Source organism: Coturnix japonica, chromosome 3 (genome assembly GCF_054131305.1).
Source record: "Coturnix japonica strain WE chromosome 3, WE-NBRP24, whole genome shotgun sequence".
Classification (NCBI taxonomy): Eukaryota; Metazoa; Chordata; class Aves; order Galliformes; family Phasianidae; genus Coturnix; species Coturnix japonica.
In genome coordinates, this window is record NC_140665.1 from 33,148,878 (window position 1) to 33,275,586 (window position 126,709).

Sequence of the window (126,709 nt, forward strand, 5' to 3'; positions counted from 1 at the left end):
AATCTAGCACACAGATGAAAATCATTGAGCTAGAAATTACTCAGTGTATGTAACATCAGAAATCAGAAGATGTGATTAAACATCCTGAGGGAAACAGAATTATTATTAAAAAGATACTGTTCAGTAAATAGTGTGAATGTGTAAATGTAATTTAAAGGCAATTCATGAACCAAATGGCACTTGGTTACAGACTAAAAAATACAGCAGCCACTGGGGCAAACTGACACTGCAGAACAAAATAAAGCTCTGTGTTGCAGAACTCATCCACAGAGCATCAATTCAGACATTACACAGAAAATAATTAAGGCAGGATAGGTACCAAAAACATTACTGTGTCACACATTCTCCAGTCCTGAACCAGTTGTTCTTTTCCTTTCTGAGGTAGCAGCTCAGGCTTCTGACTCTTTGTGCTGCTTTTGCTTGTGGTGTTTTAGGAGGTACAATGTTCTACCTTTACATTTCAGGTACCTATCACCTGCCAACACACATTTGAAATTAATATTGCTATATTCTTCAAAATTTAATGGAGGAAAATTAGTTTGCTAACAAATATTTAGGAATGCTTATAGCCACAAGTGTTACCTCAGAGCTCCCATTTGCAAATAATCTCCAGGAAAAAATTGCAAGCTTTATCAGTCGGAAAACAAGAGGCATTTGTTATCTGTTTAGACATTTGGCATATAGTAACTAAACAGTAATACCTGTGTTTAACACTATGAAGTCTGTGACAAACACATATTATACTAGCCAGAAATATCAAACAATGGTAACTCTACTGAAGGCAGAACTGAGGCAAAGCAAGAAAGACAGGAGATCTGACAAACTAAAATCGTTCAGCATTTCTTCTCTGGGAAGGTTGTTCAGGGGAACAGAAATCACATTTCACCTATATCAGACACACATTTGATAGAGTCATATGCTTAGAAGGCTAGAAGTGATTTGGTTAGAAGGTTAGAAATGGTTTCAAAAGGCATACTAGTGTAACACAATCTTTTCATATATTCAAATTAAAAGTAACTTAAGTTAAAAGTGTCCCTGGTTAAAAAAACAAACAAAACACACTAATCCCAAACAAACTGCATGTGTACATCTCAAAAGCTTTACACAGCTTCAGCTATCTCGTAACAAATACCATGCAGCGAACACCAAGCCCTCTCTTGGTATCACTGCCTTTGCACTGCATCAGCTATGTGTCTTCACAGATATAAAATTATAATATATACAGACAATTTTCAAATGAGTAGTGCCAGAAATATTTAAGACTTACTCCTTACAATAAAATAATTTAAAGGAAAAAGGACAAAGTTTGCCGTTCAAACCAAAAGGAAATGAAGGAGGGAAATGAATTTAGTTAAAACAATTGTAAACAATACACAACTTTGCAACATCACTAAGCTGGGAGAGTTGTCTTTCTTAATTTTACAGCAGTTCTAACAAGGAACTGGTATCGGCCTTACAAACATCCCAGTGTTTGATTGATGCAGAATTTGTAAACAAGATGTCAGGCCTTTAGAAGTAAAGGCAGAGATGTTTTATTACAGCATTTAAAGGCTTGCACTTTTTAATAGCTTGTCATTTATATAATAAAAATCCAAGTATTTGTACAAAGATGCAGTTTCTTTCAAAAAAAAGCAGATCAGTTGAGTGTTTCATACTTTAATATACAAACCAAAAACATATGAAAGCTATAAAAACATTAATGTTCGCAATGTATTAAACACGTAGCCTTATGTTTAAAGGTTAAATGTGTAGGTTTAAAAAAATTACACAGTGGAAATTTCACTTTCAAATGACCGCAGCCGGACCAAAATACAAAGTAGAAACACGTTTCTGAAACTTGACAATTAGCATCACTTACTCTCTCAAACAGCTGGTCTTCAAGTCGCACACCATAAGCGTTAAACTAACATTCTATCAATGGAAGCATTACAAATCGCGTTAAGTGAAAATACTGCCAGTAAATGAACGTCTTAATCTATTTCTTATTTAGTCATTTTCTTAAGAACAACTGGTTGTATAGCTTTTTGTTGGTTTGTTTGTTGCTGTTCTGCTATCACAGGTCTTTTTTAGAACTGTTCTGTGAACAACACACTCACATACAACTAAACAAAAAGACAAATAATAACAGACCAGCTGCACTTTACATTGTAATGAATGTAATCCCCCAGTGCTGTCCTTCAGCTTTGCATGGGGAATTTGTTTTATTTGGCACATTAAGGGTAAAAATAAAAATAAAGAGACAAAAGTGGAACCGAAGGTTACAAAACAGTCTTAACTATTAGTAGTCATCAGGAAGGAAGCCAGACATGAATGTCATGGCAGAATTAAAAACAAAAGTAATGCACACAACATAAGGAAAAAGCCTTCCAATGATCAATATCATCAGAGCCTTCCAACTGAAACAAAACACACAAACTATGATCAGATTGGTAGGAATCTTACCCAAAGTCCTATTGTGCTCTTACTTACAGTGTGTAAATCCTCACTAAACGGCAAGGAGGTTTTGATGAACTTATTTCACATTGTATAATTTTTTCATATTCTCAAGTTTTAGTGCAGATTCTCAAAGATCTGCCAAGTCCTGTAAACTTTGGCTGCTTTTCAGTAGTCTGTATTCCTGCTCCTCAGGCAGCACTTTGTTCCATCTGTTGTAGCGTTTCACACCGTGGTATCTCCAAAGTCCTTGTTCCAACGAACGTATGCTTCCAGTGTCTGTGGGCTCAAACTACGCTTTATCTTCTTCAAAGACTCAGTGAAATCTGATAATTTAATATTTCTCATCTAAAAGAAAAGCAAACAATATTAGGATGACGAGCAGTTCAAATGCTTCAGTTTATTCAAAAAGTACTTTAGTATTTACTTCTAACATGCTTCATATGATCTGATGCAATAGTCTTGTGTCATTTAAGATTATCATTACTTTTTTCTTATAATACGTTTGATAACAATGTTAGTTTTGTTACTTAATAATCCATGAGACTGTGTTACTGCTTCCTATTCCGCTAGGTGGTGCAAGCCAATGCACACAGGGGCACAAGACTGAGTGAAGTGCACAATGTGGGATTTTTAAAACACATTTAGGGCCTAACTTTGTGCCCCCACTTTGTGCACTAGAGGTCCTCCATACCCAAAAAACGATACACAGATAATGTATTCAAGATCACAGTGGGCTCTCAGCCAAGTAAATCTTCTCATCTAACTTCTCTGATTCAACATACACCCTTCAGTTTACTGAGAACATGATAAGTAGAAATGCATCCAGACACAGTGGGAGGTAGGCAAAGAGTGTGTAAGGGCAGTTGCATCATCAAATGAGTATTAACGTTACAGATGGTGCTGATCCTCCAGGTTTCATGATTACCAGGTACTTCTGAGGAAAATACTTTTATAAGACTTTACAAGAGCCAGTTTCTTCATTTGCTCCTTTCTAGGCTTAGAGATTTAAAACTGCTCAGAGAACCTCTGATATCTGAGGACAGGTGTTTCTTCACACCGTTTCTTTAAAACTTCTTCGGTGAGGAAGTAATCACAAAGATGTAACAGCCAAAAAAGAAAAAACAAACTCCTGTTTTGTAGGATACTAAGCATAAGCAAAGAGACATTAAAAGTTTCAGCTGAGCACGTTACTTTCAAAAGGGAAAACAATTGCTGGAACAGCATACCTCACTGGCAGACATATTCTTCACCTGCTCTGGTTTTAATTCTGTGAAAATAAAGAGAGATTACTGAGTTTTGTAGGAAAACCTACCTCTTCTGACAATTAAAACATGTTAAAATGTAGTTTTAATTGGAACACCACCACAGACAAGGCAGATATCTATCTGCATCAACATAATATTCCTTAAGGAAAAGTACATGGTGGCATTTTTCTTTTCCTCCTCTTTCTTCCCATTAAGCACCCTCCCACCCAGGCTGCTTCCAAAGTGACTCACTACAGATACAGTACAGGATGACAGCAGAACAACATCCTTCCTCACAAAGGGAAGCATCCACGTATAACAGCTGCCCTCCACCATTTTATTCTTAGGACCCACATTTCTCTACCAGCAGAACACACACAATTCCCAGCAAGCAAAAAGGTACTATCAGCCAGGAATACAGAAATAAATCAGGTAGGCACATAAAACTGCATCTCACTGCATACACTAATAATGGAAGTTCACCATTTCAGTAGCCCTCCTCATTTTACAGTTTTCTTTTTGAAGTATTATTATGGTAACAGAGTATAGGAAACGTTTTGCTCTGAGGGTACAAAGAACATAGGTGGGATCAGCAAGGCTGACATTAAAAAACAATTAGGATTTTAATTGGAAGCTAGGATCAGGTAGAAGAAGTAATTTGTGATCTCTTCTCAACATGGACTCACATGCAAAGTGATGTGCCAAAGTATCTTTAGAGATAAAAGTAACTTTTAACTCTAAACGCATACATAAATTTAACTACTATAAAGAAATACCTTTAAAGTCTTCAAGGGTATTGCAATTTTTTAGAAGTCTAAACATAAAAGCTGTGCTAGCTTACCTCGGATTGGACCCAGTGCTGCATCCTTCGCTAATGCAGTCAAATCACTTCCAGAGTATCCATCTGTCATTCTTTAAAAAGAAAAAGGAAGAATGGAAAAATTGCTTTGAAATACCTTGTTGTTAACTGCATATGGTTAAGACATTATTTGATCAGAAGAAATACTATTTAAATGTTGCATACATTTCAGAACCTAAAGAGAAACTCTTCAGTTTTACCAGGTCTTAGATTAAGCCATCTATTCTTTAATCAACAGGTGTTTCTTATAATTATTTAAGTTTGTGCGTTGTTTGTTTTTAACTATTTGAGTTAAAAACTTGTTTAGGTTAAGGATTAGTTCAGGGTAGTGGTCACAGCTTCAAAAACCTGTCAGCAGTCAAGAAGCACTTGGACAACTCTCATATTTCTGGTGCAGCTCTCAGGTGTGTGTAGAGTTAGGAGCTGCCATGACCCTTGTGGGTCCCTTCCAACTCAGAGTGGTCTACAGTAAGATCTATAGTCCAGCCTTCTGCAGATAACTGCTCCAGTTAGTAAAAACAAAGTAAAATACATATTACATAAGAGAACTTCAAGAATCATGAAGGAGTACAAATTCCAATTTCTCCTGAAACAAAAATGTAAGTCAATTGGACCACATAGGGCCCTCAACTTTAATCTTTCGATTATACTGTTTCATAAAAAAAAAAACAAAACCTCTTTATTTGCATTTGTTATTTGTAGCATAAATTGGTAGTCAGAATCCAAACTGCTATCTTCTTCCTTCACCTAGCTACCTACTGTGGCTTAAGAACAGCCTGAGCTAGCACAGAGAATTTGTTCAGGTGGATTATACATCACATTTCTGTAACACCTCCTGCGTACTACCACAAACAGAAGCAAAACAGAAGGACACACGGTTGAAAATTTCAGATCTCACAATTGTTTTTCACTCCTTCCTGCTGAAGTCACTTTACCTAAAGTTTACTCAGCCTTCCTCCACACCCTTTGCACTATCTGAAGATGGAAAAGAGCACTACTGTGTCAATATTAATGATTAAAAAAAAAAGCAACAACTTTGTTCCATAGTAAGGGCACTGAGCTCTCATTTTTTCCAAAGAAACATGAAATTGAGAGGAACATAACATTACTCAATACTTGCTCTGTTGTGTTGGTAATACTTCCAATAAACCCAACAACAGAAATGAAAGAAAATTTGCTTGTGATTTTAAATGCATAACAAATGCAAAACAGGTACTGACTTTTTACATTATGGAAGACAACTGGACTCATGGGACAATGGGTGGAAAGAAGCATCTCCCTCACTTCTCAATAAAAGTATTGATGAGCATGTTTCAACAATAAAAACCCCCATCACATAGTGTAGGGGTTATATATATATATATATATATATATATATATATATATATATGTATACAGAATCCTAAAAAGAAAACAATTTCCTACACTCTGACTGAAGAACATCTCAGAATGCAGACACTGCATGCTCAGTACTGTCACTTCCTGAAGATCAACGTCAGATTAAATTTAGAGGGAAGAAAACAGCATGAATGAATTCAGTAAATGTGTATATATAATTCAGTATAGTTATAAAATACTTACCTTGCTAGCTGTGCCAACTCTTTTTGGGTCAACGGACTTCCTTGTTTGCTTAGAAGATTCTTTAGCAAAATCAGTCTTGTCTGAAAATATGATACATTTATCATATGTAAAACTGATTTTCACGGTACACTTAAAATTTTATTGCAGTAACAAAACTACATGTTCATCAGGCTACCTTTTGTGCTTCACTGACTTAAATTTGCCTGTAGCACTTTTTTTATTAGACTTTACAAAATAATCTCTTCAGAGAAAGAGAGGGATTTGCTAATAATGAGAACAAGGATCACACTGGCTCTAAAGAGGCATGGAATAACATGTTAGAATCCTCATCAAAAGTCCTTATCTGCTGTTCAACTGGAAGGAAAAAAAAAAACCAACAAAAAACCCACACATTAAATTACCTTCATCTACTGCAATAAATACTCTCTCCTGCCAACCAAACCTGCTCCTACAAGCCTTATTTCAGACTTGTCCTTGCTTGCCAGTATGTAAGCAACATCTCTCTAATACTGAGTACCTACTACTAAATTTGCTAGTAGCAAGCATAGAAAAATGCAACAGCTCAAGAGAGTTGCCAGAATTAAAGCACAGTTTACATGGCCAGGTTGGGCCTGAAATTAAACTGCCAAACTGCAATCATCCAGGGCAAGTCAAAACTATCATGTGAGATACTTTTCAGAGGCTTCTGTTTTGATTCAGAGAAAACACATCTCAAATCAAAGAACACACACTGAAACCAGTACTTACCTCCTCATTTGGTAAAGATACATATACCCGTTTGGTGAATCGTCTAGAAAAAACAAACATGTATAAACACACACACACCTCTCTGGTTTTGTAGTGCATATGAACCTAACATCTGGCTTAATACACATCCATCATCTAATTCTAGGAAGCAGAACCTCTAGGCTTAAAACAAAATCAACATGCATGAGCTGCTGGTGTCACCTTACTCCTGATGTCATGAAACTCCTCCCAAAGAGGAAACACTCTAGAAGTAAAATAAAACTCACTGCCTCTCAGTAAGATAAAGCATCTCTTCACTGGACCCAAGAGATCTCTGGAATTTTTTAATAAATGCAATTATTTGTTCAGACGGTGCTGACATGCCTATTTTCCCTCAGTCAAAAAGGAACCGAGAAGCAAAGATGAAAGCTTTTAGCTAAAAAAGGCCTATGGCAAACCTACAGCAACATCTTCAACTACAGGCAACTACAGTCAAGCAGTCACAGAGAATAAGTACTAGATTTCACTCATCAAATTTCTTCTTTAAGCTCCAAATTAAAAGAGGGGGAAAAAAAATGCAGCATGAGAGATGCAGGAGTTATAAAAGATTGACTTGGTTTTAAGAGACAATGCTAAGACTGTCGTGCTTGTACAGATGTATCGCAAAAGAGAAGAGAGGCACCTCTGAGAAACTAAATAATTTATTCTTGCCAAACAGCTTTGCCTAATTAGTCAAAAACTTACAATCAAGACACTAAGCAGCAAAACCTGCTGTTCCTAACAAGCACAGTATGATCACACTCAAAGAGAAGAGATATTCTGATACCTGAGAACAGCATCGTCAAGCTCCTGTGGCCTGTTTGTTGCTCCCATCACAAGTATTCTGTCCTCTCCTGAAGACTGCACCTATGTAACATAGAAAAGCAAGACAGTTTTTATAACTAAGTGCTGTGAACTGAAAATTTGCCATTGATTCAGTGCACCAACAGGATTTTACCATATGTCTTTTCTTTTAATGCAGTTAGCTTCATATTTATCTAAAGAATGCTTTAAAATCAAGGAAAAAAGTGCAAGACAATGCTCAAGTTCATTGCTGTATAAGTTAATCCAAAACAGTGCACAAAAGTATTGTGTAATAAAGCTCCACCTTGATCTTCAGTTCCTAACTTGAAGACTACATTTGATTTTCTTCTCCTTATTTTAAAAGAAAACCCTGTTTGAATACATGCATGCAGTAAACTCTGCACATTACTGCCACACTGCACTATTTGTCCCGATTCATCCCACTCTGGACAAGCTTTTCTTAATCTTGTTATGTCTCTCTATATAGTTATCTTCTCCTCCTGTACTTCATTATCATCACCACACAGCTGCAGCAGTATTCCACTGTATTATGGGAAAATGAAGTAAGATTATTCAATACAAATATCAGTGCTGTGTGACAGAAAAGCATTCTGATGTTCATTTGTGGGCTCCCCCCCAGCACACAATAATGAAATGTCCATTTTGTTTTCCTGGATATCACATACCTGCAGTTAAATATGTTTAACCTGCATCTTGTCATCCCTAGGTTATGATACAAATGAAACCCAAACAAGTCAATACAAAGCATGCTAACACAAAAATGAGTATTTCTGAGGTGTCAGAGCTGTGTAAACCAACGATCAAAAGTAGTCCCTTTGAAATTATCACCCCTCAAATCTCACCTTACCCCCTTGACAAAGTGCACATTTTTTGCGAGACAGAATCCCTAAAGAAAAGCAAAAACAACAACAAAAAAAACCCAACCAATGCAACAACTCTACTTAAAACCCACTGAATCCTCTTACTTTGCTAGAAACATACTTCACCAAAATATGCAATTGCAAACAAAGATTCAACTCTTTCTATCCCTCAGTTATCACCCTACCTCAGAAACAATATTTTTTGTTTTCACAGCTCCCTTATTACTGCCTGACTCGATTTGCTAAGTGCTACCGTACATAAGTAAAAAATAAAATACAATTAACAGCAAGAAAAAAAATAACAAAACAGAAAACAAAACACACGCACTGACTGTCAAGGTAAGTCCTAGCAGCCAAGTCCTGTTTTAATCTGCAGCTTGTCCTGGCACCCATGACATTAACTGACTCACCTAAAATCATGCAATACTTAGGCTAGATACTTACACCATCAAATTCTATTAAAAATTCTGTTTTCAGACGCCTACTCGCATCATGTTCACCTTCTCGTCTTTCACACAAAAGGCTATCAACTTCATCTGAAAGAAAAAAGAAAATGAACATACATTAAAGACTTCATATTTGCTTAAATTCTTTTGCTAATATAGGACTCCAGAAAGAATGATCAAGTCCTTTTTTTTCTCCCCCCTTCGGAGACAGACAGATCCTTTATCTTTAATGTGTAAGCAGAGATTAAAAGCTTGTTTATTTTTCCAAACAGGTTTACCACGCTATGTGTTGCTATTTAAGCATTTAATACTATGCACAAGTGAGAAAAAAATCCTGCTGGGTAATAAACTGAACTTCAGGGCAGGCAAAATCTATTTTCAGGCTTGAAGTTTAATACCAAGGAGGACTTGCTCTGTAACGTTGTACAGCCTGTTATGGTTTTGCTGGCACTAATTCTCACTACAAGCACTACAGTAACAATAATCTGACATATTGTTTGGAACTAGTGGTTAGCCAGCAGGTCATAATTAAGACATTAGCTCTACACTATAGATTTACCCAAAATATTTAGCCAGGTAATTCAAATTTTAAAAGTCAATATGTTTAAAAGAGTAAAAAACAAGTTAATAACATTTAAGGCCTTACCAATAAAAATGATAGAAGGCTGCAGTTCTCTGGCTACTGCAAATAGAGCACGCACCAATTTCTCACCTTCGCCCACCTGAAACAACAATAAACTTTTTACAGAAGGAATTCAGAAAGTATTTATTACAAGACCCCTAACATAAGGGCTTACAGGAAAAAATGTCAATGACGTGACACAATCCACTGGTATGTACAGAAATTATTACTAGTTCAGTATTACATACAGCAATGTTCTTCCTGTTTTAAAAGAAAGGTTTGAACTTATGATTTCAATTAAGAAATCGAGAGAGTTTAGTGCCTAAGTTATAAATGCTTCCTTTACTCTTGTTAAAGGAGAGGAAAAAACCAACTACCACTCATTTCTGTCACAGTCAATGCCATCTTAAATAGGAAAAATCCAGTGACAGTGAGTTATCACAAGCACAAAACTTTTTTCTTAACTTGACAAATCATTTCCTTGAAGACTTCTTATTCGCTATAGGGAACCAGTCCACCAAAGACTTACCAGAAGTCCTGGCCTTTAAAAGCCCCAGTTACAGCCATTGCTTTCTCATTAATGCAGTTCACAGCTACTACTTACGTATTTTGAAGTTAGGCTTGCAGCGCTGATATTGAAGAAAGTAGCATTTGATTCTGCAGCAACTGCTTTGGCCTAGGACAGAAAAAGAATACACTTTTTAAAACATGACACTGAAGATTCCTCTTTATTTCTGGAGCTATCACTATTGTCATTTGAAAATCCTTATTCCTTCGGAGGGAATTACCATGTAAATGCTAAAAACAACTTACACACTAACAATTTGGAACAGAGAAGCAGCAGAACCACTACAGAAGTTTCCAGACTTCCTTGCACTTCTCTAATCACAACATCACCACAGCCAACTACAATTACTACAATTTACTCACCAAAGAACACTAGTCTACTGCTCTTTTCAGTGTATCATGAGTAAGCAACTGAAAACAACTTTAACTTATTTAGGTTGGCAATTTAGAGCAGCATTTGAGTCAAGTCACATTAAAATTACCTTTTTTTTTTTTTACCATACTCAGAGTACCTTCTTCATTAACAATTTCACCACATTCAAGAAGTTACTGTTGGTCATACAAGCTTTTCGTGCGCGTGAGTAGGGCATTGCATTATTCTGTTTGTTTCTTTCAAATTGATTAGCAATTATGTTCAAATAGGTAAAACGTAACAGAAGAGCCCAAGAAAAGTGCTCGGTATTTCCACTAAGGGCTTCAGAGCAGATCTAGCTACACGATCAGCAAAGGCAGCATGCATCTGCAGCATGCCATGTGATTAGGGAGGACGTGCCAAGCTCAGCTGCACGGTCACAACATTTCCTGGCTGATGCACAGCCATTTCTCTGCAGTTCCCTGAACCTAAAACACCATAAAACGAGGTTGTTTTATGTTGCTTTTATTTGTTGTTTCTCACATAGCGTGGAAGGCAAAAACCTCCTCACTACTGTGCTTCCCCTACAGTTAAAAAACTGTCTGCATCTCTCTTATTTTGGTAGAGAGCACACAGTGTTTTAATTGCTGCTGCACACAATTAACCATGTTACTTTTCCTCTCTCAGAAAACAAAACATGGACTCACCGGTTTAAGATATTACTTGTGACACAGAAGAGAATTAAACTGCAAACAGTTTAGGCTTGCCCACAAAATGCACCATTTCACATTAAAGTAACACTCCAAGGACATATGGAGGGACACTATATGGTTTGTTACTACAAAACTCATGTTTATTATCAAAACCCCTTTGCTGCTAAGAATCTAGAAGTACCCAGTTAAGGGATACTATTTTATCTAAGCAATAAGCACAACCATTTCACCTTCATCAACACTCCTCTACAGTCAGAAGCTCCCTGGTGTAAGCCACAGTGATCTTAATCCAACCCTTTTGATGTCAACAAAACTCCCCTGTGTCGCACTAAGTTTTAAAACTTCAAGAAAGTAAAATGTACCCAAGTAGTCCAAGAGATTTAGATGTATGCAAACACACTGCATTTATATTGCATATATAGTTGGAGAAGTCCTGGCTCAAGTTCCAACTGTACTGACAGCACAACATCCTGATATGACACCCATAAACTTCCCAGTAAAGCAGAATACAGCTTATATTAAAGACAATACTTTAAGAATAGTTCAAAATTATGTAATGTAAAAGGCTGCTTAGAAACAATGAAGTTCTGGAAACCTAAATGCCAGCCACCCCAATGGCTACATTTGAAACCCACCAACCCACATACACAGAATTTTTCCTCACCAACATTGTCTTCCCATTTCCTGGTGGGCCAAAGAGCAACAATCCACGTGCAGGAGCTCTAAGCCCTGTAAATAACTTGAAGAATACATCATAAGTTAATTTCAAAAATAACTGAAGTGTTAGAAGCAGTAAACATACACCTGGTCCCGGTTAGATCTTTACATGGAATCAAGACAGTAATTTCTTTAAACTGAATGAGGGTTGTTTCCCACCCCCCCCCCCCGTAATTTTATGAAGCGCCAAAAGAAATCCTAAAGTCTGTTCCATAGACTCACCAGCATTAACAGCCACCAATTAGGGTTAATTCCTAGAGTTACGTACTGCCTTTAACTAACTGTGATGTCAAAGGAAAAGGAAGCCATTCAATCTTGGACAGGGTGGAAGGAAAAGACAGGAAAAAAAGTGATGATTTAACTCCATAAGAAAATGGTTAAAGACTCACTGGATAGGACTGGTAGCAATAGTAACAGTGCTACAACTGTACAGAATTATAGAGAAGTTATGTTTCATTACTGCCTTGCCCTAATACACCTCACTACTTTTTCACACAACAGTCAAACTACAACACAATCATTCCATGTACATACATAACATGAAATGAATATGAAAGACATAAATATATTCTTCAAGACAGAGCAATCTATCATGTTTAAAGCATTAAATTCCATTTAAAAACAAGGGTGCATGCACAAGCACATGTGTTGTAGGAGAATTAAAGCAGTGCTCCTGTTAACTCCATGTGGAAGAATGAAGTTTTTTAATATATAAAAAAGGAAAACTTAGAGATTTTTGTTTTAACCTGAAAACAACTTAAAATATTACATATCTACCACCTGCCCTCTCAGCATATCATTGATAACTTCCTCCCTCTCACTCAGCATTGGATTTTCTTTCCTATACCATGAAACTACTTCTGTTATAATCACTGCAAGCAAATCTACGCTTTCCCTTATCACGCATCTTTTGTAGTTATTTCTATCAGATTCCAGCAGGTTCAAAAGTCTCAGAATTCTAGTTTTCAGACTCACTTCATCCTAGCTTCTAATAATTCCAATAAAGAAGCAAAAGGAAGAGTTACACAGTCACCCATATGTGCACCATGTCTGAAGACCACCATCAGTAGGCATTCTTTTCCATAATACCCATCATTAGAAATGGCTGTCGGTTTCTGTAGGATGACCAACCAACATGCATTTTCTTTATTTCATTATAAGAAGCACTTTGTGTTTCGCTCTTTCAGTTCTGGGCTTTGTCCTCTACATCTCTATACGTAGCTATAAGTATCTGGATCTGGCAGCTTCACTAATTTTCAGGCTGCCACTTCAGCCCCTTCATCCTACCTACATTGACTAACCAGAAGGTGAAAAAATTCATCACAATATTCTAACACATATGAACACAAACACACCTCTTTTTCCAGGAATGCTGTCATCAAATAGCTTGGATAACTATCATACCCAACAAAGACAGGTTATCAGAATCCCCACTTCATGTGTGAAGCACAATCCATTTCTTTGACTCTGATGCAGTGATAACAACACCAAACTGCTTACCTCAGGTCTAAGAGAAGGAAGGATAACAATTTCTTGCAAAGCTTGTTTAGCCAGTTCCTGCCCTGCGATATCATCAAATTTGACAGCTGGCCCACTAACAAAGAAATAGAATATTAATTAGTCTAACAAAGAGAGATTCTTTTTCAGCTGCAGCTGACTAATTAAATGTACTTGACTATAAAGAACTACTTTGAGGAATTCTACAACTTACACTGCTACACATTTCAAGAAATCAGCATATCTTAACTGAGTTTTCCTTGTTTTGCTAAGATAAAAAACAAACAAACAAACATGCATTACTAGATTTCATGCTGAGAGCAGAGTTGGTTTTTTTTTTCAGTGAAAAATTGGCTTTCTGCACCAAAACGCCTACTTTTCCTCAAACTTACCTATCAACAATTTCATTCAGGATAAGATTAGCGAGATTACTGTCCACGTTTCTAAATACTTTCATGTCTTTCTTCTTTCGAGCAGCAGGGGTAGGAGTAGAAGGTTTATTTGTTCTGCTATTCTTAGGAGGAGCCTAGAGAGGAAGAAAAGGAATATAAAACAGCTTGATACATTTTAGGCACACTGCTTCAAGTACCAAATATCACAAACAATAGTGCTGTCAAACACATATGTCATAATATGGGTTCAACTCTATTACGTGCGGGTAGCATGACAAAGTGGGAAAATAAGGGAAAGGAAAGAGTGCAAAAGAAACACACCGTTTTTCTGCCTTAATAGTAGAAAAAAGTAGAACTTACTTTTACATTCCAATCACAATTTAAAAGTAATTTGCTTTTCAGTCCGGTTGCAACATGGAACTAGAATTTTCAAGCTCCCTTCCAATCCAAGCCATTCTATCATTTAATACAACCCACATACGCATGTTTAGGAGAAAGAAAATGCAGGGGAGGGAAAAAAAACCCTACAGTTGTGGAGTAGGAGCCCCCCAGCCTTCTTGGTATCACTTGTGATTTTCAAAACAACGTATTATCATTTGTTACAACTAAAATTTCCTTGCTCAACAAGACTCCTGCTTTCAAAAATCCATTCTGCAGTCTAGGTTAAGAGGCTTAAACAAAAAAATTTAATGTTTTTGATTTAGTTTAGGTGTTGGGTGGCTTTTCTGTTGTTGTTCTTGGTGTGGTTATGATGTTACGGTGTAGGTTCATTTTCCTCAAAACCCTGTTGCTATCATACCACAACACTGCAATAAAAGCAGCAAACGTAAAGTTCATTCTGGATTTCACATTGATTTTCCTAGCAAACACCACAGTATCTGTTGTCACCATACCTTGTGAGTTGAAGTTGCAGGGTTTGCTGCTGGTCTAGACACAGAAGCAGTTGATATCCCACTGTAGCTAGGTGTTCTATGGTGGCCTGAAAGGCCGGTAGGTCCTGTTTTTGCAACTGTTTTTGAACGTGGAAGAGAATTACTTGTGTGCGTTAAGGGATCCTTCTTTTTTGGAACTGCTCCACTTTCTATAAAGAAAACCAAATGTCATGGGGGCATTTTTAGCTGTAAACTTCAGCATCAACTGTAAATTAAACATAGCTTTATTGACACATAATACAGTAACTTATTAGATTAATATGAGTTTTTAGAGAGGTTTCATACTTTTAAGGAGATATTAGTTGTAACTTTCTTTTAAAGTTAAGTTCCAAATTTTTAGGAGCTCTCAGTATCAACACTATTTTGCCATATTATAAAAGCTGGAGACACCCACATTCTGTAGCAAGGGAAAAGCACCTTCAATTTCCTAAGACAGAAGTTAATAGAACACCAGCCAGAATATTTTTCTTCCCCAGAACTTCAATAGACAAACACTATACGAAAACACCAAATTTCAAGCCATTAGATTCAAAGCACTCATTCTTTAAGTGATGTTATCAGGCACTGTCTGGAACCTTCCACACACAGAAGCTTTACCAAAGCACTTTAAACTGGGAAAGCTAAAATAGTTATACCTACAATAAACTATTAAAACCTTTGGATTACAAATGTGTTCCACTTCAGGATTCTCAAGGGGTAAATAAATTCTGAATGCACAGCACTGAAACAGCTTCCCACAGTCTAAATTAAATCTTATAATATTACACCACTGAACTGAAACACCATTGCACATTCCTTCAACATTTGCTCCAATTCATCTCTATGATGGAGCAGAAAGGTCTGGTGACAAATATAACTTAACACCTTGGCCACAAGTGATTAAACTCTAAAAAGACATTTCCAGTCCAGAATAAACAAACAGCTCTTGATTTCTACATTCTTTTGGTGGGATATGGCATGAAACAGGATTCATTGGCTCAGAACTGACAGGTGTAAACATAAGATGCAGATGTAGACACAGACTAAGAGGTGAAAAGCAGGCACAAAGGCTGGTCAGGCAATTAAAAATCTCAGCACAGCATCTGCCTTTTTGTGTTGGGGGAATACAGTATTGAAAGAGGCACATGCAAAACAAGGGAAATTGAAGAATACAACTGACTATACCTTTAAAATGCTTCCTGACTAAATCACACAAAGATCCAGAGCTGATCTAAGCGAGTTTTCAATTAGCCATTCCTGCACAACAACTTGCAGGTCAAAAGCTCTTTAAGTGAGAGCTCTTCGAAGCTCAAGTTCAAAAAGAAGCTTATCAATCTGTTAAAAATCCTACTCGACATTGTAACTTCTCCAATTTAATCAGAAGTTGACACTCAAATTTTAATTTCTCAGCTTTATTTGCACATCTGGTTTTAAAGTCAATACGGGAAGGTTTCAAGAAGCCACAGTAATTTTTTCCTCTATCTCCTTCACACTAAGATGCTGCTCTATCCTCATGCTTTTCCAAAAGTTTCCCTATGTACGTAAAGCAATACACACGCATTGCAATGTTTAGCACCACATAAATTGCACAGCTAAGGATTATTTCAAGAATCTGGAAGCACGGGGAGAACAAAACATGGGAAAGAGAAACAAAACAAATGACAACTTGTTTCTTCAAAAAAGGAAAGAGAAGAAGGTTTACAGCACAAATCATTATTTACACTACCCGTACCTTCAGAAATCAAAACCACTAAAGCTTACAGACATTCTATGGTCAGTCCTATCAGGTAGCACCAAGTGCTGCAGAATTAGTCCTTCACTTTCACCTCCACAGGAAGGCTTTGCTTTATAAAGAAATTCATGATTATATATAAAGTAACCAAGAACACGTACTATATGCGGCCCGTGGACATCAAATTCGAAATAATAATAAATATTGAACAAAAAACCCCCTAATCTAAAAACATTACAAAGTTTTACACAAATGAAAATCTTTAAGATGCATCGCTACATACTTTCTGCAAATACTGCAGAGCAAAATATATACAGCAATTGTAAGAAAGAAGTATTCAGACCTGACAATCACTGTAGTATCCCTAATAACAGTATCTTCAAAGATTATATGTACAGTCAAGTAATAAAAAACGCTTAACAGAAGACCTCAGTGGCTAACAAGAACCTTCTCCATGTCCTGGATGGCAGCACAACTATGCCAATCAGGGATGCATTTGTTCTACTCTCCAAGTTGAGCCACGTCAGTCCCCCTGTGTCAGACAGACACAGATCTAGAGTTAAGACCGTGACATCTGAGAAATTAAATAAACAACCCAACCACTCAGAACAACAGAAAATACACATATGAACAAAAAAAGATCCAATTAAGTCTTTTTAAATCTAATTTAAGACCACTTTGAGAACAAGAGGGAAAGATAAAATAACATTCTGCATGAAGGCTAACACCCTTAATACAAGCTACTGTATAGTCTCCTGCAAGTGAAGGGCTATATACTGCTGCAGTGAGGCTTTACAAAACGTTCATCACATACATATTAAAGAACTTCTAGCTGGTTCAGGCAAGTTAGAAAACAAATGTAAAGGAGGGATTCACAGACACCTGTGCTAGAATCAAGTATATCAATCTAGAAGGCTGACACAAATAGCACTTTGAAAGAAGCAAGAATCTCAAGTCGCTATCAGTTTGGAAATACACAAATTGTGTGCAATAAATGTAAGAATATAATATCAAGCAGAATTAAGATACAAATAAAGTTTTAGAAGAGCGTAGAAGTTAAAGGCAAATAAAAGAAAACATGTCTTACACCTCAACTCCATTGCTAAGCAGCCCTTTTTTGACGTTAAATATGTGAATGACTGTGCATCACACCTAATGAAACCCTGCACTCAGAAGAAGCCTGGTCTAATTAGGGAAGAGCACAGGAAATGTTTTACGCAGGTACAAAAACAAAGCTTACATCCAAACCTGCAGGCTCAGTACCGTTGCTTGTTCAATAACAGCAGCCCTCCTACCCCCGAGTAGCTGGCTGCTTTACTTTATTCATGTAGTTTAATTCTTTCCAGTACAGTTGTCACTGAAAATACCAACTTTATCCTAATGTGTTAAGAAAGCACAATGGCAAGATGATCAAGAGACCAAAGCAGAATTGAAACATTAGTTTAAGAGCAAGTTGCAGAAGCAACACATTCTTTTGAACAAGACTAAGAGGGAGACTGAGCACACACAGCAACAGCCTACTAGGGAATGGCCACAGCTGCTAACGGGCCGACCTCTGGGGCACTTCCAGGGATCTCACAGCTGCAGAAGAGGTCCAGTACTTTGGGTAAATCTGACTTGTACAAATTCTGAATGTGAAATGTATCTTTTACTAGGTAATTAGAAATACAACAAGCCTTTAGAAGCCTTGCTCAAGGTGATCAGTCAGTAGATATTTGGTACCTAACTATTTCAATCCTCCTGTCTCAGCTGTCACATAGTTGAGTCAATGCAAGTTTCCCTGTTAGTGAAATTCCATCAGGAGGCCTCCAGTGCACCCATCTGACACAGCCTGTAGCTTCTCCAACCCCAGCAGCAGCCTTGGAGGAATGAGAAGGGAATCTTTACAAACAGTGGAAGAGACACACAACACAAAAACAACAAAAAAATGCTCTTCACAGCTGCTTCTCTGCTCCTTGCAGAACAGTTCGGAACAAGTGGTTCACTCATCCAACTTCCATAAATCACTGTAAGCATGAATCTACATAGGTGAGCTCACCAATACCACTTTCTAAATGCTTATCAACAATGAGTGCTACAGAACAATTCTGTTACAGAATTTTCTGTAAATAAAGACACCTGTCACAGAACAAGCAAAACATTTCTTTGTCTCCAGGAGGTACCAATGGTGTTGTACTAACACATTTAAGTAACAGAAGTTAACAGTCTTCACAGAAAATAAAGCTCAGGGTAACCTCCTCCTGCACCAACCAATTTTGAGACCTTGACAGAAAGGTACCAAAACATGTGAAGGAATGGGTTTTAAGAAAAACTGTTCATACTGAATCAGATGGAACGTGCTACCTACTCTCGTGGATGTACACATGTATGCATTCATCCTTTCAATCTTCTGCCAGTCAGGTGAAAATACAGGAGATGTACTAGATCATTTAAGATAATGTGTTCTCAAATTCAATTTAAGTAAGAAATTATGCCCGAGAGCCATTTTTACTAAATCTTTTTGATAAATAACACTTCAACAAAAATACCCCATACCAAGGTCTACAGGTGCTGAACAGAACAGTGCCACTAATTTAACTCCTCAAACATCAGAACGTACAAAAACAAGCTGGAAAAAGACTTAAGAACCAGAAATGGAATGGAGAAAAAAAAATCATGTTGTCTACAATAAGTTTCAAGTATAATTACTCTAAAACCTGAATACTGCTCTTTACTCCAGCAGACAAGCCCTGTGAATTCTGTTGTTCCTTAGCTCACTATTTTACTTAACCTCACATCATAGTCTATCGTATAAATTTTCATTTAGACCATGATTATGGCAGTCATGATTATGACTGCCAGCTTATAACATTGCTTGAAGACAATTTACACACCTTACAGCAACTCTACTTCTACACAAACAGGTATTTGCTTCTGAGAGCTTAGTACTCCTAGTGCAGACTTCTATGACAAAAAAAAACCAAACAGTTGTCCCCTCATCTCTTCCCCTCCCCACCTTAACTGTATAATGCTTTTGCAGGTTTAAAATCTCTGAATTTTAAAGGAACTTAATGCAAATGTACATTAATTCTTATTATATCCCAATGGAAGAGCTGCTCACGTAGGCACAATACATAAACTACATTTATTTTTGACACTTTGTAAAACAGGTTTAATTCTATTAGGCGCATAACAAATTATTTCCTGAAATGCAGTATTCATAAGTAGTTTCCAACTCTAATACTCGATTTAATAAAGAGGATGCAAGGACAGTCATTTTAAAGACAGAACTGCATGCTACAAAATAAAACAATGCTGTCATAGACTTTGAAAGAATAGAATGTATTTACATAGTCTTTAAAGACAGAAATACTAAACAGGTTTTTAAAGGGTTTGTAGGGCCAGAACATAGCATTGCATATTTTTCCTTGTAACATACCAGAAACTGGAAAATATCCCCTGAATAGTTAGGTGCTGGTAGAGCCAAACCCACCTGACTGGAGATGTCCATTGCGGCATGCCAGGTTAGTACTGTCATTATAGACCTCCATTTGCGGCTTGGAAATTTGCAAATCTGCCTGCAGCTTCTCTATGCAGTAGAAAGAGGGAGGGGAAAGGACAAAACAAACAAATAAAAAAAAAAAAACAAAAATGAACCAAGAAAACTCATGTATGTTGAGCACACAAATGTCAACTTTGGCTTTGTTACATTCAATATCGGGTTAAAAATAAAAGGAGTATTTCTATCTATTCTACACAGTTAGCAAGCTAGTAAGAAAATGCTGTCAGTGCATACATGACTGAAAACTGCTTAAAAACTAGCCACTTCTTGCTGAGTTCATTAAAGCAATCTTTCCAGTTTAGTGATTGCAGTTGCTTGCCAAAAGCAGTGGTCAGGATTAATTTAATTTCATCTACTAAGATTTGTGCTGATAACTCACTCCTCCAAGTCCTCCCCACGGCCTTACTTCTGACCAACTGCAAGGAGTCTTCAATTTACTGCACATTAAGTGTTCTGCTGAATCAGTACATTCACCTACATTCACAACAACCTCACTGATTCAAGGAACATGCCACATAGATATCATTAAGATGTCTTTCATGATTTCTATTTAGAATTATTATTGCCCCAAAAGTCAGTCAATAATACTGTCATGCAAGCTGCGTTCTCTAAGAGTATTAACTTCAGAAACATCCAAATGCAAGATTTATAAGATCAAAGATTAAGGAGAAAGATAAGAACTCCCAGTCACTAGCAAAAGCACAAATCAAAGAGGTGTAAAGCTACAGCCTACAGAAACCAAGAATTAGGTCTCAGGATCATCAATTCAGTGCAGCTCACCAATACCACTTCAACCACTGCCCTTACTTCACAGCCCCTTTACAAGCTCTCCCACCTTTATTTTGCTTCTACAAAAAGGGGCAGAGTTGGGTGCAAACAACCATAAAATACACTTTGCCACAAAGAAGCTGCAGGAAAACAGGCAGCCTAGCAGAAGAGAGAGGTCCTCTGGCAACACAGAGGAATTTAACACAAAAGAAGCTGAATTCTGCTGAAAACACTCATGCTGGATAGAAGGAGAATCACCATTCAGAGCTTGCAGATCATATAATCAATAAGCAAAACCAATTCCTTAATTTCACTACATCTATTACAGTTTTTCTCCTTTTCTTCTCCCTGCTCACAGCTCCTTACATCTTAGCTTCCCAAAGAATTATCTTTAAAACTACTGAGTGTAAAGTGTTAATGTACACAGAATAATGTCTAAATTGAATGAGATGCAATTTAGAGTGAAAAGTTAGTAATCATAGGAAAGCATGAAAATACAAAGTCCAGATTAGTACATGCACCCGCAGTTTATTCTGTTGCAGGCTGAAAGCATTGAAGAGTTGGGGGTAGTGTAGAACCAAGAATGCTGGCTGCACAGCAACACCTGCAAACCAGCACACGCTTTGAAATCTCATTGCTCAGAAACGTTCCCTGAGTATGACTGGCTGAGAACACAGTGGGCACAGCACAACTGAAGGAGAAGGTAGAATGGTCTACTCCCTCCCCAATGATGCAGCCCAGGTGGGAAGTACATAGAAAAAGCCCCTAGTGAGTTAAGTATAAAACCAATTGGCTTGGGTAGGAATTCAGGAAACGCTATTTGCTTCAATACTGCAGTTTCAGCCTGGAGTTTTACCATATTTATTAATTGCTGCCCTTCCAGAACAGTTCCATGTCTTCAGAACTCCAGAACTGCAACAGCAACCAAGCAGCCCAACTGCTGTCCACCTTCAATTCACACAATTCCTCCCCAGCATGTTACATATGAACATGCAATTTGAATACGGCATATTACACTTTTCTTCAATGATAGAACAGCTGCAGAGTCCTCCAGAGTAAAGAGGAAAATAAATCAAGCTACTGAAAATTATCTCAGGGAATTCAGGACTCTATCACTGTTCATTTTAATGTTTTCTTCCTATAAACTGGGAAGACTAATAAGGGTTTATTGAATCTCACTCATTATTTCTCCTTAATGATACAACATTGGCATAAACCTACCAAACCAACACCGTCACAGCTGTCCTTTTACCTATGCAACATTCCAACTAATGTTTTCTTTTAGTAGAAATCAGTTATAACACAACTCCAAAGCAAAAGCACCATCACCTCCAAGAAAGTGTGGTTACACAAAAGGCGTCCATTAAAGCTCACGTCCACACCAGGTCAGAATAACTACCAGATAGGAGACTGATAAAAGGTATCTAAATTATGCGCCATGTATATCTTTCAACCAGAATAACTTACTCCATGCATAGTACACAGAAATGCACTTGTGCAGACAACAACCTGTCCCCAAACAGAATCTCTCTCCAAAATGGGAGAATACATATTCTTACTAAACACTTCCAGCACTAGAATCGACCTGTGCTGTACCAGACATTGCAGTTATCCATTTTAAGCAACAGAAAAATGACAAGTTTTATGTATTGATCATAGATAACAAATAACCTCCTGTGACTCCTGAATGTGTCAAGTATAATGATTCTAACTTGATGATCAGCCATCCAGGAGAGATCAGGTCTGTGAAGGTTATCAGAGCAGGATTTATCCACTCACCTCAACAGCTGCACAGCTAACATCCCCTAAAGCACAATACACAAATCCCTACCAAAAAAGGGGGCATCAACCAACATCAAGGGGTCAGATTTGAAGGCCCCCTGCCTGGCAGTCCAGTGGCAACAGCGAGTTCTGCTGGCTAAGAGACTGAGCCACCTTGAGGTTCCCCAGAGCACACCTGCTTCAGCTTCCAAGCTGTGTCACAATAAAGCTTTAAACAGAATTCAATACAGTAATTTACACTCAAGATGCAACAGGGATCAAAACAGGTAAGTAGCTACATCCTCTTGGTCAAACATTAAAAGACCAATACCATCATCTTCACCTTCTGCTGACGACCCAACACACTTTGAAAGACGAACACTGAGTACTTCTAAGTGACAGTTAAAATCCATATATATAAAGTGAAAATTAAGTTGTATTATTGACATCCCTTAGATTGACTGAATAAAACTTCAGTTTAGCAATTTGCATTTGCATCTTTGTCTGTCAAACAGACAAAATTGTCAAGTATTTTGTTCTGCCTTAAGCCTGTTTTATCTTGCTAGCTCATGAAATAAAGTACCATTAAGAAATAAAGAAAACTCAAAGGCAAGAGAGAAAAAGTTTACTCCTTAATTCATGGATAAATCACCTCCCTGAATCCTCACTGCTTCAACTGCCACAGGTTTAGTCCAGCTGCAAAAGCATCTACAAGCCACTAGAAAACTTCCAGGTGTATGTTACTAAAAGTAATGAGCTACATTTTGAATCACACCTGCAATTCAACTCTACATTACCTTAAATTTCTACCAAATCCACATTAAATAACATGTAATTTTTTTTTTTAAATAAAGCTTTAAAATACTTAAAAGTACGTTATATGTTATAACAAATACTCCTCAAATAGATCCATCATGATGAAGCTTGTAGAATGTATCTCAGTTGGAAAATCTCCTTCACAGAGGGCAAATGACTTCACTTGCTCCTTGTTAAGCTTTGCTCTCACATACACTGTTGGAGGCAGATCTAGGTTCTTCAGTTTGCACTAAGTTGAACTAAGTACCAAGCCTGTGATATCTAAAGAAAAAAAGTATTTGACCCCAACTTATGCAATAAACACTTTTCTACCCATTTACCTTTCAACCTGCACTCTGAATGGAGAACCCAAATATCACGCAATCATATGGTAGAAAAGATGAAGATACCAGCTTGATTTCACCTGAGTATAATAAAAGCCCAACAAAACAACACAGCCACTTCCCTGGACATAAAAAAGGTTTTACAGATAAAAACCTACAGCAAAACAAGGAAGCTGGAACCTTGACAACATGTTTCCTCCATATTTTGAGGAAAAGGGTTGGATGACACCCAAATACAAGGGGAACAAAAAGGACTCACTTCCTTGTGGCTGCCATAACACCTCTGCCAATCACCATTTACAATGAAAGAATCAGAAAGTGTAAGCAGAAGAACAATCATTAGTTTTCCCAGCTGCTCTACATGCTCCTAAGAGAGTGAGTTTATAGAACTGGAAACATCACAGTGCAAGACGAAAGACACAGACATGCAAGTTAAACTCAAGCATACTTGTTAGTTCTCCCTAAAAGAACACTAAACATCCTTATTTCCACTTCATTGACTAAACACATTTCCAATATTCTCATGTTGGAGGATACACTACAAAAAGCTGTGGATTTGTGGGCTGAGGGGATGGATTTTGTCTTTGTATCATGCACATTAAGACGCCATTTCCAATTCTCCTTGTTTAGTCTGACCATTAACAGCTTATATAAGCCACTCAATTTTAATAAAGCCAAAATTAGGCAATGTTATCCTTCCAAGAAGAAGTTATTTTACCTACTAGACTTAAAATATAACACTACTAGATAAAGATTACAAGAATTAGTATTTCACAAGCTTATGGTCTTCTTAATACTGAAGATTTATTACTACAGAACATCCCAATAATCAGAATATTTTATGTGACAACTAAATTTCAGGAAAAAGTTGCACTAATTTCCCATGATCAACAATATATCATGAGTTTTACTACAGCGCTGATACAGAAATCCTAAACCAACTCCAACATTGACAACACTCCCTCAGTTTAGAAGTTCAGAATGCTAAGCTATAAAGACTCCTCAGTAACTTTTACACCTATTTTTAAAGGCAGGAAATCTCAAAACTCAACGGCATTGAAAAACATTACTTAGTCAGGAGATCCTACAGACAATAACTCCTCCGCTACAAATATCACAGAGACATATCTTACAAAAATGGATTACAACAAGTTGTGCAAATAACGAAACTTTCCAAAGTCATTAATTTTAATTGGTACCTAAAAGCTGCAAACGATCCTTGGCCATTGCCAAATTTGTCTTCATTTTAGACTGCAGACGCCGAGCCCGGTCACACTGATCACCTTACAACAAAAAGACCATGTTAACAGTTGGCAAATTAACATTTTAAACTGCTAAAACACTGACATCCAGCCGTCCCCCTTCTTCCTCCCACTCCTTAGCTACCCCCTCCACTTAGAAATGTCATTGCATAACTCATGCAGTTTTCCATTTAATCAAGATTTTGAAGTTTGTTGCTACAGTGTTTTACAATACTGCTCATAGAGAGGCAGACATCTATTCTTTTACCTCTCACACTGACCTAATATATACTCCTCTCCACAACATTTTTCTAAAAAGCAGTCAAATAAAATAGGTTTTTTAAGAAGCCTGAAAACTGACTAAGGGGCAAGTAAAAACAATCACTATGATAACGTGAAGAGGTTTAAATTCAGTTGACTCTGTCCCTTTACATCTCAAAATACCCAGAGTTCCACATATAAATATTACTACTTCTTGAAAATAACATCTGTTCAAGCTGAACTTTTTTAAGCTACACAGTCTAGGCTGTACCAAACGCTAATGGTGATGCTGCACAAGTAAAGCACCAGCATTTACTGCTCACAAACATTTCTGAACACATCAGAGAAACAAATCAGCAGTGTACAAAAGCAGCCCCAGAGGTTTTTAAATTTGTTTTTATATTATTTTTGAGGACAGAGATCCCTCACTACTACTATTTCTCTGTGTCATATACAGGTTCCTATGCTACAGCTCAAAATGTTTCCATATACTCAGAGAGCTTACTTCCTTTGTTGGAAGTGCTCAGATATTCTGGCATAAACTATCCAGAAATGCAATTTTAGATCCAAATCAGCACGGCTTTTACTGTTTCTTCCTTGTTTATACTGAAGAGATTATAAAAATCTGAATAAGTGAGAACATGAACTAATTCATGACTGTCAGCTTTGGCAAAACAAATCAAAACACATAAAAGGAAATGCCAAAATATTAACAAATTGAGTATTTTACAACTTTTTTTTTAGACGAGTCGATTATTTTGTAATGTCTGGAGCAAGAACTCCATTACAGACCTGAGCATTAAAGCGGAATAGAGAAATGGACCAGTGCTCACCTACAGCTTAAACTAGAATGAGAAACAACAAACCATTCCTAGCATGTACCATATTTAGCAATTATATCTCATTTTGAGGAAGCCATAAAACCAGTACTGACCAATAAAGCAAGTCTTTTTCACCAAACTCAAAACTGGCTTACCTTGACCAACAACTAACACAGCTATTCCTCTTTCCAGTTCTTCAATTCCTTTCTTGTACCATTCAACAGCTTGTTCCTTTTGTCCTGCTTAAAAAGGAAGTGAACCCATTATTTTGTGTAACGGATTAAAGTTCAGGAATGCTTCCATATAACACCACATAAAGTAAGTAAAGTAAAGATTTATTTGGACAAAATTCTGAAAGGGACACAGTCAGCTTCATATCTACTTAGCTCCAAATAAGCTTCTCTATTAACAACACCTATTACACCTGCCTCAAACCACCTACACCTGTTTTAGAACATACCTCATATACCTCAAAGAGATTGCTCCCCTTGTCAGCTGGGAGGAAGAGAAAGAAAGAAACCTACACATATTTACAACAGAAATGGTGAAGTGTGGGTTATTTCCTTCTGGAACATCAAATCAAGACAAGCACGTTAATCTTCCAGGGATACCTAATACCCAAGTAACACTAGAGGCATTGAAATTCAAGAAGAAAAGTGATGAGTCTGAGGTACTACCCACATGATATCAAATACTACTTCTGGTTTGGTTTTGTACAGAGCAGTTCACTTGCCATGAGTATATATTTTTTTCACTTTATCATTAAATAACTGCATTACAGGTGTATGTCAACTTGTACACGAAGTAAAATACACATGGCCTTGAAAAGAACAAGAGTACTAGTAGTGTTCTAAATGGAAATCACAGCAAATATAGCCATCAACATGCCTACACCTGCAGTATCTAGTACCATGAAAACAAATGATCTATTGAAAGAAACTCAGATCTACATAATTCCTCCCCTCCTATAGATATCCTTTAGTCAGGAGCTATCTCGCTGCATACTGACAGGTGCTTTTTCAAGTTAGCAGTGCCATAACTAAGCCTACCTTTCCAGCAAGGCGTACAGGCTTAATTAGTTATACTTAATGTGCTGATGAGCACTAAGAAGCTCCTAGTGCTGGGAGAAAAAAAATACCTAGAATGAAGTCTTCAGATATTATCACCTTGGTTTCAGAGGAGATAACAAAAGTATTCATAAATGCCAGTTAGCGGTAACTGCGTCGCTTCTTTATTCAAACCCTTCTATAACTTCAATCCCAGATGTATTTATTGATTTATTTTTTACAAAATTTCAGTGCCAGGAAAATATTTCAACACATTTCTAGAGAAAAACCTTGAGATGATTCCTTCTCCCCATCCAGATGAAAACCCTTTTATTAACTTTCAGCAGGTTTTCCTGTGCAGCTAACCCCATACTTAACCTTTTTACCAATAAAGAACGCAGGAGAAGCACCTCTCTACAGCTTGGGAATCATTTCATTTCTACCCTTCTTCCACCATCCTCACACACCCTGACTGTTAAGGAAAAGCTATCAAAGTGAAATAACAAAAGCTGCGTGGCTACCATCTCTCTTGCAGCCTTTTTTCCTTCTCACCTACAGAAATAGTGTCAGCTGCAGTGCAAGCTTAACGCTGCTTAAAGCCATTAGAAAAGAAATGTGAAGCGATCCCAGCCACCCTTGCTATCGCTTGAGTCACGCTGCTCCTTTGAAGAGCAGTCCCAGACGTGCTGAGCACATCACTAAATCCCACCTCCACCTTCTAACAGAAGGAAGTTCTGAAAGAAGAGCCCCAGCCCAGCTGCTTGCAAGGGCAGCACTGCGCCCACACACAACCACTTACACATTCCCAGGGGCAAAGGCATGAAGACTCTTCAGAAGTCACTCATTCACTACACAGGGAAGGAGACAGCATTCTTCAGAGCAGCCTCTGCTGCTGTGTTTTGATCTGTGACTGAAGTGTTGATAAGACACCTGATTTGCCTGCCACCGAGCAACACTTGCACAGCCTCAAAGATTTCTTCTGCTCACTACACTGCCCCAGTGAGAAGGCTGGAGTGCACACAGCACAGGACAACTGACTCAAACTGGACAAAGAAATACTACATACCATGTAACATCATGCCCAGAAATACAGATTTAGGTAGAAGAGTAGGTGTATGTGTGTGGGGGGCTGGCTTTCATCACTCAGAACCTGGCAGGGCACAGGTCTGCTTGCAGGGAGGTACCAAGGGAGTGCCTTCCTGCCATGTGTTCCCCTGTCCCTCCCCTTCACTCCTTGTACTTTCTGCCCACAGATTCTCACTTCTACTCCTCCTGCTCTCTACCCACCGCTCTCAGCTGACTGGCAGCCACCACACCATTATTTGCGGGAGGCCTGCCCAGAGAAATACAAGGCACTAAGCTGGACTTCAAAAATACCACAACACTAACACTCATTTCCAAACAATATACAAGCTTGTAAGCGATCAGAAACGATACCATAACTGTGGACCTTCCAGAGTGGCAAGAACTCCATGTAACTGACATTATGTTAACTAATCCAGTAATTCCAACCATTTCATATACTACACCTAACAAACTGTTTCTACTGAAAGCTACAAAAAGCTATTTAAATAAAAAGCAAGTTAGAAGGTACACACATACAACAGTGGTATGAGCAAAACAGAAGAGCAGACAGTCAATCTGTGTATTAAAGCAAACCAATCTCCTCAGTGACACAGCCAATGCACTTGTGCTTGCTGTACTGACTGCAAAGTCTGCTTTCTTAGTAAATATACTCAACTAACACAAACATGACATCTCTAAGAATACTCATAAAACAAGCCAATGATGAATCAAGATGTGCAGGTTCCCCCTCCCAACCACCAAACCACCTGTTCCATAGCTGTGCTTTTAAACCAGCAATTCTGCCTTGGCCAATGCACAGAGCTGCCATCAGCACCACCGAGCTCCCACATCTGTTCTGAGCTGACTTCAATGCACACACACTGCTTTCCTCTCTCCAGAGCTTACTGTTGCCACTCCCAAACTCCCAGTGCAGCAGAGCTCGGACAGTGTGCCCAGCAGGCCACTTCCAGCAGGGGCCTACCGCAAGGGTGTCAGTGTTACTGCTTCTCTAGGAGGCTGCACAGACAGCCCAGCCAAAAGGGTAGAGCAAGGTCTGCTGACTCTCCCTGAGGATTTTAGAACACGCACAACCCACAGGGCTGCCTCTGGGTGCTGACAGTTGTGCTGTTGTATTTAGGCCAAACATTCGGCCTGGAGAAGTGAGGGCTCAACAGAGACCTGATGGAAGGTGACCTTCCAGTACTAAATGGAGCTTATAAAGCAGGAAGGAAATCAACTATTTACATGGGTAGGTGGGGTAGGACAAGGGAGAATGGCTTTAAATGAAAAGCAGTGAGATTAACGTTAGATGTCAAAGGGGAAGTGTTTACTTAGAGGGCGGTGAGGCATTGGCACAGCTGTCCAGAGAAGCTGCAGGTGCTCCAGAGGCACACAAAGCTGGGCTGGATGGGCCCTGGGCAGCTGAGCGGGTGGGGGGCAGCCCTGCAATGACAGGGGGTGGGACTGGGTGGGCTCTGAGGCCCCTCCCAACACAAACCGCTCTGTGACTCTGTTATTCACATAGATATATCAAAAACTTAAGTACAGAAGTGGTTTGGTTGGGTTGCTTTAACCTCCTGGACAAAAAACAAACCCACAGAACAACACCACAACCACAACACAAAAGACAGGTGCAGCACCCTCACTCCCGCATTCACCTCCCTAAAGCCTATTTACCAGTCACACTGCGAGGAGTGTTTTTCGCCTGTCAAACCCGCCCCTACCTCTCTCGTCCTCGTCGATGCGCAGCGCCATGGAGATGCACTCGAATGCCCGCTTGTGGCACGCCCGCACCCGCTCGGCCGCCCCGCCGGGCTCGGGCGCGTCGCCGGCCCTGCTGCTCTTGGAGGCCATGAGCGCGCCGCGGGACAGGCGCTCGCAGAGCCAGGCGACCAGCAGCCCGAGCTGGAAGGCGACGAAACGGAGCAGGGCGAAGGCGGCGAACAGCGGGTACGAGAAGTAGTACAGGTTCCGCTTGTGCGGGGACGCCGCTGCCGCCGCTGCCGCCCCCGCCGGCGGCGCGGGGGGAGCCGGCCCGGACGGCGCGGAAGGAGAGGCCCCTGCGGCGGGAGGCGCGGAGCTGGAGCCGGCTGAGCCCTTCTTCTTCCCTTTGCCGCCCGGAGAATTCATTCACCGCCGTCGCCATAACCCGCTGCCAGCGACTGACAACAACCGGCCATGGCGGCGACGGCGGCGACGCCCCTTTCGCTCGGCCCCGGGGGAGGAGCGCTGACGGCGGCCGGGCGGAGCGCTCCCGGCGCCGCTATTGTGGAGGCGCGGCGGCAGCAGCCACAATAGAAGGCGGGGCTCACACCGCGGGGCCGCCACCCGCAGCTACGGACGAGCGGGAGGCGGCGCTTCGCTGTGCGCGGGCGCAGATCGCCGTGCTACGGCCGCTGCAGTGCGACCGCTTCACTTACAGCCAAACAGTTTACGACACCTGCGCTGCCGGCTGTGGTTGCTACGGCTCCACCGTCCTGTCGGGAAGCGAAGCGGCGTGCAGCGGGAACTGCGCGGTGAAAGCGGGACGGGGCGGCGGGTAATAGTAATAGTGACAGTAATAGTGATAGTAATAGTGATAGTCTGGGGCGGGTTGGAAGGGACCTTAGAGATCATCCAGTCCAACCCCCCGGGATTCGAGCCTCTGTGCTGCAGAGCGGCACTTCTACCACTTGTGCCACAGGGGGGATTCGAACCCCGGGCCCTGGTGTTGCAAGGCGGCATTGCTACCACTGCGCCACCGGGGCACAACGACCGGGTGTCGGGGTGATGGGGCTGTAAAGCGAGCCGAAGAGGGAGCGGAAGGGAAACGCTTGTCTCGGTGTCGATCTCAGCCGACTGAGTGGATTGTGTTGTTGCTTTTCAAGATCGCTGTACGTCCAGCAGATCCCACCTTGGAAGCCATGGAGGCGGAACAGATCATGGAGGGGCAGCCGCAGGTACGGCAAGGAGTGTTTGCTGTGCCTCGTGGTACGTGTGTAAAACAAGTGTTTGTGCTTCGCTGACCGTGTGCTCTTTTTACAGGTCCCAGAAAATCCCCATTCTGAATATGGGCTCACTGAAAACGTAGAGGTAATGCAGATTTTATTGCTATAAAGTGCGGCAGGGATCAGTTATATGTTGGGTCTGAACTTAATAGCCAATGCTCCTAAGAAAGAGAGTTGGGATCTGCACCAGCAGATTGCCTTTCAGCTCCTTAGTGCGTTGTCTTGTGTTGCTTCTGTAGGACAGAATGCTGCTGAAGTAAGTAATGAGTGTTCAACAGGTGTTTAAGAAACGTCAGGATAGGGAGCTAGGAGACATGGTTTAGGGGTTTCCTGTAGGTATGGTAAAGGGAGGATGGTTGGACTAGATGATCTTACAGGTCCTTTCCAAGCTTGTGATTCTGTGATTCACGAACGTTTTGATGAGATTCCTTTGAGAAGTATCCTGTGATGGCTGCCAGTAACAAACCGTGCTGCAGACAGGCTTTCATTACGGGGTGGAGGATCGGAGTCAATGGCATTTCTATGAAAGTATCAAAGAGAGGGATTTTTTAATATCCTTGTAAATGGGAACATGGGATCACAGTAATCTAAGCGAGCTGTAATTACTTATGCTGATAGGGCAGACAGAGTCCAGTCTGCCTCTGCTGCAGGTAACAGTGTGGGTTAGAATGTATTATTCCAACTCTGTGATGTTCATTTACTGCTGTTAGTGAGGTTTCATCTCCCTCCACTGTAAGATGAAGCTTTAGCTAAAGCTTTGCTGAAACTTCTCAAACATCCTTAGTGACTGAGCACCCTCAAAGTTGCCTGCACATCTCCATATCCTCTGCAGTCATAGCACACGGGTTGTATGGTTGTATATCTCTGTAGATGGTGTTGTGTATGCTGGCAGCAGTATGTGTTCTTTCTTTAACTGGAGTTAATAGTTTCAAGATGTTTCAGGCACCTGGAACCATTTTGTGGATCTTTTCTTCAAGTATCCGGTACTTTACTGTGGTCTGAAAGTGCTTGGGATCAACAGAGTCACATTTGTATTGGAAGTGCAGGCATGCGGAACCATTCAGCTGGAGCTGCTCAGGCTAAAGTTACACCTAAGACTGTTTTCTTAGAACAGAGACTCCTCTGGTTTAAGCTTGTCCAAGGAAAAATGCACACTTAAGCTTCCTTAAAAGATGTAAAGAAGTCGTTTTCAGTGTGCTTGCAGAGAAAAAGGTTCAAAGTAGATCTTACTGCTATTACCAATGTTCATTCACTTTTCCTTCAGAGGATAGTGGAAAATGAGAAGTTAAATGCAGAGAAAACATCGAAGCAGAAGGTGGATCTTCAATCATTACCCACACGTGCCTACTTGGATCAGACTGTTGTACCTATCTTGCTACAAGGACTTGCTGTTCTTGCAAAAGAGAGGTAAGATACTGAAATGTTCCTTCTGTCCTAAGGAAGAAAGTAGGTCTCAGACTTGGGTAGCGTGTCACCTTTTTTGACCTTACGCACCAGATATGCTTTTGTTGGCTTGATGTACGAAAGCCATTACAACAAGTTCAAAAAAATACTGTGATTGTAACAGGATGTGTTCCTCACTGAGCTGCACATGGCGTGGTTAAAGTTATTTAATGAATTTCTTGGCTTACAATGAGGTTTGCTACTGCAGAGTCTTTTGTAGGGAAAATATTATTTTTCATTAATTTTATCACATAATTTACCTCACAAAAACAGAAGAAGTTGTTCTAATTTTGAACAAGATTTCTACAGTATGGGATTATAGAGTTCTGCTTGCCATTCAAAAGGAAGAAACAAATGCAAATCAGGCCTGACATATCTCTTCATAAGAAATTTAAAACACTTTCTAATGGATGAGACTGACCCTGCAGTGTTAATGCAGTAATACAACAAAGCAAAGTTAATCCTTTAAGCAAAGACTGTTCTGTCAAAGTGCCTCAAATCTCTTATCAGGCAACATAGAAGCATATTCTTTAACAAACTACTAACAAAGTAGTTCACCTTGTCCAAAAGAATTTCTATCTCAACTATTGGTGAGTCACACCAACTTCTCAGTTTTGCTGAAATAACATTATCAGAAGCTGGTTTGGATGAATGACCTCACTGTACCTGTGGCCAGAACAACAATTAGCAGTGCCTTAACCTCTGAAGGTATTGTGAATTTGAACTGAATTATACAGGCTGCTAGCAAAGCACAAGAGCATGTAGGAAGGTGTGCCCTGCCCCTGAGGCAGCACGCTGATCTTCAGTTACCATCAGTGGGAGTTCTGCTGTAGACTGAATGTCATTTGGGGAGGAATCAGCACAACTTTTTTTTAAGTCTGTTGGTCTTAATTGAAGGAGTCAACAAACATATGTAAACACGAATCCAGATGACAGGCTGTTTAAGTCTCCAAAAAGCTTTTGGCAGTCTGTCACTAAGGGCTGTTAAAGAGAGTTAGCTTGCTGTGGGACAGAAGGAAAAGGTTTCATGTGTGAGGAGCTGGTTGGATGATGCAAGACATAGAATGGAAGTAAACGATGAATTTCCGTGGTGAACAAAACTCACCACTATAATCATGGAAAGGATCATTTGCAACAGTTTGAAGAAGTTAGTGCCAGTTTGTTAGTGATTCTGGGTTTTACAGAATAGCCTGGGTTTGCTGTTTTGGGTTTTGTGTGTGTGTGTGTTGATCGGTCTGTAAATAACAGCACACGAATTTTATAAGCTGACCATTACCCTTACAGAAAATATCTTCTGAATAAATAAAGACTTGGAACGCTAGGATTTAGAAATCCGAGTGGTACAAATACAATGTCACTACTTAAACCTTTAACGCTCTTGTATTTTGAATGTTTTGTGTAATTCCAGTTCCCCTGTATTCTGGTACAACGTGAAAAAGTAGAGAAAGGAGTGACAAAGGGGTCATAAGATGGAATGTCACTTGTGGAGGGTGTGACTGAATAGATAGTACTGCAGCCTGTCTGAAAGAAAATATATTAGGAGTATGATTAATTATGAATAGCGAGATGATGGATTGGAATGGATTGCATTTTCTCTTCTGATACAATAATGAAATTAAGCTAGCAGGTAGAAAATTCATAATTGGAAAAAGAAGGAGGTGGTTCTTCATAGGTCACATAATTAAGTTATGTAACTTTTTAGTTGGGGTTGAGGACATTAGTGCTTTATTTGGGCTAAAGGAACAGCTGGTCAATGTTGTAGAGGGATCCACCCAGTATTCTTTTCGCTCCTCATAATGATATTGGCTCACCACTATGACCTTTGGTCTAACCCAAAGTGGTATAAGCAAGCTCATCATCTGTTTTGAGACAGAATTCATCTTAGTGAGAATAAGAAACTTCTTACAAAGCATGGCCAGTATGCAAACATTTCATGGCCTGAAAGTTAAAGCACTTTTCAAATGGAAGTTTTTGTTCTTTAAGAAGAGATAGTAGTTGCCACAAACCAGGCAAACACTTGTAATGCACAAATGTCCCTAAGGCAGTGCCTCAGGGCTTGAGAGGAGTTGTGTTGCTTTTCAGAGAAGGCAACTAGTTCTTCACCTGCCCAGTTCCATATAATAGAAAATAATTGCTTTTGATTTACTTCCTTATTTTTTTCTTTTTCTTACAGACCGCCAAATCCCATTGAATTTCTAGCAGCGTATCTTTTAAAAAACAAGTCACAATTTGAGGACCGAAATTAACTCCATTACAATGAGGACAATTTGGCTGCTAGACTGAAACGCTTATTTGTTGCAATCTGTTTTCTGCTGTAAAAATCCTTTGGAGCCGTAGTGTTGTCTCTCTTAATCGCACAATTTGCTTTACCTTTTGGAGTTATTTAAGGAAGAACACTTTACATTTTATTTGTTCACTTGTTTTAAACTAGCTAGTCAGAGTCTTTCAAAATAAAATACTGAAACTGCACTACTGGATGAAAGGCTGAATAATTCACTGGGGACACGTCACCTGCATGCAAGAAACAAAAGGAATACAATTATGGGAATCACAGTGGTTGTAATGTCTATAACTTAACTTGATTTTATTTTGCACTCTTCCCGTGCAAAGTATCTAAACACAATGTAAATTAAGTGTAGTTACAATTGATTTTGAGGATGGGTTGATAAAGTAGAGAACTTAATTCAAAACACTGGGAAGTTTTTAGTTTAAAACATAATTAGGTTTACCTGCAGACAGCGTCCAACACTTCAGATGCTTTTATTAATGCTGTGCTGTTAAGCATTTGTTGATCTCTTGTGGCTGGTGTGCTAGATTTAGCTGACAGAAAGTTTAAAGGGACTCAACAGTTTGGTAATTCAGTTCTCTGTTCTGCTAATCCTAGTTGGTGCATCCTTTCTCTGTCAAGCATAATTCTGAGCTATCTCGGTGAAATACTGAACCTTGTTTCCCCTCCCTCCCCCCCTTAGGTTTACTAACATCTCTTTTTGTTTCCTATTCTTAACATTTTCTCCTGACCTTTTCTTGTTTATTTTTCCTGTAATCCCCTCAGAAGAGGTGAAAGCTACAGGGCTCAATGTACAGTATTAAAAAAGCATAGCAGAAGAATGTGAAGACAGAATTAAGACAGTAAAAAAACAATTAAAATACCATCAAAAACATGAAAATCTGAATATTGTAGCTGAAGAACAGGCTCACTGTTACTGACAATGTGTGCAGGGACTAGACAGCTAGACTACACTGGACTCCTTCAGGTATCTGCACAGCTCTTGGATCATCCTTAAGTCTCAAAGCATCAGTACAAGCTTTCAGGTGAGCTATTCCTCCAGCAGCACGTCAGCTATTCACCTGTCACCGCCATTTGGTACATGGAGTAACCTGCTGTTGTCTCCCAATGAGACTAGATAAAGTGAATGAAAAAGCCATGTTCACAAGATAATGGTATTAGTATATTTACTATAGCTGTTCCACTGGGAAGCTTCATCCAAGAAAGTAACGCAAAATATTACCAGGAACAGTGAATGTAGGAGCTCTTGAGGTATTTTACCGACTCATAGAAGGGTTCAACACATCAGCAGGAAAGTGCAACCATATTCCTTTACTTGTGAACTGATCTTCAATAACTAGGACTACCCACAAGGGGAACATCCTGTAACAGGAAGAAGACAGTGAGTTACTATTATCAGATCACGTCTGAGTATTCCAGTTTTCAAAGTTAAGGAAGTAATGATAATTTATAAAGCATTTACCTCTTCAAACTCTTCCCAGCTACAAAGAAAGAAAGAGAAAATGATACCAAGAGGTGTGACACATTTCCCATTATAGTTTAGAAAGAAAGGAGTATGATGTTTTTACTACAGAAAAGACCAATTCAGAAGGCTTCAAGATAAAACGTATTTAATTTTGAAATACAAACTAAATAGCAATGATGTTATTTCTATAAAAATAGGAACTAATTGATAAAATGGAGAATAGATGTAAGGCACCACAAATGATTAAAATAAAAGCTTGAAGATATAAATGAAAACAGTAACTTTAGTAGCACTACTAAACAGATGAAAGCCATATCTCTTGAACAACTATTCTTTCATTTTCCTTACAGTTCCCTGGTAACTGAATTAGTTTACCCTCAAAAGGGCAGTAAAATTAGGCAGAAAATAAACCAATTTGTGGTTAGTAGTACAGCACAATTTCCAAGGTGACCATTTCAGATCCAATATATAAAAGTTACCATTCAGTAAGCAGAAAAAGAATATATTATCCTCTTATATGATCTGAGATGCTATTACATTACAGAGGAAGTGGTAACATTTCTCTTAAGTAATATGAAGCTTGGGGGGGAGCTGCTTTTAATGCTAGAAGGAAGGACTGCCATGAACAACAGGCTCCTCGTGTGGTGAATGACAGCCGGGAATGACAGTTATTAAAGAGCATAGAATCATAATACCGATGGCAGCGAACAAGTTCTTAAGAAGGGTGTAGACTAGAAATGGACAATGGGGAAAGCAAGACAGGGAAGAACACAAAGCACGTGTAAGAGGACAAGAGAACAAAAGACAGGGAAGCAGAAGAGCTAGAAAACTGGGCCAGTTAAGACCTGTGTCACCCAAGCAAGGCATAGGACATAATTCAGGAAAACCCTGCTGTCGAGTACACACCAAGCCGCAAGTCATTCTTGCCACAGTCTGCCTTCATGCTTCCAGGTAGGGACAAATCAGCCAACAGAAATATATGTGCAGGGAGGGTCTGTGATTAAGGGGATGCTGACTTGAAAGATCTGTCTATGTGTTGAGTCAGCCCTGCCCTGCACATTAGAGAAAACATGACTGAAATTGATCCGAACAGATAAGTGTTCCTGTTACCTCTCCCTGTACAAATGATGCTCAGAACAATTGCAAACAAAGCAGGAGAAGCTCTTGACCTTGCTCATGCTCCAACAGCACTCAGTGAGCCCAGTTCCTCAGCCTCACTTCCATTCCTCTGTGTGCTGAGCAGCAGGAACCCCAGCACCAGCTTCTCCTGTTTAACTGAAGAGCTGCCTACTTGTATTTCTGCCTCTTTACCAGCCCTTACGCAAAGAAACTATTCACAATCGGGAGGTGGTGATTAAAAGTTCATAAAGAAGAGCCCACAAATCACTGACTACTGCTTATGTCTACCTGGGATGAGGAGTGATGACAAAAAACAACCCTAGTGTCACCCTTGCCAGTGGAAATTGCTCCTGTAGTACTGCAGATGAGAAGCTGTGTCAGGAAGAGGTAGAATCAAATGCTGTTGTCAGGGTTATTACATCCCCCTCATGGTGAGACCGGTATTGGGGGAGCAGAAGATGATTCTCGCTCATGAACATGACCTGAAGCACTCAGCTACAGTGCTGGCCTTTCTGATCCTCAGGATGCACCTCAAGCAATGCCTTTATCCCCATGTTTCCTTTGTTCTGCTGTTCAAGAAAAAACCCAAACAAACCCAACAAGCTGTGTGTTTTGCCTGCATTTACAGCTTTGGCTGTAAGACTTTTCAAAGAATAAAATGGCACTGGGGGAGAAGGAGAATACATCTCCTGAGCTGACCCGTGTGCTTTCCACCTTGCAATGTATAAGCGTACCTCTATCTGGATGGCTGCCACCTTCCCTTCTCTCCTGGCTGTATCTGATATGGCAGTGGCAAAAGGGGCCTCTTCCCCTGTTCGTACTGGCCACGCTTCTCTTCCCAATTCGCCTTATTAGCCATTTTGAGCTGAGCTTGGCGTCTCCATAGCAGCAGTCCATTCACCATTAAAGGGGTGGGGAAGGACTAAGCCGAGAATTAGAGGCTTCTACACGGTACACCCCCAGCCTGTGCTGCGTGCCACAGCGGCAGAGCCGTGCGCGTACGGACGGGAGCGGCTGGGAAACTGCGCCGCCTCAGAAAAGGGAGCTTCGGCCTCAGGCCTCCCGGAGAACTGTGCTCCGTCAGCCTGCGACCGCTGGATCTGACGGCCCTGATGGATCTGACGGCCCCGCTGGAGCAGCCCTACAGGCCGCCTGCAGCAGAGCACTGACAGACCGCACGGCACCCTCGGCCGGCGCGGCCTCCCCTCATCTGACCCTCACTCGTAATCTTCCCTTCTACCACGGAGACACGGCCCGGCCAATCAGCGACGGCAGAAGCGGCAACCACGGCAACGCGCCCGGCCAATCGCCGTGGGGCTCCGGCTCCTGGCCCCGCCCCTTTCCGCCCTCCCCCCGGCGGCGGCTCCGCTCCGTTCCGGGCCCGTCAAAGCGGGGGGCGGGCGCGGCCGGTCCGGGCGCCCAATGGCGGCGAGGCTTTTGCTTTCGTGCCCAATGGGGGAGCGGCGCCCGCGCGGCCCTTAGAGCACGGCAGCCGAGCCGGGCCAAACCCGGTCGCGGCCGCGTCCCCGTTCTCTCCGCGTCCCCCACCCGCCGGCGCGGAGTTGGCGGCGGCGGCCTCGAGCTTCGTCCCCGCCTCCCCCCCCGGCGTCCCCCGCGGGGCGAGCGCCTGCGGCCGAGCGCGGACCCGCGGCCCCGGCCCGCGCCGCCCCGCCCGCCGCCCCCGGGCGCCCCCCTCCCGTTCGCCGTCCGTCCGCCCGCCCGGAGGCACCGCCGGCAGCGCCGCCTCCGCCCGCCGGGCCCGGGCCGCGCCGGGGGAGGAGGGGGAGCAGCGCCGCCGCCGCGGCCGGGCCCGTCCCCCGCCGGCTCCCCCGAACACCATAGGCGGCTCCGGCACCAAGATGTCCAACCGGGTGCTCTGCCGGGAGGCCAGCCACGCCGGCAGCTGGTACACTGCCTCAGGTAGCGCCGCCGCGGCCCGGGGCGGGGGCGGGGGCTGAATCAGCACTTTGAGCCGGGGCCGGGGAGCGCCGACAGCCCCGCCCCGACGGTGCGGCCGGCACGTGGCGGGCGGGGGGCCGCGGCCTGGCGGGGCTCGGTGTATCGCCGGGTGCCCCTCCCGGAGCTGTGACCGGGGCTGGTTCGGGGCCTGAGCGTCCAGGGGTCCATCGTTGGGGTTAGGGAGCGCGGAGCGTGTGTTGTAGGGCTCGGTGCTGGGCTGGGGGGGTAGCGGGAGGCTTCGTTCTATTCCTGCGGCCCGACTCGTGATTGCTTCTCCAAAGCTCTTTCTTTGCCGGAGGATGCACAGAGTGGGATCTGACCCTTTCTAAGAAGTGATATTTGTGGTAAAAGAAAACAGAAAAGAGGTGGTGCGTTGGAGGGGGCCCTTCCCACCTTCCGGCAGAAGACTGAACCCCCCAGGAATAGCTCTGTTTCTATGCACGTGTGCGTGGCAATACCCTCTGCTGGGTTCTGGAGCTGTGTGGGGCTCCCACTTGTATTTCCACAGCTGTTACTGAAGTGACATGCAGGGCACGGTCCACTGCTGGTCTTGAGGATAAAGAGCGTTGCAAGAGTGTGGGTGAGCGAGAGGTTCTTGTGGAGAACTGCTGGGGTGCAGAGATAGGGGAGGGGTGCAGCCAAAGCATTCTGTGTATTCCGAATCCTGAACTGACATTTCTAAAGCACTTCTCCTGGCTGTAATGAAGCGGTTTCCCCCCTGCTTCACAAAGTAATGAATAAGGTATGAAGCAAAAACAAAAAACTGGAAAGGAAGTAAAGAAATACACGGGGGAGGTGATACCGGAAGATGCAGGCTGTGAGATAAGGAGCAGAGCTGTCGGCTGTGGCTGTGTGCTTCCAGACAACAATAGAGAATGACTGTCTTCCTTCTGAGCCTCGTATTTGAGACACAATGGCTGTGTCCATTGCAAAACTGGCCTCAAACCTGCGTCTGGAGCAGACAGCTTGCATTTAGTTCTCCATTTGTTTGGTGTGAAAGGTAGTTGCTCTGTAGCAAGCAAGCAAGACTGTGTCAAAGGTATTTTTAAACGTGTGCAAGGACATCAGAACATTAAGACTGAGTGTCAGCACCTTCTTATCGTTTTGTTTATTAATACGGCAGAAAATTGCTTTGCAATGTGGAATTGCTAAAAGACCTCATATACATTTTGTAGCTTTGATTTTCATACTGGCTTCATACCAGGTTGCAACTAAAAACAAGCCCTGCTGTTGCTTAATAATTAATTTGGGAGGCATAGGTAGTGTTTGGCTTTTTCCCCCGCCTCCCTCCATGCTAATTCAGCAGGTAGGTCTGTGAGACTGCATCTCCATAGATCCGTGTGACGAGTTTGGCCAGTAGGACTTGTCTGCAGTGGGACATCCAGAAGCTCTTGTGCTGCCTGTGGCTATTAATGGCTGGGGAGAGTGTGGGATCTGGTGTCTGCCCAGGCACCTCCCTGCAGGAAAACAACCAAACAAGGATGTTAAGGGGAATCGTGTTCTAACTAGTTGTGCTGATGGTACTTCTGACAAGTTAAATTGTAACTGCTAGTGTGTGCGTTTGGGATTGGCGGTTAATGCTGCGCAGCCTGCCAGCTTTGGGTGATGTTTTTACCTTTTGAGGGGATTTTTTTGTTTTTTAATGAAATAACTTTATTAATGTTCCTTTCTGTAGAGCTGCAATGTGCTGTTTCTGTAGGGTAGGTGAGGCAGCAGGATAGGAGCTGTGTGTGGTTTGCTGCACAGGGACTCATTTTTGAGTTCCACTTACAAGGGTCTATGAATAGTGAACAGGAAACAGATGAGGACCAGGAGGGTGTGTGCTCACCATGGAATTACAATTGTGATAGTTCTTTGCATTCCTGTGATTCTGCAGGGATTGTGTTGTCTAGTCCTCCTACCTACACCCTTTGTGCTTCCCATCCAGGCCCAGAAGTGATTTGATGGGTTATATTCAACCTGTTAGCATTTAAGCTTCCCACTTACTGAAAACTGTTGTGTTTGTATAGAGCTGTGCTCCCTTGTGCAGAGCAAGCAGGTGCTTTGGAAACCCTCATCCCACTCCATAGTTGAGGCGACTATTACCATTCTCCATCTGTCCAAAAGGGCAATAAGAAACATGGTGCTTGAAGGACGTGTTCAAAAATTATAAGACCCCGAGTGTAGGTGTCTGGTCTGGGAAGGAAAGGATTGAGTCAGCTGAGCAGAGGACCCTGGAAGCTGAGAGAGAAGAGGATCAGAATGGATCTGAAATGGAAAACAGTGTTGTGGCCAAAGGATATCATTGAAAGGTTGCCCTTAAAAGGGTTTACAAGAAATACTCTTCATTCTCATCAGAGACCGATCGTTATTGTAGGGCAGCAATTGCTTCAGCTGAAAATAAACCCTCATTCCCCTTTGTTTTCTCCAGCTATGTAATATGTACCGCTTGGGTGTTCTGCCTTGGAAAATATAAACATGCATTACATTCTAGTGAGAATACATCACCTAATTGTGTGATGTTAATAAACTTTTCAGAGCTGTTGAGACTGGCTGCATGATTATGCACATCTAGGCGTGCCTACACATTAGTGTGTCATATCTAGCTGTAAGTAAACAACTTTGTTGTTAAGAGGGGGAGGGCGATGTCTCAGGCAGAAAGCACTGCATCTTCTATTCATCAATGAAGCTGAGGGCTGCTTCATGGTGATGGTAGCGTTTAACTCCCAAATTGTTCTTCATCCATACCATGCTATTGTAATAGGAAACTTCAAGAGCAACTTAAAGAGTTTTGTTCTTTTTTAGTGAAAATCTGGAGTAGTATGTGACATACTGTTGCTTCTGGGGCCTTGCAGCCTGATGTATAGTGGCTGCTAAAACTGGTGGCAAAAATGAGATACAGGCTACTAATGTAGATGAAACGATGAACCTGTTGTACTGCCTTAACAGATACGTATCTATATCTGAAGTATTATCATTCTGTGGTGAAAAATAGTACACTGATTTATTTTTGGGAGAAAATCCTGCTGGGTTAATTCAATCACCCTGCATTCAGATCTCTTGAGAAATTGATTTTGAACAGCAGGGGAAAAGAGAAGATTAGGGACAACATGAAACAAAATTGCATCATTTTCCATGGCTTGAAATGCGGGACAGATGCATTTCTAGATAGAATTGTAGAATGGCTTAGGTTGGAAAGGACCTCGAGGACTGTCAGGTTCCAACCCCCCACCCCCCGCCAGAGGCAGCATTGTCAACCTCTAGATCAAGTACTAGATAAGGTTGCACAGGGCCCCACCCAGCTGGCCAGTTCTGTGGGGTGCTGATCCATGCGTGCCTGAAATGAGAATAAATATTATTCTTTGTGTATCCACTTATGCTACACATAAAGTAAGGAGAAAAGATGCCATTACAGGTGAGATGTCACACACACTTAACACACATTGTTTGCTGGCAGCCAGCCTGCCTTTCCTGGCTCCTGGATTGAATGCTATGGCGTTCCTTAGTAGAGTGTGTGATAAGTCTTCTTGTCTCAACCTTTCTCCGGTCAGTGGCACACTGATACAATCAAAACACAAAGAGTGAGTTGTTCCAAATCACATGAGCAAAATCAAACTGATGGTGTGAATGGCAATATTGCACGAGTTGAAGTTTGTCCTGTAAAACGGGTTTGTCATCGTATTAGGTACACTTTATTTCTGTTCTCTGTGACTAAGCCTTGCGGTCACAAGTGACCACTGGTAGCCTGTACCAAATCCTTTGACCTTAATTTCTGTATGCTTATTGATGCAAATGTAAGTTGGCATAGTAATCACTGCATTGGCTTAAAAGGCCATTGCACTTGTGAGCTACTTGTGCAATGAGCCAAGTAAATGGTCTATCTCTGTATAGATATTTGAGTGGGGGGGTAGAACCTTATGGTTGTCTTGTGTCCATTTCTTATCAGTGTCAGGAAAAAAAAGTGTGTACAGTTACTGCCATTTCTAATCAGCCATTGTCTTCTCCAATGAATGCCATGTCATTGCCAGGCCCGCTGCCTGCATTTTGAAGACAAATGTAGCTTCTGGGATGCCTCCCCCTGACTTCTGGAGCCATGGCATCCTGCCATCACTCAGCACAGGGCCACTGCTCAGTGCTTTGCTGAGTGTCTGTGGTGGTAGAAGGGGACAGAAGTGAAGAATGCGAGTGGCCTTGTGAGCTGTTCAACTGTGAATGAAGGTGTGGGAGAGGGCTGAGAGGGTTGGTTGATGTTTCATCCATCTCTTTTGGAAAGTTAAATACTGCTTGAAGTGTTTTTCCCCATTTGATCTTCAGTCTTTCGTAGAAATTTTATGGGGAAAGTGGGTGCACTGCTGCTGGATCTCTTACAAATTAATCATGGAACGCACCATTAACATGCAGACTTTACTGTTCAGCATTGCACAGTGCAAAAGTATAAAGAAGTGATTTTTAATACGCTTTCTTGGCTATTGTTTCTAGTTGGAATGTTTAAACACGGTTGTAATCATTCCAGGTAAAGAAAGTAAAGCTTCAACTTTTATGGTACAAATAAAATTGAAAAAGAGCTTTATGTTTGGCGTGCTCCTAAAACAGTCCTGCAAGTATCACCTTGTGAATACTTTCACAAATTCTGATTGCGTTTAGCACCTAAGTGTTTCTCATTAGAGTCTAAATCACTTTCTTGGAGCTACAAAACAGAAGGTTGTTTGTTTGTACTTTGAATGGCCTAGTTGGGGAGGATTTCATAAAGTTAAGTAGGTGCGTGCTGGCTGATGCTCTTAATGGATGCAGACAGTGTTTGATTATTTATTTCCCAGTAGTTTTCAGTGAAGCAAATTAGAACTGGTAGAATACAGGAAAGCTGGAACATGCTAGTGGGAACTGCCACCAAAGCAGATTACAGTGTTATGGCTTCAGTTTTATTTTCCCTCACTCAAGCATCACCTGCTGTTTTACATTCATCTTGCAGTATGTAAAACGGGAATTTATGTATCGTAAGTATAATCTTCATTTGTATCTTGATGTTTTCTTTTGCAGTCCTGTAATTTGTTTAAGTAAATTTCTGCCTTGCTTTTAGGCTGATTTCAGTGTTTCATCAGTATTCAGTATTGGGAAAGTCTACATTACAGCAGCAGAGAATGTGCTCATCATCACAAGCCTTTGAAAACCATTTTCTATTCCTGACAAATTCCGGTCTTTGTCAGTACAAAGCCTGTTCTTTATTCAAGAATTTGGCCTTTATTGTTTGAAATACTTTTTTTTGAGTGGGACCTGTATTCTTTAAAAACAGCCACTACATTTCTGCAGTTGTAACTGAGAAAACTAGTTAGTCCTCTGTCACATTTCCAACTGCAGTCTGCCCACAGCTGGATTGGTTTAGATTCCCCTTCGAAGCTATGGGGATAGGAGTTCCCCTAGTGTATCACGAAACTGACTTGTGGTAGCCCCAAAGGTTTTGCTGTTAATGACTTTGGTTTTTCCAACCTGGCACAAGACTAGAGCCTTAACAAGTACATCTGCTGTAGAATTAATTAGAAGTGCTTCTAAGCTGTGTAGGTTTTCTCATGTACGGGTAAAGATCATGAAAATACATAAGGAGTAAAGTGCAGATCACCAGCCTGAAAAGAGAGGTTTTGCACTGTTAATGGTGGCTGCTGTGTCCAAAGCAAGTTTCCAGTATATTGTGCTGACCCATGGTGTATGAGCACTTCGGTTTCATCCAACAGTGTCAGGTTGTCATTGTGGTGCACATGTTGCTTTGGTGCAACTTTCGAAGCCTGCACTGTGACAAGTGTAAATGGGGTTGTGAACCAAAGTGTGTGAGTGCCGGGTGTCTGATTCATAGGGTAATGCTGTTTAACATGGAATGATTCCTTCTTGCTCACTGCACTGGGAGATTGATTGTAAAAATACATTTAGCTTCTAGGCAGAAAACTTGTACCAGTTATGTCTGTAACTGTCTCTGTACATCTGTCTGCTGGAGTCTTGGCCTGTACTTGGAATTATTCTTAGTTTGGTGAAATTTCTGCCAGTTTGCTAAACAAAACAGGATGGGAAATACCCATAGATAATATCAACATTCTTTAGTTGCATACTCATATTTATCCCTTATTTCATAGGATTGAAATCCTGTCGTAATATTACTTGTTTCAGTGAAGCTTGTGGTTTTTGCTTAATCTTTCTTCAGTCAAGGGCAGTTCTCATCTTACAGTACTGATGCTAAAGCATGCTGACTGTTCATCGAAGTAGCATCCAGCAGGCTTTCTGAGCCCTTAAATAGGCAGTTCTATCTGCCAGCTTTCCCATGCTGGGCTTTCCACATGCTCCTTAGGGCAGAAACCTCTTTTCTCCCATCACTGCAGCACTATCAGCTGAGGAGCTGCCTGTTTCACTTATCTGGGGACTGTTTGCAAAAGCTTTTTTCTATTTTAACTTACATATGAACAAAACTTACGGTGCTATTCATCTCCTATTATATCATCCCATATGGCAGAGCATACCTACTGTGATAATGTGGGTTTATTTATATTGTATATATTCAATTCAAATATTTTGACTTTAGCCTTAAGCACTGTCATGTTTGATAAACTGGAAGAAAAACCTCTCTGAACACGTTAAGTTGATGCTAACTGTAGCTTTCTGTCCCTAGGTAACTTGGTAACAAGGAAATTACTGTGCTAGAATATCCCCCTTAAAATATTTGTAAGAACAGGGAGCTGCAGGTAACCCTGTCAGTGACACGAGTTCTCTTGGAGTACTGTGGTTTATTTAAGTTTGAAAGGTTGGATGGATATGTGTGGGGCTTTTCTTGGTTTTGTCTGGTTTGTTTGTTTATCGTTTTCCTTTGTGTACTTCCTTTGGAAAAGGATTTGATTACTTAAGCATTCTAATGCAACAATTTAGTCCTCTTTGAACAATCATATGAAATTGTAGAAAATTACCAGAAATCCTGCACCTTGCCTTTAAACTGTTCAGTGAGTTACCTGATTTGTCTTAATGAGAGATAAATCGTCTTAACTGTCTTCTTAATTAAAAATAGCTGCTGGACAAGGAATGGAAGAAGGCCAAACACATTGCATGGCTGGGGGTGAGTCCAGGTCTGTCTCAGGGTGCCTGAAAGCTTCTGGCACTTCTGCTGTTGTGCTGCCACTGAGCCCTTTTCAGAGAGAAGTTTGAAGATGGGGCTGATTCATGGATTGTTTAAGTCTCTGGTTAGTAGGTGTTTCAAGGAGTCCATTACTAAAGGGCTTTGTTTAGAAACTTCTTGTACGTGTTTTGAGAGAATTAAAAAAATATTTTTTTTTCTTAATTTTAGAAGGGTACGAAAGAAGCAGTAGAACAAAATTGATATGTGTGTATTTTGGACAGATTAATTGCTTCATAAAGTTCCTGTGTTACAGCATGCCACTTGTGCCACGTTAAAGGTGTAGGCTGTGTCTGAGGCCCTGGAGGTGATTGTAGGTTGAGAGAAGGGTATTGCAGTAATGTTCAGCTTCTATGTGTGAGAAAATGGGAGTTCTTACAACCACAAAGGAAGTCCTTCCCCTCCTACCATCCCCTTCTACAGAAGCTGACGTATTGGCAATGTTATGTATAGCTGTAGGCAGCTCTTGTGAGAGCTGTCAGCATGAGATCTGGTCTGTGGAATGTGTAGTTAGGTTAATGTCAAGAAGTGTATGTACCTGTAGTATATGTATATAATTGGAAGCTGTTGTGGAATTAGTATTAGCACTGTTTCCAGCTGTCTTCTTTACAGTTTTTCCAACTTACAACATGCTTTATATTGCGCTTCATATTCTGTTGTATTACCATTGGCCATCATCTTGGTGTGTAGGATACACCATCTTTCCATGTTGGTTTTTCTTGGCACGTGTTGTCTTATTACTTCTGAATCCTGTGAATATGATTACTGGAAGAGTAAATGATCTACTGAGCTCCCTTTTGAGATCATTAGCCATGCTTTCTAATGATGTGCATCTGTCCAGACAGCATGTGGATGTAGAATCAATGAACTTCAAGGACAGAGAGTTTGAAATTTCTCTAGTGCCAACTTAAGCTTTACAGGCATGTTGGTTTTTATACCTCCTTTTTCAGGACAGGCCATGAAGTTTAAGATTACTTTAAATGTTTGACTTTAAATGTTGATTATGGAGGTGTTCTAGATATATATATTTTTTATGGCTTCAGTTATTTCCTTTTGTTTTCATAGGACCCCAGCTGAATGCACAACTAGAAGGCTGGCTTTCTCAAGTACAGTCCACAAAGAGACCTGCTAGAGCCATTATTGCACCGTAAGTTTGAAGTCCATTTTTGGTGTGTATAATATTTGGTTTGTTAAATACATACTTATTCTGAGTGATTTTTGAGAACTGGGGAAGTCCTGACTGTAGCTGAAAGAAACGTCATGTGGTTTCTCAATAATATTTAGAAAATGAAGTGGAAGTGGCATAAACCCATGATCATCTTGGTATATGATCAGTTTCCTTTTGCAGGTGGCTTGAAGAAATAATCTTTTCCTTGTGATCCTCTAAGATAAGAGGTAGCCTAAGACGATGACTCTTTCAATGCAGTTATTGCATTGAACAGCTACGTGTATGTTTATTTTTGAAGTCAACAAAGAGAAAACCACTTTGCAAAGCTAAAAATTGTATTGAAACATTTTTCAGCAATCCAAAATGGTTTACTTTTGTTGGGTGCTTTTTTGGTGTATTTATTTTTGTTTTGGGCTACAGGAGAAACCATCTCAGTTATTTAGGTAGAACTAAGTTTAATGACAGTAGTGAAGGCTTGTATATATAAGAAAGGTATGTTGATTATTCAAGCTTGTTGTGGGTAGGAAGGGGATACTAGAAAATGCACCTTAATTAACTTCTGGTATTTCCTGTTGTAACCATAGTGTTAACATAACATTAGAGGTATTTCATAATAGTACTTAATCCATGGAAGAAACTGTCTCAAGTCTACCATGGTCTTTTCTTGCGGGAATATCTGGAGAAAGGCTTTCTAGCTGCGGCTTAGATAAAGATAAGATTTATTACTTAGATCTGTGCTCGGGTTCATAAGAAACACAACTTGCATTCCTAGATATGTGAGAAACACAGGCTAGGCCTAACTATGAGCCTTAGCATGACTACTGCTACTATTATTTAAAGCACACTGTAACAGAGATGCTTCTGTGGCCTTGCTGAATTCTTCATTCATCTGTGCCTTTGTTTTGGCACCTGTAAAGTGGAACATGGCTAATACAGTTTTTGTGAAGGACAAAAACTTGCATCAGAGGGAACCTTTTGAAGGCTGCGTTAACCTTGCTGATTCACCCTGTCTCCCTGTTATCCACTTAGTCTGCAGTAGTGGAGCATTTTGAAGTAAAATCCAGGAATAATTTTGAGGATAACTTGCTCCAGATATCATCTGTATGTGTGCATCTTGCTGCATTCTACTCCCTTCCTTATGCCTATTTATTCTGTTGTTGAGGTGGTTTTCATCATTGACTGAATATTTTTATTCTTCTTTCTGTTTTAACACAGTCTGCTTTTGACAAACTCTTCCACTGTCCTCCATGTTCAGTTTACATGTATCTGGTTAGGAAAGCTTCCTCCAACATTGTATTATTTCCATGTCTAATGGCTGCACTCTGAGCATTACTATGAGCTTCTGATAGTGTGCAGTTGTACAGAGGGCCTACTATATCTTTTATAAACAACAGAAGGTGCTTTGATTAAGGATGCCTACTTTATGTTTACTGCTAGCTTTTTTACAATTACATCATGTATGCATTCAGTATTGCAATAGTGCTCTTCAGCTGTTCCACGAGATGTTTTGAGGATTATTCTTGCTATTTCTAGTTTTTAGGGGATAAAGATGTTAATATTTAATAGCAGTGTGAATGTGATGTGCATTGTACAAAAATATTCAACAGAGTTAATGCTGTTTAACTTGATTTACAGCCATGCAGGATATACCTATTGTGGATCTTGTGCAGCCCATGCTTACAAGCAAGTAGATCCAAATATTACGTAAGTATTAAACTCTTCTTTAGGAATCTTAAGATGAGGTCTAGGAAGTGTTCTTTGTTCCCCTTATATTTTTGTTTTTTTGTATACTGAAGTATTTGATCACATTCTGCATTGGTTATTTAGTGCAGGATTACAAGCTGAATGCTACCAGGATTGTCTTCTGCTATGGAGAAAAATAACCATTGTGTGTATATAATACTTAAAGCCAATGAAAGTTACTTGTTGTAATAGTTTTAAATGGACTTGTGTTACTAATGGCAGAGACTCAAAACCCCAAAATTAAAAAAAAACAAAACACCAACAACCAACAACACCAACAAGAAACATCCCCCACTGTAGTTTGTGTCTGCATCTAAAGGTATGAAGAGACTTTATTCTAGAAAGAAGTATAATTCTTGCCTGTTTTGACAGCAACGTTTGTTCAATGTGAATTTTAAAACATCTCCAGTATTTTCTCACTGTATGCATCTTGCAATGCCAGTCTAAAAACTGGCTCTGTCAGTTGCTTACAAGATAAATGTTGTGCTCCCAAAACCAGTGTTAGCATACACTCTAAACTATTGTAAAACAACGTGAAGATAACTTAGTTTTAGAGAGGCCAGTTCTCTGGTACACTAAATCGAGTTGCATTCCCCAAGTTCAGTGACACAGTGAGTTAATTGAACTTTCTGGATCACTTGATGTTTTATTGCATGGGATGTCTAGAATTCACTAGAGTGTAATTAATCTTTCAACTGAAGTATTGTACATTTGGATTTTTTGCTTGTATGAGCTCTGTAAACAGGTGTAGTATTTTAGTATTGCTTTTATTTCGCATGCAAGAGAGAAGAAATAAAGATATTTTCATGTTTCCACCACTTTAGTTCAGTACAGATGTGATCCTGATTCTGAAAAGCTGAATTTCCTGTAGATTTTTCTAAAGTTCTGTGGCAGGAGAGTTAAGCAAGAGCCAGGAGCTGATGACTTCATGAAATAATACCATGATGGGTGAAAGATGGCAATATCTGCTGAGGCTGTGAGTGTATAGATCCAGATCCTTGTTCTTAATGCAACAGCTGGGCAAATAAACCACTTGAGGGTAGCTTAAAGTGGAATTTGGTATAACTTGAAGTAAAGGGTAATCAAGTAAACTACTGAACAGCTCCAAATAGGTGATAAATCTATAATCCTCACTTGAGAGTGCATACCTGTAATTGTTGACCACATATAACTGAAGGTTGAGTTAGATTTTTCAATTTACTCCTTTGATCAAAGGGCTATAATGTATAATTCTGCCTTCAGATGAACCCAGTCAATTGCTAGTTGATTAATGTTGGTATATAATCTGTTTGAGAGGTTTAAAGCTATGTGAAACATAATTGCACCGATCATAGGACTGTTTCTGAGTTACTGAGTGAGGCCAGATCAGGGATTGATCTGTGGTCTGATGCATAATAGAATAAAACTCTGCTGTTAACCACCAACTGCTCAAGTATTGCTTCATATGCCAGCATGTTTTTTAAACTTGTTACTCTAAGCAAGCCTCTGTTCAATTGCTGTTGTCTAAATTCTGGGCTTCTTGTTTGTCTGTTGATTGTTGTAGCCGAAAAATTTTCATTCTTGGGCCTTCCCATCACGTGCCCCTTTCCCGATGTGCACTTTCCAGTGTGGACATTTATAGAACACCTCTGTATGATCTCCGAATTGACCAAAAGAGTAAGTGTGCAATAAAGCTTACCTGCTGTTGGCTGCTGGGGCTTCAGAATTAGCTGTGGCGGTGCAGTGCTGAGGACCCTTATGGTGTTGGGCATATCATTGCTCTTCTGTGGCATACAGATGTGAAAGTTTTACTCCAATGAAAGCTAACTTCTTGAAGATCCTAACATATTAAGGTCTTTTTGCTCCGGCATTCTCTGAATTATTCTGTCTGCAAAAAACCACAGTGTTTTAGTTGGTTTGAATGTATTTCTAACGAAGGAACAGAAAACTACCTTTATTTAGCTGTTCCACTGCATGTGACTTTTTTTCTTTTTTAATTAGTGCAGTAACTACAGGACTTAATGTTAGTCCATGAAAGACTGGTCTTCGAGAGTAAGTTTAAAGATGCAGTGAAGATGGCTGTGATATTCTGAGTCATATACATTTCAAAGTATATCTAAACTATACTTTTCAGAAGTGCTCATTAGCCAAATTTGTTGCTATTTCATTATCACTGATTAACTGAGCCAGATCAGGCTTCCTGCATGGTGCCTGTGAAAACTTCCTTAGGTGCCAAATATTCAAGGTTTTGCAGAACGCCTTTATGTAATGGAGAACAAGGCAGAGCCCTACGTCAGTCTACCCACCGAGTAGAGCTTCCTAATGCAGAGATCACTGTTTGCATACCACCAAGTTCACTTAAGAGAATGAAACATAGCTTATAGGTATGCATTACTTAATCAGATTTTGCTGTCTGATAATTCAGTTAATGGTAAACTATATTAAGTAGTAACACATCCAGCAATGACTCAGCTGGTCAACTTCTCAAAAACAATGTGATGGTGTAGTTTGGGAAAATAAGAGTTGAAAGACTAGGCACCTGCATGTATATTTTCTAATGTTCTACTATGCCATGAAGTTTCATTATTAGATCTTGTAGCATAGCTGAAAATCTCTATGCCAACAAGGTGACTGATTTAACACAACTTTATTCTATAAATTAAATACTTTATGACTTGAATGTAATTTTAATCTTATGTTTATGTAGAAATCAAGTGGTTTATGTTGACAGCTCTTGGAGACAAGTAGTTTGATTTATTAGGCTTGTTTCTGATAATGGTGCACTACATTTTGCTTTATTGTTTGTGTGTGGGGAAGAATGTTATAAATGATTTTTTGATTCATTTCAGTTTATGGAGAACTGTGGAAGACCGGAATGTTTGAGCGTATGTCTTTACAGACAGATGAAGATGAACACAGTATTGAAATGCATTTGCCTTATACTGCTAAAGCCATGGAAAGGTACTAGGGCTATTTACTTCTTGTACAGGAACGTACATGATGTGCATTAAGATGCAGTTGAGACATTTACGGTACAGCAGGAAGAAATAATATCTTTGTAGAGATTTTCCTACCATAGTCCCCCATCCCTCAAGGAAAACCTTGGGGAGGAGGGGTCAGAAACGAGTATTATTTGCTTGGAAGAGTAGTCTGCATTTGGGCAGTACTTGTACACAGAGATTTTATTTATTGATTTCACTTGTTTGCCTTGCATTTCCATTTTGCAGCAAAAATGCTGTTTTGGGAGGGGTTTGTATTCTGAAACTGAAGTAGTTTGAGGTTTTAGATTAACTTAAGAGTATGATCTTATCAAGTGAACTGTGGCTCGAAAACGTCCTTTTAAAACATTCTGCAAATTGTTAGCAAGTCTTAAAACACCTTAAGATGACAGTTAAATTACAGCCTTTTTTCTTTTGCTTATAAGCCATAAGGATGAGTTTACTATTATTCCTGTGTTGGTCGGAGCACTGAGTGAGGCAAAAGAGCAGGAATTTGGAAAACTCTTCAGTAAATACCTAGCTGATCCTAGTAACCTCTTTGTGGTTTCTTCTGACTTTTGCCATTGGGGTAAGTTTCACATCTCTTTATGACAGCAGTATGATTAATATTTTGTATTTACTTTTTAAAGAACGTCTTTCATTAAACGCAATTTGACATTTTAACTTTTGGTAAATGTGTATTTGAAACTTAAATATGTTTGTAAAGCTGAAAAAAAATAAAGTTGGAGCAATAGACAAAACTAAAGTGATACTACAAAGTGATACTATGTTTTTCAGTGTAGCAAAGAGGTGGGGAAGGAATATGGGTTTATAAACATCTTTTCACTTGCAATGGAATGTCTAAAGTTTCTTGCTTTTTTTTGTTGTTGTTGTTTTCTTTTTTACTTTTAAACATCTCAAGGGATATTGCAAAAGTAAATAGTTAAAAATTCACTGGACATGTCAACATCCCTTCAGAAATAAGTTCTGTATTTTTTATTGCTGAGTAAGATAGCAAATGGCATAAATACTCCAACTCAGCTGAGTTATTCCAGTTCATGGTGACAGAACTAGATAGATTCCAGAAGCCTTGATGTCTGTCATTCTGCTTTAATGCTTTGTTTTCCCTTTACTATAACAATAGCTGGAAAGGGGAACTGCTTCACAAAGATGTTTTATGTTACACAACAGACCTTCTTCCTTTCTATTCATGGTCTCCTTTGGTCACCTTATGTAACAAAGTTCATGTTTTACTCATCTTTGAACTGTGGAATAGGTGGACCTGTAGAAGAGTGACCTGTGTTCAGCTGTGGCCAGTGAGCCATCTAGAACCGTTTAATTGAATTACCATGAACTTTTTCTTATAACCTTCATTTGCAGTGGGTGTTATTGTGTGAGCAGTAGCTTGACTCCAGGGTTGACTGTATATCTGAAGAGAAAAAGCGAAAATAAATGTTGCTTTACATGTAAACTTATAGAAATGGAGTCCAAGGCATTAACAGGCAGTTAATAAGCGACACTGCAGTGTCAGATCTACAGAACAGGCTTTTCTTTTTTAAGTACAGCTGCCCTTCTCTTTAATTCTTTTACTTGGCTTCTGGGCTGCTTCTGTGGTAGCCCTAAAATTTTCTCAGTGGATCTAAAAGATGTAAAGCAAATGGAGATTACAACTTACAGATGTTACAGTTTCGATTAATTTGTAAGTACTAGGGAGTGTTTTAGCTTCAAATTTTCCCTTTTTTATTTTATACGTGATTTTTGTTTCAAGGTCAGAGGTTCCGTTACAGTTACTATGATGAATCCCAAGGAGAAATTTATAGATCCATTGAGCACCTAGATAAAATGGTAAGTTTTCAGATTTGGTGGAACTAACTAACAAGTTTCTCCTGTACTTTACATTACTTTGAACACGTCGGAAACTTCTCTAACAAAGTGTTACAAATTGGCTATTTTATTGGCTGTATACTTTTCCTTTGCTTACCAGAACTTAGCTGTGGTCTTTTACTAATATCTTCTGTTCTACTGAGTGTGCACGGTACATTGTGGGTGTAATCTAATAAGCATAATTTATGAGAATAAATGCATGTTTACCTACTTAGAGTTTCCCCAGTGAATTCCTATCCATGTACCTTCTTATACGTATGAAAAACAGTAAAAATGATTAAATATTGTGGTAGTTCAGACTTGATAGCTATGTTACCTGCATAATAAAACAGCTTTGTGATCTTTGTGATTGTGTTAATGGTTTCAGCATCTTCAATTATGAAGAGAAAAGGCTGTAGGGGATTGTGTTCTTCAGGAAAACAAAAGTCCCTGTTTCTTGGGGGAGCAGTCTTACCTCTCTTCTACTCTGTAGCAGTTAATAAGGGAAAAATGCTGGGCCATACTGTGTGCTACCTTTGGCAAATGGTTGGAGACCATAACACCAATTTTGATACATTTTCTTTGCAATCTTAGAAGCCAAATATTTCCTTTTAAATAGGGAAAAAAGAATAATTGTAACCTTCATTGAGGTTAACGCATATTTAACTCACAGAATAGAAATAATTCTCCTGGAAACACAGCTTCAGTTCAGTTCAACTAAAAGTACTGGATCATTTCTGTGACTCTGTGAATATGTTGGAAGAGAAAGCTATTGTTATTTAGGGACCATTTATTTATTATCTTTTTTCTCTTGCCTGAAATGAGTAAAATAAGAAATATGTTGGAGAGAGCTCTGGAGTTTTTTCCTTTGTGTATCTATATTGATGTCTTTGCTTTTCACCAATTGCTGCTGGAATAGAAGCAGTAAATTTGCCTTTGCTCAAAGCCATTTTTACTAATTCCTATTGTCAAATGAGAGGTTTGTCTGTGTAGAGTCCCAGAACTTGCAGCTCTGCATGTTTTTATAGGAACATGGTTTAAGGTGCATAAGCAAACATTGTTTCCTCTTGCTTATTTCTGCAAAGAAGGCTGAACTTGGGCATTTCATTACTTTTGATGAACATGCTGCTTTGGGCTGTTTCTTTATGTAGTTATTAGCCAAAAAGAAGTGACATATTTGTAGCACTGGTGAAATTGATGTCTATTGTACATTGTGTAGTGATTTTAAAAGTACAGTCTGTCTTAATTTTAACTGGAAAGCTAACCATGCATTGTGGCAGTATGCTTTTTTGTCTGTTGGATAATATCATAAAACACATAACTCCAGAATCAGGCTTCGTGTTCAAACTTGATACAAAGTGATATTTTTAGCAATTTTAGGAAATTTGCTTCTAGCAATAGGACATTAAGGACAATGCCATAAAGATTTGCCTGTCATAATCTTCCAGCTTTTTAGATGAGTTAATTCAATTTTATATACCCCAATCAGTTTCCTCTTTTGTTTGCTTGTTTGTTCTTATCTGAAGTGTTGATTTTTGTCATGTCATTTGGTATGCTGAAGAGACTGCTGTTATAACTTCTGGGCCTCTCCACAGTGAAAATAGGATAAAGTTAAAGACAAAACTGTACTAAAACCAGCAGAGGTGTCACCTTCTGCAATTGCTGATCCCGTAAAATTATTGCTATCTAATAGCATTAATTTTACAGATTTTTACTAGCCAGCAAAGCAGCAGACTGAATGCTTTGTAAGCAGGAAAGTATTCTGTGTTGAGATAAAAGGACTTTTATTTAGAAATACCCTTAAGGAAGGACTGTGGTCTTAGTTGGACTTCATCTTATGCATATGTGTGTGATTTATTTTTTTTCTTAGCTAGTGTATAAACAACCGTAAACATTGTGGGTATTAGAGCTTTCCCAACCTCTTAATTGCTGTGGGAACCTTAATTTACTGTAATTCTGTTAAAGACTTGAGACTGAAGCATAAAAGATGCAGAGTTGTAAATATTGCTGGGCAAATGTCAGTTTCTCCACAGCAACTCTTAATATGCCCATTCTGTTGCCTTGCAGTATAATTACTGAAAGGGGCACCACATCCTCCTTGTTAACAGGGGTACCTTAGGGAAGAAGCCTCAAATGGAAAGTTGTAATTAAGCAGCTGATGGACAATACTGTCTTTGTATATAGTAACCTGATAGCTGCCAGATTCTTAAATAAGAGCAGGGGAGTATTTTGCAGAGCATCATAGAAGAGTAATTATTCTGTGATTGTCATTGACCAGAGAATTCGGACTATGCGCTCCAACCTTCTCTGCCAGATTGCTCATTTTGTATCTGTTTGTGAAAGCTTATACCTCACTTGAGTTGGTAGGATTCTGTTACCCTGAGTACGGAAAGGGGAGCTGTGCAGTAACAGCCAGCTGTTTTTGTGGAAAAGCAGTGCCCAGCATGGCTGGCTTTTGAGGTGGTTTTTGTTGACTACTCCAGTGTGTTAGTACCTTCCAAAGAGCTTCAACCTGAGAGACTTGTTAGCTTGGGTGTAATGCAAGACTATGTCTTTCTGTCTGGTTGCCAATTTCTTCAGTCTCTGCTGTGCCCAGACATTAATTTTTCTGTGACTTCTCTCCTAGTCTGAGTGACTCTGGCATGCAAGGAGAGCTGAACTGACTAGTGCTGAGCCCAAGTTTTTTGTTTCTGCTTTCCTGTGTGTGATAATGGTGGTTGTGTGTATATTTGTATGTGTATTTAAATATGAAGAAACCACTGAGGTTACTGACTGGAAACTTGAGCTTGTCAAAAAGTCTTAGAATCTTTAGAGTTGGAAGGGACCTGTGAAGGCCATTTAGTCCAGCTCTTCTGCAATGGACAGGGACAACCACAGCTAGATGAGGTTGGCCAGGTCCTGGTCCAGTCTTGCCTTGAAAGCCTTCAGAGACAGGGCATCCACCATGCCTCTGGGCAACCTGTTCCAGTGCCTCACCACCTTCACTGTAAAAGACTTCTTCACTACCCTCTTGGAGCTTGAAACCATTTTCCCCTGTTCTGTCACCACAGACCCTGCTAAAGAGTCTGTCCCCTTCTTTTCTGTAGTTCCCCTTTAGATATTGAAAGGCTGCTATTAGGTCGCCTTCAAGCCTTCTCCAGGTTGAACAGTCCCAGTTCTTTCAGTCTGTCCTTGTAGGAGAGGTGTTCCATCCCTTGGATCATTTTTGCGGCCTTTCTCTGGATGCACTCCAACAGATCTCTCTCTACTGAGGACTCCGTGTCTGTATGCAGTATTCCAGGTGAGGTCTCGTCAGCACAGAGTAGAGAGGCAGGGTGCACTTGACCTCACTGTCCTTATCATTAATATTAAAGAGTATCGATCCCAGCACTGACCCTTGGGGAACACCACTTATCACTGGTCTCCATAGAGACACTGAGCCATTGACCACCACTCTCTGGACTCAATCCTGCAGCCAGTTCTTTGTTCATTGAACAGTCTACCCATCAAATCAATACATTTCCAATTTGGAGAGAATGATGTGGGAGTTTATGGTGTAAAATAAGTATAGATTGGGTGTGGTTTTTTGGGTTTGTTTCTTTGTTTTGTAAGTTGGTAGATATTTCATTCTATTGGGATCATTTTACAAAGTTTGTTTGTTTAATTACATTATATACACTGTGCTAGGTTTATTGTAGATGCCATTTATCCTGTCTGGTTAACTGATACATGCTGTAATATCTATGTGATAAACTGTAAAACTGTGTGATAGTGTACATTCTGTCATGTATTTTAATTCAGCTGAGCAAGATTTAGAACAGTTATTCCAAATGCTGCAAGTTTCTGACTAGCTTCATACTTCTTTCTAGAACAAATGAATCACCACCTGATTGGAGTATTTCTTTTGTTTCTCAGAGCCATTTTAGATGAAGAACGAAGTTTGGTTCTGCCACAGTTCTTAAATCAGAAAGTTTGTAATGTTCAGTGCTGCTGAATGCTGACAGTATAGTTGTTACTGCCAATCTCCAATGGATTCTATCAACTCTGTAGTGTATGGAGCTCTGCTAATATTTGCTGGGTTGAACTGCATAGCTCTAACTGCTTGCAGAGCTGATTTGTGCGTGGAAATAAGCTTATGAGGCATTGTTATAAATCCTCATTCATTCATTTGAGACAAATGCTCAAATGCCGTGCACAGTATGTTCTAGTGATTTATGGCTGTAAAGTGAGCCTCTTAGGTGAGCAGCCATTCTTTTAAAAAGTCATGAAATGGCTCATTAATGAGTGAAATATGTTCTTTTGAGCTGTTCAATATCTGGTTCTTCTGTCTTTGGTATATTGAAGTGTACAATTGAGCAGTAAATACGTGATTTGAGTACATGTTTCTTAAGCTCCTTAGAAATACAATGGTATCTGTAATTACTGCTACTTAGAGAGGAGTTGCCTTTGTTTTTAGCACTCATTTAAGTTCTGTAGATCTGGAGTGTGAGTAACAGCTGCTGTTACTAGCCAGGGGTCTGTATACCCTCTCTGTGACACTAGAAGAACTGGGCTCCTGCCAGAAGTTAGTCAGTACAGTTTGGTTTTATTTTTCTGCAAAGTTAATCTTTTTATGAAATCATCTTCTGTCTGTTTTTAATTAAAATTACACAAAGGTGATGGTTATGGTTGCTGTTTTCTAATCCTCCCCTGACGTTCCTGGGAACCTCCAGCTCTGGGAACCTCTGGGCTGTAATCCAGTCTGAATAATTAGTGTATCTGCCAGACCAGCCAACGCCCTTGCAGAATATTGAAGAGGTTTCACTTCTGAAATGGAGACTTCAGACAGGCTGCTTCCGGCATCAGGATTTCTGCTTTTATCACTTATGCTTCACAAAACTAGGGGAAGTGGTCAGGGCAACCACTGAAACAGAAGAAATCTTTGGAGAAATTATCTCTGTTCTCCCCTTTTAGTGTAGCTTTCTAATATAAAATTCCCACTGTTCCCATACAAAGCGTATGCATTTCTTCTGGTCTCTGAGGAAAACCTTCCTGCTTCATCAGTTACAATTAAGAAGCACAGCTATGTGTCCTACTGATTACTAAGTGTCTGGGGCTCATTTGCCTGGTGAACAGAATTAATCAACTTTAGAGGGAGGAAAAACAGCAGAGAATGGACTCTGATATAGCCAAAATAACGAAACCGTAATGAAACCCAGACATCAGTGGTGTTAGACCTGCTTTGAACTACTTTCATCACATATAATTCATGTTTCATCACGTATGTTTGGGGATAGGAGAAGAGTAGGCTGTATGTGTAGCTGTAAGATTCTTTTTGCCTTTGGGAATGCAAATATTTGCAAACATACATTTGTTTTCCTTGCATTAGCTTTCAAAGTAGACCCCTGTGTTATCATGGGTTTCATTGTGGATGGAAAGGAATATATTGATGTGATGGCCCTGTGGAATATGGAAGTGAGGTTTCCTGGCTCTTAGGGTTCTGTGGTGTGCCAATTTACCAGTGCTTTAGACATATTCTGGATCTGATTTTTATGCTCCGAGTGAATGGCACTCCTGTGCCGAGATCAGCTGCCTTGTTTGTGTGCTTGATTTGTCTAGGAAACATCCGTCTTTCCATGTGCTTGATTTGCACATGTATAATTTGTCTGGAGATTATTGATATCCAAAAGTCCCAGGAAAGTGCTCTGTCTGGAAGACTGTTAACAGAGAGATGGAGGAGAAACCTCTTCCTGCTTTGCTCTTTTAGTAACTGTCTCTGCTTATTGCAGTACAAAATGTTATGAAAGCAGAGATCTTTGGAGGTGGTAGTCAGCTTGTCTGTGAGAGGAGCACTTTTAACATGAGCCTCACTGACACCTGTAAGGATAATATCACAGATCTTTGGGTCATTGACAGATCTGGAAGAATTCCTGCCTTTGTAAATTAAGGGCTGGCAACAAGAATACCACAAACTAGACCCTCATATGCTGAGATTCCCTTGATAGAAAGTAGAGGATTTTTATTCCTCATGTGCTCTGTGTTCATAAGTAGGTGATTACGCAGACACCTGCTTATGAATGTGTGAAATAATCACTGTTATCAATTCTTTTTCAGGGTATGAACATTATAGAGCAGCTAGATCCTGTATCTTTTAGCAATTACTTGAAGAAATACCACAATACAATATGTGGAAGACATCCTATTGGCGTATTATTAAACGTAAGTAATTTCTGATCTGTTAAGAAATGTAACATATAGCAACGTGCTTGCATTTGTATTAAATATGATATTGCTGAAGTACTCCTTAGCTCTAAAATGGCAAGTCCTGAATTAATTCCTTTCTCCAAGTGTTCTCAATTTGGTTTCTAATTTCCTTGTCTTGCTCATAGACAAATATTCTTGCAAAGGCTGAGGTTTTCAATTGCCTGAGGGAGATGAGGTACCATGATCCTCTTGAATTTCAATGAAATAGTCATTCACTTTCTCTTGGCACTTTAAAATAAAACCCATCTCTGTGGAGAAGTATGTACTTATTCTTCTGAATCAGTACTTACAAATGCACTTTATGTGTATATTCTTTTTCGGTATTGCTATTAGCTCGCTATTGTGAATGCCTTGTGATGTGTGACAGCATTGTTTTTGCAAATAATATGATGCGAGAGCACTTCTGTGAGAATCAGTGCAGTGCACTGTTAACTCGTAAATTTATGGCAATTAGAGTTCAGCATAACTGGTATTTTATGCTTACATTCTGTTTTGCTTTGATGCAGTGCAGGCATAAACCTGCCTTAACTTATTTGTTTAAATTGGGTCACAGCTGCTTTACTGATGGAGTGCTGCGGATTTATCATAATGCTTGAGTGAATCTCACTGTATTTTTAATACAATTTAAATCTAAAATATGAGGCACGCTAACCTTTTTACAAGGGAAAACCTAATTCCCTGGAAATGCAGTATATGGAGAACATCTAGAAGAGTCTTTTAAGTGTGGTCTATAGAAGTTGATATGTGCAATATCAATACTGGAGATGCAAGTATCAAAATTCAGTATTATGGCTTAACTGAGTAAATATCCAACTCTTAGCCTCAAATAATGATGAGTTTTGCAATGAGTCTGAGTTAAAGTCTTAGTTTGCTTTTGCCAGTTGTCACACTTAATGTATTTCTGGTGCGTTTCTTCTTTAATGGAAAAAATACTGTCTGAAAAGTGTTTACAGATATTTTGTTGCCTGTGTTCCTGTGTAAATTCTATAAGAGTAAATCCACTGTAAGTGGTTTCCAAAGGATTGATTTTTGTAAGGTTGTTTGGTATTGCATTATATTCCTGCATGAATGTATGTGGTGCACCATGGATCTATGTGGTATATTGGGGGGCAAAAGCCCTCAAGGGGCTGGGGAACAAACTAAAGTCTGATCCTCTTTTGTTGTTGTTTTGTTTTTCCCCTCCTCTCTCCAGGCTATCAATGAGCTCCAGAAGAATGGAATGAATATGAGCTTTTCCTTTTTGAATTACGCTCAGTCAAGCCAGTGTCGAAACTGGCAAGACAGCTCAGTGAGTTACGCAGCTGGAGCACTTATGGTTCACTGAACTGCTGAATGCTCAGGGATGGCACCTGCACACACTCTGTATACGGGGTCCCAGCCTAGCCCTTACAAAGATACAGTCCCTGGTCTTTGGGTATACTGAAACCTCAAACTAATAGAACTTTCTTCTTTTCTAGTAGGTGTAGTCCTTCCTTAGTTTCAACTCATTTAAAAATGCTTTCTTGTTTAGGACAATGGAAGGAAGAGTGGTATCAAAACATTTTGTGATATTTAGGAAAGATAATAGCTGTGAAGGTGTGGGTGGCAGGCAGTCCTTACAAATGCGACATGTAAAGCATTTACCATATCCTAAATTTGCACTCTTTGCAGACCTGTGCACATGTACTCAGCTTTCAGAATAGTTTTGCAAGTTGTTAATGGAAAAAAGGAGTGGAAGCTTTTTATTAAAAGGAAAAAAATGGAAAACAACGCATTTATAAATGATCCTGTATTAGAATATAATAAAACTCCAGTATAGTCAGTTACTACCCGTGATGTACAACAGATATCTTCTATTTTAGTTGCTAATAAAGGGCTACACAAACCAAAATAGTCTGATTTAAACTTATTGCTTTGTGTTCTGTATGTGGCTGCTTGTCATTAACATCCTCAGTTAACATTAACATCCTTTGCTTGAAATTCAGCCATTCTGTAAAATACTTTAGAGTGTATTTTATATTCAACATTTGTTATGCCTGTTTCATTTACAATTTTATTTTTAATCTTAAACCTGCACTTAGTTCAGCTGTGCAAAAGGATTTTTAACAACCTGTGTGTTTTGTTTCACAGAACTATAGAGTATCTTTTAATATGTGATACAAATTTTTGCCAGAAATGCTCTTCATGATTTTCTTTTTTCTTGGGTTTGATTATCGTAGGGGAATGGATGCATTATTTATAAGTGACCTAAAACTGAAATCAAGCAGCTTGAAATGATGATTTAAGAGTATCTGTGAGGCATTCATAGGCCACAGAAGGCATACAGTGATTTGCTCAAGCAATTATTCCTTAAGGATTTAATTGGGAGAGGAAGGGGAGGTTTCTCTCCTCTGTCCTGCATCCTCCCTGCTCCCTTTTGTTTTTGTTTTTTTAGGTCTTTGAGCGTTGAGTTCCTTCATGTTCTTTAAACAGCACCGTATCTTATGAGTTCTTGAACTTTCTTTCTGACAAAATAACGGAATAATGGAGTTGTTGTTATTCCTGAAGGTTTCCTCTCATTCTAATAAGAAATGTAAAATAGAATGGCGGTTCTGGCTCATTATCTAAATGGAGATTTCATTCAGTGATATTTGACCTGTTGTCAAGCAACCTCCTGTTACGTTCAGCTTTTCTGGGTAACGGAGGGGAATTTTAGAATTCAATTTAGATTATCTCTGAAAGCAGTGAGAATTGCTGCATGCAGTCTTCACCTGAAAGCACACCAAATGTCCTGAGGTTATGGAAGTGGGGGAGGGGGAACAAAAACCTCACAGCCAACAGCAAAACATAACCTTTGCAATACTCCTTTTGCAAACATGCCCTGCTTTCACCACTTCTATTTTCCTTAGCACAGTTGACCACCGTTTTAATAACAACAGGTGAACGCTCCATTTACAGAATGAACGACTATGCAGATGTTCAGAATCCATCATGAACGCTGAACTTCCTTGCTTTGTTCTTTTAGTTGCCTTATTGCTCTGCCTTGTTCTTGAAAATTCTCAGCAGCAGACAGGTTGAACAACTTTCAGACTGCATTTGACACAGCAGCAAGGAGGCTGTGCAGGTAAAACTGAGTTGGTAGCCAGTCTTTATAAATACGTGTCTGACTGTGCCTTATTAAACAAAGTAATTTCAGAAGGGATGGTTTTGTTTTGTTTTTAATCTTTGGTGAATACGAGTTTTAATTAGGACTCAGGTTTTTTTCAGTCTTAATGCCAAATCCTTAACATCGTTACTGAAGCACATAGTTAACTGGAACAGTTAAGCGTGTACTTTCTCCCTAAGGTAAACCTAGTCATAGATTCTGAATACAAATGCCTAAGTTGCATCTTAGTTCTGTAAGATATTGTTAATAAAAACAAAACGTATCTGGATGAGCTTCAAGGAAACTGGTCAGCTATTTTGCTCAGTGCAATGTTTTGAAGTATCTTACAGTGAAAGCACTTCACATGTAAACTGTGTATGTATTTCAAAATAAAGTTTCTAATTAAAATGGGACTTTCTTTGCCTACTAATAATACCAGCAGTGACAGTTCAGAAGCCCACTCAGAGGCATTTAAGCTTAGTGAAGTATGCTCCAACTGGAAAAAGATTTAGATCTTTTTCAATTTTAACTATTTGAGAATTGGATGTATCAATCTGATCTCAAAGGACTCAGGTTTTTTGTGTCCTGACTTCTGGTGGGGTTGGAGGGAGCTGACTTGACCACTCAGGTTTCCTGGTGTGTCAGTTTAAAATGTCAGAAGGAAAAGCAACTAAAAATAACAACGAAGTTCTGAAAAGATCTTGCCTGAAGACTGCAGTTTCCACCATTAGCTTTACAGCACACGTTGTTTCCACTCCAATCCGTGTTTAAACATAGCATTTTGAGACAAAGATTATCTGCTTTATGCAATAGTGTGTGTCCACAGGCCACCTATTCATTTCTGTGAAGGCCTCTCTTTGCACAGGATTACTGGGGTTCGACCTCTGTTCTGGCACACTGAATCCATCCAGGGAAGCAATTCATGTTTTCCAGTTTTGGCATGCTAGAAAAAGTATTTGATGCATGAAAGCGTTGATCAAAATACTCCTTGTTTTTCAGTTTTTATGCTGTTTACAGTAGAGCCTTATGGACTTGTTTTTAAAATACTGTCTACTTAATTCCTGACTCTTCAGCTCCACGTTGTTGGTATTGAAATGGAGCAGTACTTATTCCCCAGCCTACATTTTGGTATAGATGTGCAGTGTATTGTGTTAAGTGTGATGGGCAGAAGGGGCATCAAGAGCCTGCTGCTGTCTGACTTTGGTACGTTCAGACTCCTGGTCCTTTGGTATATGTCGTCAGTGGTTGGTGCAAGGTTCTTTTCATTTCATAGATGTGTTCTTTCCATTTATTACCAGAAGAAAAACATTCTTTCCTGCATATATAGAAGCTGTGCCCCTGGTATCTGATCTGCTGCCAGAAACTGCCTAAACCGCTCATAGAATGCTTATGGAGAATTGTCTGAAGTCCCTTGCAGAGTGACCTCTCTACTTCTGTGAGAAGCTGAGCCTTCACCTGGCCTGTGATAGGATCTCATCTGATGGAGCTCTGAATGTTAGGATCCAGGTTACCGCTCCTCAGAGATGTGAGATGTTCTTTGCTTGGGCATACAGTACAGCCAGGTGTCTTCTTCAGTAGGTGGTTGCAAAACTTTATGGCTTGGAACTGGTGTGTAGGAATGAGCTGGCTGTAGTCTGTCAGTAATGCAAATTCTACTGCCTCTATTCTAACTATCTGTAGAGCTTTTTTTCCCCATCACGATTATTTTTCTTATCTGACTTTATCCAACTCTGAAAGCAATTTGTCCATGCACACAACTGGCATTTCCACATTGCTGGTGTTGTTTGAGGTTATGGTTACTCCAGCATGAGTTGCAAACTTAGTGTTTTCCTCTTCCTTGCGTGTCTGTGTACCCGTTCAGTCTGAGCACTCCCTAGTGCAAGGTTCACAATGCCTCTCCTGTTACACCCTGGGAATGAAAATGCCACAGTAAGGATATAGCTAAATTTAGAGAGATGACTATCAATTTGCTTGCTTTTTTTTTCCTTTCCTTGAGACATGTCTTTTTGAGGATGAGAGAGAAAGAAGAGAATAGGCATCCATGGGAAGAAAACAAGCTGTTTCCTTTTCAGTGCCAGCAGCTGGTTTACAGTCAGGGTCTGGGAGCCGATGTGCTGTGAGTACTGCCTGCCGTGCTGCAGCAGTGGGCAGTTTGATAATGCTGCTTCAAAGGGGAGGAGTGCTGTGGGGGCATTTTGTCCAGTTGTGCTCATGGTGGAGTTCAAGGGTGAAGGTCCTACACTGATACCTTCAGATTACAGATAAGTAAAGTGCCTCTGCCTTTGTCCAAAGATGGCAAATGGAAACTCCTCCTTGCCCCATGGTCACCGAGGTGATGGTGGCTGCATTTGATGGATTTAAGAGGCAAAAATAGTTGTTTCAGCCCTGTAATGTATGGATAGATAGTACTTTTTTTTTTTTTTTTTTAACTGGTAGTAAATATGTATTCCCAATGAGCAGTTCTGTCTGCATATTTCAATGCTCATGGAAGGAAAGTTATGTAATTCCCATTTCCAAACGGATCCCAGGACAGAGTTACCTGGAGCCTGAAATCTACTGTGAGCAAAGCCAGCAGTGACCTTACAGACTTCACTCGTACAGTATCTGTGCTGTTTGTAACAAAGAGCTATGAGAAAAGAGAAGAAAACACTGTGATAAAATAGGAACTCTCCCAACCTAAAATCAGGTCTTTTCTGTGGTGAATTTCGAATCAATGAAAGGTGACTTTGCTGAGCTCGTCAAGACTGAGAACATCGGTACACCCGCATGAAGTTCCTTGGGTTAAAAAAGCTCATTGCGTTTTTTCTGCTGAGCTCTTGCATCACAGAGGGGAATGCTGGGGCCAGGCAGGCCCTGAGATATGTTGGCTGATGCTCAGCTGCTGACCTGATTGCTTTCCATTTGTCTCCATCAATAATTACAAAGGCTTAGATGGTGAGCCCCTAAGCTGAGTACTGAGGTGAGCTGCTGGTGACATTCTGTGACTTTAGTGACCAAAAAATGTACTTTTCTTCACAATCACAACTCAAGGAGATGATCCTGTCCAAGACAGCAACTGTAAGGGGACAGCTGGGGTTGTGTGAGAAAATAATTCCAATTAAATGGATAGCACATGTTGAATCAGACACAAACGTGTACTTCATGGAAATTACAGGACTATTAGCGTCTGCTTAGATATGTATTTATATAAAACATAAAGGATGTAAGCGGTTGTGGGGGTGTGTGTGTCTAATTGCTGCCATCCCGCAGAATGCTGGGCAAGGCTGGTGTGTAGGCTGCCCTGTAGGCCTGCAGCAGGAGCTGCTCAATGGAAGTGGGTGCTCCTCTGTCCAGACTCAGACCTGCTTTGCTTTAAGGCGAGTCTCTGCTGATCTGCAAGTCTTGAAATCCTGCCGTCACTCCAAGAAGAGATGTGTGTGACCTTCAGCAGGAGTCTCAGCTTAAAGAGCGCCTGCTCTGCAGGCAGAGTTTTGTCCAAGGTCTGCTGAAACTGCTGGGGGCTGGGGCTCCCTTCCTTCACCGCATGATCCTTGTGTGGAAGAACACGGGCGGCTGCTGCCACTGTGACCCCTCCCCAGCCATTTCCAATCCTGTGGCCCACAGGCCACCTTCCTTCATGCAGAATGGGAGCCACAGGGCTGCTTGCCTTGTGTTGGCTGGAGCGGGTTGTGCATGGGGCTGTGCCCTGTAGCTCAGGCAGCAGCTCAGAGTTTCATGGTTTCACAGTGCAGTCGAAGGAAGGCTGGGGCTGCAGTGAGGCATGATGTGCACGAGGCTCTGTGGTGCTGCTCCTGTGAGCTCAATAACTGGCGGCCACTGAAGGCCATTTCCTGGTTTTACTTCTCTTCCATGCTGTTGTGAAAACATAGAGCTATTAAGCAAGAATATGGCTCGTGCCTTCACATCCCTATGATTTTTACAGTGGCAATGCAAATAAATGTGCATTGAGGAAGTAAAAATGTATTATTGTGGACTTATACAAAAAGGATGAGAAACTTGAAACCACATGGAGTGAATTAAGCTGTTCTTTTAAACGTGTAAAAGGGGAGGCTGCAAACCTTCAGTAAGAATTGTTGGTTTATGCTTGAGCTCATCAGTGATCATCAGTCAGATCAGCTGACCACAAAGGGACGTTTGGGTCCTCAGTACCTTCGTTTAAAAAGTAGGTAATAAATTATGCTAAGCTTTGTTTTCGGGGGGGGGAGGGATGGGTGGCCTGGTTGACACTAGATGTCAGTGTCGGGCTTCTGTGGGCTTCTGGGTGTCTCCAGGGAGAGCAGGCTGTCAGTGCAGAGATGGGGATGTCCTGCTAGAGGCTTGTGATATTTCTGGCCCCTGCTAGTCCATAGACGTTTATTATTTGCAAAATATCAAAACGTTTCATTTTCTGTTTTGACCTGAATTTTGTGGCCAAGTCCAAAAGCTCATTTTTAAGCATCAATTTACAATATTTGGAAATATTAACAGTATTTGGAAATAAATAAATAAAAATGGGGAATGAGTTTACATCGGAGATCTTCACCTACTGAATTACCTCCATCACAGACTACAGTAAAAGTGTGACAACAGCATCTGTTACTTACAAATATCTCATAAGCAATTGTTCAGTGATGTAGTGATTGTGCACCTTTGTCTCAGTCCATGGACCCATTTGTGTCTGATGAGTCATACATGGGTTACTGGGTTTGTCTGGTGCTTCAGGAAAGCTGTTCTTCAGTTAGGGACTAGGTGGGAGCAGTCCCCCTCGTCCTGCATGTAGTGTGAGGAAAGGCTTCCTGTGAGCTCTGGTGTAAGTGGAATTAGAGCATGAGGCATTAAGGATGCCATCTTATCTCTGCAGAATTCAGTGGCAAAGATCTGATGGGTTTCAGTGGGCTGAGCCCAAGTACTGAATCGTGCTGGGTGCAGATATTGTAATCCTTGTTGCAGCCCAGCTCTGGCACATGGTGCAGGCAGGGCCTGGGAGAGCATCTATCTCGGCATGGGTGCCAGCTTCTGCAAAACTCCATATCTGACTGAGTTCCCATTGACATCAACAGGAGGTGGATCAAACCCCACAGTGCAGCCGTTATCCATTGAAGCAGAGGTGTGGGCCGGTGCTACTGAAGGCTCCTGCAGACGGATGAAGCTGGGAACAAGGAGAGGCGCTCCCTTTGCGTGCATAGATAAATGTCTGTGCCAGCTGACCGCAGGCATAAGTTTCATTTATCTGATCTGCCAGTTGATTTTTATGAGAGTATTTTGTTCATTAAAAAGGGAATAGGAGCCAGGGAAAACAACAACAGCAACAACAATGCTCTCTTAGGTTTAATTTTCTTGACAGATGAGCTTTGAGCTTTCCCATGGCCAGGATTTCTTTTAGCTGCTAAATTCATCTTATCTGCAAGAGAAATCTCAGGCTGGACCTGGCTCATATTTTAAGCAAGCAGAACTTCAAAATGAAGTCAGAAGGTGAGAGACCAATAATTTGGGCTGGAACTGACAAAAAGGAAAACCGTGTTCACATTTATTTTTTTTCAACTGACTCCAGCTGGAACAGCATTGGGCCAGTGAAGGCGTTCTGAAATCCAGGTCCCTCCCTTTATATGGCCAAATTGCCCTTTCTGCTGGTGAGCACCCGTCTCCCTGTCACCTCATGCCACACCCACCCCTTTCCAGACACACACTGCTGTAGGCCAAGCACATGCTTTCTGTGGCAGGGAGACTTGTGCCCGTGTGGTGCTGTCCCACAGCTGTGTCCCTGTAGGGAACAGAGGAGCTCAGCTCAGCCAAGATGGGAGAGCAAGGCGGCTGGGCCATCCCAGGCTTTGTCATGCCAAGCCCTGCGGCCTTCTGTCATAGGAAACTTTGCCACATCTCATATCTGAGCTGGTCTCATAGTAGAGCGCTTTTTCTTGTAGGCAGAGATGTAATTTGGTCTGAAACAGCTTACCCATCCCATTGTGCCTTGTGAAGACAGTGCCTTCATCATCTCTACACAAGCATTTCAGTAACTGAAAGACTGGATGAAACAGCCTGAGCTCTTTCTTCTCTAGGCTGAATGGATGCTGTTACCTCAGTCTTCAAACATCAAAGTCTCCAGCCCCATTTACCACCTTGATGTGCCCCTGTTTTTCAGTGACCCTCTTGAACACAGAGTGTGGACACTGTGCCCAGGTGTGATATGGGATAATGACATCCTTCCATCTACTGACTGCACTCCTGACAGTGCAGTGCAGCTGTGTGGTTGTGCGGTCACTGCCATGGGTGATTTTTCACCAAAGGATTTCACAATGCTTTGTACGGGTGGGTTAGGAATAGCTCTCAGCCTCTGCCCCCTGGGACTTTTCAAAGGAGGTTGAAGCTGCTTCAGCTTTCCCATCTACAGATCAGAATAATTGTCTATTGTTTTAAGTGCCCTCTTCCCCCTTGGCATAGCAGGCAAATACATCACCTCCTGCAGTGTGACTCTAAAAAGAAATTTACAGGGGAGAAAAGACTCCCTTGGGGAGGGGGGCTGTGAGTCCATTTAACTGATAAATGAGGTGTAATGAAATCTTCAGGTATCTGTTCCATGTGCACTTCATGAAAGGGATTAACATGATTCTAAACTGTTATATAAATGAAGCAAAATATTTTTCTAACGATTTCCCTGAGCAACATAACAAAGACACAAAGCAGAGCCTCATCTTGATATTATCAGGGTGGATTCTAGCTGAATTCTAGTCTGTTCTCCCAGTCCCTGACAGTGGGTATACAGTATAGAGAGGAGCACACTGGTCTTCCTCACAGTCCCTGTATATGGCCAAACAGCTGGCATTCACCAGACAGTGCCTCAGTTTCCTTAAAAGCAGAGGCAGAGGTACTCGGTTCCTTGAAGCACAGCACCTGAGAGAGGAGGTGCTTCTGTTGAACATCAAGGTAACAAGACAACAAGGCTTTTGTTGTCCTTTTTCAACTACCTCCTGTTTTTAGATAGTTTCTCTACATGGCAAGGCCATTTTGAATGCCTCAGCTCTCTCCTGCATGCTGGCAGACCTTCTGTCCTGGTCAACTCCAAACTCAATAATTGTACTCCATGCCCTCAGCCGTGGAGCCTTAATGACTTTAAGGCCAACTCTGGACATATCTGACAGGGATGATCTCCTGACTCAGCCACCTTCCCTGGCAAGCACACCATGGAGGGAACTGAGCTGTTCTGCAGCTAAAGCACATCTGTTGCTCGCATAGAACGACAGCTTCCACTTTTACCCTCTTAGAGGAGAAACCTGAAGTGGGTTTCATATTTGTTCCTTGTTAATCTGTGTTTGCCATCACTCATCTGCTTGGCATCTTTCATGTCATCTGGTTTGTTCTTACAGTGTTTTTCTGGACACTGAAGTGAAGCCAAGTGCTCTCCGGTTGTCTTGCCTGTTCGAGCCCCCTTTATGCAGCAAGGCACTTTGCCTGCACCTGGTCAGTGCTGTGTGAGCTTGGTCATGCCTCTCAAATTCTCAGCCTGAGTTAGCCTCTGTCAGTGGTGGAAATGGATATGGTGTATTGCGTTGAGAACAAACATTGAAAACGTTTGATTAATCTAGATGGTTCCGTAAGATACATTCAGGGAACATTTTTTCCTTTTTTTTTTTAGCAGCCTAAAAGTTGTGGCAGTTCTGTCACCTGTCTGACCACACCTGACCTTTCCAGTGGAAATAGGAAAAAAACAACAACCATTAATCACCGTATTAACTGACACTGACAGCGACAGAAACAAGAAAAACAAAAGTACAGCGAGCTCTGCATTGCTGACCTTATCCAGGGCTGTCTTCTGATGTTAAAGGGAAAGGCTTTCCTCCTCTACTCTGCCCTTGTAAGTCCCACCTGGAGTACTGCATCCAGGTCTTGAACCCCAGCACAAGGAAGATGTGGAGCTATTGAAGCAGGTCCAGAGGAGGGTCACGAAGATCAGAGCACTGGAGCACCTCCCCTGTGAAGGCAAGCAGAGAGAATTGGGCTTGTTCAGTCAGGGAGACTTCACTGTGGCTTTCCACTATTTGAAGGGAGATTATAAGTGGGAGAGGGACCAGTTTTTTCACAGTCTGATAGTGACAGGATAAGGGGGAATGGCTTCAAACTGAAAGATGTTAGAAGTAAATTTTTTACTCAGAGGCCCTGTCTCTGACTAAAGAGAAACTGTGTGTGTCCCATCCCTGGAAGCACACAAGGTGGGGTTGGATGGGGCCCTAAGGAGCCTGGGCTGGTGGTGACAGCCCTGCCCACAGCAGGAGGATGGGGCTGGGTAGGCTTTGAGGTCCCTTCAAATCCATGCTATTCTATGATTTTGGGCTTAAACTTTTCCCTCAACAATCCCTGATTTGCTTACCACTTACCCACACATGTGTGAGCCGCACAGTCTCTTGCTTTCCAAACTTTCTTGTAGCATCTACAGCATCATCCCAGACCAGCAGCCCTCAGAAATGTCTCTGTGCTGTAAAAGTGGGTTAATCATGCAACCGTTTCTTTTTTCAAGTTCAGCGAAGTATTATACAAGCAATCATAAATGCTGATCTTTGAAAACAAGAGCAGTTTCGCATGCAATTGTTTAGTTCAACCCATGTACAAAGCAAAAACTTTTATTGGAACTCTACAGAATTGTTATTTTTTTCTTTTTCCTAATACGAAGTGGTCCTTTAATGAGTGTTAATCTCTGACAGATGGCTCCATCCATCTGGCAGTACTGAAGTGTGTAAGAGTCTAATTTATGTGGAAAACTTACTTAAAAATTCGGTATTAATTAGAAACAACTAAAACAACTAATCTTCTCGGCCAGAAAGTGCACGATGGTGCCAAAACACCACCAATAAATTCCAGTGCCAAGAGGCAGAAGAGATTTTGCAGGCAGAGCTGATGGCATGAGCCATTTTTCTCCTTCCATACTCAGGAGATCTTTCTTAGGGAAACAAACAAACAAGAGAAAAAGCATTCATGAAGCACAGCATCCGTTGTGTGCAGGGATCATAGAATAGAGTTAGATGGGAATCAAGGGTCTAAAACACTTGCAGCTTGGTGTGTCAGGGCATCGGCAGCAATGGGAAGCCAAGCACGGTGCCTGTGTGGGATCCCATTCCTGTTGTGACCTGTGCGATGATGAGATGGATCCCCTTGGGTTTAGGGGTACATGGCTGGGCTGCTGCACCACTCAGGTAAACTGAAATGTTATTTGGATGTGGTGTCATGCTTGGAGAGTACAGGACAACACTAAGCAACTCCTTGGCAATGACAAAATAAACATTTATCTGTTATCTTTTTCTGTTTTGGAACCATAAAATACTGAAACTGAAAAGGAATATGGTTTTTAAATTTATGCTGGAATAAGAAAACATTGTTCCATGTCAGTTCAGAAAAGGTTTTTTGTGTCTGCTGTGGGCCAGATTGCCTTATCTGAAACCACAAAGGGATGAAGATCGAGCACTGTTTCATGCTGAAGTAAAAATATTATTTTGTCCTGAAGATGAGAACAGACCATTCAGTATTCCTGCAGCACGCAGTTCTAAATTTAGAGTGACAATGCACAAGGTTTTCTCAGCAATGGTAAATCTTCTACAAAAACACTGTATTAAAGGAAACCCTTAGACAAGAGAGCTTTGCATTACAAAACTGTTTTCCTTTAAGAGACTTTCCAGTTAGGTTAACCTTTTAGAACTCTAAGAAAACGTCTTAGGTAATAGACTCCTATGCAATCAGATTCTATTAAAACATATAATTTTTTTAAACGTATTTTCTGGCAGTATTTTAATCAAGAAACATCTGACAGCAGAAGCAGTATCTCTATTAAAACTCACTCACTCATTTTACTTCCTATTAAGTGTTGTGTGGTTGTTTCTTACCAGCATGAGTTATCAGCTGGGCTCACTGAGTTTAGTGTGAAGCTTCCCTGGGCAGTGGATGTTGGGGAAAGATCTGGCACACTTCTCTAGACCTTCAGCACTCAAACACATTGTCCTACCTTGATGACCAACGGTAACGCTTTGTATTTTCAGGATAAAACAACACCCATTTTATCCTTTAAAAGCATAAATATAAAGCAGGCACTGCGGGTAATGCCTGAATTTTGAATTAGTGGTTTGAACACATGCTCAGGAAATGAGACACAAGGGTTTTGAGCCTTTCTTGGCTGGAGGACGTTCAAACCCACATCAGACGCTGCAAAAAAAGGCCTGGCTGTGCAGCTGAGGGATGAGCGAGTGCACTCAGGGCATGGAGCACAGGTCTACTTGAACATCACTCTTTAAGCCTTTGGATGCAAAGAGAAAACAATTCTAGGAACACAGACCAGGCCCTTGACAGCTTTCTGAGTCACATATCCTCCCACCTGTCCTCTTTGTGCTTTGGAGAACAGTGCATGGAGCTACCTCCTGGCCCTGCAGCAGAAGCAGCAATCTATTGCTATGGAATAAAGCTACCTCAGTACAAATCTGGTGGGAAAAAGGCCCCTCTGGTTCATAAGCGAGCTGAATGCTCACAGCCTTTGTCGTGCCTTCATCTAAGAGCCCTATAGAAAAAACTGAGCCCTTCATCTCCAGTGAGGTAGCTGTGCTGAACCCATCCATGGGGTGGCATGAGGTTTCCCAGACTGGCTGGCAGAGAAGGGAAATTCATCTTGTAGCTAACGAGAACAAAATCCACAAGCAAAATTGCCCTTCCACTGTGGGTGTGCTCTGTGGAGCTGAGTAGTTTTTCTGCAATTGCTGTAGTACTGGAGGGACTCTGAGGGCCCTGGCATCCACAACGCAGGGGATGGAAGGCAACCTCAGGCTTGAATAAAAGCAATAATTCAGTTTCTAGATGTCAGATGCTAGAGAGGAGCTGGAAACTGTTACTTGGTTTTGATTACAGGGTTCAAGCAAGGCAAAAAGTCACTGGTATTTTCTTAATTCCATTGCTGTAAGCCCAGTTCATTCATACAAAGAGAAAGTCTGCTTTGAGATTTTCGGCTGTGTAGTCGGCAGTGCTGTGACTGGTCTGGCCTAAGATCTGTATTGGCTTCCTCAGTGAGCGTGTTCACCATGGGCACATTTGGAGCCACTGTACAGAGCCACGTACAGTTCTAGCTACAGGTACAGGAGATGATGCCCTGCATTTTCCCCTTGGGCTGGAGCTGTTTCAGGTAGAGTGTAGGCTGTACTTCACAGAAATAGTGGTTTTCCCATGACAGTAGGACTTTGTACTATCTTTAATCATTGTAAGACTTGACATACTGAGGCCTTGAGTGCAGACATGAGAGCAACAGGAACACAGCAGTGTTGCCACAGCCCTCCATACGTAGTCCACTCATTCCTCCTGCTCCTCATCATAAAAGGAGTGGGAATGACAGTTTTGCCTTCCCCCCACCACTTCTTAATGTAGAGAAGGTGACATGGCAGAGCTAGTCTGGTCATGGATCAGTTGGATTAAAAGAAGAAAGTTTACAAAAAACCAAGCACATTCTTCCTTTCCTAAAGATAGAAATGGATTTGGAGTTACACATCTAAAACTGAGAAAATAATCAATTTTCTGGCATGTGAAGCTCATTCCTCCACGAGGAAACCTTAAGGCAGGCAAGCAGGTCTCATACCCTGCCATATGCTGTGCCTGTGCTGTTTAATTGGAAGGACCGTGTCATATGCTGCGTTAACTCAAGCTTTCAGCTGCAGAACCCATTTCTGTGGCTTGAGCACAAGCTCAGCCATGGTCAGCGCCAAGTCACATTGAATTAACCTCGAAACTGTCACTGAGGAGTTCTGAGTAACAAAAGGTCAGAGAAGATTTCTCTCCCCCTTGCCATCAATCTGATTTAACTCCCTTACAAGGGGATGTTGTACGCTCCAAGCATGGCGTTGGGGGAGGTTGTGACCTCTGAAGCTGTTTTTAAGTGCTTTTGGCAAAGCCAGGAAGAAGTGTGATGTTTCCTATCTTCTTCCCTTAGCAATAAAACTGCCAGCTGCAGGGACTAAACCTTTCCCCAAGCAGAAGGCTGCTCCCAGCCAGGTGCTGAGCCCTTCCCACAATCTGCACTGTTTGCTGCTGGCCAGGCCCAGCTCAGAGTGGCAGACTAAAGCAAGCAGCCCCATGGCACCAGGAACCCTAAACTCTAGCCCCAGCCAGACCCAAAAAGGCAGCTGAGCCAGGGCTCTGCTTTGGCACTGCTCACAGGGCTTACGGTTCCCAGGTCTGCATGCAGCACACTGAGGCCTGGGCTGGGCTCTGTGTTCCACCATAGGAACAAGACATCTCTGGGGACAGCCCACAGCCCTCACCTCAGGGAACCCACAGCAAAGCAGCTCTCCCTGTTCACTTCTAAGCAGTATGCATCTCTTGTGAGAGGGCTATTTATCTGAGTAGAGCTCACACAAGGGGTCATAAAGTATTGAATTCAGTCCCAGGTATTCACACAGGGGCTATGAATACAGCTGGAACCCAAATATAAAGTCTTTAAACCACTACTGTGTCATATAATCTACCCATATGTAATATCTCAGCTGTGGTGACACAGAAATGAAAGATGACAGATGCAATACTAATTTTTAAATCAGGAAACAGATCAGCAATCCTGACTTCCACTCAGGGACATGGCACAGAATAGATGCAGTCACACAGACAAACACTGTGCAGAGTAAAGCCATGCTGCTGCTTTGAAGTTTTTGTAAAAGAAATCAATTGCATGGGGCTAAAAGGAATATTTATTATTATTATTATTTTTGTATTAATATCTGGTCGAATAATAGAAAACAAAGTTTTGTCAACAGTGAGGAGACATCTAGGGAGCTAGTACAGTGATTTTCTAGTGTCTAAAGGGGAATAAAAACAAGAAGAGGTACTTTATTAGGGAGTGTTGTCGTAGGACAAGGGGGATGGAATAAACCTTAAAGGAAGAGTGTAGATTTAGTTTAGACATTATGAAGGAATTCTCCATTCAGCAAGAGGTGAAACCCCGGCACTGCTGCCCGGAGAAGCTGTGGTGCCCTCATCTCTGCAGATATTCATAGCTGGGTTAGATGGTGCCCTGGGCAGCCTGAGACGGTGGGTGACTGTCCTGCCCATGGCAGTGGGCCGGGACTAGGTGGGCTTTGTCTCTTCCAACCCAAACCTTCCTACATTTCTATGGCTGTAAAATCAGTAGAATCCCTCAGAACTCAGTGCTGGGATCCAGGCTCTTCAGCATAGAATGCTTTGGGCTGGAAGGAACCTTTAAGATCATCTAGTTCCAAACCCCCTGCTACCTGCATGGACATCTCTCTCTAGATCAGGTTGCTCAAAGCCCCATCCAGCCTGACCTTGAGTACACCTCCAGGGAGGGGGCATCCACAACCTCTCCAGGCAACCTGTGCCAATGTCTCATCAACCTCATAGTAGATAATTTCTTCCTAAAATCTGGTCAAAATCTACCCTCTTCCAGTTTAAAGCCATTTCCCCTTGTCCTGTCACCACATGCTCTCATAAAAAGTTTCTCCTGAGCTTTCCTGTAGGCCCCCTTCAGGTACTGGAAAGTCTCTATAAGGTCTCAGAGCCTCCTCTTCTTCAAGCTGAAGAGCTCCACCTCTCTCAGCCTGCCCTCTTGGGGTGCTCCAGCCCTCTGATCTTGGTGGCCCTCCTCTGGACCTGATCCATATCCCTTTTGTGTTGCAAGCCCCAGAACTGGAGGCAGTACTCCAAAGCAGATTAGAGGAATAGAATCACCTCCATCAACCCGCTGGTCACAATTCTCTTGAAGCGAGCCAGGATACGGTTGGCCTTCTGGGCTGCAAGAGCACACTGACAGCTCATGTTGAATCTTTCATCAACTGACCCTCCCAAATCCTTCTCCTCAAGTCTGCTCTCAAACCATCCTCTGCCCAATTTTTATCTGCACTTGGGATTGCCCTGACCCGGGTATAGGACCTTGCAGTTAGCCTTGTTGAACTTCAAGAAGTTGGCATGGGCCTGTGTACGTGTAGGATCAGAAGTGCATGAGCGGTGGGGCAACAACATCTGTTTAGTATAAAAGATGTTCAGATGGACTATGCCCATCTGATTTCAGACGAGGATTTCAAGACACATGATGATATAAAAGTAGATTGCTAGAAACAAAAATGCACAAAGTCATAAAAAGTTCAAAATAAACTGAGATATAACCCAGGTACAAAACAAATAGCAGACAAACCCAGAATTATAAGTAGTTCCATCTATGTTATTATCAAGTAAAATAAAATGTAGACTTGCTTGTAATACCATTAAGCAGTACTATGAAGAACTGCCTATCATAAATTATCCTGCCTCTTAAGTTGCAGACAGCTGGCTACATTGGCTGGCTGAAACCCACTGCCAGAAGTCATCTTCTTAACATTGAATTTGGACAACTTCACAGGCTCCTAGAAATAAAGGCTGTAAAGGGGCATCTGAGACCAGTCAATCTCTCACCCTAAGGCTGCATTAAGTGCTCTTGCACCTTTCCTCCTTTGCTTCAAAAGACCAGCAGCACTGGGTAGCCCACAGGCTCCACTTTATAACCCCCAGTATTGTAATACGTTTCTTAATGTTTATTTCAGATATCCTTTGCAGTAACTCAAACTTATTTATTATACTTCCCATTGTGAAACAGCTTATTTCTTTCCTTCATACTATGACTTTATGTACATTTAAGGATGTAAAGGAACTTCCTGAATTCTTCAGTCTTCTTTTCCTTTGGCCAGAGAACACAGTTCATTCAGTCTTTCTTCAGAAGTTGCATTTTCTAGATCACTAATCATTCATGTTGCTCTTCACTAGGCTTTTGCCAGCTACAGAGAGATAAGCCAGAGCAGCACAGGCAGTATTCCAGCTGAACTATTACCAAGCACTGTGTTGAGTGGGACGGTCATTTCTTATGTCTTACGATCTATAGTCTTGCTATTACAAGAATAATATTTGCTCTACTGCCAACAGAACAGCATTGTTGATAGAGTTCAGCTTAAGTTAGTGTCTTAGTCCTCTAAGACTGTTTTCTGGGAAAGCTTCAAACCTTTCTATTGCCAGCTGTGATCTGTGGCTCTGGAGAGTCATGTATGTACTTTACATTCATTAGCTAATAACAGCAAACCTACAAGAGACTCCAACATGATCACCCCTATTTACACTTTAACAGTGGACCACTAGTGGCTACCTTGAGGGCAGGTGTCTAGGTTCTGTACTGATCCTTGGTTGACTGTGTAAACGCAGTGATTTGAAATTATTGCCTTTAGGATTCAGCAAGGGCTACCTTTAAGGGGTCTTTCAAGTGTAGCTAAGTAGTTAAGAATTACTATGGAGGACCCCAAACTTTCTCATGAATCTACATTAGAAAAGTCTGAAAGTGATTCATCCTACTCATGCTTCTCTAGCTTTTAATGAGAATATCAAATGATACAGAGATAAGTAAGGTCTGGATAGAAACACAGCATGAGGAAACTCTGCTTTTTCCACTTCCACAAAACCTATTGCTTTTGCAGAAGCACAGCAAACTAGTTTAACATTATTTATGGTTGGCAAATCTATCTTAGCCAACACTCTTCTTTGTCTGGCAGATACTTGCAGCTTGTTCAACTATTTTCATCAAGATTTTTTTTTTTCAAGGACAATTTCCTTCAATCGTTTGATAATTTCTCATCTTAATACTATGCTTTTAAAAGTTACCCAGTACATTTTCCATTTTCTCCTCTTCAAATCACCTTTTTTTTTTTTTTTTTTTTTTCCAACTGCATTCATTGCATTGTCCTGAGATTACTTCTACCAGGTGTTCAGGATCCCATGCTGAAGTTCATCAGTTTCAGTCCATTTGAAAACTTTTAAGCACCTGAATAATTTCTAATTAATTATTTGCCTGAACTGAAAAAGGCTGTTCAGGAAGATGGTGTGATCAGGAGAGATGGACACAGCACACTTGTGAGAAATGATCCTGTTATCACTCTCTAGAAAATGAAGCATTTTCTTACATGCAGCCTAAGACGAGCAAAATAAAAAGGCCTGAAAAGCAATTTCACAATATTCTTAGCCAAGATTCGGTTATAATAGGCTTTAAAAATGAATTATTGGGATTGACAAGGCCAAGCCCTGTCTCATTTCCTAAGTATTATACAATAATAGAACACAGGAGACAAATGCAGCCTTTACTCCAAAAGTACCTAGAAAAGAGACCAAAGATCACTCAATTCACAACCACAATGCACCTCCCATCAACAGAAATCAACTTAGTGGAAGAACCATATGTGTTTCAGGCCAAAGCCATATATTTTAAAGAGAAAACCCAACTGAGATCAAAGGAGGAATGATGAGGACTCATAGCCAAACCACATGTACTTGCAAGTCTATTTGCCAAACTCTTCGCCTAACTATAACAGCCAGAAAAGGGACAAAACCCTTCATTGCTTCATCCCCCAGAGGTTCATCTTTCTCTCCATGAGCCTCAGGACAGAGGCCTGGTAATAACTGAGTAGCAAAACTTTTCCCCAAGTCTCTCTCAGACGGCCTGAGAAAGAGACCAACAGATCTTGTGAAACTCAAGCGACAAACCACTAATGTTGAGTGACATCCTGGGAATATGACTGCTTGGGTCAGTAGACAATGTCAAGGGAATCAAATCAAATCCAGTCTTTGCAGATCCAAAGCTGAAATGCTGCAAGAATCTTGATGAAATCTGATGAGCCGCAAGTGGATATGCATTCGGCAAAATCTAGGTCCAGGAAATGCCAATCCTACAGGTCCTTGACACTGTCATTTGCCTTCTGTGCCCCACACTGTAGACTTCTTGTGTCCTTTTCCCTGGAAGACTGCAGCTTGGCCAATCACTGAGGTGACACCAATGTGGTGAACAGCAAAAAGCAATTTATTGAAGCTGATACATACTTATATATTCGATGCTTATCGTGTATGTCCACTAAAGCCACACACATCATGGATCAATAACGTAAATACACCCACTAGGGCTACACACGTCATTAGTCCTTATTGTAAGTACGCCCACTAGGTCTGCATATGTCATTGTCCTTATCGCAAGGGTAAGGGCCTAACGCGTCACAACCTGAAGCCCACATACACCTAATACAACACCACACTCAAGCCCAAAGTGAGGCAGAAAGGACCTGGTGTAGACATTTGGGGGTGTCAGGAGCAAACTTTCCCCAAACTTTGTCATCCCACAACTCCTATCAGATTTTTTGCTATTCTGTACTCTTGGTAGCGTTTAAGGTTACACCTCTTGTTAGCCCTCTGGAACCCAGAGCTTCAAACTGCGGCAAAGATCCAGGGCTGTGTGCTATCTATCTGTGTTGCTTACAGAACATGAATATTTACTTTCATACTTTCCAGCACTACTTAAACAGAGAAAAAGTCGTCTCTCAAAGCAAATCCATCTCTTCCAATAGTACCAAAAGTATGTGTACTATGTACGTTCAGTCTGAGAAAGTTAAGGGAGGAAAAGGTTTGAAAGAAATACAAGCTATCAAATACAAGCTCCAGCTCTTATCTACAACTCTGTTAGAGACAATAAAGATAGACAATAAATCATCTATCCCTGCATTAAAACTTGTTCAGTGGACCACAAAGAGAGTGATACTAAAACTCAGTGAATTATATTTTCCTCAGGGTGGAAATGTCACCAACCATGAGGCAAGACTAAATCACTTAGCAGAAAGGATGAAGTTCCAAATGTCTCCTGTTTAACTGCTAGTTAAGAGTGTTTCAAATCACTCCTCCAGAAAAAAAGAATCAGCCACTAAACAATTTGCCAAGAGAACAAATTATCCATATAAAAGAAACATAAACATCAATTAAATATTATATTGTTCAAAAGAGGAACTCAAAACACCAATAAACAACCTGGAACAACTTCCTGAACAGTAATCAAATCAAGCCAGAGCTGTAAGTTCTACACCACACTTAAGTAAAACATCTCTCCCCAACTCAGCAAACTACCAGTTCAATTGTCTTTACTCAAGTGCATCTATGGCACAAAACATAAATCTATCGCCACTTGGAACATGGACTATAAAAAGATGAGTCTCTCTGATGAGGTGTACATGCAGAGAACCCAAACTTTAAATTGCTCTCAAGAGTGAGACTTTTTACAGAAAATAAAAAGGAGCCAAGCTGCAAGGCTCAGACTTGCTACCAAAACCATCAATAGGCACTACCCCAGCATCGCCACTGGCTCAACACGCACAGCAGCTGTCATTCTCTTCAGTCTGTACCACTTCCAGTTGTCAGGCCCTAGGTACAGAGATATGTCCCAAGACACACCCATCAGACAACAAAAACAAGGTAAAATCCAGAAACAAGTCTCACCTCTCTTCCATTTTCAGATCCATCCAACCAACTGAACTAAGGGCATGCTGTGACTAAAGCACCACTGACCTCCTGTTCCCAGGTCAAGCCTTGTAACCCCCTGCAAAAGCAGACATCACTAAAGACCATATAGAAGAACCCCATCATTTTTGAACTGAGGAGCAGAGAACTAGACACAGATCCTCTGGGTTAAATACCAGTAGATTCTTATACATAGTGGCCTGCCTCCTGCCCTCCTTCTACTTCCTAGCTTCATCTAAGACACTCAGTCAGGGCAGGCAAAGAGCTAAGAAACATCAGTGCTGACGGTTCTCCCTCTGAACATAGGTGACTGTCTCAGGCCTGCTGTGTTGTACTCAGCTCTGTTTACCCTTATGGCAGCTGGATCAAATCTCCTCCTTAAGCTACATCTGTGAGGAAACTGATGAGATGCATCTGATGGTATTGTTTTCACCAGACTTTACAAGGTGTTGTTATGGATGTTTCCTGCCACAAAGCACATTTAAGCAGGATGTCAACTCCTCTGAGGAAACTCTAACTACTGAGGTGCTGTGATGCCATCAAAAAAGTGATGCAGGACACAGACAGGCACAGGTAGCTCTGATCTTATCACCGCACAGAGCATCTGAGAAGACAACTGTGGCACCTGTAGCAGTGCCAGGGCAAGGCATGCTGCAGGTGGGCAAATGCTTGTCCAAGACATCTGTGTGTGGGTGATTGATAGCAGGGTGGAAATCAACCCACAGCTGATTGAGCTGAAGATACATTCACTTCATTGCCCCCACACTCCAAAGTGAAACCAGGGGATCCATAACCCATATCTTGAGTTCTATTTGTGCCTCATCTTTGAGGTTTTTCTAAAGTTTGAAGCCATGAGAAAAATCTATGCACAGCACCTTGCAACGTTAGGGCTTCCCCAGAGGAAAAGCTTTATTAAGTATATATATATATTTATATTTAAGTTGGATCTGCCTCCAAAAAGAGTAGCTTCTTAATCACGATAGCTTTAAAAAGATAAAGTGATCAGAACACAAAGGCTGCACACAAGGTGTAATAACAGCAAGGTAAGAGTTAAGTGAAATTCTGTCTGCTTCTCCAGTAGTAATAGTGAATGATTCAAAGCAAACATCAAATCTTATCAGACCCATCTACTCCAGCAAAATGAATTCAGGTGACCAATACCCAAAGCTTTCCAGAAGAGATAAAAGCAAAAACAAACTTTAATTAACATGGGAAGAACAGCAGATGTTTGGACTTAAGGAGGGAGGAGGCACAAAGCCTTACAGGGGAAGGGTGATGATTTCCTGGCTGTCCTCAAGGTCAGATGGGTGAAGATTTGAGAGTAGGTTATTATGTAAAAATTTGGTTTTTGAATCACTTCCATCAGTCTTGTACCCATGGAAATTGTCATGGAAAAGATTAGAAAGATTATTTAGTAATACAAAAGCTAGTTAGCTAAAGGGTGATTTTATCAAAGAATTTGTCTGGCTTCCCACAGCAAGGAGATCCTAGAAAACATGGAATCCTATTGGAGATTGGGATGCGTGCTGGGATAGCAGCATGCGCCATCTGCATCTGGCCAGCCTCCAAGCCAAATCCTCATCTGAGCAGCATCCTTGCATCACATCCAAGTATGAAATCCATGTTGCACTGCCTCTGTTTCTGGGACCCATCCATCTTGAATAAAGTTTTCAACTTATTCAGACTAAAAATATTTTTATATAAAAATATTTTGAAAATAATTTCAAAAAAGCCTTGATCAGAATAAAAAAAGCCTTTATATGCACTGAAGAACATATCATTACGAGGTGCCTGGTCTGGAGATATCAGCTTCAGTCGACTTTAAAGCTCAGCCTGAAGTGATATGGAAAAGGGAACTGCTTCTCTCTGACCGCAGACAAGGACCTGACGTTTCCACCTGACCGGGTAAACAATGGGTATACAAAGGTTAGAAAAACGTGTTTCTCTACACAGGTGCCCTAGAGGGGCTGTGGTAAAGAACAGGCCAAGGGAAGCTCTAGCCAGCTTGAATAATAAGGCTTACAGACACATATGGGACCTTCTGTGGGTACATCACAGCTCAGGATAATTTGCATGTATTATTTTGTAAGATATTTAAGTGGCACAGGTGCCCTTTAATGTATATGTCTTTGCACACATTTTTGTTCTAACCTTCTAATGGCATTTTGGGCATGATAAAATTTGCAGTGTAACAATAAAAGGGAAATGAGACAACTCAAAAGAAATTGAGGTTTGCACTGTAATATCCCATTTTTTTGCATCGGGATTGATATGTTCCCATTAAACAAAGAAATTTTAGGGTAATTAATTTCCTATTTCTTTTGAAAACGGTGGAGAAATTCATAATCTTTAGTTGGAAGTAAGTGATAAAGAAGAGTTCTTACCAATCTGAGCTTCAAACTTCCATTGAAAAGTATTGCACAGATGAAAGAAACTGTTTGGAGCAATTGATTCTCATTGAGCAAATCCCTGTTGCTGCCAGCTGAAGCCATAATTTGGATCAGATGTCTGGGCAATTCGCAGCAAGGGGATAGATGGAGAATTGTTGAGATTTGCTTTGAAACACATGATGGGGTGCATTTTCAATTGTCAAAACTCTCATAAAGTGGAAGCAGGGTAGGTTCCTGCTGGCTTAATGTTTATGAAAAATAGCTTGCTGCAAAGGATTGGGAAAAAAGGAGTGGTGGGATGCAAACCAAGTCATACAGCAAAAGCTTGTACAGGAAGCCCAGTCCTTGAGAGGTATTTTGACACCCAGACTATGAAACTATCTTCAGTGGGATCTGTTGTCCTCATGCTGCTGGCCAGGACATCTTCAGACCAGCAAGGATCTTACTTTATAGTGGCCCAGAAATGTGCCGTTATTCCCTGAAGCAACACTGTTCCTGTGCTAAAAGGAGAGGCACAAATGGTTAGAGACAGTCTGGAGCCTGCAAATGAGAGACATACAGCCTTTGCTGGAATATGTGCTGACAGCCAAGCACCACTTGATTTCCTAATTGTCTGGGATTTTCCAGAGCACCTCGAGGGGTTAGGTACCCGCACCCCACTGGCACCCAGTGCAATAGTAGTGCCATGCTTCAGATAGCTCCAGTAGCAATGAGTGAAAAGGGGCAAATCTTTTTTTTCCTTCTGACATGGGGAGGTATGTCAACATAATCCTCATCAAAATGGGGTAGAACCACACAAAGCAGAGTTTAGGGCAGCTCAGGTGCTCAGACCAGAGGCTCCCGGTGCCTACTGGCCACTGCAGAGGGCTGTGGTCACCACACTGCCTCACTGATGTCTCTAACCCCAGGCCTGGGCCGTCCTGGCACTATGGCAAGCCCATCAACTGAAGGCCTTCCTTGCAAAGAGGGAGGCATAGGGCTTTCCACAGCAGCCAGCACACAGCTCTTGATTTTCATGAGTTACGGCTTCATGCAACAGTCATGGAGCTGGAACTTTCCAGTGCCACCTCTCACACAGGTAGCCAGAGAAAAATTCTTCTTAAGGCACTGTAAATTCAGAACCAAACAAACGATATCAAGGTATTTTGTGTTAAAATCTGCCAGATAGGTATTCTTTCCCAAAGCTTACCACACACATCTTAGAAATCATTGCAATTAGGAAAAGGAAATTTCTCTGTGTGGGGGAAAAAGTCCTTCAGCATTTGATTTGTGACTCTAATGATCGTGAGAACTTTTCTGCTGCAGCATCCCTTAATGGCTGAACTTTTCTCCCATGATGGAAAATGTGAGACTTGTTTGCATCACTGACAGAAAGAGAAATGAATGTGTCTGGATGTGTGTACTACTTGGTCCTTACGAAATGAGGACAAAACCTGAAACTTTAATCTTGCTCACAAAAAAACCAAACAAGCAAAACCCAGCATCTGCTTAGATTTACAATTATATATTCTGATTAATCTAGCTCCAATAAAGAGAAAATTATCATTGGCCAGTGAGTCCACGTTTTGAAATTAGTTAACCAACAATAATGGACCTTTATTTTTTAACAGAAAAAATATTCCTTGTATTTTTTTGACTTCCCAAAAGCTCACAATGTAAAACCAGCAGTCTTAGCTGCTTGGAGGTGTTTGCTACAGTACCATATTATAGAAAAGGTTGTCATGATTTTTAGTCTTTTTTTGGCAACATACTTTTCTGTCTTTTTTAATGGATAAGTCTGGCTCAGAAACTGTTAAAGAACAAAGCTGAGAAGGTTCTCTCCCCTGCACATGGAAAAAAAATGAAGAAATATACATGATATATCTGACCATCTTTCACAGTTAGATTCAAAGTAAGTAAAAAAAAGCCATTTTTTTAATCTAAAAGAACAGGTGGAGAAGAAAGAAGACAAGATGGAATGTCTGAAGCAACAAAAAGATGCTAAAATGGAAAGGGAATCAGAAAATGCCATATAGCAGCCGAGCTCAGATGATAGAGCTACGCAAATAATTGATTAGCGGCTTCTCCTTTTTCAACAAAACAAAATCTAGGCAAAAAAGGAGTTTATTTTTTCCTCTTTCAAGTGATATGTTAGCTTAAGTTTTGCAGTTTCAAGCAGTTTTAGTATAATGCTATTTTTTTCACGTTTTAAATGAAATAATTCTTTCGAAATGCCGAATTGACTTACTGCTTTTTTCTTAATCTTCATTTGCTCCTATTTTGTTGTCATGTTAAACAGAACCTGAAGAATAGTTTCCGTATTGCTCTAAAATGCTTTAAGCGACATGATCTGGCATAGATTCTGATGCCAAGATGTTTCAAAACTCCAGTTTGGCTGCACTAATATTGCACCCCTCCACTTTCCACATCCCCACGCTATTGACATCAAATGCACAAATTGGTGCTGTAATTATGAGAAATCTGATTTTATCTGCTCTCAGCGTGATAGGCTTTTCTGTATGTGGCACTGTGAGAAAAATGCCTTCTGAGTCACAGCATCAGTGTTTGAAGAGTGACCACGAGTTCTGGAAGAGGGAAAGAAAAATGGAAATGTTGGGATGCTGCTTGAAGCATCCTAACATTTGAGAAATTTCTGTTTTGTGTTACCAATGCATATTGTGTTTTAGAAGTTTCTAAAGGCAAATGCCTACTCAGTGGGTGGCAGAATCACCAGAGCACTCTTCCTAGCAGAGTAAAGGAGGGAAGGAGAGGTGTCTGCTTGGTGTTTGCATCAGCTGGGTAGGTGCATGGAGATGCGCTTTCATCTTCAAAAGCAGACTGCAGGAGCAATTAATGTGCACCGGTACTCGTTCATGCATCAGTTCACAAAAAGCCTCTAAAACCTTTCATGAAGTTAAGTAGGTTGTTATGGCACATTATCAATTCCAAAGCTGCTGTGCATGTGTTGTTAATATGCTATGGTATTTCTAATTGAATATGACCTCCTACGACATTAAAAATTCGACCGTCCGTCCCAAAAGACATCCACATGTTTGGTGAAGGACGTCTATGCTTCAGTAAACCTTTTAACCAAGAACATATGCCCAACAAACAAAAAGATTTCATTGATTTCGTAAATAGCAAGACAATGTCAACTCTGAGCCAAGAAAACAGTTGCACAGCTTATGTGTATGATAGAGAATGGTAGGTGTGTGTCAGGAGCACTGCTGTCCCCTTGTCATGGAGCCAGGACCAGTGATCCTCGCCTCTACCCACAGCTCCGTGTGCGATTCATTGTGCAAACACAGCAACTAGGGAGGAATGGGCAAAAAAAAAGCAGATGGATGCTGTGCTCACATTTCCATCCTCCTTTTGTATTCCTTTCCCTGTATGTTCATTGCAAAGATATTCCCATGACAGCTTTTCAATCATCCCTCAGGTCTGGTTCTTGTCCTGTTGCGTGTTTCTCTCCTTTCAGTCTTTTAGTCATGTTTGGCATCTCCTGGGAATGGCACATGTGATCTACAAGTATTTCTGCAGAGGGCATGCCCAGTCAGGGGTTACCAGAACAGAGAAACCACACAGTTACATGGCCTAACAATGTTAGCCAATTGCCAGCATAGATAAAATGTTATTTTCCCTCAATTTTTTCAGTTTGGGAATTTAATTTCTTTTTGCCGTTGCCATTGTGGTGAGCCCCTGAAAATGGAAAGGCTTTTTTCCAGCTAAATCTCCTGGCAAAGCTTCTTGCACCATTGTGTTATGAAATTTAATGTTTCTGTGTCAGATGAGTTTTATTGGAGATGTCCTGACGAAGATGGTTAAATGACATTATCCTCACATAGCCTGTGTGACCTGCTGGCCTTGTCACAACGCCTGGTGCATTTTAGGGGTGGTTTTATTTCCTACCTATGGTTTCTTTGGGAAGAAGCCAATAGGGAGGCCTTTCTCTCTGGAAAGACCCTCAGCAAGTTGTTATGGTAAAATCTGGTCCTCCATAAGTTCCTACACAAGCTCTTTAATGTGTACCAACAGTGTGGTCATGCCAGAACAACGTGACCAGGCAGGACAATCTGAGTCCATGGTGCGGCCTTGTGGGATGGCTGAGGCTGAACTAAGTGCAGCAGCACTTGCTCGAGCTTTGATAGACATCAGTATTACATTTGTACTTATTTCACTTTTGATTCCAAACAAAACGCCACAGTTCCTTCTGCTTATTTTGACACAAAATGTGGACAAAACTGGGGGATAAAAGGACAATCACTGAAAGTCTTTCTACAGGAAAAAAAGTAAGTAATTCCTGTTCCGACATAGGTGAAGAAAATGAATTTGCATTAATAAAATGAAATAAGAATGATGGAAAAAAGTCCAGCTTATTTCCCTTATTCCAAAAGCTGACGTAAGCTGTGCCAACAATATTCACTCTGCTTAATGTTGCTGATGCTCCCCTATTTATTTCCATCTCTATTTTCCCTGTTACCTGCCTAAGGCTGGTCAAAAAGGTCCAGTGAAACATTTGGCACTTCAGGAGACACCACTTATAAGGGAAACAGAATAAATTTCTTTCTGGTTTTGGGAACACCAAAATATTTTAGTTAAAATACAGTAAACCAAAGCAAAATAATTAAAAGAATTAATGCTAAGGAAGATACAAGCTTTTTCAAAAACGACATGTAGGGAAAACAGATGCATTTTCCCTGACAGAAATTTCTCTGAACCATCCTGTTAAAGTTAGAAAAAGCCTCCAAGTTTTATATCTGGGAGTTTGCATTTGGCAGTAATTTATCCTGGTGATGGCCCTGCCAAAATACACTGGAATGTGTCCAGTTGTCAAGTGTTAGATGACTTGTGTGTTCTTTAGAAACTCGTAATTTGCCAGCTAATTCTCCAAACACCTGTCTGTAAAGAGCGCAGCATAGTCCCTGCCAGCAGCCTGAATACACTTGGTCTCCGATAACTGGTAGAGCAGTGTCCATCCCATGGCCAAAAACTAAGCAAGATCTTTCCCACTGTTCTTATGGGTTTCCCAAACATCAGTGGTGTGTGAGAGCAGAGTGGCTGCCTGCATCCCTCCACAGCAGCAGCAGGCTGACATGAAAAGCAGCCTGCTACTTGCAGTACTGGTTCATTAGATCTGCTACCAAGACTCCTTCACTTCTTTGGCTCTGTAGCTCCTAATGGCACCAATTGCCCATTGCTGCAACCCCGTTAGCTCAGTTCTCATTCACTTCTCAGTGCAACCAGAAGCTATCTGCTGGCTACATCTATTAGCTAAACTACAACTGCTGTATGCAGTCAGATATTTGGATGGTGTCTTAACAGCTGCTCTGTGTCTATGTCCAAGAGAAGCACAAGTTTCTGTCCAGTTCTGTCTTACAGCAAGGAAGAGGCATGGCTCATGCTGAGTCAGTGCAGCAAGCCTGCAGGCCAGTCAGCCTCTCACTGAATGACAGTAAACAGCTGGAAAAATTCAATGGCACTGATGGGTTTTGTATTAAAAGCATAATGTAGAAATATATTCATAACTTCATTTGTCAAATTGCCTCTGTATTTGTAAAAATGCATGCTACTTCAACATTTAACGCAGGAATTCAGAATTCTTTTCTATCAGAAATTACTAGTTTTTCTCCCAAATCATTCTTCATTATGCACTTGTTTAAATGTAAATTTAAGGAAATTTAATTTTAGTCAACTGGAGTGCATATTGGAGTACATCTGGGTGTCCTGATGGATGAGAAACTTAACATGAGCCAGCAGTGCGCTCTGGCATCCCGGAAAGCAAATGGGATCCTGGGCTCCATCAGGAGAGGGGTGGCCAGCAGGGATAGGGAGGTGATTGTCCCTCTCTACTCTGCTCTTGTGAGGCCCCATCTGTTGTACTGTGTCCAGGTGTGGAGCCCTCAGAACAAGAAAGACAGAGAGCTGTTGGAAGGGGTCCAGAGGAGAGCAATGAAGATGATCGGGGGGCTGGAACACCTCTCCTGTGAAGAAGATCCCTCAGGCTGAGGGAGCTGGGCTTGTTTAGCCTGGAGGAAAGAAGTCTGTGGGGTGACCTCATTGCAGCCTTTCAGTACCTGATGGGAACCTATAATCAGGAGGGGAGTAAACTCTTTGAAAGGGCTGATAATAGCAGGACAAGGAGAAATGGTTTTAAGTTGGAAGAGGGAAGATTTAGGTTGGATGTCAGGGGGAAGTTCTTTACTAGGAGAGTGGTGAGGTCCTGGAGCAGGCTGCCCAGGGAGGCTGTGGATGTCCTGACCCTGGAGGTGTTCAAGGCCAGGTTGGATGGGGCCCTGGGCAACCTGATTTAGTAAATGTGTATGTTTGGTGGCCCTGCCAGGCAGGGGGGTTGGAACTACATGATCCTTGAGGTCCCTTCCAACCCAGGTCATTCTGTGATTCTGTTATATTCCAGCTCTTACTAAAATAAGACACTTTAAGAGCTTCCATTAAGCTGTAAGTAGACATTTGCTAAGTTTTCAAAGTGCATGAGTACTGTATGCTTGCCAATATGTAGAACTTCAAAGTTACTGGACTTGGCATATGGCCTCATGCAAGCAAGGTTGCTTCTCTTCTGTCACCAACACCAAGTAAAATGGCTCTCAGTTTCTTCTTGTTCTTTATGTAGGTCAGCAGTGCAGCTATATCTCTCTATATGGTCCTCTAATTTTGCCTAAATCATGTTGATCTTATTCTGATTCCCTTAACAAAAGCTTTGAATTTTGATTTTAGCTCTAGTTAATGGTAACAATACTTCTAACTTGAACAAATGCATGTGGCTCTTTAAAGAATGTCAAAAGCCACGTTTCTGAAAAAGACCCCAGATTCAAATGCTCGTGAACAGCAAGTCTCTGTCTCCAAATGCGAGGGATATACAACTTAAAGTAAAAGCTGCTATAATACTTCCAAAGAGGTCATACTTCCCTTATTTCTACTAGCTCTTGCCAAGTCTCAGTGTACTGTTGAGCTGTATCGGTTTCAGACCAGGCCTGTAAGATGAGTGAGGGAGAGTACAGCTGACAGGGAGATGATGGAGGAATGCTGCAGATCCCAACACCATGACCCAGTAGAAGGCTTGGGAAGAAGGGCTCTGCTCTGTTGTGCTCAGGTGTTCAAGTAAGCTGAGCTTCTGGGAATGGTTGTTGGTAAACTCTACTTCACTGGAAGAAATCTGCTCCCAGGGGACAATATGGCTGTAAAGCCTCGATTCCAGAGATCCAGTTTATCGCACACAAGCTTCCTCTCTCCTGTTGCTTTTCACTCACAAGGCTTTGCTACAGGCCCTTGAGGATCAGCAAAAAGAATCAGGCAGTAAAACTTATCCAGGCTCTTTGATAAGTTTGCAGGGGATGCAGCTGAGATGATAGACTGAGGTAGAAAAGGCTCATGTAAGGGATAGGACAGGTAAGAACAATGACAAACTATTCCTAAAAAACATCACAATAAGTAAAATAAAAGAATAATGTTTCAAGTAGCAGTCATAGAATCAGTGTAGCCCATGCTGTATCTAAGGTCACGCCAGGAATTTGTCAGCTTCACAAAGTGTGCAGTCAGAAATGTTTCTTGGCTGATACAGTCAACTTTGTGCATCAAGGGCAGGGCCATGAAGCACTGCTGGCAATGACAAGATATTGCAGGGTTGGTGATGTACATTTCCTTCATTTTAGCCCCTTGTCTTTTTCTTTAATCCAGTCATGCTTAATACTGTACTGTCCTGAACACACTCACCTGCTCACAGACCAGGGAACTGTGCCTCTACAAAATGCCATAGCTGCCATTTCCCAAAGCATTGACTGGAGGAAAAAAAGTGACTGAGTAGCTTGTTCAAAACTACCTGTGGAATTTCTGGCAGACTGAGAAGTGAATTCAAATCTACCAAGTGTGGGGTAAAATATTAAACCATTTCTTCTCTTGTTAAATTTCTATTGTCTGCTCAAGAATATACTTAGAACCAGAGCATAAGGAAACAATGTGCAAAAACGCATGTCCTCAGGGTCTCCTCTCAAATGGTACAGATTAAATCCAATACAAAAGGGTAACCAATGACTAGAATAACATTGACTTGAAACCTAAGGAAATGCCATATCCAACCTTGCTAAAGTCAGTAGGAGTCTTTCCAAGCAATCTCAACTATTTTACAATGAATTCAAGGAAGGAGAGAGGAGACACGTAGCAAATAACGATTAAAAGCATATTAAATGTGTGATAGGCTGACTAAAATATAGAAACTACAGATGCACATAGGGCAAAAAAAGGCCATAGTATATGGTTATAGCTTACATTTCAGAAGACAGTACTTTTGGCTACATGTATGTCACTCAGTATCCCTGTAGTGAGCACTTTATACCAGGCACTTTCTGGTCTAGTCTACAAAGGTATTCAATTGTATGCTCAGTACACTGATGCTCTGTTCCCATATCGCACATCTCTTCTTCCTCACATGTACCCTTTGCAGATGTAGCAGCCACTGCTGTCTGGACAGCCCATGACCAACCCTCCTGGCATCTGTCCTCCAGTTCCAGATGGTGGGCAGTAGATCTTTAGGTGTAAGTGACAGCCATCTGTATTACCTTTTTCAGATTTTAGAACAAAGGTAACACATGGGCTTGTGTGCCTTGTTACTCAGATTCTCACTGTAACTGCCAAGCACAATTCAGTGCCATTTTACATGACGTTTTTGCAAGGGTTTACCTACTGCTTACTAGACTGCCAGAAGTGAAAGTCAGTAGAAGCAATCAAACAACAATTCTCCATCCAGGCTTTTAGAAGTCACAAAACAGAAACATGGCATAGTGGTACTAGATCAGTTCCAATGCCGTAAATTAGCCAAAATCTAAACAGACTGTGAGGACAACAAAATACACCAAGAAATAATTAGAAATACAATTAAGGAAATCAAGTTCCAATGGACCAAGTAAAACAAGTTTGTGCTTTCCTGGCATTTTCACATTTTCACATTCACATTTCACAATCTTTACTGTCATCACTGTCTATTTAAATTAGTTATTTGTATGTGGGTATGTTACTACAAGCTACAATTTGCATGCAGCAATCCACCTGATTATTTGATCACATAACACTTCCCAAATAAACTAATACCATATTATTTTTACTGTTGCTGCAGCGATCAATTCCAATTGAACCATCCAATGCAGTATGTGAAAAGTTGAACTAGAGAGGCTGAACTGCTAAGTGCAAATGTTGGTAGCTGAGTTGATGGTTTTGTGCTTGCACTAATTTTCTCTGTCTTCTGCTGTAGAAACTTGTATGTGTTCCACTGCAACAGGTAGAGGTGTCTAAGTATTGTTAGCAGATCACACTGTTCTGAAGGGAACTTTATTTCTAGGCTTTGTTTTGTCTTCTTCAATAGCCAACACAGTGAACAGTCTTTCTGATCCAAGCAGCATGGCTTCATAACCAGAACAGAAGTGGATTTAACAGATCCAGTAATGGATTCTTCATGCTTTTAATATACTTATTCATTTCAAAGCCAGAAAGAAGCAGATTCATCTTACCTGAGATGCTAACCAAAGCTATTTTATTTTATCCAACTGCTCATATATTGAACTTGATAATTATACTGGCCTGGAGAATACCTTCTGGAAACACAGCCATTGTTAATTTTAGGGCTCCATTTTAGGGCCAGTTCTCTTTAATGTTTTCATCAGTGACTTGGATGTAGGACACGAATGTATACTAAGTAAGTTCACGGATGACATTAAACTGGGAGGAGTTGTTGACTCCCTCAAGGGCAAACAGGCCTTGCAGATAGATCCTGATAAATTAGAGGGCTGGGCAACCACCAACTGCATGAAAAAGAGCAGGTGCTGAATTTTGCACCAGAAATGGGGCAAGCCTGAATATGTGTACAGAATAGAAGAGTGGGCAGTGTGCCTTGGCAACCATAAGGGACAGCTGTATCCTGGGGTGCATCAGGCGAGGGAAGGGACTGTCTTACTCTGTTCTGCAGTGGTGAGATCTCACCTCAATCACTGTGTGCATATTTGGGTGACACAATATAAGAAGGACATAAAACTATTAGAGTTTCCAAAGAAGGGCTATAAAGAGGGTGAAGGTTCCTCTGTTGGACTTTCTCCAGTATGTCCGTGTCTCTCTTGCGTTGGGCTGCTCAGACACAGGAACCACTGAAAAAAGCTTGGTGCTGTCTTTTTATACCCTCCATTTAGGAGTTTCTATACACTAATCAGAACCTTTCCAAGTCTTCCCTTCTCCTTGCTGAATAGTTACAGATTTTTCAGCCTTTCTCCAAAGGAGAGATGCTCCAGGCCTCTCATCATTTTCATGACCTTTCTCTGGACTTCCTCCAGTATGTCCATGTCTCTCTTGTACTGGGCAGTTCAGATCTAGATGCAGCAATCCCAGTTTGGCCTCAGCAGTACTGAGTGAAAAGGAAGGATCTGCTCCCTTAACCAAGTAGCAAGACTCTTGATGCAGCCCAGGATATAATTAGTCATTTCTGACATAGATGGAACTTTGAGCTGGCTTACCATAAAGCAATTCTTAGGGCTCAACAGTCTTGAATATCACACTGAATTGCCCCAAGAAGTCCAAAGTCCATTGCCTTTCTGTGAGTAAGGGCTTGAACTACTTTGGCTTATTCCAGACTACTTACAGTTTTCTAGCATCAGAGGACTGCTGTGGCTCAAACTTGACCTACAGGTTATCCTTAGTAATGGAGGGCCATCAGGACGCAGTTTGGGTACTGGAATGGCTCAGAGAAGCTGAAAAGGAACTGCAGTCTTCCTGCAGAGTCAGTAGTCACAATGAAACAATATTGCCAGCTAGGAAGATGGGCTCTTGGTGAGAAAACTTTCCATGCCTCCCAGTTATACAAAACAATTGCTAGATGTTTAGCCAGCCACGAACCTAAAATATTCATCAGAACTCCTGCTTCTGAACTCACTGACCACTGTAAAAGCTCAGAAATCAAAACCTCTCCAATTTATATAGTTGAAAACAGACCCTACACAGACAACTGAGGTTTAAACATGTAACTTCAGAACCTCGGTATTCTGGGTAGACAATACAACTGACTTTGCATTAGGACAATACCCTGCTCTGTTCAAGGCCTGTTCTTCTCTAGACTCTCTACTTCCATGGATAAGAAACTCAGAAGCATCAGCTGAAAGTAATGGTAAGCTCCATGCGGGACCCAGATTTTAACAGGATTGTGCCTAGAACCTGGAGAGAAGGCATCTGCCCTGAAAGCCAGCATGGTCTGAGTTTCCACAGGGTGCTCTACTGGCTTGGGCCACCCACAAGTCGTGTGCTGGGATGGCACAAACAACCATCTGGGGGCAACCCCTGCTGTGGAGCTGCAGGCAGGAAAACTCAGCAGCATAGGGGCTGCTCTACCTCACTTATTACACGACCAGTACATGCAGGACCAGTAGGGGGAAAAAAATAACAAGATTTTTTAACAATACATTTGGCATTCATTGTTAATACCCATCTTAACTTGTACGCCAACTTTAACCATACAGCCTGATGTTTTCCAAGTTTGGTGTCTGCTCAAACTTCTTGGAAAATGTCAGCCAACAATTCAACTATTCCTAAAAGAAAATAGCTAACCACGTTAGAAAATAAAAGAAAAAAGAAGAAACTTCTTTTTTTTGAGCTGCTTTAGCACCCCCAAGCTCTGAAGCACTCACATGACATTTGACAGAAGGTGGCCTTCATGTCTGGGACATGCCAAGGGAGAAGTCTTCAAAAATACTTGGTTGATGAAGATCAGGACACACATGTTTGAGTTTATAGCTGATTTCCCAGGGGAAGCCGCCTGCAATGATAATGACCCAGGCTCTGGTGAGCAGTAAGGCTGCAGTTCTCTGCTGTGTGGACTCGGTGCTCACAACAGATACCAGATGAGGAAGATTCACTTGTGCTCCTCAAGCTCCCCCTGCTTTTCATTCTGTGATTTTCTGACTCAACTTCAATGAGCAAGACAGTTAACTTGAGTGTGTTTCCTCATCTCCTCATAAAATTCAATAACTAAAACACTGTAATGCTAACGAACTGGAATAGGTTGGGCAGTGAGAGTACAAAGGTGATTCCCCTCTCTGCTGGAAGAACTGTGTCCTCTGAGATTAGAGCATGAAAAACAGCCAACATAGTAAGAATGTCACCCGATAAAGTAAGAGCAGTTAAAGTAGGGAACTGGTGGTCTGGCTCCAGTTGTGTGGCAGATTTATATAAATGCCACTCAGGAGAAATGGAAATGAAAAGAAAACCAGATTTAAAACATTACATCTCTGCTGTTTGTTTGTAGCCTTTTTGATTTATCCCGGTAGCGATGCAAAACATCATATTAAAAACATTTTGCTTCAAAACTGTGTGTGCACAAGATTCGAGTTAATCCCATAAGAGACTTGTTCCTCCTTGTTCGCATATGTTGGGACAGTCTGTCTTCCTGAAAACCTACATTTACTGTATTTTCACCCAAACTGTCTTTAAATTTCCTTAAATGAGCACTTCTATGCATTTGTTTAATGGTAAGTGAGCATATGTAGTGAAGAGTCTTAGTAACAGACCACAGATTTTACATGGTGAAGATTTGCTAATGGAGCTCTCATTGCAAGTTACAAGCACTGACTCTTCCACATACAAGAACACAAAATTTGATACTCCATTTCTACCAGGATTTGGTGATATTTTATAGTTTTTTGAGATTCTCACACTTTCTTCAGCATCAGGAATACAAACAAGAGCTGTGGTTTATTTATTAAAATTCACAAGCGAAGTTAGTGCATGCTTCTGCAGTTCTAATTGCTTTTTTATGCCTGCCTGCACAACTCACATAACAGTGTTTTGGAAACGTGCTTCCATTGACCATATGTATTTTAGTTCCTATTCTTTCACCACACTGTGACGAAAATGAAGATTTTTTTTCCCTCTTTTTTTCCCCCCCATATTTCTAATTTCACCCACTAATTTCAAGTATGAAACGCAAAGTGACAGCAATCCAACTTCTTGTGTTGAAAGATGACAATTCTTGTCACACAGTAAAAGGCTGTTTGTGACTGAGAGGGAAAAGTCTGCATCAGCTTGTGAACTTTGTGTTCTCACAGAGTTATAAACAATATGAGGATAGCACAATAGGAAAGACCAGGAGTAAATGAATTTTCATATTCAGCACAGTATACATAGGATGTAAAGCAAATGGCAACAGCAGCTGATGGATCCTGATATTTTTCAACTCCAATCCAGCTGAATTCCAGTCAGCACCAGAAAGAGATTTGTTCAGAATTGCATCAGTGCATAAAAAAATTCCAGAGATGTAAGGAGCCACCTTAGGCAGCTGTTTATAGGCAGCCCTTGCTACAATTATGTGTGTGCAACTGTTCACCTAGTGTTACTCTACGCCCAAGCACCAGGACCAAGGATCTCTACTCATACATTTCTACCTCTGACATACCTCACTTTATACATCCTACAATTCAATTCTTCAGAAGATTTGGGCTTTTCCCTTCAATTAAAAAACAAAAAGAAAACCAAAAAACCCCAAAACAAGCTAAGATTTCTGAAGTCTTATCAGACAAGCAACAGGGCTGAGAATGTACATTTTACCATGTTTCTTCAAAAAAATATTTCCAGCGAAGTTTTTACTGCCAAGACATATAAAGCTTTCTGAATATCAGTAATTTACTAGAAGAGAAGTCTGAACTCTATGAACTACCTTTTGCAACGTGACTGTGTTGGCTTAAGATCATTTCAAGGCAGATTCCTCACTACCCGGTACTCCTTCAGGCTGGTGAAACCAACATCTGTATAGGCACCTGTAGAAAAAAAAAAAAGAACTTCAGCTTTAATAAAATAAAATTCAGTTTTAATGATGCTTTACAACGTGCCCTCTTTCAGCAGTGTACCTTGCCTTCTCAGAACCCACTGATCTATACACAGAATGCTTCTGCAGAACTGCTTTCACTTTCTCACCATAATCCCCAATGGAAAATTTAGTCAAGGAGGATCACCAAAGCCACCAGCACTGTGACCTCTGATCTTTACACTGTCTCCCCATCATTTTTGGCTTGAATCCAGAGCATAATTTGAAATGAGTTCCACAAACATCTCCAACTACTACTGAGCTTTGATTTGCTTCATCAGCAGCCTTGAGGTGCATTACTGTTGGATATTTTGTTTGTTTGTTTTTGTTTTTTAATTAAACTAAGCCAGAAGATACACTCTATGAGTACACATAATGTGTTTCTTTGTCTCTAACATGCCTCCAATATATGGGAGGTCACTTAGATTCATAGAATCATAGAACCAGTATGGTTGGAAAAGACCTCTCAGGTTATCTAGTCCAACCAGCAATCCATCCCCACCATGGCCACTAACCATATCCCCAGTGTCACATCCACACACTTTCTGAGCACCACCAGGGATGGTGACTCTGCCATCCCTGTGGGCAGCCTGTGCCACTGCCTCACCACTTTCTGGGATTTTCCTAATATCCAACCTGAGCATCCCCTAATGCATCTTAAGGTCATTGATTCTTGAATCAATGGAGAAGAGGATGATTCCCTTTCAGATAATTGTAGAGAGTGATAAGGGCTCTCCCAAGCCTCCTCTTCTCCAGACTGAACAACCCCAGTTCCCTCAGCTGCCCCTCATAAAACTAGTATTCCAGACCCTTCACAACTCTGTTGCTCTAAAGTAATTCCTTGAAGTAGACCACACCAAAACTTGTGTATTCTGAGTGCTACTACCTCCTCATCTCCATCTGTTTTACTGTGGACTCATTTCTGTTTTATGTTTAGCATATCTGCACAGCTCTGCTCCAGAGCATCTTTCCTTTCACTTGCAGATGGCAAGTGTCATTCTCCAGCACCTCCTGATACATAGACTGAACCTAAGCCTCTTGCATCCCACGTTAGCACACAACCCCATCCAGCACTCTAAGAGGACGGCTTCTCGGGCAGTCTGCACGGCGTCCAACCTTTTACTGAGCTGTATCCAAGCACTTTCTTCACGATGTCACGGACGCAGCTGGAACTCACGGTCTCGAGCCGCCGTGCCTGTTCGGTTTGACGTTCTGGCAGCCCTTCTGCGGGAGCTCGGTTTACAAAGCTCGCACGGGCCATGCGAGCGGGATCCCGCACCCACACCCGTAGCTCCGTAGCTGTCCGCCAGCACCCCGCTCCACGAGGACGGCGTTGTGGCCGGCTGCGGGCAGCTCCCCCGGGGCGCATGGAAGCGAGGGGCTGCGCCCTCTGACGGGCCCGGGCGATGGGAGGCAGCGCGGCGGGGCGGGGTGACCGCCGCCGCTCTAATAAGACCGGGGCCGGCACCGTCCGACGGCCGTTCGCCTCGGTGCCCCGCGTCCGGCATGCAGTGCTTCCCCAGCCTGGTGCTGGCTCTCAGCTCGCTGCTGGGCGCCCTGGCGCTGCTGCAGCTCTCGCTTTACCTGCGGGTGCCGTCGCGCTACGGCAAGCACGACGAGCGGCTGTGCCGCCCGCGGGGCAGGCTGCCGGCTCGCTGCGCCTGGTTCGTGCAGGAGCTGCCCTCCTTCCTCGTGCCCGCGCTGCTGCTGGCGCTGCGCAGCCCGCCCCGCCTCGAGCCGCTGGGCTGCCGCCTGCTCTGCTGCCTCTTCTGCTGGCACTACTTCTACAGGTACCGCGGGGCGCTCCAAGGGAGGCAGCCAGCACCTGCCCGGCCGCGGGGGCGGAGGGCGGGGGGTGCGGAGAAGAAGCCGGTGCGATGCGGGGAGGCGATGCTCACGGCTCTTTCCGGCAGAGAGAGAGAGGTTTCGCTAAGCCGGAACGAAGTTTGGAACGAAACGAAAGCAAACGTTACGCAAAGGAGCGTGCGAAGCGCTCGGTGCGGGGGGGACGAGAGTGGGGACGGCCCCGAGGGGAGAACGGCTGCCGCGGTCCCTCTGGCCCAGCCGGCCAGAGTCTGTGACCAGTCCCGGTCTGTGCGATTCGGTGCGTGTTTACGTCCGAAATTCCGCCGTAGGTGTGTCGGTGAATGCCGGCGAGCTTCGTTCTTGTCATTGTAGAGCGAAGCCGCGACCCTCGTTCGGTGTCAGTGATTCCCCGCTCACGAAATACCGGTCTTCTCACATGCGGCGACCGCCCCGTGTCCCTCAGTGCGGCAGCGTGCGGGGCTGCTGCAGCAAAACCTCCCTCTGAGGGTTCTACTTCTTTAAATCCAAATTTCTATTTCTATTTTTTAATCTTTTCCTTCCTAGAATTAAAAAACACGCCAGGAATAATGGTCCAGAAATGAGTCTTTGCAACTCACCCGCAATCTCAGTGCTGAAAGACCAGCTGTGGTGTCTCTCCAGGTAGTGAGGGACGGAAACAAATACATATAGGCTGTAGGAAATGCATTTAAACCAGGGGGGAAATAGTTTCAAGTGTTAGAATATTTGACGGCTGAGTTAATCAGCTTTCAGCCGGGCTCTGCTTGCTGCAGGGCTCGGGATGAAGCCCCGTGTTTTCTTACGTTTTCTTTCTCAAATCACTCAGGGACTCTTCTCACCCGTGGCCAGCGAATACTTATACCCTCATAAAAGTAAAAGCTTTCATTTAACCAAGTCTATACAACAACCTATTTCGTTTCTAGTATTGCGTGTTACTCTGCTGTTATTCTTCGCAGCAAACCGGGATGCTTTCAAAGCGATCAATATCCGAAGTGTGGTGTTACGTACCGGTGCTCGTTGTTATGTAGAAGAGAGAGGGAAAGAGAAAACGAGGAGTTTTCCGGCTCAGGGCATTTCATCCGTGAATTTGAGGTTCAGCACTTTGACATAACAGCCATAGTTCGTATATTTTCAAGTAATTATCTGCACTAGAAATAAGCTAGCAACAGTTTTAAATGTGTTCCTGATGATGGCACAATATACAAATGGTCAGTGATAAACTTCCATTAGCTCAGTGAAGGCAGCTATTGCAGTATTTTGACTTCAAAACCGTGATGTGAATAGTGATGTTCTGCTTTTAGTCATAATTCATCCCGCTAAGCTGTTCCTCCTCCGATCATCTGATATTTGTGTTTCAGCATTACTTTATGCTTGTGTGAAAATACCCCCTTTTGAGCAGAGAAAAGTCTCCTCAGACATCATTACATATTTTAGTGCCATCCCAGTCTCTGCAGGGAAGCTCTTACTGCTCCTAATTTAGTCAGATCTCTTACACCTAACGTGCTGGTGGAAGGGCAGTTTCAAACAGAAGCTATTACAGAAGGAATATTACAGAATATCACGGGCTGTTACAGAAGAGGAGATTTGTCATGGCCACTGAGCTGGCTGTTCCACCTTCCTGTCCATCAGCCCCGCTGTGCTGCCTCAGGAGCTCGCATTTATCTGAAGCAGATATTTGAGTTCCTCCCAGGCTCCGTCTGAAAGAAGACAGAAAATCCACCATTTATTCTATAGAGAATCTGGCAGTTTAGTCTTGTGAATCCTTCTGCTGTCACTTGATGTGTTTAAAATGTGCTTGAATTTGGCTCCCCTCGAATTCCTCCCGATGACTGTCGCTCTGCACTACCGTAACATGCTATAGTATTTTCTGACCATGCTGATTACACATACACATACTGATTACACAGTAATCAGATCATCTTTCAGCCTGCTTGTTACCGAGCCGTCAGCTCCTCCGGCTGCACTTGTGTGATCCAGATGGTACAGGAGCACGCATCGTATTTCTGATGGATTGGCTGCTGCACACTGTAGGGCGGTTGTGGAGGGTTTAGGTTTATCTCGTGTCCCGGTACTAGCTGCGGTAAGAGGACATTACCCCTGACTCGGAGCGGCTCAAGCACGCCGTACTCCGTCAAGCCCGCGGTCCTCCGGGATAAAGTTCCCCTTTCACAAACGTAGGACCAGCCTTAAGCCGGCGTAATGAGGGTGCCGTGCCTTTGTACGCGGTGCCACGTTCGGAGGTACCGATCCTAAAGCGGACTGAGCTCCGCCAGCCCTGCCCGTTCCCCCTGCCGCCGCTAGGCTGCAGCCGTCCTCTTCGCGGCGGGCGGCAGAAGGTGCGCTCCGTGCGGCTTCGGGAAGGGCCGAAGCCGAGCTGCGGCTGCCAAGGGAATCCCACATCGCTCCCCTGCTCTTTGCCTGCTGGCCTTGCTGAGCCAGCTCCTCGGCTCCCTCGACGCGCTCTTGATTACCGCAGCGTGGTGGTGATTTAATCAAATCCAAATGGCCCCGTGGCGCTAAAGCGAACGTCCCGTAAGAATCGGGACGTTATCGCGTCTGGTTGAGGTCAGCTCACAGCTTCGCTTTCGTGCGTGTAGGCAGAGAAAAGGAGGGAGACAGCAAGAAGAGCCGTAAATGCCAAGTCCGCCATCTGCAGCGGACTCTGGGGGAAAAATCCGCAAGCAGGAAACAACGAGCGTACAGGAATTGTTCCTGGCATAAATGACTTACGAAGGATTTTGGTTTGAAAGGTAGTTTGTGAAGGGGCTGTGTGGGAAGAGCAGCTGAAGCCCTCAGGTGGCAGGAGGAAGCATGTTGGCTGCGTTTCCATTTTGCAGCCCTGCTTCAAGAACCAAATGGGGAAACAGAAAATAGGGGCGTGAGAGGATGGCATCGCAATGGAATTGTGTATGGACCTTAATAATGCATTTCTCTTAGAACTAGAACTAGATAAAAAATGAGAAAGACAGAGAAGGACAAGAGATGTCACCTTCAACAGTAGCAAGGGGAAAGTCTTGTCTCTGAGCTACAGAATGTTTTACTCTGCGACTACAGAAAAATTATATTTGCATTTTGAAGTGCACTCAAGTCAGACTGAAGGGCACAAAGAGGCCCGTTCTGTCAGAGACAGCTGGATCCGCATCTCCCTTTGGTTGCAAGTGACCCATTCGTTGTGCCTGCGCTTGGTTTTCTACCAATCAACATCACCTTTAAAAAAAAAACACCAAACAAACAGGTAGTGGTTCATAAGGTCACTCTACACTGGAGGTAACTCAGACTTTTATCTTTCCTCACAACTTTCCAAGATGGCACGCCTGTTATTGAGGACATTTCTACGTGATGCCAATTTTTCTGTGCTATTTTGTCACTGCCACACAGCTTTACAAACCATTATGGTTCTGTATTTATAGCCAGAGTTTTCTTCCCAGATAGGTACCTCTGTGTGCCATTCTCTTGCTCTCTATTCCATGTCATGCACAACACTCCTGCTGTGCTACTAAGGCCTAATTACTATACTTGGTTGTTCAAGGTTTTTGTACTCCTGTGTGCTGCCCCATATTACTACGTAGCATCCCAGGTGATGTTTGCTGTTCTACGGTCAGTCCACTGCCCTGATCTCCATATACATAGGGTCTGCTCTGTCCTCTGGAAGGGAAGTATGGTACACACAGAGCAGGCTGCAGAAGCTTTTCCTTTGCCTGGTCCATTACCAGATTCCTGCTGCTGAAATGAGAAGTGTTGTAAAGGGCTGAACTGAGACAGAGAAGAAGAAGAGAAGAAAAAAAAAAAAAAAAGACTAAATTATACACAGGCATTTCAGTAAATGTTTTTGCTTTAAAATAACATTGCTTCTACCAAACAAGGACATTTTGATGGTGGGATGTCAGTGGTATTCCCCTATTAGGGCTGCTCTTTTAAGTCAGAAATAAAATGCAAGGGAAAGGAGAAAAGGAGGTAAGATTTTTTCCATACACGCAGCAAAGCATTTGTTGAAAACGTTACTGTTTCAAGGTCCACAAATCTATTTTTTTAGATTTCTTACCATAAAAGAGGCAGCCTTTATGGGGAAGATAGTGCTTTTTTAATGAGTCAGTAAATCTAATTTGACAACAGGAATTTTTCTCAAGCCCCTCTGTGCACTGAAAAGCCCATATACTTAGGTTCTTTCCTAGTTTGGGGGAAATCAGGTGAAAATAAAAACCTTTGAAATAACTTTGTAGTATTACCATTATAAACATATCCACACTCCAGGATCTGCATCTGTTGGATGGCCAGTGATGTAACTTATATTCTTGGTATCTCCTTCAAAATTGAAGTCATCACTTCACAGTCACTTCTGACTCATGCCATCATTTTTTGGCATTATGCACACTTTGAACAATTACTGTCAAGGGTTAAGTGCAGGAAGAGTAAAATTTCCATTAAAATCTCTGAGAAATACCTCAAGAGCTCAGTGCAGCCTGTGCAGCATGCAGGCTCTTGTCTGTCACTGGCAAAAATGCACAGCTGATGGTGGCAACTACATTGAAAGGTAGTGTTTTGTAGCTGAGAATTTGCTCTCTTAAATGGTGTTACTTTATTCTTTGCATCTGTTGTATTTTCCATGCAAATAAACAAAAGGCATAGACTTATAAACAAAAGGCATAGACATACAGACTTATGTCTATACAGCCCAAAACAATTCCTATTAACTCGGTGTGGCCTAGGCAAGCTAAGAGGTTGAACACTCGTGGGATGGATGTCAGTAAGAAGAAGAGCTATGAGGAGCAGCTGGGGAACTGGAGAAGAGAAAAAGAGGCTGAGGGGAGACCTCATTGCTTTCTGTAGCTCTACAGCTCTACAAAAATGGCTGCATTGAAGAGGGTGCTTGTCTCTTCTTGCAGATGACAACCAGTAAGACACAAGACAGTGGCCTCAAGTTGTGTCAGGGAAAGTTTAGACATTAGGAAGCATTTCTTTACTTGAGGAGTAGTTAGGCACTGGAAGGGGCTGCCCAGGTAGGTGGTAGAGTCTTTATCCTGGAGGTATTTTAAGAATGTGTGGATGTGTGGAAGGGAAGAGGTGATGTGAGAAGGCAGTATCTGTGTAAAACTGGGGAGCAAAGGACACTAACACCGATGTTTTCTATGTAATGAGTGCTTCACATAGCAATTTTATGTGCTAGGAAATCTTGCTAGGAAATCTCGTGTAATATGCACTCTGGAAGGAAGCCAAATTGACTGTGAATCAGAGATAGCCCATGGTAGCTCTTTTTATTACAGGATATTAGAGGATATTAAGTCTTTTGATCATTTTAATGTAAGTGCAAACTCAGGACATGACCTGGCCATTTCCGATTCTGTTCCTCATTGTGCCTGTACTGACATAGATGACATGAGGTCATATGGGTTCAGAAGCAGTTCGGATTACTACCTTTCCAAATGGAAGACATTTCAGCCATGTTCTTCAAAATGTGAAACTAAGGATTTAGAAATGATAATCATTTTTTTCCCCACCATTTTGGAAGTGACTTTCTGTGTAACAGCTGTAGAAATCTATCAGATTGAACTGCTGTTAGAAGGATATGTTTGAGATTCTAACTGACAATGGCATGATATTGCCAATAAATAGAGATATTTAAAATTAATTAAATCGAACGTGCTCAGTAATCCTCAAGACCCAGGATGCAAGTTTGCGCAATTGTGGGACTTCATGTCATTTCAAAAACATCCTCTAATTTTTAGACATGCAAGTGGGACTTTTCATGCTTTTTGCTTGTGTTTTCCATTTTCAACTTCTATAGTCTTGGTAAAAATGGTTACGCTAAATAATTTGATACTAACAGTTCTTCAAACACAGTGTGGGCCCGAAGAGTTCGAGTTCTTTCCTGCTTTGTCATCGTAACAATATACTTGTGTCTCCAAATTTCTGTTTTCCTTCAAAAATCAAGTTAATCCTCACTGCTTTTGAAACAATTTGAAGTAGAGATTCAGCTGAGGACAGAGCTTGGTCTGAAAAGTGGAATGAAGCTTCATGTTTTTAATCAGACTATCCCAAGACATTTGTTTTAACTGAGCTGACTGCGCAAAGCTGTCAAAGATGAAAAATTATTTGAAATGTTGTTATTGTTCAACTATTTGTGTTTTTGAATATGTGCAGAGAACAAGTCTGCTAAAAAGGCCTGAAATCTTATTTTTCAAGAAAGCACTGGGCTCCAAACCTGGGAAAAAAAAATAAATCTAAAGTTTCTGGTTATTTTGGTTATGAAGAAGAATTTTCTAACATGTGACAAGCCTGAGCTGCTGCAGAGGTTTAATTCTGAATCTTTCAGTTTCTCAGAGCATTTCCTTACATAGTAAGAAATAAGGAAGATGAGCCAGTGCTGCACTTTTGAAACCTGTGGGCTGTGGTGAGGTGGTCAGAAATCCTTCTGCCATTGTCCTGCTGCACGGTGAAACACAGAAGCATTCTCAGCAAAGGTAGGGCCTTTGACTGTTTTTGATAGGAGCACCTGTAAAACAGAGCTAGAGAAAAACCACATTAGATTATGACCTTATTTTCTCACTGTTTGTTGTGTTCCTTTTACATCAACATGTAGCTCACAGTCTCAAACTGCTTAACATAGCTGAATAAACAACCCAAATGTGCCAAGCCTCCTCACTCAGGGGTGAGACTCTCAGGTAGAAATTGTCTGTCGTCCTGTACACTCATGTCCTTAGGTCTGTATCTCAGTCTCATGTAGCCCCCAGTAATCTCTCCTGCTCTGTGGTCTCCTGTGCCAGACACTGCTGCTCAGGCTGAGCTGCAGCTGGGGGCTGGCTCTCCACAGATGGGAGCAGTAAGCCTGCTGCCCCTGAGCACATGCCCATAGCTCCCCCAGAGTGGACAGGCTCCCCAGCTAAAGATGGAAACTGGAAAGCATCCTCCACCAGGTACCACACAAACCAACCACATGGGCATTTAGGACAGGGGGAGAGGAAACCAGGAGGTCCTCACCTCCTCTAATGTCAACAGGTGCCTAGTGCTACTACTGGAAATACTGGATCAGCACTGTTTTATGTCCCGGTTATGTAGTGACCTACCAAGGCTGTGCAAAGCCAACAAATTTCAGAGTTAAATATGTGATAATGCCTCCTGTTTATTTTTATGGAAAGTACAACAGATACAAAGAGCATAATGAAACTATTTGATAGGGTAAATCCTCAGCTACAAAATGCTGTTTTTCAGCGTAGTCACCATCAATAGCTAGCAGCGGGTATACAGTCTAGTGCAGGTGTAAGTGAGCACTTTTGTGCATCCTTGATTTTGTAACATTTTTTTTCATGCAGATGCATCCTTATGTTCTGCTCATACTCTGAGCCTCTGTGGACTCTTTGAACTCTGCTCCAGTGGAGAATTAAGCTTTTTGAAGTGCACAGAATAGCGTCTGGTCAAGTTACTCTGGCACATGTTTCATGAGTTTGGCAGACAACCATAGTTTAGCAATAGGAACAAAGTGGTTTGTCTTCATAAATATCAAATGGTTATTTCTGGAGAAGGAAAGAGGGAGATACCTTGCTGAAATATATGATTTGACTGGCTAAGTGTTTGACACACCATTGCTTAGATAAAACAACAGACATTCTGGTAAATCTTTAAGCGCAGTTGTCCTTTAGATACTACCAATTAGTAGAGACAAGCATGAAATATTGTGGTTGGGTACAACCACAGCGTCTTGTCACGTTGACCCCAGTCTTGTCCTCCACCACTCATACAATTTTAAATCAGGACTAAGATTAGATAGGGTTTCATCTGATATAGCTGGCTGGGCTTTGAGTTCAGGCTGCAGCCTGGGCAAAAGGTTTTGTTTGTGCTGTGGTTTCTTTTGCTCAGCTAATTAATTGCTCCACAGCTCCTTGTCAGTGTCTCCCTTTCACCAAGATGGCTGTAAGTTCCATTTTCATCTCCTTCAGTTTTCTTCTCAGTGCTTTGGCCTGTAAGGATGACATTAGCGCAGGAGAGATCTACACGAGCTCCATTGCCCCAGGCCTGTGACAACTGGAAATTGCCATTGCAGAATAAATTACAGAGAATAAGGAAAGAACACTGTTCTTGGCTTCCCTTTGGAAAATGTATAGTAATTGCAGGACTTAATGATATACCTGCTAAAGCCAGTTGGAAAGACTACAATGATTCAATATTTTTCACAATTCAGTGCCTTTTTTAAACTATGAAAAGAAAGAAGTCTCCCTTGTTGGTTCTAACTGGCTGTTAATCACTGGAAGATACCAGATTTTTCCAGTGACAGCTTCAGAAATACTGGAAGACAAGAGAAGCAAGGAAATAATTTGTACACAGATTTTCAAAATGCTTTTGAAACCTGGTTGCTGTTGTAATGAATTTACAAGAGCAAAAGTTCATTCTTGGGAGTCAAGCCAACACAGTCCTTCCTCACCAATTAAAAACAAATACTCATTATTAGATCCTGTTCTTTTCCTTTCTTTTTCTTTCAACAATATGTATTTTATTAAGTATATCATATGTAATAATTCCTGCATGTAACTATGTGACAAGGACTCACTTTCATCCCTATGCTGTATACATCCTTCTGACTACCCTAACCATACAGCATACCTAAAATGCATAACAATCAATCATGCTCTTCTGACTAGTACTAGATTGCCAAGATGACTGACTTTAGGCTCTTGTACTGTTGGAATTTAGCATTATGTTGCTCAGATTCCTTAGATTTTTCTGCAGCCAAATGCATCTTTTTTTTCCTTTTTTTTCTTTTTTTTTTTTTCCTTCCCCCCCCCCCCCCCCCCAGCAATAACTGATATTACTGTATTGAAGTATGAAAATGAATATGCATTCCAAAGCCCCAGACTTTTTCTCCTCTTTATTAAAGGGCTTGCCTTTATTCATAACCTGTGGCTATCCCCCTTCTTCCTCCAGTCCTGCTCAGCTCTTTACTTCAGTGTTGTTTGTGTATTGTATTAAGTATGTTTATTAATTACATTTGAGTTTGCTTCCTTTCAGTATCATGAGAACACTTGCACACAGTTATTCTGCTCCCCCAAACAGATTATTTTCTCATATTCAGTGCTATTTTTTTTTATCTCCAGTATATCTGCTAACTTCAGTCTCCACTCTGAATTCAGCAGCTCTGGTGGTACAGTATGGGAATCTCTTCCAGGTCTCTTCATATTTTGCCACTCTGAATCCTTTCTCATTTCTGCTGTCTTTCACTCGATTAGTGCTGCCCAGGCACCCCATTCTCCATCACCCTTTTTCTCAAGAACTCACAAAACCCAGACATGGTGCTGTCTGTCTCAGGGTTTCCTCAGTCCTCCTCCCATCCCTCAATCAAATTTATGCTTGCATCCCTTCCCCAGGAAAGGTGAGTTTTTCTACTAGAAGCTTTTATTCAGTCCTGATCCTGTTCCTAAGAGACTGCAAAACAAAATGGGCTTTCTTGTGAACAGACTTCAAGTTGGATGAATTTTTTAAGTGGGCCACAAGAAGTACCTCAATGATTACAGGTTGAGCAATTTGTTTTAGATAGAATGCTCAGAAATAAACCTGACAAGATGGGTTTATCATTGTTTTATACAGCTGGACTGCAAGCTTGTCAGCAAAGTGTGTATCTTTCTTATTCCTTAAAATATAGTGACTAAAAATTTGTCCAGAGATCTTTGGAGGAACCTAGAAGTAGGATGCTCTGCATGTGGTTTTTCCCTCAGTTCAGGTGAGAGTCTTCACAGTTTTCAAGGGAGCTGATATACTCCATGTAAGATAAAATATGATGCAATGATGTCTCATTTTGTCTTTGAAATATGCTAGTCTGGATAAGAAATGACAGAAAAGAAGGAGAATAATTTATTATTCATTCATTTTAAAGGAAACTGTTGTCAATGGTTTAGTCAGATGCATTTGGCCAGTAAAGAGGATAAAGGACAAAAGAATTAGTCATTGGTATTGCACTAGAAAAAAAAGGTCAAATTTGTCATAGGCCTAAATCCAAAAGGCCAATTTTATCTGCTCCTCTAAAATGGTTGCCTCTGATCCTCTTCTGATTTGCACAGGGCAAAATAATCTCAGCAGCAATACAAACTCTTCCATGTACTATTTAATCCTATCAAATGTCCTCATTTTATTTCAGTTGCTTTATCAAAACCCACCAGGAATAATCTGTGTGCCCACAATTCAAACTGACAAGGGCTGTACTAAAACAGAAACTTCTGGCACTGTCCAGATACTGAGAACCAGAGAATCCAGAGCTCTGGATTTAGTAAAGCAGGAAATGTTGCTTCATAACATGGATTCTTCAATGAAATCCTGACAGGGAATTTCAGAAGTGCTATGCGGAGGAGTTTCACTGATGCCAGGTGTGTAATCAATGGATAACCAATGTTATAATTAGGAAATATACAGAAGAGTCAGGCTAACAAGTCATTATGCTAGAGAAGAATGGATGGAGCTTACCCTTATCCTGGGCTAGCTGAAAGCTTCCACAGGGAGCAATCCCAAGAAGAGATCCTTCCCCAGTGGTAGTCAGATCTTAAATGGGGTGACATGCAGACCATCACCGGGTATTGCACACAATCAACACAGCAACATGCTTTGATGGCATTTCATTCCTTCCAGTGAGTCTGAATGCTCGAACACCCACAGGGAGTAATATAGATTTTTGAGAGGTACCAGGAGGGGAAGGTCTGCTCTCCAGGGCAAGATACAGGATGTAATTCTATCCTGGGTCAACACAGCTGCACGGGTCTAGTTTGCCAATATTATCTCTGCAGGCAGGTCTGATGTTGAAGATGGCCTCCCCTACTCCAGCACCTTGGTCCTGAAGGCCAGAACCAATTCCTGGTAACAGGACTCCAAAGAGCATTCCCTTCCGTGCTATAGGAAATCTCATACTATAACAAAAGTGATATATCTGCTTGAAAAATGTTTTCTGTCCTTCTTAGGTTACACTGTATTTAGAAATATTTAGTACTTCATCATTGTATCTGTCTTAATTGCCAGAAATTTGGCATATCTCACTCTGGAAAGTAGCAAATACATTGATGTGTTGTAACCTGTACTCAGCTTAATTACTTTTAGATGTGCTTAATAAGATTTAAGCTAGATTTATAATGTGATGATATTTTACACTTTAGCTTACTGGAAGTGTCTTTGGCAGTGCAGACTGTGGATTACCTATCAGTAGAACTCATGTACTGCTATGATGAGCAACACACTAATCCCAGGAAGGCAAAAGGAAAAAAAAAAAAAAAGTGTAGATTTTACCACATATAGAATTTAATTGGTCAGGTAAGGAAATATTTAACAACCATTAATATAACTCCTCCTCTTCACACTCCTGAGGATGATGTGGTAGAGGCTGGGAAAGGGGATTTTCCATCAGGCTACATAACACAGAGGATGGGAGAACCAGAGTGGTAGCCTTGAACTCCACACTCCCATATACCCAAATGATGGGTTGGAGCCTTCAGGGATCAGCCTTGGTGGTGGGGTCAGGAGCATCTTCTCCATACGAAAGCTCCTCCACAGTGCTTGTGGCTTTTTTGGGCAATGGGTATTGCAATTGGCACTGCCCTTCTCTGTAGCAAAGGGCAGCCAAGGTCTTAGTATGAGCATGCTGTTTGTGGTTCAAGTTCCTCCAGTTACCAACAAGGGAAGAGGAAGACAGAGAGACATTCTTGAGGCCACAGTGACTCTGGATGAGATTTCCAGCTTCCTGTGTTCTGTCTCAAAAGACCATAAAAATGTGGATATGGGCAACATATTTCTTGATTCCGATTTGGTTTTGGTCTTGCTTTGTTACAGTTGTTTTCCATTTCTTAATGTTTACTGGCTTTTTGTATTTTGTTAAGGTTTTTCTTCTTACAGCAGAGAAACTGCCAATATATTGTTATCATGAAATGTGCTGACTTTGTTTTCTTATCTACCTTAGGACATTTATTTACCCCTTCTTCACTAGAGGCAGGCCTTTCCCGCTGCAGCTGCTTTTCTTTGGTACATTATTTTGTATCTACAATGGCTTCCTCCAAGGGTACTACCTGATCTACTGTGCTGAATACCCAAGTGATTGGTGCACCGACATCCGATTTACATCAGGTAATTACAGCTGTAGGATTCCCAAGATCTAATCTCCAAGCAATTTGTCAGCGCTTTGAATTACGTCCTAATCTTCACTGAACACATGAGTCAGATCAGTTGTGATGGAGATAGGTATAAAACATGCCCTCTGGCCCAGATAAAACAACTGAATGTGCGGTGACATTTATTCTTGCTAGGCAGCCACCACTGAAGGCTTATGACGTAGGGTATTGGAGCACAGTCTCAAGTCACCAGTGTTGTTTTCTGATGCCACTTGAGCAGGGATATGCCCTTTCTCAGCCAGATGTCCACCAAACAGTGGCCCTGTGCAAGGGTAAACTGTGGCTTTCCCTCTCTGCCAGGGAGGTGTGCACTCCATGCAGCCATTCTGACTGGCAAAGTGCAAAGCCCCAGCATAAATGGGCTTTAGAGACAAAGGGTTCTTTTTTCTTGTGTAGGGCACGTGGGTAGATTGGAGATCATGCACAGTCTGGTTGTATGTTAATAATGTTCCTTTATGTTCTGAACTTAATAGCCAAGCTGAATTTCACCCTGTAAAAGCCCAGGGAGAATAACTGAGCAAGGGCAGCTAGGTGTATTACACAGCTGATGCTGCACAGAGGATGGTTTTTAAATGCAGACATGGAAATAAAATTGAACAGGGAGGTCAGAAGAAATGTTTCGTATACAGCAAGTATAAAGTAACTGAGGTACTTTCCATACTCTGTTGAAAGTAGCAGATAAAAGTTCAGTTTTAACTCACAGCATCCCATCTTAAAAATCCTTGCGTAGCAGCAGCTCCTATAACCATCAAAGAACATACTACATTCATTACTTAATTTGGATAATAATTATACATACATATGTGTGTGGTGGGAAGAAAGAACTAAAAAGAAAGCAGCAGTGGCAGTGCTTAAAACATCGAGCTAAAACAACGTATTATTCTTCTACAACTTCTTCCCAAATTCCTGTTGCTACTGGGAGTGCTGAGGTTTTACAAGCACTTTGTTTTTTGCCCTGCTGCTTAGCATGCACCACCTCTACTTGATTCCTGCCTCCCCAATCACTGTCAGATGTGGTTTTCTCAGTGTCTAATGTAGCATGAAATGTAGGGCATGTCACCTGCAGAGTCCCTCAATCTAGTTTTGCAGCTAAATGGAATCTGGTCAATGAATCTCTCTGGTCAGAAACTGTCAGCAGCCTTCAGCAAGTGAGAGGCTGCTCCATGTTCATGCCTCAGCTCTGCCCAAATGGCCTGACTTGTGGTGGGCTGAGCACCTCTCCTTATTCTGGTGATGTGCTGGATAAGTGTTCTCTGGGCTTCTCTTCTCACAGCGGTAAAATGAGATTAATGAGCCTTGCATATAGCTTTGTAGTGACTCAGCAGTTATGTACTCAGCTGTGGCAGGCTGCTGTAGGTGTGGATGTGGTATAGAGCCTGCCCTGCTAGCTTGTCCTTCTTCATTTTTTCTCTACTATATAATAAGCCCCAAGAAGAAGCAAGCAGTAGCTGACAAAGAAGCTGGAGGAAGGTACAGTGACAACCCCCTCCTGCAGTAGCAGGCAGAGGACCCTTTTTGGCATCAAGCTAACCTTTCTGGTTACTTTGTTTATCAACAAACCCAAATCGGCCTGTCTTAGGTCCTATTTTGTAAAGCTGCTGTCAGAATTCTGTCAGTTGCTGCATTTTCTCTTCAGCATCCACTTCTCTGTGATGCTGTTCATTCCTGGCCCATCCACTACCTGGCTACCTGATATCCCCGGGGGCTGCGAATACATAGCTGCTCCTCAGGCTCCCCCTGGCCTCTCTTGAATGACTGGTTTTCTAGATCATTAACGTATCTTATCATCATTCACTCATATTTCTCTGGGTCTATGACCTTCCCAGTAGCTGTGCATCTTTTGAGTAGAGAAAAAACATCTACCCACATCACATTAGGCCTCATATCTGCCTGCTCTGAAGACAAATCTCACACATGTTCTCATATCCCTTGTGCAGGGATAACGGGGACAGACCAGGAACTATCTTTCTAATCCATTTCCCATTTTTCTTTCAAAGGCCTCCTCTTATTTCTGCTGGGAATGGGAATCAATATTCACAGCGATCTCCTGCTGCGCCAGCTGAGAAAACCTGGGGAAGTCACTTACAAGATTCCTCAAGGTATGTTTTCGTCCTAGTGAGAAAGACTGGATGTAGGTCAGAGCTATGAACCAGGAAATGCCCAGTTCTGTAAAGAAACATGGGTGGGGATCCAGGACATTCTGATTTCGGTGTTGACTGCTGCTGGCTTGCTTTGGATACTCACATCTCCTCTCTATCACCACCTCTACCCCCATTTTTTACCTCCAACCCTTACCTTCCGCTTGCTGTGATTAGCTAAGATACAGAACCGAGATCCAGATTTTGCATTACCCAGAGTGGAAGATGTTAATAACTGACATTTATATAATTCTAATAACGGCTTTCTTAAGCCTTTCTTAAGCCTTTCTGTTTGCAAATGGAAATAAACAATTGTGAAAGTGCTGGAAACCTCTTGGTTAGAATAATTTCTGATTCTTGTACAAGATCCTTCTTTGTAGTTTGTCCTGGCTACTCTGGCTTCAGGGAAGTCATTTTAAGTTTCTCATATGGGTTCTGAATAAGAAAGGTATTCAGTTGCTGACCTTAAGGTAAAGGAATTTTCCGTGTGCATAAGATGGCATAAAAACTGCATATTTTGTCTTTCATTGCAGGGGGGCTGTTCACTTATGTTTCTGGAGCCAACTACTTTGGAGAAATTGTGGAATGGTTTGGTTTTGCCATCGCTACCTGGTCCCTACCAGCCTTCACCTTTGCCTTTTTCACTCTTTGCTGCATTGGGCCTCGTGCTTACCACCATCACAGGTATCAAAACTCAAACTGCTTCCTGCAGTGTGCTGCTTCTTGCTCGTGGGATGCATTTTGCAAAATGCCAGGGAGGGGCAGAGAGGCAGGGCTGGAGTACAAAGTAAAGCTGAAAATTAATGCTATATACAAGAAGCATATTGACCTGTTTGCAACTGGGTGAAAGTACAGCAGTGCACTGGAAAAGTTGTTAAGTGGGCCTGATGGTCATTTAAGTAGCTCTGCTTACATCACTGCTCCTTCCATGTTAAGGCATCTTGTTACTGAGCCTGGTAAACATGACTTTTCCCGAGGGCTTCTTGCAGCCTCTGCAGCACTTTGGAATAGATGTGCTCCTGTTCACTGAATTCCTGAATTAATAATAGTGTAAGTCCTTGGGAATGTTGTTTTACAGAGTAACACAAAGAGCTTGCAAAGCAAGGTAGATTGGAGGCATTTTAATGTACCTCAGCTGAGCTGTATTGAAACTGTGCAATTTTCTTGCTCATATGCATCTTCATTCTCTTGCTCGTTCTCTTTCAGGTACTATCTCAAGACATTTACGGACTATCCAAAATCAAGGAAAGCCTTGATTCCTTTTGTTTTTTAATGATTTGGATATGGACTCTGTATCCTGTTTTTATAGGGCTTTTTCCAATTCCTAGTTTAAAAGTTAGGTTTGACTACAAATCATTGTACAAATGATAACCTGGGGTTGTAATAGGCAAGAAGGTCATGCGGAACCAAAGTTCTTGCTTTTAATTACAGGGGAAATTGCAGACAGTTTTGTGTAGAGGGACTTCCCAAGTAACATACTTGCTTGTCTGTGGAGTTCTACCTGCGGAAAATGAGTATGACTCCACTGACATCATAGCAAAAGCACTGGCTAAAATACAGTGCAGAAAAGGAGAAACTAAGCCCATGACTTCAAGAGAAAGTCTTGGGCTGCTCCAGTCTTACAGCCCTTCTGCAGCTGTTTCCTCCTGCCCCATGCTATAGCACATATGCCCTCGTGGCAGCCTCTTTTGTAAAGAAAGTAACTCTACCCTTTATTTTGCACCTAGAAGCAAAGTTAGGTCACAGAGCTACAATGCAACAAGAGGACACTTGTGGGCGTGAGGCTGGGAGCAATGTGTTGTGTCACAGAGGTAGCATGAAGTATGTGGAGGTGCAAGCATCTTCAGCTGTCATTCACAAGCACAATGTCTGCGTTACTTCCTTGAGCAATACCCTTCTCACTGCCAGACAGTTAATATTTACCCACCAGAATTTATTCTTTTTTAGAGGTACGTCATTAAAAGCATTGCAGCAGCGTTAGAACTTTTTCCCTTGTGGCAAACACAGAGGTCTTTTCAGAATAGCAGTTTGTTCACTCAAACCCACGCAATTTTTCTTCATTAAAAACAAAAACAAAACAAACCTTGAAATGGTGATGTATAACAACAAAAATAATGGAAATAAAAAGCTTTGGGTTGAAGAAAACATTCTCGGACACTGGCAGTACATTTTGTCTAAGAGGAACGTTTTCAGGTACCCCTGTTAGGAAATGATACGTGGATATTACTGAAATTCCACAAGGGAACAGTATGTTTTTTCATAATTTTAGAATATAGTTAGGAATTTTCCAGAAAGAAAAAATATGTCATTAACCTTAATAGGAACAGATGTCTCAGAAAACTCTGATAGTTTTAGCTACCCTTCACAGCACACCATCCTGCAAAGAATTATGCTGAATAGCTGGAAGAAAAAAAAGACCAGGCCACATACTAAACATATTACATGCTGCTAGAGTAACCTGATGGGCTGTATGCAACTCTCTCCGAAACACAATAAAATGTACATAAAGCACAGAGCTGTGACGGTCTATTATTTACTGTTTACAGAAACAGAAACCATTTCAAATAGTAACTCATTCCTTTACTCCTCCTTTTGCAATAACCTTTTTCTGCTTGTTTTTTTTCTTTTCCCATCATTCACATTTCAGTTTTCATTTCTCTTTGAGGAACAATTAAGTTTTAGTGCTGCTCCCCTGGAGAGGGTCTTCCTGAGGACAGCTCTGAGTGTGGCAGGGCAGACATGTCATATGTAGGGCTGATCACCAGCCTTCATCTGTGCTGGCAGCTGATGGGAAAATGAACCCTTTGTCCCCAGGCCTCTTGTTGATTTAATTAGTTTTGTGTTGTTCAAATGCCATCTTCAGAATCTGACTTTCTGTAAACATGCACTATATCACTGTGTTAAGCCACACAAGTGCCTTCACACCTATGTGGCCGTTTCCTCTGTGAAGCACATTTGCTGCACCCGAGCAATTAGACAGAGCACTCATTGATGCCAGAATTTAGATATCTAATCTGTTCTGACAACGGAAAACCGAGTGAAACGCTGCTGACATGGAGGCAAAGAAGAGAACAATGGCACTTGCCATTTCTTATTCCCATCTCTCTGTGCCACACACACTTAAGCCTTTGCCCAGGTTTAGTCCACGCTTCAGATGAGAAGTCATGTAAGACAACTGAAAACTGGCTCCATGCAACACAGAGCATTTGTTGCTATTGTTTTAAAGTGCTTACTCTACATAATACATTTACTCAAATGGCAAACCCCGCACTTTTGGCCCTTGAATGATCATCTTCAGGAAAAGTACTCATCTGGGAGCTGTACTGCTCCCATTACTCTCACAGAACATGAAGCCTTTCAGGCCTGGCCAGGAGCTCTGCGTGTTTCAGCTGAAGTACCAACCCATGGTGTGTGCTGGAATCACAAATACCAAGGGACTCACACACTGATAGGGTGCTCTAATGGCCCAGTCTCCAGATGTCTGACTGTACTCTTGACGGTATCACTGATCCACCGATGAACTTAAGCAAGTTGTTCAGAGTTCTTTAATTTGTATTATTGCTAGTCCCTTGAAATCGTCTTGAGGGCCAGAATTGATTCTTGTTTTATAAGTTCTGTATTACTTGACAAAATAGGCGCAATCTAAGCTGAGGACAGAAGTTACTGATGTAACACAAGTAAGATGCAGCCTGCTGCATATTCTTAGGAGACATGGTTATTACAGTATTGTGTACTTTTCTGAAGATGCATAAGATATCCAGGTGGTGTGCTGAGATGAACATTAAAGAAATATTTGAGCAAGGAAAAATGCTAAAACACGTCACCCCCGAACATCAAGATCATTTGCTGACAGCAGAGAGATTGCTTGCTTGAATTTAAGTCAATTGTCTAATTAATAAAATCCTTTGTAATGCAAATCACTGTAGGGCCTGATCTAAATCTGAGCATAGTCCTGGAAGCCTCATGTCTGCTCTTCTGCCACCACTTGGGTTCTCCTGAATATGTCTAGTTCCACAGAGCAAGTTTTCTAGAGATGTCTCCTCTCAAACCCAAATGCAGTGGAGTTCTAGTAATGTGGAATGCTGGCTCCAGCAAACCTATGGAACAGGTAGTTCTAATATACCACCAAATACCACTTGGAATAAAATCTGGTTTAAAATGCACTTGCATAAATGGAGCCTCCTAATATAAACTTTCAGCTTCCTCAGCTGGGAATTCAGAGCCAGCCTTTTGTTGGTAGATGGGGAAGCGTGTATGTCAGCACTTAATATATTAATCCCGCTTCCTGTGCAGAGGGGTGAAATATTACCCTTGCGGGTCCTGGCAGCCTTGCACACCAAGAAAGGTTTCTAGGGGTGGTAGTTGAGCTTTGTCATGCAGGCAGCCCTCCTGTGTGTGACTCAGCTTCAGCTTCACAGCCAGCAAGATACAGTCAAAGCCCCAGTGGTTATTAATGTATCATAGAAAAAGCTGTAAACAGCAAAATGTGATGACTGTTTCAAAACTGAGATGAATGCTCTGGAGCTGTGGTAATGACATTCGACTGAAGTCAAGCTTGGCAACTGATGCTTCACAATACGTCAAATGGCAAGATTCTCCCTGATTTCAGCAAGGCTGAAATTCATGGTGTACTCCCTAGGTCTGGACCAGCAAGTCCATCTTCCTTGCTTCAGATTCTCCCCATGCTGGAAGCCCTGTTCTTGCTTTGGCTCTGTGAGGTTGATAACCTATCTAGTCTTGCTAGTGTTTCCCACTGCTGCCTGTAAACTAAATGGCCAGGTTTATTCACAGGATCACACTGCCTTTGTGAGATGGCAACAAAGTCTGCTGAAAGTGCCTGGACTGACACATCCTACAACTCCCTTGTCCACATCACACCGGGGACTCACTGTAGCCCTATGATTGATTAGTGTGACTTTTTCCCCCAAAAACATCTCAAATTTCAGCCCAGTTATGAAGTTCAGGTGGTAAGCAGGATGGTAAGACAGCAGAAGAGGCGCCAATGAGCAGGCACAGCTATTGATGCGCAGCCCCCAGCTACAAACAGGGCAGATAGTTAATGGGCATGGAGGAAGAAGTGGTCACCAATGACACCTGCTCAAGCTGGGCTGGAAAGTTGAGGAGGTTTCATCCAGCCTTGGAGAACTGCTCAGCTTTAGCAATTTATCCTCGCAAAAAGCAGAGTAGCATCCCACATCCAGAGCTGTCCCAGGGAAGCTGCTGTGAGATCCAGATTCACGCTTACTCTCCCGAGGGAATGGACAGGTTCTCCTGGTGTCACTTGAAGACAGCCCGTCTGTATGGAAACCTGCCACCCAGCTGCTATCGGGGGAAATGCAGGAAGTGTTAAGAAAACAATCGTAGAGGGCAAAGAGCCGCACTCAATCTATGCACCCAGAACAGTGTTTCCACTCTAAAACAAAATAGTTTTGTTTCCACTCCTTGAGTTGAGGGCAGGTAACAGAAGTAATGACATTTTATCCTGAGTGGAAAGGGTGAAAGCGAAGTTGTCTGGGGCCTGTTTCTCTCTGAGAAGCGGGAATGACTCAGGCAAGATGAGAGAGAGGGGGAGAGGAACACATGTCTCTACCAGTTGTTGCTCCGCTTGTTCCAAAAAGCATGAAGAAGTCAACTGCAGCCATTGAAAAAACATTTTCTTTCTTCCTTTCTAAGCACAAGTATAACAGCTGTTGCCTCTGGCAAGTGTAATTTTTGCCTTGACACTCATCTCATACAGAACCTTATAACAGAACAACCAACCAGTCAAACAAGAAAGGTGAAAATTGTGCAACAAATCAAACTCAGTTCACAAGGTTGGAATGCTCATCTATGACAAAGAACAATCTGGTTGCTTGAAGACACAACCACCCATCTCACAGCCTAAACCTTCACCGAGTCTTCATCACTGTCTATCTCAGGAAAAAGTCATCTTCTCAATACAGGGAACAGCCAAGCTCTGATGTTCCTCGGTTGACTGTGGGATTTTAACATGTATGTAATCTCTGTAGTTTTGTTCCTTGTTCTCTCCTCTTCCTTCTGATGACGTCACCTTTGTCTCCTGGTTTATCTTACTGGTACGTAGTATTGCATCTTGGCACTGCCTAAAAATTCTCCAGGGTGTGGTGAAACAATTTGGATCGCCTAAGTGCAGAATAGTCTTAAAGGAGATTGACTACGATAAAGGGCTTTGAATTCCCTTATTAAAAATGCAGCAGGTTAACCACAACAGAAACCTTAGGCACATATTTCTAAGCACATGCACAGGGATTAAATTTATCACTCTCTGGGGTTATGTTTCTTGATTACAGTAGTTTTTTCTTTCCTGGCAGACCTAACAGGCAACACAGACAAAAGCAAATTTTAAACCTAATCCTCCTTTATGGGGAGCTGATTTTGATACATGGAGTGGAAGCTGCAGAACAGCCAGGATCTATCACATATTCAAGGACTAAAATAATCCATGCCACTCTGGGTCAGGTCGCATTCACTCAGGAAGGCAGGGAGCTTGGGAGGAGGGCTCCCACCCCCATGGTTTAATTCCAGCTGAGAGAAACTCTGCTAACGTACACGGTACAGCACATTTGTCATTCCACCAAAAGTCATGATCTTGATGTGAAAATGACTAGGTAAAATGCAGTGATTTTTTCTCATGCAGAAAGTGAGATTAGAATACTGAATTAGTCTCCTAGGGCTTGAAAATCCTTATACTTCAAAGGCAGGGCCAAATCACAGCGCTTGTTTTTAGGTAGAACTCTCTGTTGCAATCAGTTGCAAATTTAGCCTAGAAGTCAATGATGCCATCTGGCCCTTGGATAGATCCTTGTACGCTGTTAGCTTTGCAAAATTACAGGAAGGTGATGTTAATCATCCAGAAAGAGCAGCTGCTGCCGGAGCTGTTCCTTGGATAGAGTGCTAGTCAGCCAGGGGCTAGCAGCTCCTCCAATGCATATTTAATTCAGCAGTATGCATTCTGAGCACATTTCTTAAGAGGCAGCAGACACTACTAGCAATAAAGACACAGATCCACCTGCCACCCACCTTGGAGCGAGCCTATTGAGCACGAGACAGCAGGAACTGAGATACCTGGTCAAAGCTTCTGGCTCAGCACTCGGGCTGTGGGGGGAATTTTGGCAGGGCACTTCTTGCAGCTGTTTCCCTTCCAGTTCGTCAAGTTGCTAGCACTTTGCAAGGCAGACTGAACATAATCCTGTCCTTGTATGGAGCCTCACAAAATAGGACTCTGATCTTCGCCAGCACATCGAGATAAAACTTGTTGGCTCTGATTTTTTTTAGATGAGTGCATCCAGAAGGAAGAGGGGCTCAGCACTCCATCCCACAGCAGCAGAGGTAGGGATAAGCTGAAGGGACGGGGAGACCACACAGAAACCTGTGGTCAGGCTTTTTTTACGTAGCCAATGTTACACACAAGGTTCCTCTCTGGGCATCCCCCATGAGGCCTGGGCAAAGGAGCACAGCCCAGCACAGTGATGCAGTGTCCCTGTCGGTCACCCTGAGCATTGGGCACAACACAAACCAACTGATGAATGCAGGCAGGAGAGCAAAACCTGGGAGCTAACCTCCATGACCTCTCTTGGAGCCTAGCTGGGCATCGCCCCACATTTGATGGTTAACTGGGGAGACCCTAGAGCTGGTGGCACCTGGATAATATCCAAGGCACCGCTTCCAGAAACACATTTTCTATCTTTCAAATAGCGGAGAGGGAAAAGCTGAAAGGACAATTTATTCACAGTAAATCTTTGTTCCAGAAGCTAATGAGCAGATTCAGCAGACTGAGTGATGTCTCCTCCTCCAAATTGCTCACATCAGAGGTCACAGTGGCTCTCAAGGGCATCGGCTTTGTGTTCACCGTGTTTGCATCAGGATGGATAGCCTCTATTTTTCAGCACTTGTCGGTCGGATCCCAACAAGGTTCTGATCACTTTCTGCATGGAACCAAGCACCCACTGACAAATGAGGTGTGTAAGCACCTCTCGGGAGCTGATGGGCATCTGGCAGAACAAAAACCTGCGGGGCTGAGCTACCCAGACAGCCCACACAGCAATAAATCAGACACTGTAGTTGCTGTGCTGGCAAACCTATTTGTTGCTCTCACTCAGCAGCACTGCTCTCACAGCTGGGTACCTTTGCATTAAAGCTTACCTGCACAGGGAAATTACTCATACTTCCAGGCATTTTCAGCAACCAGCCTGTTGCAGATAGTTTGAGGAAACGTGGATATCCTGTGCTCCCCTGTGTGCTGTGATCAGGAGCTTGTTTTGTCTGTTGAATGCTTTTTAAAAGCCTCTGTTTGACGGTCACTTAACATACATCCGTGTTCCCTATGGAAAGGAACCATCATGATTTATTTTCTTTCTACATTTGTATTTTCCAGCATTCAAGTTTTTGCTACACAAGTTTGGATTTGATTACTGCAAGTTTTCTCATTTACACCTTTTGGCATTTCGACCTAAAGTTGCACACAGGCACAGTAACAACCAAAGAAGATGCCTAATACCAGCCATCTCAACTTGATTTCTTCCCATCTCAAGTTGTGCTAAATTAAGGCATTCCAAATTTGAACACTGTGTAAACAAACTTACATATTCTGTGTTTGCACTGCGATAATGAACTGCAGACAGCAGAGTGACTTTGGTGCCAACAAGAGGACAAAATCCCACTTAATGATTGGAGTGTTTATTGGAGAAAACATCTGCAGGCTGCTTTGCAGCACCTCAGCACAGCAGTCCAATTCTCAGCTCCATTGTACTGCCTGTAGCCATTGCACTGCATAAACTGAGTGTAAAGATCCATCTGTAGAAAAAAAGGAGGGGAAATTGTATCTTAAATTTAGATTTTTAGATTTTAAGACCTTAGTCTTTAGGACTTTCTTTTTGTTTATTTATGATATTATTTTGCACAAGCCCATTCTTGTTTTGTTTTAGTGTGAACAGTAATGAGGGTCTGATGGAGCCCTAACAGGGACCTCAGATCCAAATAAATTCTCTTGTTCGGAAAACCTTGATTTAGGAACTAATGGCCACTGGGATTTATCAACAAAACCATGGGCACAAAAACCTTCATGCTTAAACAGGACAATTAATTCTGCCACACTGCACACGCGCTATGCAGGATCTTCTGTTCCTTTCCTGTGTGTAAGAGAATCCATTGTTTACACCATAAATCCAAACCCTGTGCATCTCAGACTGAGCACTACTGCTGCAATGTGAAAGTGCACAGCTGAGCTGTGGATCCTTCTGTTGTGTGGTCTTCGCATCACATCAGTTATCCAACTGGTGGGGAAGAGAAAGGCCGATGGAGAACTTGGGAACTTCTTGTGCAGTCAGCCGACAGTAAGCTGAAAAGAAAGGAACACATGCTGCAAATTACCCGGTGCACAGTGCAGCTGAGCTGGCACAGCTTACCAGTGGTTTGTTTTGATCTGCCAGTCCCTTCAGACACGTTTCAGCAACCACCTACCTTTACCTGCATGAATCTAGAAGCAGAAATAAAAGAAAGTGTAAACAAACGCAGGTCATGAACTTCTCAGCAAGTACTGGGATATATAATTAGAATCTCTTGAGTATGGGGAGTGGCCTTGCCTTTCTTTTCATGATCAGTACAGGTAATTGGAAGGTCTCAGAGCAGCCCAACAAGCACAGCACATAAGAGACTCTTGCTTCAGGGAGGTGCAATTGGCTGCATGTTAAGCAGGGTGCAAGAACAGCAGCTACCCAACCACGATGAACAGTGAGATCCCTCCAAGCATGATTCATCCCAGCACCTGGTGGCTGCCTGCAAGCAACATGCCTTTCCCTGCGCTTTGCCTGGGTTCCCTCTAACACCAGAGGAGAGAGCCAGGCACTCCAGTAAGAAATTCCTTCTGACTCCCCTGGGTGGTGAGGGATCCATGAAGCTTCCCAACATGCCAGTTCTGTGCTTCAGTGACTGGGGAGCTCAGGTGACCCCTGCCATTTTTTGGAGCCAGGGACATGTAAAGGCCCAGGGCTGTAAGGGTGGGCAGCTAGACTTATGAATCAGTCAGCACAGCTGGAGGAAAACAGGCTGCTGGGCATCCAACCTAGATCCTCATCTGTCACATGGCAAAAGGTGGATAAGACCATAAACTAGAGACAATGATCTCACTCAAATGTGGGGAGGTGGGGTGAGCCCCAAGCAGTGTGCTGGAGTCACCTGCCACCACGCTGAGTTGGGTACAGCACAAACCTAGAGGGAATCCTGACCCAGCCAGAAGCAGCTGGGAATACCTCCGGCTGTCAGGAGATAATGTTTTACACAGAGGATGACAAAATATAATCTCTGCATGGTGTGCTGCTCAGTCTTCTGGATCCTGAAAGATCAGCTTTTCTACTTGAACTGGAATGCAGGCACTTCTTTCACACTCTCTTTTCTAATGGCTGTACAATGTGTTAGTAACTGCAGTTCCAGTCACCAGTTAATTTCCTCTTTCCCTCAGAAATTCCAGAGTGCCTCTCGCTATATTAAATTACTGCCACTCCAGTGGAGAATAGAAGAGATGCTATGATACTACTGTTGCTCCATTAAGTTTCTAATCACTTTAGGTTTGATATTCAAAAGCACTAATTAACGTTTTAATGTGCATTGGTAGCAATGCCCTACAACTGAGTTAGTATGATTTTCGAGGAAAAATATAAAATATTTATTCCCAGTGAAAAATATAGTAGAATGAAAGGTTAAGAATATCTATAAAATATACAGCACTAATTAATAGGATCTCATATTCCAAATCCAAAAAGTTAAATGAAGATGAATCTTAGGACTCATCTTGTTGACAGGATGAAATATAACAGCTTGAAGTTGCACTAGAGGAGGTTTGGGTTGGGAATTAGAAAGAATTTATCTCAGTAAGAGTGGTGAGGCACTGGAATGGGCTGCCCAAGGAGGTGGTGGGATCACCATCCCTGGAGATGTTCAGGAACTGTGTTGATGTGGCACTGGGGTGATATGATTAGTGAGCATGGTGGGAATATGTTGGTGATTGGATTAGATGATCTGAGATGATTTCCAACCTTAATGAGTCTATGATTCTATTATCCTACAATCTCTGAAAGAGAAGAAATCAAGAAACTCTCACTTGAAACAATTACATTCTCAGCTCACAATGAAACTCCTCAACCAACCAAACTCCTGCCTGCTATGGCATCAAAGCACCGCTGAGGTGTTTTAATATTTAGCTTTAAAGACAGAGGGTATATTGGGTATGTGTCATTACTGAAGGGTGGAAGTAAATTGTATTTAATTCTTGTTTTTAAACTTGTCTTTGTGTAATTACATGCTTAGGTAAGTATAACACCTCTGAGCATTCCATGTTTACAGATAATCCTGTGTTTGGAAATGATGACTATATCTCCAAAGCATTTTCTTATTTGATTCCCCTTTAAGCTGATGATATATTCTTACACTCTGAACTGCATTTTTAAACAAAGCCTTCTGTATGTGTGGATTGCTTAATTTTGGTAAGGGTTACTGAAAATTTCAGTCTGCAAGCCTCAACTAGGAGCTTGTAAGGAATGCTACTGCATGCTTTGCTCAGTGGCTTGGAAAAAAAGTACAACTGAGCATACATTTGCAGTTCACATCCTCCTTCACGCTCCTTCTCAGCTCTCCCAGCCTCAGTGTTGAGCTCAAGGGTCTGTGGGCCCTGCTCAGGAGCTCAGCAGTGCTGCTGCAGAGGTGACCTGCTTGTTCCCTATGCAGCCCTGGCAATTAGATTTGTCAATCACTGACCTAGCTAAAAAAGATTATCTTTGAAATACAGTTTGTCCAATAGGATTTAAACAATTTAAACTGCATGCAACCTCACAGACCAAGCAGCCTAACTTTTCCAGCTTGGCCTAACAATTTCAATTTGCAGTCAGTCTCAGCTGCTGCTACTCCACCTCCCTTCCTTCCCTCTTCACCTGCACAGTATCCTGCTGCTTTCTTCCAGTGTTTTGACACTAGAACCCCTGCTTCCCACCACTGTTTCACACCCACTCCTACTTATCCCCTGCAATTCTGTGCTCCTGGCACTGATGTTTAACCCTCTTGGATGTTTTTGTCCCTTGCTCCCTTGCTTGTTCCTGATTCCACTCTCTCTCAGCTCCTGAATTGCCTCCCTCTAATTTTCTCTCTAATCTCCCGCCCTTCTCTGGCTCCTCAGCATTTCAATGAATGCATCTATTAATCCTCTTCATTGCTTACAAATGCCTCCACTCCCCCCAGCCCCAATAACAATTCACCCCATATTTTCTTTCCACCATCATGCACATTCCTTATCCTCATGTTGCAGGGAAGGCCAAAGGAGCCCAGAGTCCTCCTGCAGCTCCTGCCCTCTCACCTGGCCTCTGCCCTACGCTCCTTCATGGAGCCAAGATTTGGACTTGATGGACCTTGTGAGTCCCACTCAGTTCTCCTTAAGATCCATGCTAATTCCATGCTAGCATGGCGAGGTCCTCATCCACAACCCATGCTCTTACATCTTACAAATTAATATA

The 126,709-nt window shown here is 41.7% G+C and overlaps 4 protein-coding genes and 1 long non-coding RNA gene across 12 annotated transcripts; 3 read left to right on the forward strand and 2 right to left on the reverse strand.

Moving 5' to 3' along the window:
• Positions 1 to 1,508: 1,508 nt before the first annotated feature.
• On the reverse strand, positions 1,509 to 30,384 carry SPAST (spastin). Of its 4 annotated transcripts, none has more exons than XM_015857604.3 (17): positions 29,887 to 30,384; positions 26,207 to 26,290; positions 24,928 to 25,011; positions 19,992 to 20,087; positions 14,770 to 14,957; positions 13,877 to 14,010; positions 13,488 to 13,581; positions 11,935 to 12,009; positions 10,243 to 10,314; positions 9,663 to 9,738; positions 9,015 to 9,106; positions 7,673 to 7,752; positions 6,868 to 6,910; positions 6,121 to 6,200; positions 4,522 to 4,592; positions 3,663 to 3,703; positions 1,509 to 2,781 (listed from the first exon to the last, which is right to left on the reverse strand). In XM_015857604.3, exons 1-17 carry the CDS (start codon positions 30,290 to 30,292, stop codon positions 2,659 to 2,661), a joined length of 1,839 nt encoding a protein of 612 aa, XP_015713090.2. In that variant the 5' UTR covers positions 30,293 to 30,384; the 3' UTR covers positions 1,509 to 2,658. The 4 variants fall into 4 exon arrangements, with proteins under 4 accessions (XP_015713090.2, XP_015713089.2, XP_015713092.2 ...); XM_015857603.3 differs by having other exon boundaries at positions 26,207 to 26,293; XM_015857606.3 differs by lacking the exon at positions 19,992 to 20,087.
• A 152-nt stretch (positions 30,385 to 30,536) lies between these two features.
• DPY30 (dpy-30 histone methyltransferase complex regulatory subunit) lies at positions 30,537 to 35,061 on the forward strand. Its single transcript, XM_015857618.3, has 5 exons — positions 30,537 to 30,678; positions 31,030 to 31,101; positions 31,187 to 31,234; positions 32,414 to 32,556; positions 34,766 to 35,061. The coding sequence occupies exons 2-5, from the start codon at positions 31,066 to 31,068 to the stop codon at positions 34,836 to 34,838; spliced, it is 300 nt and encodes a 99-aa protein (XP_015713104.2). The 5' UTR covers positions 30,537 to 30,678; positions 31,030 to 31,065; the 3' UTR covers positions 34,839 to 35,061.
• A 970-nt stretch (positions 35,062 to 36,031) lies between these two features.
• On the reverse strand, positions 36,032 to 38,675 carry LOC146761348 (uncharacterized). 2 transcript variants are annotated; one of them, XR_014944713.1, is made up of 3 exons: positions 38,198 to 38,675; positions 37,752 to 38,032; positions 36,032 to 36,241 (listed from the first exon to the last, which is right to left on the reverse strand). It is a non-coding gene; the product is annotated as an uncharacterized LOC146761348 (long non-coding RNA). The 2 variants fall into 2 exon arrangements; XR_014944712.1 differs by lacking the exon at positions 37,752 to 38,032.
• Positions 38,676 to 39,234: 559 nt separating this feature from the next.
• Positions 39,235 to 62,368, forward strand: MEMO1 (mediator of cell motility 1). Of its 3 annotated transcripts, none has more exons than XM_015857727.3 (9): positions 39,235 to 39,383; positions 47,611 to 47,692; positions 49,349 to 49,417; positions 51,000 to 51,112; positions 52,285 to 52,396; positions 52,860 to 53,002; positions 54,182 to 54,258; positions 60,349 to 60,453; positions 61,691 to 62,368. In XM_015857727.3, the coding sequence occupies exons 1-9, from the start codon at positions 39,323 to 39,325 to the stop codon at positions 61,820 to 61,822; spliced, it is 894 nt and encodes a 297-aa protein (XP_015713213.1). In that variant the 5' UTR covers positions 39,235 to 39,322; the 3' UTR covers positions 61,823 to 62,368. The 3 variants fall into 3 exon arrangements, with proteins under 3 accessions (XP_015713213.1, XP_085399426.1, XP_032299447.1); XM_085543300.1 differs by lacking the exon at positions 39,235 to 39,383 and adding an exon at positions 39,512 to 40,164; XM_032443556.2 differs by lacking the exons at positions 39,235 to 39,383; positions 47,611 to 47,692; positions 49,349 to 49,417 and adding an exon at positions 50,284 to 50,432.
• A 36,861-nt stretch (positions 62,369 to 99,229) lies between these two features.
• SRD5A2 (steroid 5 alpha-reductase 2) lies at positions 99,230 to 116,709 on the forward strand. Of its 2 annotated transcripts, none has more exons than XM_085543302.1 (5): positions 99,230 to 99,365; positions 111,849 to 112,012; positions 114,054 to 114,155; positions 114,728 to 114,878; positions 115,401 to 116,709. In XM_085543302.1, coding segments are annotated over exons 1-5 (486 nt in total). In that variant the 5' UTR covers positions 99,230 to 99,363; the 3' UTR covers positions 115,468 to 116,709. The 2 variants fall into 2 exon arrangements, with proteins under 2 accessions (XP_085399428.1, XP_015713214.1); XM_015857728.3 differs by having other exon boundaries at positions 99,307 to 99,894.
• Positions 116,710 to 126,709: the final 10,000 nt, after the last annotated feature.

Coding starts and splice junctions, on each gene's coding strand:
- SPAST (XM_015857603.3), bottom strand. CDS start 30,292: ATGAATTCTCCGGGCGGCAAAGGGAAGAAGAAGGGCTCAGCCGGCTCC. Junction 20,088..24,927: donor GGATCGTTTGCAGCTTTTAG/GTACCAATTAAA, acceptor TCTACTGCATAG/AGAAGCTGCAGGCAGATTTG. Junction 2,782..3,662: donor AGAATATGTCTGCCAGTGAG/GTATGCTGTTCC, acceptor CTTTTCTTTTAG/ATGAGAAATATTAAATTATC.
- DPY30 (XM_015857618.3), top strand. CDS start 31,066: ATGGAGGCGGAACAGATCATGGAGGGGCAGCCGCAG. Junction 31,102..31,186: donor TCATGGAGGGGCAGCCGCAG/GTACGGCAAGGA, acceptor CTCTTTTTACAG/GTCCCAGAAAATCCCCATTC. Junction 31,235..32,413: donor GGCTCACTGAAAACGTAGAG/GTAATGCAGATT, acceptor CTTTTCCTTCAG/AGGATAGTGGAAAATGAGAA.
- MEMO1 (XM_015857727.3), top strand. CDS start 39,323: ATGTCCAACCGGGTGCTCTGCCGGGAGGCCAGCCACGCCGGCAGCTGG. Junction 39,384..47,610: donor CAGCTGGTACACTGCCTCAG/GTAGCGCCGCCG, acceptor TTGTTTTCATAG/GACCCCAGCTGAATGCACAA. Junction 49,418..50,999: donor CAAGTAGATCCAAATATTAC/GTAAGTATTAAA, acceptor TGATTGTTGTAG/CCGAAAAATTTTCATTCTTG.
- SRD5A2 (XM_015857728.3), top strand. CDS start 99,611: ATGCAGTGCTTCCCCAGCCTGGTGCTGGCTCTCAGCTCGCTGCTGGGC. Junction 112,013..114,053: donor CGACATCCGATTTACATCAG/GTAATTACAGCT, acceptor TTTCTTTCAAAG/GCCTCCTCTTATTTCTGCTG. Junction 114,156..114,727: donor CACTTACAAGATTCCTCAAG/GTATGTTTTCGT, acceptor CTTTCATTGCAG/GGGGGCTGTTCACTTATGTT.